The sequence below is a fragment of the Pinus tabuliformis genome, chromosome 3_2 (genome assembly GCF_031772625.1).
Source record: "Pinus tabuliformis cultivar Carrire ecotype Pingquan chromosome 3_2, CPIR1, whole genome shotgun sequence".
In the NCBI taxonomy this organism is placed as follows: Eukaryota; Viridiplantae; Streptophyta; class Pinopsida; order Pinales; family Pinaceae; genus Pinus; species Pinus tabuliformis.
In genome coordinates, this window is record NC_142302.1 from 1,068,623,173 (window position 1) to 1,068,767,351 (window position 144,179).

Here is a 144,179-nt window from a genome sequence, read left to right on the forward strand (position 1 = left end):
TGGTGTATAAATCGAAACTTCACTATCAGAACAATCCATCCCTTTCAAATAGAATATGTTGAATGATACAAATGGAGAGTCTCCTAAAGATATTATATAGCTTAAAGAATGGAATTTTCCCTCCAAAAATTTTCCCTCCAAAAAATTTCGCGAAAATATTTCCCTTCAAAAAGTTTCGCGAAAATATTTCCCTCCAAAAAATCTGTTAAATTTATTTACCTTTATTACTTTGTTCTACAATTTATTGGAAAATATAAACTAATTTTTTTTATGAAATCATAATTAAAATTGTACACTACAACTTCTACAATTATTATAATAGTTAAACCATATAATATTCGCTTTCCAATACTACAATATTCACTTTAAAATATTTTAAAACAAATTATCCCACATTCAACATGTTGTAAAACAAATCAATAATATTCACTTTATAATATTGTAAAACAAATTATCCCATATTAATTGTACAGTAAAACATCCTTGTAACTTCACTTACATATTAAAATTTCATTATCACTACTACTAACATCACATCCAGGTTTTCTGAAAATCGTTGAAAGAGGTCGTGAATTTGTGGAGCAGCTAAATCGCTATCAACAACATAATCAACGAAGAATTCTCATAATTAAAAGGTAAGTTAAATTTTTTTCTTGAAAACTTTCATATTAAATTAGTTTCATGAAAAATCGTGAGCATGGTGGGCCCGGTCAACCTCATTTTCTTAACACCAGTGGGTGCTCCACACCCCCCCTCGCCCGCCCGCCCGCCCGCCTGCCCGCCGGCCCCTCCAGGCACCTTAACAGTGCCCCCCATCACCCGCCTGCCCGGCCCCTCCGGGCGCCCTGACAGCCCCCCCTCACCCGCCTGCCCGGCCCGGGCCCCCTCACCTGCCCGGCCCACACACACCGTCCCCCCTCACCCGCCTGCCCGGCTCGGCCCGGGCGCCCTAACCCCCCAGCCCCACCCCTCCGGTCGAACCACCCACGCCCCCCTCACCCGCTCGCCCAGCCCAGGCGCCCTCACCTGCCCGCCCAACCCCTCCCGGCGCCCTCACCCGGGCACCTCACCCCTTTGGATGGGCCACCCACCCCCGGGCGCCCTCACCTGCACGCCCCACCCACCCCCGGGTGCCCTGACCCGCCCGCCCGCACGACACGGGCGCCCTGACCCGCCGTCCCCAAACGCCCGCGGGCGCCCTGACCCACCCGCCCCCGCCCGCCCGTTCGGCCCACCCGCCCGCCCGCCACACCCGCCCGCCCCACCCGCGGGCGCCCTCACCTGCCCGCCCGCCCGCCCCACCCACCCGCGGGCGCCCTCACCCGCCCGCCCGACCCACACCCGGGCGCCCTCAACCGCCCGCCCGACCCACCCCCGGCGCCCTCACCCGCCCACCCGCCCACCTCACCCGCCCGACGCCCGCCCGCCTCACCCACCCTCCGCCCTCAGCCTCACCCGCCCTCCGCCCGCCCGCCTCACCCGCCCTCCGCCCGCCCGCCTAACCCGCCCTCCGCCCGCCCGCCCCTCGTGCAGGTGCCACCCGGGCCGCCCGCGCCCTCGCCCGGTAGGCAGGGCGATTCCGGGAATCGCCCTGCCTGCCGGCCGAGGGCGCGGGCGGCCCGGGTGGCGCCTGCACGAGGGGGGGCGCCCTCGTGCAGGCGCCACCCGGGCCGCCCGCGCCCTCGCCCTGCTTGCCGGGCGAGGGCGCGGGCGGCCCGGGTGGCGCCTGCACGAGGTTGGGCGCCCTCGTGCAGGCGCCACCCAGGCCGCCCGCGCCCTTGCCCAGTAGGCAGGGTGATTCCGAGAATCGCCCTGCCTGCCGGGCGAGGGCGCGGGCGGCCCGGGTGGCGCCTGCACGAGGTTGGGCGCCCTCGTGCAGGCGCCACCCGGGCCGCCCGCGCCCTCGCCCGACAGGCAGGGCGATTCTCGGAATCGCCCTGCTTGCCGGGCGAGGGCGCGGGCGGCCCGGGTGGCGCCTGCACGAGGTTGGGCACCCTCGTGCAGGCGCCACCCGGGCCGCCCACGCCCTTGCCTGGCAGGCAGGGCGATTCCCGGAATCGCCCTGCCTGCCGGGCGAGGGCGCGGGCGGCCCGGGTGGCGCCTGCACGAGGTTGGGCGCCCTCGTGCAGGCGCCACCCGGGCCGCCCGCGCCCTCGCCCTGCATGCAGGGCGATTCCCGGAATCGCCCTGCCTGCCGGGCGAGGGCGCGGGCGGCCCGGGTGGCGCCTACACGAGGGCGCCCCCCCTCGTGCAGGCGCCACCCGGGCCGCCCGCGCCCTCGCCCGGCAGGCAAGGCGATTCCCGGAATCGCCCTGCCTGCCGGGCGAGGGCGCGGGCGACCCGGGTGGCGCCTGCACGAGGGGGGGCGCCCTCGTGCAGGCGCCACCCGCGCTGCCCGCGCCCTCGCCCAGCAGGCAGGGCGATTCCGAGAATCGCCCTGCCTGCCGGGCGAGGGCGCGGGCGGCCCGGGTGGCACCTGCACGAGGTTGGGCGCCCTCGTGCAGGCGCCACCCGGGCTGCCCGCGCCCTCACCCGGCAGGCAGGGCGACCCTGCCTGCCGGGCGAGGGCGCGGGCGGCCCGGGTGGCGCCTGCACAAGGGAGGGCGCCCTCGTGCAGGCGCCACCCGGGTCGCCCGCGCCCTCGCCCGGCAGGCAGGGCAATTCCCGGAATCTCCCTGCCTGCCAGTCGAGGGCGCGGGCGGCCCGGGTGGCGCCTGCACGAGGGCGCCCAACCTCGTGCAGGGGCCACCCGGGCCGCCCTCGCCCGCGAGGGCGCGGGCGGCCCGGGTGGCGCCTGCACGAGGGCCCCCAACCTCGTGCAGGCGCCACCCGGGCCGCCCGCGCCCTGACAGGCAGGGCGATTCTCGGAATTGCCCTGCCTGCTGGGCGAGGGCGCGGGCGGCCCGGGTGGCGCCTGCACGAGGGCGCCCCTCGTGCAGGCGCCACCCGGGCCGCCCGCGCCCTCGCCCGGCAGGCAGGGCAGGGCGCCTGGCAGGCAGGAGCGGGTGGGTGAGGGGGTGCGGGGTGTGCGGGTGAAGGGGTGCGGGGTGAGGGGGTGCGGTAGGGAGCCCGGGCGGAGGGGGGTTCGGGTGAGGCAGGCGGGTGGGTGAGGGCGTCGGGCGGGGGGGCGGGCGAGGGCGCCGGGAGGGGTTGAGCAGTTGGGTGAGGGGTGCATGATGGGGTGCGGGGTGGGCGGGTTGGGGGAGAGGTAGGGAGCCCGGGCGGAGGGGGGTTCGGTTGAGGCGGGTGGTTGCTGAGGGCGTCGGGCGGACGGGCGGGCGAGGGCACCCGAAGGGGTGAGGGCGCCAGGAGGTTTGGAGCGGGCGGGTGAGGTGGTGCGGGGTGGGCGGGTGTGGGAAGAGGTAGGGAGCCCGGGCGGAGGGGGGTTCGGGTGAGGCGGGCGGGTGGGTGAGGTTGCCGGGCGGGGGGCGATTGTTGATTAAAATTTATGATAAGTTTTCGTTGTTACTTTAAATCAATATGTTTTTATTATTTACTGATTTATGTGTTTCTATTTTTCAGGAAAATGGCATCAAAGAGAATTTCAGTGAATCTTTCTGGACCAAAGACTCATAAAGGTGCATCTAAAAGAAACATTGGTGAACGAACTCCACTTGAGCTCATGACTACAAATCTATCAAGTGCCTCAAGTGATAAGAAGATGATTTCAGACTGGAAGAATTCGAAAGAGGTGAAATTTCCATCAAGAATGTGGTATGTGAAAGAAAGAGAAAGCACAAATGTGAATATATATCTATATATCGATATATCGAATGATAGTGGAATTTTTGAGGTGATGGGAAGAGTCATAGATATGTGTTCGGTAACGAACACTGAAGTTGTTTACGTACTTACAAAAGCTCCCAAGTCACATGAAAGGGTTAAATACCAACTATCATATTCATTGTATGACACGAGCGAGGTATCTACAAAGTTGTGTAGTCAAATCGTAAATGAGATGACAGATAACATCGTAAGTATTATTATTTATATTTGTATTTTGCGTTTTTTAAAGTGTCTCACTATATTTTTTAACTTTGTTTTTTATTGACATATGATATTTTGTTTGGCAGAATTTCGTTGAAAGTTGTTCAATTAGGTTGGGAGGCATTCATTTCATTGAGAATGATATCATGAAAGTTGTCAGCAGTTTTTACTCAGTGTCAGAAGAAAATATGGAAAAGAGGCAAAATGAAGTAATTGATAATGCTACAAAACTACATCCAAAGAATTAGAAAAAAAGGTCTCTGGTGGATAAATCTAGCAAGGGTAAACAAGTTACTTTTGAGAACGATGAAGTTGAAATTGACGATGAAACATATGTTGTCATTACTGAAGATGACATTGGAACTGAGAAGAGCCATAAAAATCCAAAAGTAACAATGCCCAAGAATAACTCTGGTGGGAATGTTATGACCAAGAAAAGTAGAGTTGATGATTTTGAAGCAGTCATTACCAGCAGTCAAGAACCTAGTGAAACTTCAAAAGAAAGCAGAGAAATCATTACACCAGGAGCTGATTTAGAAGATGGCATTATCAAAACAAAACAAAATGTCATTCGAGAGAATTTGACAAAGAGAAACTTAATTGATGGTGGTCGCACATTTCAGCTTAATGTCAGGCAAACCTATAAAGCAAGTGAAGGACAATGTCAATATCAAGTTAGAAAGCCACATCATCTGCATGTTCACAACTTGAAGACATTGATGAGGTACAATCCATATGCTGATGTGGTTAGTTATGTGCTTCTTGTTGATCCACTTCAAGTTCCCAACAAAGAAGCATTTGATAAGTCAAAATGTTTTGAATACAATTATTATGTGCTTGGGGGGAACCATTCTGTAGAAGCTCAAAGACAATTGATGGAGGAATATCCTAATAACCCACGTTTTGAAACAATGAAATGTATCATTTACGTTGGTTTATCTGATACAGAAGCAAAGTTAGTGGCATGGGATCATAATTCAGATAATGAATATAGGATGTCTATGACTTTCATCCAAAGGGTTAGATTTATTCATAGTGAATTTGAAGAAAAATGTGGTGGGGATAGGACAAAAGTTACTGCAGAGTTTCGAAAGGAATGTTGTATGGAAATAGGATATCAAATTGAAGAGAAAACCAATTCAAAAGGTGGAAAGGGCAACAAACATAGTGATTTATTCAGAGGTGTTGATAACATTTTCCAATTGGCATTTAGAACTGGAGATGTTTGGAGGTTGATTGATGAGATTTTTGGCATGTGGGAAGACATTGCCATTAAAAACCAGAAGGTCAAAAAGTCTAAGCCATTCATATGTGGCAACAGTAAATTAGCTCCTGAAATGAAGCATCTTCCAGACGATATGACTATCACACCTTGGAGGGCGATGCAAGGAGTGAAAGATGAGAAAATTGTCAAAACAATATTATCTCGTGTGAGGTCAGGGGAATTATCAATGGAGGAAATGTCTGAAGAATTTCAAAAGTAAGTTTCTTGAAATATTCTTATTTATTTCTAGATTATAATTATATTTTAAATAAAACATGTTGTTCTTGGTAGTATTTGTTATACATATCATTATATTAACTTTTTGTTACTTTATCTATGCAGTCACAAAGTTTACATGAAAATTCAAGAACAAATGGTTAGATTGTTGAATGAAGATAGTTGGGATGATGTCGTACGCAACTATCCAGATGCAAGTTCTACATCAACATTAAAATCTTTTTATCTTGCATTTAAAAAGGTATCTTGATTTATACATTCATTTTTATTCACCTGTGTACTATTTTTAATTTATAACTTACACATATATTTGTTTATTTTATAAAAGATGAGGAAGGATGATAATGGAGTGCCAGATAGTTTCAAAACCTTTATCGAAAAGATAAAGATCGAAAGACTGAGGAAGCAACGTATTAAGGATATTCAACTTGATCCAACTCTTAATCATTTCATTTGGAATGGGCTAGACACTATTCAATATCAAGTAATACAAGGCGACTGTGAAGACATTGCTAAAATCATACCTAAAAGGGATTATGCCCTAGTCATTGCAGATATTCCCCATGGTTTCAATATTCCAAACATTGACTATGATAGTGACCCTTATACTTATCAAGCTTTTAGTAAAGTGGTTGCGGGATTTGTAGAAGTCACGTCATCACCATTATGGAGATTTGTGACATTTCATTCAGACACACAATTGGCAATGATATTATCAAGCTTCAAGGGGAAAACAAATTCAAGGATGCAGCTTACATGGTAAGACGTTTAAAATGTATATTTGATTAATGTTGAAAAATTTATTTATGTACAAGTTAATTTAACTTTTACTATTTCGTGTTACAGGGAAAAGCCAAATCTTCTTCACAATGAAGATCAACAATTTATAAATGATTGTTAGTTCATTCATATTGATAGTTGGGCAAAAGATGATAGCCATATGTGTATGATTTTTAATCGGGTAGACAGAAAGAGTCATAGCCAAATACTGAGTTATGATGCTGTTGTGAGAAAACTAACATATGAAGACAAAGAAGCAAAAGGAGAGATAGTTAACATTTATCAAAAACCACAGTTATTGATTAACTATCTTATAGACATTTGTTCAAATGAAGGAGATTGGGTTTTGGATTTATTTTCTGGCTCAGGTAAGTTTTATTATATGGAATTGAATTTCAATATGTTATTTTTTTAATTAATATGTCATTGTACTAATTTAGTTCATTATTTCTTTTGTGCTTGAAAATTAGGTACAACACTAGCATGTTGCCTTCAAAAAGGAAGAAATTGCATTGCAATTGAAAAAGATCCAGTACAGTGCAATTTCATTCAGCAAAGAATTAATGCTCTTCAATTTCTTCCAGATGCAATGCAAGAAATTGGGTTGAAGAAAGGGGACTTTAGTGAATCACGTGTGGCAAAAAAGGCAAAGGAACCCCAACCACCATTACATGGAATGTTTGGAAAGACATACATTGGGAGTTTCGCAGACATCAAAGACCCATTAGAAGAGGAAAATGAGCAAAATGAAACAGAAAATATTGTGGAAGAGGACAATGATGAAACTCTAGAGGACGAAGAGTTTGGATTACGTGACATTGTTGATTAAATTTAAGTTATGCTTGTAAATTAAGCTTTGCAATGTTTTGACTTTGACATTTTATGAGAAGAATAAACACTCAATTATGGTTGTTATACGTTCAATATTGGTAATATGTGATTTTTGCATTGATTTTTAAGTTAATCATTATTTTTTGAAAAAAAAAGTGATTTTTTATTATTTTTTTGTCATGAAATTCATAGAAAAAACTATTATTTAACCATTTTTAGTTAAAATTATCGTATAAAAATTGTGATTTTGACATGTCAATTCTAACAAAAAATTATCAAAACGTGTAGTTTTTTAGTTATATTTATGTTAAAAATGGTTATTTTTATGTCCATTGTTAAAAAATATTGTTTTTTAGAAACAATTATTTCATGTCGATTGAAAAATTAATTAAGGATGTATAAATATGTAGAATATCGAAAAGTCTAAATATCGACCTTCTAATTTAAAAATGCAAAACAGTAAAAACCTCACGAATTTTTTTTTAAAAATTATAATAAAAAACAAGGAAATGTGAAGAAAACGACCACTTCAAAAATTATCAAATTTACTAAATAATTATTTACATTTTATACATTAAAAAATTTAAAGCCAAAAAACAGGGCTTTTAAGAAAGGAGTGTGATGCAGAATGCTCACTTTTTAAAATCAGCATGAAAATCACTACCATTCTAAAACGTGATGTACATAAAAAAATCTAAAGTGCCAAAAACTATGCTCTAGAAAAAACATGTGCGTTCTGCATCACCCATTTTCAAAATCAGGTCACTTTTTAGCTATCTCTACGAAACGGGTAACAGTATCAGTTCCCGTTTCATAGTTTACATTGTTCAAAGCTAATAAGTAAAAATATAACACAAGCAGTTATCAAGTTAAGAGAATTAACATATACATTTCCCTATTGAATTCTCAACATGGTATCAGAGCTTTGGTTCTCTAAGGTCATCATGAAGATCCCCTATACAATGAAGAAGGTCATCAAAAGGATTACAATCCATCTCAATAAAGGAATCAAAGAGGTATGGAGTCTCATATTCTCTTCAAAGAAGGAATCACTCATAGAAAGGGATGAAGGACTCTTCTATGCTCTCTTTGGGACATTCCAAGATGAAGACATATGGGTGATTGACAGCGGTGCATCAAGGCACATGACTGGTCAATCCCACTAATTGAACACCAAAATGAAAATCTGGATACGCTCTAGAACTTGGAGACAACAAGAGCTATACTATGAAAATGATTGGATCATCATCCATAAAGATAGAATATGGAAGCAACATCCACCTCAACAACATTATGTTTGTTCCATGTTTTCACAAAAATATGTTTTTTATTTCAATCTTAGAAGATAAAGGAGATATAGTAGACTTCATTGACAAAAAGTATTTGTATGGGAAGCATAGAACAAGCAAAAGTGATTGGTATTTGAGAAGGAAGGCTCTAAAAATTAATATATCTCATAAATCATGCCCTAGTTCACACTAAAATTAGTCCATGTCAACTTTGGCATAAATGGTTTGGTCATTTACATTTCAAAATTCTTCAAACCCTAGATTCCTTAGTAGATGGAATACCGAATCTAATGGATGAATGTGAAGGTGTCTACAAAGGATGTGCATTAGGATAAAATACCAAGAGACCATTTGGAAGAAGTGCTTCACAGTCAAAAGAAATCTTGGATCTCTTTCACTGTGTTGTATGTAGATGACTACAAAATCACTTAGAGGGCATATTTATTATGTCACATTCATAGATGATCACTCAAGAAAGACCTGGTTTTACTTAATGAAAACCAAGGATTAAGTATTTACTAAATTTCAAGAACTCAAAGCCAAAGTGGAGAACCTTATAGAAAGAGGGATCAATATACTAAGATTTGATAATGGAGGAGAATATATATCAAAGGAGATCATAGAATTCCATAAGGAATATGGGATTAAGAGGGAGATGAAAGGTCCATACAATATCAAACAAAATGGAGTTGCAAAAAGAGAGAATAGAATGAAAGAATAGGCCCATTGAAAAAAGTGTAAAAGAAATGCTACACGATCAAGATCTACCTAAGTTTTTGTGGGGCGAGGCAACAAAGACAACACTATACATACAAATTCAATGTCCTCATAGATATATAGACAAGACGACTTTGGAAGAAGTACTCAATTGGAAGAATCCATCCATCGATCATCTCCGAATATTTGGATCTCCTATGTATATTCATATACCAAAGGAAAAAATAAAGAAGTTGGATCCTTCCAGCGTGAAAGGAATATTTTTTGGGTATAGTAACTCATCAAAATCCTATAGAATATATATGAAAGATGGAAATCACATTGAATTTAGTCGTGATGTCATATTTGATCAGAGAATAACATCCGAGAAATAAAAATAGCTTTAGATTCTGATTTTTGGGGAAGAAGTTGACAAGGAAGAAGGATCTAACCATGATGAATAAGGACCTAGTAAACCTGTTCAATGCTTGGTTTTTCAAGAAACAAGGAAAGGAACTAACTGGTTCAAATATACACTACTTGATGCACAAGGTCATGAGGTAGCTCAAGGATCATTTAAAGAAAGTAAAATACCCAAGAGATATTCTGGGTATGTTGTATACATGACAAAATTAATAGAAGAGAAGCCATCCACTTATGAAGAGGCTATAGAACATCGAAAATGGAAAGATTCCATGAATGAAGAATACCAATCTGTAATGAAGAATGGAGTCTAGGAGATCATATCTAGGCCCGAAGACAAATCTTTAGTTACTTCAAAATGGATCTATGAGATGAAGCATGCAATTGATGGAAGTATAGATAAGTATAAAGCAGTATTTGTGGCAAGAGGTTCTCACAAATCAAAGACATCGACAATGAAGAAATGTTTTCTCAAATAATATGATATACAAGAACTTGATCAGTAATCTCTCTAAAAGCATGGATGGGATGAAACATCAACCAAATGGATGTCAAGGCTATGTTTGTAAATGGCACTATAGATGAAGAAGTCTATGTATAACAAACCTTGGGATTCAAAATAAAATATAGGAAGGCATATGTTTGCAGATTAAAGAAAGAATTATATTGCCTCAAGCGAACGCCAAGGGCATGGTATGCTAGAATGGATGCATACCTACAGGGATTAGGCTTCACAAAAAGTTCTGCTAACTCAAACCTATATATTAAGGTTATAAGAAATGGACCTGTAATTATTCTTATGTATGTAAATGATATTCTGTTGATAGGTGTAGAAGGTCAAATTGAAGAATCTAATAAGAAATTGGTAGCAGAATTCGACATGAAGGATCTTGGGCTGATGGATTATTATTTGGGACTAGATGTCTCGAAGGAACCTAATGAATTCTATTTAGGTCAAGGAAAGTACGTGATCTAGTTTCAAAATAAGTTCAACATGATGGACTAAAAAGAGATGAACACTCCTATGATCACAAACTTGAAAAGACTAAGGAGTTGTGAATCAAGCCCTGTGGATCCCTCCAGATATAGATAATTGATTGGCTCATTAGTGTACTTGTTGAAGACTTGATTGGACATATGTTTTGCATTAAATGTACTAGGTCAATTCAAAGTGGAGTTGAAGCATGATCATTGGATAATAGAAAAACATATCTTGAGATATTGGTGAGGAACCATCAACTACTGCTTGAAATATGATAGAAGGAATGATGTTCAATTGACTGGTTATATAGATTTTGACCAAGGAGGCAGCGAAAAAGATGGAAAAAGCACTATAGGAGGATGTTTTAGTTTGGGATCATCTATGGTCTCATGGATGAGTAGAGAACAAAACACCATTGATTTGAGTAGTGCTGAAGCTGAATATGTTGCAGCATGTGATGTTAGTCAGGAAGCAGTTTGGTTAAGGAAGTTATTTTCTAGCTTATTTGAAGGACCTATGAACCCTATAGTGATATGTGGTGATGAAACTAATTGTATTCATTTGTTTAAGGACCCAATGTTTCATGTGAAGACAAAGCATATCAACAACAAGTATCACTATATACGAGAGCTAGTACAAAATGGTGTGGTGCAGCTACAATATATATCCACTAATGAGAAGGTAGCTGACATATTGAAAAATCACTTCGACACAAGAAGCTTGTATACTGAAGGGACAAGCTTGGTTCGCTGGATTTGTCCTCTCGAATTGAGAGGCAAAGATAGACACAAAATTCTTGACTTCACATGGGAAGAAAGAATGGAGGATTGGGTAACCATTTGACATTTGATACTCTTTGAGAATAAGGTAGGGAATTCAAGACAAGAGTAGTCATGGACCAATATTCTTTTAGGATTAGATACCCAAGATAAGAATACTCCAACGGGAGGTCATACTCTATGAAAACCTAGGTGGGGTATGTACCTTGGAGAGACAATGATGATGGTGTCTACACATCATTGGTCTTGCCAGCATTTTGCTCGGATATTGTCAGGAGATAGAGCTATCAGTCAAGGCCTTGCTATATGACAATGTTGGTTATCATGATGCTAGATATATGGGTTACCAATTCGACTCTTCTAATGAGATCTCTTCAAATTGAGAATGACCATGTACCTCCTATGAATACCTCCCTAGTTAAGATGGAGTGTTGAAAATGTGTAAATAGGTTTTCTCTTAATTAGTATGGAATGCATTCTTTTATATCTAAAATGAAAAAGAAATTATTATTATTATTTGAGTATGGATTTCATGTTCAAGTTCTTTTATTTTATAGGTCAAGCACCCATTGAGTGAGTCTAGGGTTTTTCCTAGGTATAAGAGTCATTCTCATATATGGAAGACCTTATGGGAATATTGTAAATTGTAAAATAAAGTTTATTTTGTCTTGAAAATATCAAAATACCTCCAAGATCAAGTCAGTCTACATAAGTTGTTAAGTTGGCCTACATGAAGAGCCATGTCTGCGCTTTGAAGGAAGCCTATATATAAGAGGAAATCATCCTCCATTTGGATCATTCACTTACTTATCTATCATGCAAAGAAGGAGGAAGAAAGAGGGCGAAGAAGGAAGTGCAAAGAAGAGAAGGACAAAGAAATTCAAAGCTTTTAGGTCTCTCTACTTTCTTATGGAAGTGTGAAGTTAGGGTTTTTGCATTGGGAAAGTCTAAGGTTCGATTTTGGAAGAAAGAAGACGAGGGAGGAAAGTGGAGGTCTCTTAGGGATTCCTACTAGCCTTAGGAATCAAGTTAAGCTAAGTGACATCAATGGTAAGGTGGTTAGAGGGATATCGAAGTCTCCTATAGAAGCAAGAGTAGTTGCAGCAGTTTTTGGGGGGGCAAAATTTTGGATTTACTGGGAAGTCGAATATATTGCAGCATAACGCTAAGGAAGAGTTGATATTGGAGGTTATTTGTCTCATTCTATGTCATGGTATTCATCAATTAAAATATCTGAAAGATAAGAAGATATTTTTTGGTTTTCCCCTCAAGAGGAGTGAGTTTTGCCCTGGCTTGCAATCTATATACTGTGTTATTGTTATTACTATTTTGATGGTTGTTTGATGTATTGGAGATTGGAATAAGAAAGATCAAATCTACTAAGTAAAAAGATAACACAAGAAGTTATCAATTTAAGATAATTAACATATACATTTCCCTATTGAATTCTCAAAAAGGGTAGTGTGGGGAAGAAAACTCATGAGCGAAACTAACGTGTTGGGACAACTCTTGAAAGATTTTGTTCTCTAAATGTTTACCGTAGTCTGAAAAAAACTCCTTGGGATCACCAAGCGTGTTCTGATATGGTTAAATAAAAATTGTGCATTGGTTTCTATGGTGTTATTCTATGTGGGCATTTCTTCTACCCATTTGGTGAAGTATTCAATGGCAACCACAATGTACTTGCTCTTGCTAGAGGATGGGGGGGTTATAGGTCATGAAGTCAATGACCCATTTGTAGAAGTGGCCGACCATGATGACTGGATGTAGGGGAGTGAGTGATGCTCGTGCTTTATGAGCATATCGTTGGCATCACTCACATATTTTGACTTCATGTATGTAATAATGGATGAGGGTGGGCTAGAAATAACTGACATAGAGGATCTTCTGGGCGTGGCCATGCCAAAGAGTTGGCCACCACAGGCCTCATTATGGCAATCATTTAAGGATTTATCATCTTTTTGGGAGTGAGGCACCTACGTAGGATAGTGTGAATTCGTTGTTGATAGAGGAGATACCCCAAAAGGATGTAACGAGGGGCCTGGTGGTGTATGTGTCTCCAATCGTCGTGGGTAAGTTGGGGTTTGAACTTATGAGTTCGTAAAATGAGGAGGATGTTAGCATAGCAAAGGGTCATTCGTTGATAGTAGAAATAGATGTTCATCAGGACGAGCGTCATTAATGGGAGAGTCTTGGGTCTCTATTGGGAGATCTGTGACGAACTCAAAAAGGATGAGAAACTTGTTCCTCACAGGAGAATTAAGCTGTAGATCAAATTCTTGTAGGATAGCAATCCATTGAGCATATTTGTGGTTCATCATACGAAGAGGGAGAAGATATTTCATGGGGTTAATAGCTTCTATTACAGTAGTGGCCTGAATGATGATATAATGTCAAAGATTCTGTACATTATGCGTTGGAGCTAAGGAAATTTTTTCTTATGGTTCATACTTCAATGCAAGCTCAGATAATTTCTTATTGACATAATAAATTACATTTCTCTTGTTATTTTGTTCATCCTAGACTAACACCCTAGCGATGGCTACATATGAGGCTGATAGGTATAGGGTATAGTGTTTGATGTTTTCGGGTGGGTTAATCAAAGGAGCTTGAGATAATGCATCTATTAAAGCTTCAGATGATTTTTGATCTTGATCATCCCAATGGAAGGGAATATCCTGATGAAGGAGGCACAGGAAACCTTGCACACAAGTAGCGTAGTCAAGGACAAAGCGTCATAAGAAATTGGCCTTATAGTGCAAGCTTTATAACTGTTTCAATGTTTTTTTAAGGTGGTACCTCCTTAATGGATTGTACTTTGAGAGGGTCAACACTGATACCTTGTTGGGAAACTATAAAGCCTAGTATTCTTCCAGCATTGACACAAAATACACACTTGAGAGGGTTCAAGCCTAGGTTATATTTTCAACATCTCTGAAAGGCCACGTGGAGATCCTTCAAATGGTTACCAAACTTCTTTTATTGTACTGTAATGTCATTTATATATGTGAGGATAAGATGAGCTAAATTGTGGAAGATGTAATTCATGGCCCGCTAGAAGGTGGCACCAACATTTTTAAGACCAAAAGGCATAAATTGGCATGTTAATTTACCCCAAGGGGTTTTGAACATTGTTTTATATTGATTTGTATGGTGAACATGGATTTGGTTATACCCAGATAAACCTTCCATGAAGGATAGGGCCTTTTGGTTAGCGCAAGTGTCGATGACTTCATCTATGAATGGCATACAATATTTGTCTTTTGGAAAATATCTCTTCAGATCTTGGAAATCAATATGAACATTGATGGTGCCCTATTTTGTCATGATGGGTACAGGGTTAGGAACCCAAGATGTGTAACAGATAGGACATATGAACTCAACATTTTGGAGTTTATTGATTTCCTGTTATATTGCTTCTACCTTAGGAGGATGTAACTCATGGTATTGATGCCTGACAGGATGGGTGTTAGGCCATGTGTCAATATGGTGTTCCATAATGGTGGGGCTAATGTTTGGCATCTCAAAGTAATCCCATGCAAAAATATCCCTGTATTCTTGGAACAACGATGTGTATGCGTTATTTCTTTTGGAGAGTATGCTGCCCCTAGGGAGATCTCTTTGACCATTCCAGGTTTGTTTCATATATTTACCTTGATGGTAGGTGAAATATTTGACACATTCCCTTCCTCAAACACATCAAGTTTCATGATGGGATTCTTGAACCAATCAACCTTTCCTGGTGGTAGGAAATATTTTGACTCTATGGCACAGATATCGTGGGTTGGTGCACTAGTGGGTACAAGCATTTTTTTGGGTAGAAAAAACAAATGATGGTGCATGGCATCCCATGGAAATATGGGTTCCCTCATGGCATTTATAATATTGTCATATGAGTGAAACATATTATGCAATGTTGACTTGGATTGTGCTAGGTCTTAAGGTTGGGGTTCAGACCTGGTTGTGCTGGTTGACAAGCAAGAATATTATTCGCTGGTTGATTCTGTAGAACCAACTGAGATTGACATTGTGTAGATGGGATGGCTCTGTAATGTTGATGGTGTGACCACTGGTGGGGTGGATTTGTGGTATTGGTGCCAAAAAATGATGAGTAGATATTAGTAATAATGGTTCCTACAGATGAAGAAATGAATTGTATATTTTGTTACGTGTCGTCAACAATAGTTGGTGTTAGAATTTCACTTATGCTGGGTTTATGCCATGTATGAGGAAGTTATTGGAGTCTTGTTGGTTTACAAGGGGAAAATTATCTTCCTCAATAGGAGTTTCATTTTGAATCCTAAGCTTCTGAAATGTTTGTAACATATGACATGTCTTATTGATATGGGAGGTATTGGTCCAGATATTGCACACCAGACTAGAACTAGTTGAATAGATAGTGTGGGTGGTAGTACTACGCATAGTATGAGATGATGACGCTTGGTTGAAGTGATGAGATGGGACATCTTGGGGTGGTATCCATCTCTAGATATTAGTATTGGCATGATGTGACTTCCTAGTGTGGGTTTTCCTCAATGTTGATCTCGTTGTGCGAAAACATGGAAGGTACTGACAATTCCTTGTATGATGTGATTGAGAGAAGATGAAAAACTAACATCATGTGATTTTCTCTTGATTGGAGAGATGGATTTGTGGAATTTGGACCACTAAGTGAAAGATGTCTTTAAACTTACTTAATTCACAGCATTGATTTACCAAGTTGTTGGGTTTATCACATAAGGCACATGTGAGGGGTGATCTTTTTTTCCAGATGACCTTACATCATGTTCTGCCCGATCTAGATTGATGATGATGAGGGGAGTTGTAATTATGGGGGCCTAGCTAAACTGTTGGCAACTGTTTCTCCTCAAACACATATAAAATGGACCTAGATTCTTCATTCCCTAGTGGTGTGGTATGATTTGATGGTTTGGTATCTTACTCGAATAAATCAGAATTCTCAGTGATAAATCACCACATGAATCCTAACATAGAATGGAATCAAGAAATATGGCGAAAATATTGCACATTATTATTTATTGCAAAAATTTGGGAAGTGTGTCATCTATGCCTGGGTCTGGTCCTTTGAGCGACATGGATAACCAGATAGAATCAGTTAAAGGCCCTTAATTCAAGACATTGGTTGATCAAATGATCACATTCAGCACATAAAGCACAAGTGTGTGTTTGTAGGGGTGTCGCTGGTTCAGGTTGCCTCCGATGATGGTGAGAGGTTGATGGACCAGATGAGGTAGAAGAGCAAGAATCTTCTCCCCTCACGATGTAAAATGCATTTTATGATCCATCCTCTGTAGGGAGTAATAGGGTATTTGTTTGAATGAGTACACCTAACACATCTCGATATAGAGGGATTTTGGGGCAATGATGAGTGCAATTCCCGTATTCTTCCCATATGGAAAATACATGGTTGGTACGCAATGTCTTAGGACGCGTAGATGTTCTGTTTAATCTAGTAGAGGGAGGATGGTTCACTAGTGCTCTTGGGGTATGCAAAAGAGATTTGAGCTTGTTTAACTTGGGGCACCTATTGGTGGGGTGCCGAATTGTTTCACACAAAGAAAAGGGTTGAGAGACCTTAGAGGGGGGTGTGTTTTAAGTTTCCACGTTTTTACCTTTTTGCTTATCCCTTGTTCTAACACTGGCTAGTGTATGTGCAATTGTTGCTTGTGTTGTTGTGTTATCTTGAGGAGGAATAAGACTGATGCCCATTGGAGTGATTCTTGAGCTTTCTAACATGGCCTGAGGGGCTAGATACCAGACTAACATCATGAGAGCCATTTGGTGCAATGTGATCTGGACTGAAATAGTAACGCAAAAAATTACAGATATAACCATAAATACAAAGATGAAATAGAAATAGCACTTCAGTTCATTAATATCAAATACTAAAATATGCTTACAAACAGAATGGAAATAAGAGTAGGGCAGGCGATGATAGCTTATCTCTAAGATGATATGTGGCAGTTATATGCCTCTGAACTATGTTACAATGAGGCTTAGAGGCCTATTTACTATTGATAAAAAATGGAAAACCATAAACATCCAAAAACCTAACCCTAGGAGATGAAGCGCCAAAACTATGGGTCTCGTTTAGGTAAATCGGTACATGAACTTCCTGGGGTTGTAACTTTGGCATACGATCTCCGCTTGATGTGAAAAACATCTCGTTATAAATATCTATCCAAGGACCTTGATTGGCCATAGCTTTGCCAAAAAAATGTCGTTTAGGGCCTCAAAATGGGTCAAGAAGTTTAGGACCCAAAAAACTACCAAAAATAGTAAATTGTGCTACAATTAAGGTAACTGAAAATCTCAAAGACAGAGTGGTGGGGGTCCCATGGAATACGCATGTGGACATCAATATCCACCTGGATCAATACTCCCCCCTTAGGAAGAAATGGTTCCCATTGCGTTGAGTGCATCCATGAGATGGTGAAACTTCTGCTAGTGTGAGTTGTTCTACAATGTCTGATGTGTCCAGTAATGGTGGGAAGCATGGTTGAAGGCAATCCACATTGAACACTGGGGGAATGTTTCGCTCCAAAGAATTATCTCCCATAGCCTTGGTAATGGCGTAAGCACCATATTGGAGTGGTCTGAGCTTTCGATGGGCTTTGTTAAGGTGTTCTTTCTACAAATGCAACCAAACTTTGTCAACCACCAAAAAATTGTGTGGCACTCGATGTTGGTCATGTCACTACTTGTACTTGGAATTTTCCATAATGGAGTGGCAATATATCAGCCCATTGGGTAGAGGTGCTCTGGAAGTCAGATCAAATGAATGCTTGACCTGACAGTGCAAGGGTGCCCCTGTGGGTGAGGAGAATATGTCTTTGTATTCTTCCACAACTATATCCACCTGTTTCTGTTGCATGGAGGAACCCTTCCCAGGGGCCATGGATGTGGCTACACTCTCCCCCTTACTTTGCAAGTGAACCACAAATAAAATAAATTTCCCAGTTTGGAAATGACCTTACTACATTTCTTAGTAGATACCAAAGAGATGGTATTAGGAGGAGTTACCTCAGGTATCCTGTATAACATATTACCTAAAGAAATAATAATAGAATGAGGTCTCGACTCATATATGACATGTCACTTCCATAAGTATGGTTGTCCTAATATTACATCACAAATGTCAAGAGGCACAACATCACACAATACCTCATCTGCGAAGGGATTGTTTCTGTAGGGAAGGCGACACTGCTAGCACACTGAGAGATCTTGTCCTTGGTGAAGCCACCCGATTCTATACAGTTGCGGGTGTGGTGTGGAATGGAGGCCAAACTCCTTCACAACCTCTATTGAAATGAGGTTGTTTTGGCGCCCACTATTGACAAGGAATTGTAGTGCCAATGCCGAGCCCTTCACCCACATATATGACTGGAAGAGACTGTCCCCCTCATCCGTATCTCCTAGCTCATTCTTTTGGATCTTTTTGTGGCAACAATGGCACTCGACTCCCCATAAATAGTCTTCTTCCCTTTGTAATTCATCTTGTTGGGTTCTGAACCAGAGTTGGAACATGCATCTGATTTTGTGGCCTTCAAATAGGCCACCAAAGATGGCTTGGCCCAACACTCACTTGTGTTATGAGTGGGGCTCTTATGGAACTCACACCATTTTCCTGTGTCCTTCTTCGACTTCCTGGTGTTGTTCTTTTCTTGCAGCTTCAACGAATTGTCTTAGGTTACCCTGCCTTGGATTTGTCCTTTGTTCTCTAGTTTGGAGGCACCTATCCCTTGCTTCAGATTCAAAAATCCAAAGTCTTGCTTCTTTTGTTTAAACTTATGTTCTATCTTGATAATGTATCAGTACATCGTGCCTAGCGAGTAGATGTCCAAGAAATCCATCTCATCCTAGATGTACCTATGTAGGAAGCCACAGTATTTGATTACCAAATACTTCTAAGAATCCTTGATACCCAACTTCGTGTGAAGGGTATGAAAAATATTGGTAAACTCTGACACGTCTTGGTCCCTTCCCTGCAACAACGTGGTCCACTTTATGTGTTTATCCTCATAGCTCCCGATAGGTTAGTACTCCTTGATGGCGTCCTGGAACAAATTCCAAGTGGGCGTGGTAAAAAATACTGATGGTGTACTTTCGTCCTTCTTCTGACAGTAGATTTCCCACCAGTCCTTGACATGGGGGCAAATTTGAGAAGTGTAAAAGTAATATTTTCCTGGTTGGAAAAATCATGAACTGAAAAATATCCTTCTAGTAGATTTAACCATTTATGTAAGGTGTCCACATCTATATGATCCCCAAATATGGGGATGTCAAAGTCGACTTGTACCTAAAATGGTGTGGTGCTTCAAGAGTAGCTTCTTGAAGAAGATGTGTTTGCCCTTGGGTAGCCACTGAAGGATTTGGGAAAAAATTTCCACCATCACATTCCTCTATCGCTCGAGGGCTTCTCCGAGCAAGTTTTTGAACGGATCTCCTACCCCCTCATAGTTATTCTATTCTGCCAAGGGAGGCCATCAAGATTTGCAAGGTAGGTCTTGCAAAGCTTTGACTAGATTGAGCCCTAACTCCCTATATCCCGACCTCATCGGGGAAATGCAAAGAAAAATAGAGAAAGAGAAGACAAATCTGATACCAGTGATCTAGAATTAAACAAGAATGCAACAAATTATAGATATATCCATAAATACAGAGATGCAACAAAAATAATAGTTCATTTCATTAATATCAAATACTGAAATATGCTTACAAACAGAATGGAAATAAGACAAGCTCAGGCAATGGTAGCTTATCTTTGAGAAGAGATATGGTGGCTACATGCCTATGAACTACATAACAATTAGGTTTGGAGGCATATATATTATTGAGAAATAATGGAAAACCCTAAACGTCCAAAAACCTAACCCTAGGAGATGAAGTGCCAAAATTATGGACCCTGTTTGGGTAAATAGGTACGTAACCTTCCGAGGGTTGTAACTTTGGCATAAAATCCCTGTTTGACGCAAACAATACCTCATTAGAAAGATCTATCTGAGGACTACAACTTGTGACTGGAAAACACTAGTTTGAATACCTTGCTGGCATCGTTTTTTGAAAAAGAACGTCATTTAGGGCCTTAAAATGGCTCTGAATGTTCAGGACCTGAAAAACTAGTAAATTGTGCTACAATTAAGGAAAATGAAAAAAAAGAAAGAGATAGTGATGGGGTTCCCAATGGAATAGGCTGGTGGCCACTAACATCCACCTGGATCACAACAAGAGTGTTGCGATGAATTTGTGCGAGACAAAACCAGGTGCGGGAAATAAGAAGGGTGTTTCGGTGATCAAATATGGTAAGAAATTAAGATCGATAACAACATTGTTGTTGTTATATGAAATTGGTTCTTGAGAATGGAGGGTGTTTAATGAAGTAATCACGCACATTGGTGCTCCTATGATTTCAGAAATTTCCTTTATCTTAGGAGGGTCTCCTCAAGGGAATGTCCCTAGGAGTGTTGACGACTTAAACTGGACTGGACTGAGTTTAGTGTAAGCGGTGATCCATTCATTAGAATATGACACGAAAGGTAGCACACCATTAAGTGCAGTTAATGTCTTATTCTCATAATATGTGTGCTGTTCAATTGTAATGCACATTCTCCTACCGTGAAAATTTCATGGTTAGAATCATTAGGGGGTTTCCTCCAAAACGATTTAGATGGGATGAGTATTACTGAGTGTTAACCACTACTTGATGGGGGAAAGGGTCTTGCATTACTACAATTTTTTTCCCTCCCTATTCCCTATTTTCCTGTATCCTTTTTAACTCAGGGGGTTGAGGAAAATGATGGGTATAATGACCATATTTCCCACATAGGGTACATGAATTATTGTTTTGTATCATTTTTCCCTTGTTTTGCTTATGTGGGTTATTGGTTGTTGATACCTGGTTTTGATTTCGGCTAGGGTTTTCCATTTTCGTTTTCCGCAGGGGTTGTTGATGGTTGCTTCCCCCCTGTTCAGGCTCTCCTTTTGGTTTTATTTATGGATTTTTCTTAGAAAAATTAGGTGTGTTTTTGAGGTTTAATTACTCCTCTGATTATTGTTTTTTAGTGATAGAAGGTTACACTAGATTAGTCCTTGCATTATTTTCGATGGTGGGTTATTCTATTGTTGTGCGGGGAAATGAGAATACTGGTTTCCTTGTCCTTGATTGGTATATGGATTATGAGAAGAGGACGTTGTGTCTATATTCCTAGAATAGTATTGATTTCCCTATGGGGGAAGAGATTTTTAGAGTATTGATGAGATACTATGAAATGGATAGATTTCGTAGTTGTCAAGTTCTTGTTTCTATGACTGCTTCCGGTTCCAATATAATTATTCCTTCCTCATCAAGTTCTGGCAATATTGTTTGAACTGGGAGCTTGTCGCCTATAACCTTCTTTAAACATGAAACATGGAAAACTGGGTGCACTCGAGAAGCTGCAGGAAGATCCAATTTGTATGCCATAGTACCAATCTTTTGCAATAGATTGTACAGACCATAATACTTTGGTGACAATTTGTTATCCTTCTTAGCTTGATTGAGGGAAATTTTTTTATATGGTTGTATCCGTAGGAATACCAAATCACCTGCATTAAAACTTCTTTCACTGCGATGTTGATCTGCCTCTTGTTTCATTCTATTCTGTGCCAACACGAGGTTATCCTTTAAGAGTTGGAGAAATTCTTATTGATGCTCGACGTGATGTTCCATTGCTTGAACCTTAGAATTTTCTCTTAAATATGATGTGATGGATGGTGGCTGATATCCATAAAGTTCCATATCTGGGGTCATTTTTGTTGCAGTATGGAAGGAAGTGTTATACCACCATTCAGCCAGAGGCACCCATTTGACCCATTGTGTCTGCTTATTAGATACAAAGCAATGAAGATATCCTTCCAAACATTTGTTTACTATCTCCGTTCGCCAATCAGATTGCAGATGATAAGATGAGCTATGAGCTGACTGAGTACCAAGACAAGAAAATAATTATGTCCAAAACTTTCCTGTAAAAATGGGATCTCTGTCACTTACAATAATCTTTGGGTTTCCATGTAGCTTTTGAATTTTTTCCATAAATGTCGTAGAAACTATACTGGCTTTAATGCTAGGATATTCCGACACATAGGAAGTAGTTAAATATAACTTGGTCTAGTATACAGTTAGGCAAAGTGTGTTTCTTTACTATGTACATTTTGTAACTTACAATCCGACGGTCACGATATGTAGTGATCCGACAGTTCATTCTCTCCTCGGTATTACCGATACTTGATTCGTGTCTTAACACCTGATTGGTCCATGATCTCTATTTAAAGAGCATGGAGGGTCATTTGTAGGGTAACCGTCCATGAGAGAAGCTTATGTAAATTTTCATTCTTTTATTAATAAATTGCGTAAAGTGGCCGCGTTGGCTCAGGCCGTGGATTGTTTCCATCTTTGAGGGTTTTAACCACGTCAAAAATACTGGTGTATTGATCTGTGATCTATTTGTGAGCGGTGTCCTTTGGTGTTCTGTCTAAGGAACTTACCCTGTAAATTCCTACATGGTACCAGAGCTATTTGAGGGCCGCGTCCGTTGGTGATCCACATCTGAAGTCGGTAGAACTGCATTCGACTACCATTTCCTAGATCTATTGTTTTGAGTGCTTTCAGACCGAGAGGACTGCTATGTTATGTTAGGAGCATCTGTTTGAGTGAGTAACCCCTTTCGTTTCACGCGAAAAGGTTTCTGGTAGCCCTAGGTACGTCATTTTTAAGATATGGAGGTATACAGTTTTTTTTTTGCAGTTTCTAGTTATTTTTTATCTGTTTATCGTTTCGGTTTATTTAGCTCCTTTTTTATTACCGGATCTATACCTTTCATTTATGCGTATGCTCTTTGCCCTACGACTCTGTGCGATCTGGGCAAATTAGAAACAGAAAGGAAGGATTTTTCTCATGCGTATGCTCTTTTCCGCCATGCCTTAGTGTGATCTCAGAAAATCAGAAACATTGACGAAAATATTTAGTTTCCGGCTAAAGATAACTGCAAGCCGTAAGGTTCATTTTTTTTGTATGTCCGTGTTGGGTTTTGTGTTTTTTGTTTTGTAGGGAAAAAGTGATCCGGATTTAATCATGAACGCAATAAAATACAGAGATAACCATAAAGACAAATATGCAGTGGAAATAATACTTCATTTCATTGCTGTAAAATACTGAAATATGCTTACAAATAGAAATGGAAATAACCCAGCTAGGGCGATGGTAGCTTATCTCTGAGAAGAGATGTGTTGGCTACATGCCTCTGAACTATTCTCCAAAAACTGAGTTACAATGAGGCTCGAGGGCCTATTTATTGTTGAGAAACAATGGAAAACCCTTCACATTCCAAAACCTAACCCTAGAAGATGAAACACCAAATTGTGGGCCCCGTTTTTGGGTAAGTTGGTACGTCAACTTCCCGGGGTCGCGAATTGGTCGTACTATCTCCGTTTGACGCGCATGATAGCCCGTTGGAAAGATCTCTCTGAGGACTATGACGAAAAAGATGATTTTTAGATAGAAAAATCACTGGCGGTGGATTTCCCAAAATCCACCCAAAAAATGCCGTTTAGGGCCTCAAAACGTCTCCGGAAGTTTAGGACCCGAAAAACTGCTAAAAATAGTAAATTGTGCTATAATTAAGGAAACAGAAAAACTGAAAGAGACAGTTGTGGGGGTCCAAATGGGATAGGTGGGTGGCCACCAACATCCACCTGGATCATTCCTCCCCCCTTAGGAAGCAATGGTCCTCATTGCGTTGAGTTCCTCCCTGAGATGAGGAAGCTTCTGCTCAGCTGGGTCTCTGGTGAGCTGTTCTGCAATCTCTGATGTGTCCAGAAATGGTGGGGAGCATGGTCAGCGACGGTCCACATTGAAAACTCGGTGCAAGAGAAGGAATGGAGGAATGCTGTGCATCAAAGCATTGTTTCCCGTAGCCTTGTTACTGGTGTAAGGACCATGTCGAAGTGGTCTGAGTTTCTGATGGGTTCTGGTAAGGCGCTCCCTCTGCAAATGTAACCAAACTTTGTCGCCCACCTGAAACTTGTGTGGTACCCCTCTGGGTAAGGAGAAGTTGTTCCTGTGTTGTGTCATGACTGTATCTCTCTGTTGCTGCTGCTGTGTGGAGGAACCCTTCGTGGGGGTCATGGATATAGCAACGATCTTCCCCTTACTTTGGGAGCGAACCAGACAGAAAATAAATTTCCTATTCTGTGAGATGAGCTTGCTGCGTTTCTTAGCAGTGATCAAAGAGGTGGCGGCAGGTGGGGCTACCTCTGGTATCCTGTATAATGAATTATCCAAAGAAATGATGACAGCGTGAGGCCTTGACTCATACACAGTGTTATAGACATTTTTGGGCCCTACAACCCCAAGCATGAAATGTCCATAAATCAAGGGCTCCTAAGTCCCTAAAAGTGTTGTTCTAACCCCTAAAGGAACAATGTCAACAGATTACAGCTTCTTCCAGAAGTTATCCATGAGAAACTACTTAGAATTGGTCAAAACAGGATCATTGCAGCTGCTCCACTGGCTAAGTGCGTTGCATCTCACCTAAATACATTGTGAGGGTGCGTTGCATTTCAAAAGTCCCTTCTGTGGGGTGCAATTGGGTGAGAAATGACAAATGGCAGTGTGGAGAGGCAATGGAAGCTTCCAGAATATTCTCCTGTGACACTTGCCTCACTGAATTCGACCAAGGATGAGTAAGAGGCCATCAGTCTCCAAGTGGAAGCAAGAACTATCAGAGAGAAGACACTAATCAAATCACAATCTGACTCATCCCCCTTACAGATATCTATATATGGATCCCTCATCCCAGAGATCCAGAGGCTGGAATTTTGCATATTGTAAGGAATTGTTGTTGGTTTCTTGAGACAAAGATCAGATTGTTGGGTGATCTAAGCTTTGTTTGAGGTGAAGAGGGGCTTCTTTGCTGGGAGGTTGATGCTGGGTCGGAACAACTGGTTGTAACTCCTCCTGGCTCTTTTCTTGTTTATCAATAAAAGCTATTTGAGTTTTCCTCCATGCTTTTGTATCATTGATGCTTGTTACATTTGTATGGTCAATTTATATCTGATCCTAGATTGTTTATGATTATAGATCCATGTATTTATATAGTGCTATGCTTCTGTGATCTTACAGGTACTTTGTGAAGCTGGGCATGCAAGGGAGCAGGTAGCTAAGGACTATCAAAGAAGAGAGGGATCGAATCGAAGGATTAGTGCAAGACAGAGGTTGGTCTTTCTGTTCCTCTCTATCTATAATTCATAAAGGAAAAACAAAAGTTGTTTTTCTCTGTTTGTTTCTAAGGCAGCTGTCACACCTTAGTGGGATAGAGCAGTTATAAATAGACACTTTTCCATGTAACAAAATGGCGACTCCACTGGGGATCTAATTAGTTTTTTCGTTTATCATTCTTTATTGTTTGTTTCATAAACTTACGAGTAGCATTCGAACTGCATTTGACATAACAAATGAAAAGTAGACAACTACTACTTCAATCCATCTACTGGATCTGTTTATGATTTAAACAACTGATTCACAAACTATCTGATTTCCCTTGTGATAGCTCTTAGATCCTCCTTAGATCTACCCCTGATTGTTGCATTATTGATTTCTTTTTACTCGGCCAAAACCCAAGAACTGAACTGCAAATTGTGACCTGAAACCCGAATAGAGTCTCGTTTCTGGCCTAGCGTAGGTACTATTCAGAGATTCTGAATTTCAGCGCACTTCCCGAGTGGACAACCTGCACTGCATTTTAGATTCTCTGTGCTACAGGTGCGCTGATCAGACTAGCTCTGTGCAGTTGTGGCTCTTGTGGTTCATTCTTTCCAGTTCTATTCTTGAATTTTGCTACATGTGATCAATATATGTCTGCTTGAAATCCCTTTTCCTTACTCTTATTTCGCCTCCTTTGTACAAAATAATTGTAGATGTTTTTGTGTGTTTGTTGAGTCGTTTACAGTTCTCCTTTGCAAAAGTAGCGTAATTGTACTGTCGTCCTTTGATTTGAATCTGTCGCAAGTGTCGATTTCGATCGTAGGAAAGAGTTTGATTGCTGTTGATGGTCGATTATCCTGTTACTATTGCTTTTGGTCTGAATTTGTAATTTTCTAGTGTCAAAAACAAGTATTCATTTCAAAATCGTAAGGTGTTGTAATCGTCTCCATTTTTTATTTCGAAAAGAAACTTGTTTATATTTGTCGCTTGAAAAGAAATTCAGATTTGTGCATCAACTTTCTTTTTAGCATTCATAAACTAAGAAAGTCAAAAAACAAATACATGCATGTGCATTTGCATATAGATAGTCTGGTTGGCTTGATTTAGGAAAGTGCATTTAGAGTGTGCTCTTTTCTCTTTGTGAAAAGATTTTGTCTTTCTTTTCCCTAGTAGCTAGGATTTTCATTGCATAAAGGAGATAAAAAGTTTGTTTATCATCTTAGATTGCATTTTAGGAATTACATCTACATCTCGTGGTGAACCCGAAAGGAAAACTTCATAAACAAGATCAACTTAAAATAAATTCAATGAATCTAACAACGCTTTGGAACTTAACGCACAACATTTAGAAGTCTAGGCTAGAGATGTATTCCAGTGTCGTAAAACCTGGTAACTGTTGTTCTCACTGATGGTTGGGTGATTCCTCCACTTTGAGACGATAAGTGCCAGTACGGACTTGTGCTCCCACGTACCGTCGAGTATATTTTGGGAGACCCCAATAGGTTTAATCCTTTATTCATAGGAAGCCGTGTCTGCCACCCTATCGATCGCAATGCACTGAACACAACATTCGAGAAGATTGACTGCCGTACCATAAAAAGTATTCTGCAGTTTTGCGATTGGTTTGGTACTCCCTCTACCTAGATTTCCAGAGCAGTCCCTTTCATTACTTTTCAGACTCCTTAACGGAAAGGGTCCATCTAAGCACTTGTCACTTCAGCCTCATTAAAAATCGAAGGAGACTAGAGTCATCTTTTGTTTTTTCTCGACTCTTAAAAACTGAAAAAACAAGTTGTGTCAAAGCGTCTAAAATTTATTTTAAACGGAATATTCATTACCCCTTTCCTACATTGATCTTGGGTTGAGAAAATGGAATCCACCAACCAAGGAATTCCCCTTGGAGGAAATCCTAGTCCCTTCTCCTCTTGGGGAGATGTTGTTGCACCCCATATGGCCACATTGTTGCTTCCAGGACTAATAGTTGGTTTGCCTGTATGGCTCTTCTCAACCTTTGTCGTTCAGAACACCACAATTCCTGAACAATCGAATCAGCAATTAGACGAATCCAGAGTTACCTACCAACCTTCTACTTCCTCTAATTCTTCCTCTCCTTCTTCCTCTTCGCTTGATGGGGCTGGTAAATCCAAAAGTCAAGTGCCTAAGGAGAAGAAGGAAAAGAAGAAGAAAGAGAAGAAGAAGAAGGAGCCAAAAGCGAATGGGGGCAAACGAGTGTCGTCTAGCGAAAATCCACACACTGCACCAACCAGGCCTAAATCGCCATATGTCATTTGCAAAGGAGACCACTATCACAGAGATTGTCCTTGCATCCCTCGGATCTTAAGGGACTGGTCTCCTCGTTTGCACAACCCGGTGTCGTCAACCTCTGATGATCATGTTGAAAACACACCGTCAACCAGTGAAAGTGAAGCCCCAGGACAAAAAGGAAAATATAGATTTCCTTGTAAGCTGTGCGAAGGCGATCATGCCGTCCACCATTGTCCCTTCTTAGATGAAGCTAAAAGAGTTTTGGATGATCGTCCGGTTTCACCATTACGACTTCCTCCTGGATATAAAAAACTTTTGCCGAGTCCATCACTAGTTGAAAACCTGGCTGGCCCGCTCAGGTGGTCAGCCGAAGCATCTATCATTGAAGATTAACCATCTGAATCTATACCAAATGAAAGTCAAAAGGTTGAGGTGGCAGTTGACCCGGTCTTGCCTTCAGAGGTTCCATCTTCAGATGATACATTCACTGAAGAGAACAAGGATGACACCGTCCAAATTCTTTTCATAAGCACAGACTCCAACGAACATGGGGGCAATTTACCCGTTCCTTTACCGCAGGAAGGAAGTTCGTTAGAGTCGTACCCGGCCGTCTATTCGGTCCCACCTCTAAGCAACCTAGTTGTCTCCTTTGACTGGAATCAACTAGGCAGACCCCGCTTACCGGCTAGTGTACCATTCCGAATCATTGTTCAAATATATAAAATGGTTATGGTTGGTACCATCATAGATGAAGGGGCTTCTGTGAGTATCCTTTCCTCAACTGCTTGGAAAGTGCTTGGTTCGCCATCGCTTTTGCCTGAGATGAGAAATCTAACAGGCTTTGATAAAGGAACTAGTCGACCGTTAGGGATCCTTCCCGATGTGCTCATAACATTGAGAGGGAAAACCGTTCACATGAACGTAATGGTAGTCCAAGGACCCGTAGATTACAATCTACTCCTTGGACGAGACTATATTTATTGCATGGGAGCAATTGTCTCCTCACCCTTTAGAGTAATGTGTTTTCCGCACGAAGGAAGAGTGGTCAAGCTTGTAGACCAGCTTTCATTTCCCGGATCATACAAAGCAAATAGTCATATACCATCCCTGAATGGTCATTTCATGCAAGAAATGTCTCAATCTCCAGTCCATCCTCCCGATGAGCGCGAGTGATTCGGAGGGACATGACTGAAACCCAGGGGGAATTCACCCTCGTCTGCTTTGGCAGGAAAACTTCGGGTATAGGGTACGTTTCCACGAGAGAATATGACTAGTCTGTACCCCTGTCCCTGATTGGAAGAGGGGGTTATTCTAGAACAAGATTCTCTTGTCAAAGTTATCTGAGTGGAGTAGCCTCCTTCACTCACCTTTGTCTATTTCGGTAGACATCGCCGAAGAAGTGTTTTGTTTGCACTGTAAATGGAACAATCTTTGGTAACCTGTAAGAGGTAGGCCTCTCTCGGTAAAACAAATGCTTTAACGGACTAAAGAAGGGGTAACCTTGAAACTTTGTTTTATACCTAGGGGCATGCAAGCCTTTTGGCGTGCAAGCGAAGAGCGACTATTTATTTTTTTAAAATTTTTAGGACCTCTAACCCTTTAAACTCGTAGGATTGGTCGTTTCCTAACTTGCATAAAGAAAGGATGTGGGGAAAAACTCTAAAAGTTGTCGTTTTTTATGAGACATTCTTATCACACGACTGGATTAATTGAGCAGTTTTAGCACATAGTTCAAGCTCGTTAAAAAATAAACAGAAGACATGAGCAAATGTTTCCCCCCGCGTTTAAGCTCGTTAAAAAATGAACTATTCCCCAGTAAATAACCATCGTGAATGTAGTACTTCAGCCGTTAAAGCCTTGGTCATGTTTGCACCGTCACCTCCACTTTTTCATTGACCGATCATTCACCTCCATTTGATTGTTTACCCATTTTGAGGAACAGCTGCAAAGAGTGATTTCACTAGCCATCCTTGTGACACTGCCATGATTGGAAAATTCCAAACCTTACCTGGAATCAGCTGCTACCCGTTTTATCACTCGTTCCTCAAAAGACGAGTCTCCTTTAAGCTCTTTTCAACTGACTCGTAAAATATGAAAAGATTGCCGAGCCATTGGCCTCTCCAGCTCGTTAAAGGGACAGGAAGTGCTATCCCTCCTCTAGATTTTAATCTTTTTGGACCTGAGGGATTATTACACAAAAAGATCGAGCGCTTGTTTTGTTCGGCTCGTTAAAACTATCGAAAATTCATCCCTTCTGTATTGTTTTATACTTTTTCGGACTTAAGGGATTAGATGACGAAAAAGGAATTTTGGAGTTACCTTTACGTTCCTTTTCAGACTCTCTAAAATTTAAAAGGACCGAGTTATCTTTGTCGTTAAACTCGTTAAAAAGATTAATAGCGACAAACTTGTCTATAGACGAGAACGAGTTTCACTATCGCTAGGCTCGTTAAAACATAGCGATGGGTTTGCCCAAAGGGCAAATTATAGAACAAGCATATGTTATCGTCCTCAAGCTTGACAAAAATAAAGAGGTACTGGTCAGCAATGACTGGGGAAAAATTGGGAAGAAAACTTAAAGAAACTTTGTTGGTAGCAAGTCGCTCTTGAACATGACACTTCCACTCCGTGTCCGCGTCGGGTTGGGTTGTTTCATTCACCAGTCACATCACCATGGTCACGCCATACCATCCACATTTGGGGTTAATGCTACCAATCCATCACATCAGTGTCACTGATATGTTCAAGAGAAGTCATTCAGAGAGTCCACCTATGTCTCACCCACTACCATACATTATACTCCATTCTTTCTTGACCGCCACCCTGAACCTTATATCACCAGATCGTTTTCACCTCCATTAAAATCATTTGCTCCGTTCTGTGTCATTGATGTGGGATTCATTATGGCCCTCCTGTGACAGATCACTTCTTGTCGACATCAGCTCATTATCCAAGAAGTTGATCTAGGAACACCCCATTCAGTACTTTGAAGCTTGCATGCCTCAATGGAAAGTTTCTCACTTCCGGCGATAGGTTTACATCAATGGCCTTCGACCGAAAGATTTTGCATGGTGTTCGATGCCAAGTCCTTTATTCACACCACGTGAATTGTACTGCAGTACCTTGAAGGTCATTATCATTATCAGTGATTCCTCTCGCACTTGTTAACAGTTTACATCATTGACTGGTAATCAAGCGATGTCTTTCCATGTTCGACTTCAGAACATTTCTCACATGGATTGACTTATACTTCGAGTGAAGATCGGACGAGATTGAAGACCCCGGATCTAGTTTCATCCATCCGGGCTACGATATATATGTTCAGGGAAATAAAGACATTAAATGTACATCATTGCTGCACAGATAATCATCCACTCAAAAGGATGATGGCTCTATCAGAATCATCAGTCTACACTCAGACGATTGTCTGTCCTATGTACATGAGAATCTATTTATAAAGCTGAGCATGGGAATTCCCACCTCATCTAGATCATGAGAATAGTATGAAGATAATGTATTGTATTGTATCTTATTACAGGTCTCCTCCCAGCATTGAAAGAACTTCGGATCCTCATAATAAAGCATTTCACCCGACACCAAAAGATTAACGGCCTCATACTTTAGGGGGAAACTGTTATAGACATTTTTGGGCCCTACAACCCCAAGCATGAAATGTCCATAAATCAAGGGCTCCTAAGTCCCTAAAAGTGTTGTTCTAACCCCTAAAGGAACAAGGTCAACAGATTACAGCTTCTCCCAGAAGTTATCCATGAGAAACTACTCAGAATTGGTCAAAACAGGATCATTGCAGCTGCTCCACTGGCTAAGTGCGTTGCCTCTCACCTAAATACACTGTGAGGGCGCGTTGCATTTCAAAAGTCCCTTCTGTGGGGTGCGATGGGTGAGAAATGACAAATGGCAGTGTCATTCTGCGAGGTGGAGAGGCAATGGAAGCTTCTAGAATCTTCTCCTATGACACTTACCTCACTGAATTCGACCAAGGATGAGTAAGAGGCCATCAGTATCCAAGTGGAAGTAAGAACTATCAGAGAGAAGACACTAATAAAATCACAAGCTGACTCATCCCCCTTACAGATATCTATATATGGATCCCTCATCCCAGAGATCTAGAGGCTGGAATTTTGCATATTGTAAGGAATTGCTGTTGGTTTCTTGAGACAAACATCAGATTGTTGGGTGATCTAAGCTTTGTTTGAGGTGAAGAGGGGCTTCTTTGCTGGGAGGTTGATGCTGGGTCGGAACAACTGGTTGTAACTCCTCCTGGACCTTTTCTTGTTTATAAATAAAAGCTATTTGAGTTTTCCTCCATGCTTTTGTATCATTGATGCTTGTTACATTTGTATGGTCAATTTACATCTGATCCTAGATTGTTTATGATTATAGATCCATGTCTTTGTATAGTGCTATGCTTCTGTGATCTTACAGGTACTTTGTGAAGCCGGGTGTGCAAGGGAGCAGGTAGCTGAGGACTATCAAAGAAGAGAGGGATCGAATCGAAGGATTAGCGCAAGACAGAGGTTGGTCATTCTATTCCTCTCTATCTATAATTCATAAAGGAAAAACAAAATTTGTTTTTCTCTGTTTGTTTCTAAGGCAGTTGTCACACCTTAGTGGGATAGAGCAGTTCTAAATAGACACTTTTCCTTGTAACACACAGCATGTCGCCTCCATAAGTATGGCTGGCCTAATAGTACTTCGCAAACATCTAAAGGTGTAACGTCACACAATACCTTGTCTGTGAAGGGCTTGATGCTGTAGGGAAGGCGGCACTGCTGGCGAACTTTGAGATCTCTTCCTTCGTGAAGCCAACCGATACTGTACGGCTGTGGGTGTGGTGTAGTTGGTAGGCCCAACCGCTTCACGACCTTTGCGGAAATGAGGTTCTTTTGGCTGCCACTGTCGACAATGAATTGCGGCGGCAAACCCTTCACCCACATCTGTGAGTGGAAAAGACGTTCCCCCTCCTCTGGATCTTCGGGCTCATTTTTCTGGATATTGGCAGTAGCAATAGTGGCACTGGGATCCGCATCAATGATCTGCTTCCCTTTGTCATTCCCCTTATCGGGTTCTGACTCAGATTCAGAACATGCATCTGATTCGGAAGCCTTCAACTCGGCCACCAGCGACTGCTTGGTCCGACACTCACTTGTGTTATGAGTGGGACTCTTGTGGAACTCACACCACTTTCCTGTGTCCTTCTTCGGCTTCGTGGTGTTGTTCTTTTCTTGCGGCTTTGACGGGTTATCTTGGGTCACCCCGCCTTGGCTTTGTCCTTTGGGCTTTGGATTTGCAGATCCAAAGTCTCGCTTCTTCTGTTTGAACTTTTGTTCGATTTTGACAACATATCGGTATGCTGTGCCGAGTGAGGAGATGTTCAAGAACTCCATCTCTTCCTGGATGTATCTGTGCAGGCAACCACGATATTTGAGTACCAGATGTAGCTTAGAATCTTTGATACCCAATTGTGTGCGAAGGGTATGAAAAATGTTTGTGAACTCCGGCACATCTTGGTCTCGTCCCTGCCGCAGTGTGGTCCATTTGATGTATTTGTCCTCATAGCTTTTGATAGGGTAGTACTGCTCCTTGATGGCATCCTGGAAGTCATTCCAAGTGGGGGCGGCTGATAACAGTGAGCCTGTACTTTCATCCTTCTATTCGCAGTAGGTTTCCCACCAGTCCTTGACGTGGGGGGCTGCTTTGAGAAGAGCAAAAACAATCTTTTCCTGACTTGAAAATTCATGAACAGAAAAATACCCATCGAGCAGATTTAACCATTTATCTACGACATCTACGTCTATTTGACCCTCAGAGATGGGGATTTCAAAATTAACTTGTACCTTAAACGGTGTGGCATTTCCAGAGTAGCTGTTGGAAGCCGATGCGTCACCTCTAGGTAGTCGCTGAAGGATTTGGGCAAAGTTGTCCATCATCGCGTTCCTTTGTTGCTCGAGGGCTTCTTCGAGCAAGATTTTGATAGGATCTCCTGCCCCCTCATTTTTCTTCTCATCCGCCATGGGAGGTCGTCGAGATTTGCGAGGCTGGTCTTGCAAAGGTTCGACCAGTTCCAGACCTAACTCCTTATATCTTGACCTTGTTGGGGACATGCAAAGAAAAACAGAGAAAAAGCAGACCGCTCTGATACCACTGATCCGGATTTAAACAGGAACACAATAAAATACAGAGATAACCATAAAGACAAATATGCAGCAGAAATAATACTTCATTTCATTACTGTAAAATACTGAAATATGCTTACAAATAGAAATGGAAATAACCCAGCTAGGGCAATGCTAGCTTATCTCTGAGAAGAGATGTGTCGGCTACATGCCTCTGAACTGTTCTCCAAAAACTGTGTTACAATGAGGCTCGAGGGCCTATTTATTGTTGAGAAACAATGGAAAGCCCTTCACATTCCAAAACCTAACCCTAGAAGATGAAACACCAAATTGTGGGCCTCATTTTTGGGTAAGTTGGTACATCAACTTCCTGGGGTCGCGAATTGGTCGTACTATCTCCGTTTGACGCGCATGATAGCCCATTGGAAAGATCTCTTCGAGGAGTACAACAGAAAAGCCAATTTTTAGACAAAAAATCGCTAGTGGTGGATTTCCCCAAAAACGTCGTTTAGGGCCTCAAAACGGCTCGGGAAGTTTAGGACCCGAAAAACTGCTAAAAACAGTAAACTGTGCTATAATTAAGGAAATAGAAAAACTGAAAGAGACAATTGTGGGGGTCCAAATGGGATAGGTGGGTGGCCATCAACATCCACCTAGATCAAAAAGAGCTTTCTCAAAGTAAGCACGCAGCCCAAAGCTTCAGCGACTAAAAAAAAAAAAAAAGACCCCTTCCTCTTTTCCAAAATTTACTAAACTTTTAGTTTAGCTCACTTGGTCCAAAGCTACTTTATGAGAGTAGAGGTCTTGAGTTCAAGTCTTCATTTTTTTGAGCTAATTTTATTAAGTTTGGAAAGGGGGCAGATTTTTTTTTTTTAACATTATCATTCATTTCCGCACATTCCCGCACTTTGTCGGCATCTTCATCAACGTTTCTTCAAAAAGCCATAACTTCTTCATCCGGAAGCCGTTTTCAAAGCCGTTTTTTTTTAACAAGCCTAATTTTTCAAGATCTTTCCATTGGAATACTTAGTGTTAGCATCTATAGCTTCAGTTTCTCTTAAAATGGAAAGTCCATGCCAAGTTATTCTTGACAACACCAACTACTTCCAATGGTGGTCCTACATTGTGGATTTACTTATAAGTAAAGGTCTCTACAGAATAGCCTCAGGCCAAGAAACCAAACTGAAAGATGAAGATAAGGTAATTAATGTGAAAATAGGCAAGATGAAGCACGAGGGTTGATAGGGATGTCTATTTCTCCAGATCTTAGATTCCATATTGCAGAACTTGATACTCCTGAGGAAGCAATGAAACAGATCACTAAAGTCTTTGAAATTAAAAATGAACTTAAAGCCCATCAACTCGAAAATGAGTTGCTTACATTGAACCCCAATAATTTTTCATGCATTGAAGATTTTTTGTCCAAGTTCAAGACCCTTAGACTTCTCTTGGAAGGTGTTAAGGTTAAGAAAGAAGATAGTAGCCTTATCTATTCCATTCTTACTATGTTGGGACCAGCCTATTCTGTGTTTGTTTCCACCTTCCATTCTACAAGAGAAGCCTTCATTTCTCAAGGACAAGCCTACAAGTCCCCTTCCTTTGATTTCTTTTGTGATTCTTTAATAAGAGAACAAGAAAAACTCTTACACCTTGGTCTTCTTCATCTTGGAAACTCTTCTAAGAAAGCGTTAACCGCCCAGTAGCAACCAAATTCAAAGAATCCTAAGAATTTGTATCCTAAAAGGAATGGTCCTAAACCAAACAAGGGTCCTGAGCAATTTCAGCCTCAAAATGAAAAACCATTTCAACAAAATGATAAGACAAATAAAAATAAAGGGAAGAAGACTGATAGACATTGCAACTTTTGTAATCGAGATGGCCACTTAGAATCCAAATGCTTTAAGAAGATGGAAGCCTTGGAAGCAGCAATGAAGAAGCATAACATCCATTTGGAGCACTCTTCAACTTCAACTTCATCTTCAGGAATAGCACTTTCTGCATGTGGTTGTCAAGCATCTCGGTCTGGCTATGCACTAAATGTATCTTCTTATTCTCATTCTCATGAGTGGCTCATTGATTCTGGAGCTTCTCATCACATGGCCAAAAACAAAGCCATGTTTTCTTCTTTAAATGATTGTAACACAAAAATTATATATGTTGGTGATGATAGATCTCTTAGTGTTGTAGGGACTGGAACTGTTCATATAGACAATGGTCAATTTAATGATGTATTATGTGTTCCAACCTTATCCTACAACCTTCTATCTGTATATCAGATAACTCATTCAGGTGAAGGTAAAATCGTTGGATTTTCACCTCAGGATGTTGTAATTAAGGACCTAAGAGATCCTAGACAGATTTTAGCTACTAGAATTGCTGATGATTCTACAAGGTTGTATAAGTTTCACAACTTTGGGTCATGAAATCTTCCCTCGGTATTTGTTGCTCATAACGATGAAGTGAGCAAACTTTGGCATGAGTGATTTGGTCACTTAAACTATCGCTCCTTGCAGAATCTATGTAAAGAAAATATGGTGACATGTCTTCCAATGGTATCTTGCAGAGATGGTGTTTGTTCCGGATATGTACTCGGAAAACATCATCAGGATAGTTTTGAAAAACATGCCTCTTGGCACGCCTCAGCCCCTTTACAGCTTGTGCATAGTGATTTATGTGGTCCACTTCCAGCTGTTTCATTCTCTGGCTACAAGTATTTCTTAACTTTTATTGATAATTTCTCCAGATGCACTTGGGTATACTTCTTAAAACTCAAGAGTGAATTATTTAACATGTTCTTGGCCTTTAAGGCCTTTGTTGAAAAACAATCTGGACATCAAATTCTTAAGCTAAGATCTGATAATGGCGAAGAATATGTTAACAACAAATTCATCAACTTTTGCACTGAGAATGGAATTCAAATGCATCATACTGTTCCATATACTCCACAACAAAATGGTGTAGCTGAAAGGAAGAATCGCACCTTAAAGGAAATGGCTAATTGTATGCTTCAATCTAAAGGACTTGGTCTTAATTTTTGGGTAGAAGCAATTAACTGTGCAAATTACATAATAAATCGCACTCCTACTAAGGTTTTAAATAATATCACTCCAGACGAAGCATGGAGCTCAATTAAACCAGATGTAAGTCACTTTCGTGTTTTTGGAAGTGAAGCATGGGCCCATATTCTAGATGAGAAACATAAAGCTTTAGAACCTAAGAGTGGAAAATGTATTTTTTTTGGATATTCTGAAGATATCAAAGGATATAGACTTATTCCACTTAAGTCCAAAAATGTTATCATTAAAAGAGATGTAAAGTTTGCTGAAAATATATCGGCCTACGAGCCTAGTTCGGTGGATGTGCCACCTCTCCCTATCTCTTCTACTTTTGAAAATATTTCTTCTTCAAATGATGAAAGCGAGGATGAAAATCCTCCCCCACCTTCTCAGGATCCTCCTTCAGCTCCTCAGCTTCCAAAATGGGTTCATGCTACTCGTGATGCAGCAGGTGATCTTGCCGGTGATCCTACGGATCAGCGACGTACACGTTCTTAGTTTGATAGAGCCTCTTCTTTACTGGCTCAAGCTTTAGTGAATTATGATCCTAACACGTTTGTAGAAGCTTCAGGCCATCCAGATTGGGAAACAGCTATGAATGAATAATATAATTCATTATTGGCAAATGATACATGGGATCTTGTTCCTCTACCACAGGGACGAAAACGTGTTAGATGCAAATGGGTTTATAGAACTAGGTATGGAACAGATGGGAAAGTTGATAAACATAAAGCTCGTCTTGTTTCTAAGGGTTTTTCACAAGTTGAAGGCATTGACTACACTGAAACCTTCTCCCCTATTGCCAAAATGAACTCTATCTGCCTTGTTCTTTCCCTTGCTGCCTCTTTCAAATGGGAAGTCCATCAGATGGATGTTAAATCTGCCTTCTTGCATGGGGACTTGCATGAAGAAATCTATATGGAACAACCTATTGGCTTTATACAAACAGACTCCAACCTTGTATGTCGGCTTAAGAAATCCCTTTATGGTCTCAAGCAAGCTCCTCGAGATTGGTATGCCAAAATGGATAACTTTATTTTAGAAAATGGCTTTTCTAGGTGTCATTCTGACAATACTGTCTACACCAAGAAAGTGGGAAAGTCTCTTATCATTCTTATTCTTTATGTTGATGATCTTATCCTGACTGGTAGTGATCCCAACCTTATAAACCATGTGAAGTCTAGCCTTAAAAGGAAGTTTGAAATGACAGACTTAGGACACTTACATTATTTTCTTGGTCTTCAAGTCTTGCAATCCAAGGAAGGTATTTCTCTTTCCCAGTCCAGGTATGCCTATGATATTCTACGCCATTTTCACATGGAAGACTGTAAGCCAGCCCCTTCTCCCTTTCAATCCGGAGTCAAACTTTCAGTCACTTGTACTTCTCCTGAAGTTGATGCTACCTTATACTCTCAACTTGTAGGAAAATTTTTGTATCTAACCCATACTTGTCCTGACCTTTCTTTTGCTCTTGGCTTGGTTTATGAAAAACCCACATGAAAGTCATTGGAAAGTAGCTAAAAGAATACTTCGTTATGTTTGAGGTACAGTTCAGTTTGGGATTCATTACAGTGCCGAAGCAGCTCCTCTATTGGTTGGTTTCACTGATTTCGATTGGGTTGGTGACCCTGATGATCGGAAATCTACTGCAGGTTATGTGTTCACTCTTGGCTTAGGACCTATTACATGGGCTTGCAAGAAACAAGGTGCCATTTCTCTTTCTTCAGCAGAAGCCGAGTATCATGGTGTTGTAGAAGCTAGTAAGAAAGCCTTGTGGCTTCGTCAGATCCTGTCAGATTTTGGCTTTTAGCAGCAACATCCAACTACACTTTGGTGTGATAATCAAAGTGCCATTCAACTATGCAAAGATCCAGTCCAACATCAACGTAGCAAACACATTGAACTGCACATGCACTTCATCAGAAAGCTCATTCACGACCATGTTCTTGAAGTGCAATATTGTTCAACAGATGATCAAGTTGCAGACATCTTTACAAAGGCTCTCACAGAGGCGAAGTTTACTAAACTTTGATTTATGGTTGGAATTTAGGAAGTTGTCACTAAGGGGGGATAGGCTCTAGTGCCTCCTTCCTTCTTCTATTGTGTTATATTTGTAAATCCTTCAATACTATCCCAAGTTGTTCTTAAGGGGGGATGTTAGGATATTTCGACACATAGGAAGTAGTTAAGTATAACTTGGTCTAGTATAGAGTTAGGTAAAGTGTGTTTCTTTACTATGTACATTTTGTAACTTACAATCCGACGGTTCATTCTCTCCTTGGTATTACCGACACTTGATCCATGGCTTAACACCCGATAGGTCCATGATCTCTATTTAAAGAGCATGGAGGGTCATTTGTAGGGTAACCATCCATGAAAGAAGCTTATGTAAATTTTCATTCTTTTATTAATAAATTTCCTGAAGTGGCCGCGTTGGCTCAGGCCGTGGACTGTTTTGCTCTTTGAGGGTTTTAACCACGTTAAAAATACTGGTGTATTGATCTGTGATCTGTTTTTGAGCGGTGTCCTTTGGTGTTCTGTCTGAGGAACTTATGCTGTAAATTCCTACATTTAAATGGATGTGATGATGCACAAAAGTGTGCATACTTGGTAAGTTCGTCAAGTACCACCATGATGACACTCTTTCCCTCAGACTTGGGTAAACTTGTGATTAAATCCATTGAAACCTCCTCCCAACGTTGGCGTGGAATGGATAAAGTTTGTAATAGACCTGGTGTCTTAATTGTTTTAGCTTTATTTTGTTGGCATACCAAACATTCCACCACAAACTTTTGAATATTCGATTTAAGGCCATCCCAAAAAAATTCCTTCTTAACCCTGTTGTAAGTTTTTAAAAATCCTAAGTGCCCTCCTAAGGGAGAAGCATGCAATTCCAGAAGAATATTTTGTTTGAGTTGGGAATTCTTACACAGGTATAAGCGATCTTTGTACCATAACGAATCATTTTTCCAGCTAAATGTATCAGATGTACTGGAATCTTCTTGTAATTTTCGAAAACGTTCCCACACTTCTTCGTCATTCTTCCATTCCTCCCTTTCTTCGTTTATCCAATCTAGTTGGATAATAAAAATGGCGCACACCAATGCTTCCACATCCTCATCCTTTCTTGAGAGTGCATCTGCCACAACATTTTACTTCCCCTTTTCGTATATGATTTCAAAGTCATAACCCAACATCTTTGTGACCCATTTTTGTTGTTCTTCAGAGGATAATCTTTGTTCTAAAAACTATTTAAGGCTATCATGATCAATTTTTACCTTGAAGTGTCTTACCATTAGGTAGGGTCGCCATTTCTTAAGTGCATGTAGTATTGCCAACATTTCCTTCTCATAAATAGCTTTGTGTAAATACTTTCCCTTGATTGGATGACTTTCGAAAGCAATGGGTCTTTCATCTTGCATTAAAAGAGCACCAATTCCATTTTCGGAAGCATCACATTCCACAATAAAGGTTTTTGTGAAGTCTGGTCTAGCTAACACCGGTGCTTGGCAGATTGCCTCTTTAAGATATTCGAAGGGCTTTGTTGCTTCTGGAGTATTGATTTCCCTATGGGGGAAGAGATTTTCAGAGTATTGATGAGATACTCTGAAATGGATTGATGTCATAGTTGTGGAGTTCTTGTTTCTATGATTGCTTCCGGTTCCACTATAATTTTTCCTTCCTCATCAAGTTCTGGCAATATTGTTTGAACTGGGGCTTGTTTCCTATAACCTTCTTTAAACATGAAACATGGAAAATTGGGTGCACTCGAGAAGCTGCAGGAAGCTCCAATTTGTATGCCATAGTATCAATCTTTTGCAAAACCTGGTACGGACCATAATACTTTGGCGACAATTTGTTATCCTTCTTAGCTTGCTTGAGGGAAATTTGTTTATATGGTTGTAGCTGTAGGAATACCCAATCACCTACATCAAAACTTCTTTCACTGCGATGTTGATCTGCCTATTGTTTCATTGTATTCTGCGCCAACACGAGGTTATCCTTTAAGAGTTGGAGAACTTTTTGTTGATGCTCGATGTGATGTTCCACTGCTTGAACCTTAAAATTTTCTCTTAAATATGATGTGATGGATGGTGGCTAATATCCATAAAGTGCCATAAATGGGGTCATTTTTGTTGTAGTATGGAAGGAAGTGTTATACCACCATTCAGCCAGAGGCAACGATTTGACCCATTGTGTCTACTTACCAAATACAAAGCAACGAAGATATCCTTCCAAACATTTGTTTACTATCTCCGTTTGTCCATCAAATTGTAGATGATAAGATGAGCTTTGAGCTAACTGAGTACCAAGACACGAAAATAATTCTATCCAAAAACTTCCTGTAAAAATGGGATCTCTGTCACTTACAATAATCTTTGGGTTTCCATGTACCTTTTGAATTGTTTCCATAAATGCCGTAGAAACTATACTGGCTTCAAATGGATGTGATAATGCACAAAAGTGTCCATACTTGGTAAGTCTATCAACTACCACAATGATGACACTCTTTCCCTTAGACTTGGGTAAACCTGTGATAAAATCCATTGAAACCTCCTCCCAACGTTGGCTTGGAATGGATAAAGGTTGTAATAGACATGGTGTCTTAATTGTTTCAACTTTATTTTATTGGCATACCAAACATTCCACCACAAACTTTTCAATATCCGATTAAAGGCCATCCCAAAAGAATTCCTTCTTAACCCTATGGTAAGTTTTTAAAAATCCTAAGTGCCCTCCTAAGGGAGAAGCGTGCAATTCCAGAAGAATATTTTGTTTGAGTTGGGAATTCTTATAGAGGTATAAGTGGTCTTTGTACCATAATGAATCATTTCTCCAGCTAAATGTAGCAGATGTACTGGAATATCGTTTTAATTTTTGAATAAGTTCCCACACTTATTCGTCATTCATCCATTCCTCCCTTGCTTCGTTTATCCAATCTGGTTGGATAATAGAAATGGTGCACAACAATGCTTCCACATCCTCATCCTTTCTTGAGAGTGCATCTACCACAACATTTTGCTTCCCTTTTTTGTATATGATTTCAAAGTCATAACCCAACATCTTTGTGACCCATTTTTGTTGTTCTTTAGAGGATAATCTTTGTTCTAAAAAGTATTTAAGGCTATCATGATCAGTTTTTACCTTGAAGTGTCTTCCCATTAGGTAGAGTCGCCATTTCTTAAGTGCATGTAGTATTGCCAACATTTCCTTCTCATAAATAGCTTTGTGTAAATACTTTCCCTTGATTGGATGACTTTTGAAATCAATGGGTCTTTCATCTTGCATTAAAAGAACACCAATTCCATTTCCGGAAGCATCACATTCCACAATAAAGCTTTTTATGAAGTCTGGTGTAGCTAAGCCCGATGCTTGGCACATTGCCTCTTTAAGATATTCGAAGGCCTTTGTTGCTTCTGGAGTATTGATTTCCCTATGGGGGAAGAGATTTTCATAGTATTGTTGAGATACTCTGAAATGGATCGATTTCATAGTTGTTGAGTTCTTGTTTCTATGACTACTTCCAGTTCCACTATAATTTTTCCTTCCTCGTCAAGTTTTGGCAATATTGTTTGAACTGGTAGCTTGTCACCTATAACCTTTTTTAAAAATGAAACATGGAAAACTGGGTGCACTCGAGAAGCTGCAGGAAGCTCCAATTTGTATGCCATAGTATCAATCTTTTGCAACACCTTATACGGACCATACTACTTTGGTGACAATTTGTTATCCTTCTTAGCTTGCTTGAGAGACATTTGTTTATATGGTTGTAGCCATAGGAATACCCAATCACCTACATCAAAGCTTCTTTCACTGCAATGTTGATCTTCCTATTGTTTGATTCTATTATGCACCAACATGAGGTTATCCTTTAAGAGTTGGAGAACTTTTTGTTGATGCTCGATGTGATGTTCCACTGCTTGAACCTTAGAATTTTCTCTTAAATATGATTTGATGGATGGTGGCTAATATCCGTTGTTGTAGTATGAAAGGAAGTGTTATACCACCATTCAGCCAGAGGCAACCATTTGACCCATTGTGTCTGCTTATTAGATACAAAGCAACGAAGATATCCTTCCAAACATTTGTTTACTATCTCCGTTCGTCCATCAGATTGCAGATGATAAGATGAGCTATGAGCTAACTGAGTACCAAGACAAGAAATTAATTCTGTCCAAAAATTTCCTGTAAAAATGGGATCTCTGTCACTTACAAAAATCTTTGGGTTTCCATGTAGCTTTTGAATTGTTTCCATAAATGCTGTAGAAACTATACTGGCTTCAAATGGATGTGATAATGCACAAAAGTGTCCATACCTGGTAAGTCTGTCAACTACCACCATGATGACACTCTTTCCCTTAGACTTGGGTAAACCTGTGATAAAATCCAATGAAACCTCCTCCCAACATTGCCTTGGAATGGATAAAGGTTGTAACAGACCTGGTGTATTAATTGTTTCGACTTTATTTTATTGGCATACTAAAAATTCTGCCACAAACTTTTGAATATCCGATTTAAGGCCATCCCAAAAAAATTCCTTCTTAACCCTGTGGTAAGTTTTTAAAAATCCTAAGTGCCCTCCTAAGGGAGAAGCATGCAATTCTAGAAGAATATTTTGTTTGAGTTGGGAATTCTTACAGAGGTATAAGCGATCTTTGTGCCATAATGAATCATTTTTCCAGCTAAATGTATCAGATGTACTGGAATCTTGTTTTAATTTTCGAATCAGTTCCCACACTTCGTCGTCATTCTTCCATTCCTCCCTTTCTTTATTTATCCAATCTAGCCGGATAATAAAAATGGTGCACAACAATGCTTCCACATCCTCATCCTTTCTTGAGAGTTCATTTGCCACAACATTTTGCTTCCCTTTTTTGTATATGATTTCAAAGTCATAACCCAACATCTTTGTAACCCATTTTTGTTGTTCTTCAGAGGATAATCTTTGTTCTAAAAAGTATTTAAGGCTATCATGATCCATTTTTACCTTGAAGTGTCTTCCCATTAGGTAGGGTCACCTTTTCTTAAGTGCATGTAGTATTGCCAAAATTTCCTTCTCATAAATATCTTTCTGTAAATACTTTCCCTTGATTGGACGACTTTCGAAAGCAATGGGTTTTTCATTTTGCATTAAAAGAGCACCAATTCAATTTCCGGAAGCATCACATTCCATAATAAAGGTTTTTGTGAAGTCTGGTGTAGCTAAGACCGGTGCTTGGCACATTGCCTCTTTAAGATATTCGAAGGCCTTTGTTGCTTTTGGAGTCCATGAAAATGCATCTTTCTTCAACAATGTTGTTAGAGGTGCTGCTATTTTCCCATAATTCTTAACAAACTTGTGATAATACCCTGTCAACCCGAGAAATCCTCGCAAATGCTTTATGGATGTGGGGATTTCCCATTCCTTAATGGCTTTAATTTTTCTAGGGTCTACCTTAACTCCTTCATGAGATACAATATGACCCAGATATTCGACCTCTTGTACTCCAAAGAAACATTTGGATCTTTTTGCATATAATTGTTTCTCCTCCAATAGTTGTAGCACCCTATCAACGTGTTCAACATGATCCTTCCAAGACTTGTTGTAGATTAGTATATCATCAAAAAATACTAACACAAATTTTCTAAGGAAGGGTTTGAAAATGGAATTCATCAAACCTTGAAATGTAGAAGGTGCATTGGTAAGGCCAAAAGGCATGACCAAAAACTCATAGTGACCCTCATGAGTTCTAAATGTTGTTTTCAGAATGTCTTGAGTCTTCATTCCAATTTGATGATATCCTGCACGAAGATCTAACTTGGTGAAGTAAATTGATCCATGCAATTCATCAAATAATTCATCAATGATAGGAATGGGAAAATTATCTTTAATAGTGAGCTTGTTGAGCACCCTATAATCTGGATAGGTGTGCCATGATCCATCCTTCTTGTGCACCAATACTATTGGAGCAGAGAAAGAACTTTGGGTAGGTTGAGTTATACCAGCCTCAAGCATTTCTGCAACCATATGTTCAATTTCACTCTTTTGGTCATAGGGATATCTGTACGGCCTGATGTTTGGAGGAACACTTCCTGGAATCAAATGAATAGCATGATCATGATCACGAATAGGTGGGAGACCTTTGGGAGTCTCAAATACCTTGGAATGATTGTCCAAGACTTTTTGGAGATTTGGAGAAATAGATGATTTCAATGTGGAAACATCTGGCAAACATTATTGTGTAATTACACCTCATTGTTCCTTTTTTAGAAGCATTGTCATACTGTTAGAGCTTATTATCTTTCCCGGTTTCCCTGCAATACTCCTTAATTCAACTTCCTTTCCTTCCGCATAAAATTTCATGAAAAGTTCTTGAAAGTTAAAAGCTATTGTACCCAAGGATTGTAGCCATTGGACTCCTAGTACAACATCAACACCTCCCATTGGAATGGAAAGCATTGGGCTTTTCAATACATATTCTCCCATGGATAGCTTGATATTATGGCACTTTCCAAAGAAATTTATTGTTCCTCTATTTTCAACCATCACTTGACACTCCGGTGCTGGATATAGGAAGCAATTCAATTCTTTTTCTATCTTACAATGAATAAAATTGTGGGTACTTCCTGAATCAATCAACACTGTTACCTTTTTCTTCTTGATTTGTCCTTCTATCTTGCTATTTTGAGGAGTGGTAATTCTAGCCAATGCATTACAAGATATGGTCAAATTCATTTCTTCTTTATCTAGGCTTTGTTCCTGGAGCATATCCTCTTCTTTTGACCTTTCTTGCTCCTTTTCTTCTTCGTCTTCACAATCTATGTAGAATAATTTCTTCTTAGCACACTTATGACATTTAGTGTATTTGCTATCACAATTGTAACAAAGCCCTTTTTCTATTTTTTCTTCCAATTGTTGTGGTGTCAACCTTATAAGTTGTGGAAGGCTAGGGGCAACAACACTTCCATCTTTATAGTTGTGAGTGGTATGCTTCTTGGTTGCCATAATTTTGCTTTCCATTTTTCTTGCTAACCTGAATGCCTTCTCTAGTGAATCAAGTTCCCAAAGGCGAATATCATGTTGGATATTATCCTTTAAAGTCCCTATGAACACATCAATCCTATGCTCCTTTGGAATATTTTTTACCCTTATGTTCAATTTTTAGAACTCCTCAATGTGCTCCATTATTGAACCCTTTTGTTTGAGACTTATCAATTGGCTAAAAAAAGTGTTGCCTTTTGTATCCTCATAATGTGCTGTCAATTCTTCCGTAAAAATTGCCCAAGTGATAATTTGTTTACGAGAGCAAAGTCATTGATACCATACAAACTGATTTGGTTCCAAATATAAAGTTTCAATACGTACCTTTTGTGTGTTTTGCACATTATTGAGATCGAAAAATCACTCCATCTGTAATATCCATGTTGCGGGATCCTTACCATCAAAATTACTCATATCAATTTTTGGAATATGGTGGGTCTTCGACCCAACATTAGAGTCTATGGAATCATGATTAACATTTCTTTTGTTCTCATCATGAGTTTCCTCTACTACCCTTTCACCATTAGTGACCATTTCTTGTAGCAACTTATTCAAATTTATCTTCAATTCTTCCATCTTATCATCCATGCCATCCATTTTAGCATCCATGCCATTCATCTTAGCATCCATGCCATCCACCTTAGCTTCTATGCCTTTCTTTAAACAATCCATCTTAGCTTCTACACCTTTCTTTCAACCATCAATCTTAGCATCTACATCTTTCTTTAAACCATCCATCTTAGATTTTGTTACTTTTTGTGCAATTGACACTTGTTGCACTTGGTCTCATAATTTTGATATATCATGTTCCATTTCTTCCTCTTCATGAGTCATGCTAGAGCTTTCAAGTTGTTGACCAGGTGTTTGCATTTTCTTTCCTCGAGGCATCAATTACTGATAATAATGTTTTTCTATGCCCTTTGAATTCCTCCAAACTAATTTCTCAAACCAAGCTTATGCAAAAAATTAAAAAAACTACACACCTTTTTTCACTTTGTAGGAGCTTGATATTGAATCTGATGTATCTCTGTAATTTCAGATCATCCAGTTCTGAAATTGCTACCTGTAGTAGCCCTCTATGTCCTCTTTCTAATGCCACCAGTCTGATCCAAATTGGATTCTCCAAGGAAGCGTTATGCACAATATCCCAAGATGACCTGATTATAGACCTTTCCAGAAGAGTGAACTTATATGAAGTGCCACATGTCACTGTTTCGACCTTTAGCTCTAAAAAATATATACGAGAAACTACAGTCCGTCCTGTTTCTGTACATTCTTACAAAATTTTGATCCGATGCTCAGAGAGAAAGTTATGACGATTTTCCCCAGGTCACCTGTTTGGAATGTAATTCAGGAGTTTGCAAAAATACCAACTTCCTCAGATCATATATCCATAAATATAGAGCAAAAAACCGTGAAATTCGGACTCGAGGTTCAGTGCAATTTCGTCTCAAATGGGTTTTTTTTTTTTCGCTTTTGAAACGTCGCAGAAAAAATTTATAGTGAAAATTCCACGATGACCTATTTGGAGCAGCGAAACCTTAGAATCCAAAGGTCTAATACCAAATTTTATGAAACCAGCTCACAAAAGGATAGAAAGAATAGTTGAACGCCTTAGAATTCAGCCTCTTCGAGCCGACAACCTCCTTTACATTACACAAAATAACAATTCTTGGATTATTCATATGAGAAAACCTCCTTTCTAATATAGGAGTCTAAGGGGTCACAATATAACCAATCCGACCTAACAAGAATAATATAAAGGCACAAAAATAACAATAGAGGGATTATATGGGGCACAATAATAACAATATGGGGACAATAGGGGCACAACAATATTAATAAGGGATACAAATATAATATTAATGGGGGCATCACTAGTATTATAGGGACCTAACACCCCTACTTACCATATTTCAATTGTTCCTTGCATGAAAAAGAACTGATATGCGGATAATGGGCCGCTTACTCTTTTTCCCATTACACTATGTGAATTGCAGAACAGGGAGATGGAAATTCAAATGATTTAAGAAATTTTTCATACACAAGCCCACATTCGTCTAACAAATGCAAGGGAAACAAATATTAATTACTTTATCTAATAACACTTTCTCCTAGTCCCATAAAATGAAATAAATGAATGATTTGGTTAATAATGATATTTGTGGATAATGGGCCACTAACTCCTTTACTAATTAATCTATATGAATATTGTGAACAGAAATCAATGATAATCTAATTACTCTACTAATTATGATTAGTAAAGCAACTAAGAAATCTAAAGTAACTGTAAAAAAAAAATCAGAGGTGAAGGCAATTCACTAAGGTTTCCAATCACTTGAAAAAAGTGAAATTATAAGGTAATTTTTACTTTCTCAAAAATTGTGCAGGTTTCACACTGCACAGGCGCGGTGATACGTTTGTTACATGAAAATTTACATAGTGCACTCTGTCTGAGAATAAGTCTCGTGGTCGACTGGAAATTGTAAATTAACAAGTTTCTTGGCCTACTACAAGTTCAGAGGTTCCTACAAAAATTTCAGAGAGGTATTGAATTCCTTACAGGTCGACTATGCAGAGAGAAGATCTGCAGACACAAACTTTACATTGAAGACAAGAGAATATTATGGTCACCCTTTCTATGCTAGTGTTTTTGTGGAAATGGTGTACCGAAAGACACCACCTTAATAGTTGGTTGTTCTCTAGAAAGGAACACAAAAAAATTTGATGTTGTTAGTGAATAAACTTGTATAAATAGAGCATCTAAAATAGTGAAAACAATGCATACACATACATGAACTAAAACAAAGAGATAAATACACAAACAATGCTCAATGGAGCAAAAAGTAAATAAGGTAAGGGAAAAATCTCCCTTTATTAACTGTTGGTAGTAGAAGTTGAATACAATATATTAATATTAAACACTTGAAGGGAATTATTTGAGCTATGGTGCTCAAACATCATCAGCAAGGAGGTTCTTCTCCTCAATCACTTTCTAAGATTCTCCTCTCTCTCAAAGAAGTATGAAGACTTTATCAATGGTGGACTCTTCTCCTCTCACTAATATGATGGATTTCTTATAAGAAATATGGCAAACATGCTAGTGCTCTTAGTTTCTTTGGATTTGTTGTGGCTTCATAATTCTGCTGCTGAAACATGGGGGATAACCACCCGATCTAGACCTTAGGACGATTCCTTTTCCCTTTAAAGTGGTGGCTCTGACTGGGGGTAATGGGACCAGTTTCCCAGTGTGGGTTTTAAGATGAGAGTGGGTGGTTCATGGGTGTTTGCAATAGGATAATGATAATCTAAATGACTTATTCTATTATGCAATTCTCTAACTAAATTATTCTAATATAAGCCTGGGTATTCCTGTGTGGTATGTGATCTACAAAGATATCTGATTAACCTGTGATAATAAAGATTGATCACAACTAAACAGATATGATAATGTATAAAGGTAATTTCTTTGACTAAATAGTTAGTCAAATAAATTTATAAAATATATCGCATATATGATGAGTTATATATGAAAATCACAATTTCAGCTAGGCATCATACAAAAGTGCAATTAATGCTTAACAAAAACAATGAATCTCACATACAATTCATGAAAGTAATTTTTTTCCACTAATTAAATGTAAACAAAATCAATCATACAAGATAATAGTACCATATGTGCGAAGTCCTGCTCATTTGAAAAATGACATAGACCAACTTCTTTCTTCAAATCAAATTGTCTCCCATGAATACAATAGTGTATCAATAAAGGAAAGTAGTCTGATATCTAAAATTAACGATCATGTTCCATAATTTCAACAAAGCATTCACAAACTTACAATAGTGCATTCTTTGTAAATGTTTTTGATAAAATTATGTACCCTTCTCTAAATGCATGAGAAGGGTATAAATACTATTCTAACTAATGTGCAAAAATAGATTATACAAAAGTTGAGTAGGTTTCAAAAAACCTTCCTCCTAACTAGGTAACTAACTCCAAAAATAAACAATGGCTAAATGAATAGAACTAAGAGGATGAGTTGCTGTTTTCCAGCTTGTCCTTGAAATCGCATATATCGGTCATCGATTGAATTTGAGGAGGTGCCCCAAAATGTGTCTTGAGTTGTCCAGTGAAAATTGCATTGGTGAGAGGTGCCATCATGTGCTGAGTCGTATGATGGGAACATGTGAGAGTCATAATCTGGTTGTGTGGCTTGACGAGGTACTGCCAAAATGACTCCTAGTTGGTCCTGGTTAATTTTTTAATTGCCTCCCTTTGAGTCTCCTCCTTTTCCTGCCATCTTTTATACAGAGCATTTAAATCATGAATTTCCTTCAGATTGCCTTCTTTAGTCAAGTTGGTGGCAAAAAGGGTGTGATTCATTGACTTAATGATATTCTTTGGTAACCCGACTACCCTTGCGACTACTAGCTTAGCCTATTTGATTCTTGCATCCCCATCTGTGAAGAGAATGTCTTTATGAGTTTCCTCAATCTCGGGTAGATTGGATTTCCTTTCATCTCCCGTTTCCTTCCATTTGATGAACTCAGAGATTCTAGTGTTTAAATCATTAAAACTGGTTCTCTGGTCAATGGCCTTGTCTGTCAGCTGGTCAGTAGTAGTCAGATAAGGAGTAATGTGTGGCATATTTTCGCATAAATAGTCTTGTTATTTCACCAGAAGGGAATTTAATTCCAGTGCCTCCTTAATAAACTCCTCAGTAGTGGGAACATCTTTGTATCTTTCCATGGATTGCTGTATTTCTTAGAGTTGCATGTTTTCGACTGATATATAAGCTTCATGGCTTACTTTCAGGACCTCCATGTCCTATTGCAATTATGTGAGCTGCTCATCCGCTTGCCTATTTATGCTTGCTTTCTCTGCTTCGAGCTGCTACTCAAGCTGTGAAATCCTCTCCTCTTTTTCCCTTAATAAAGTGAGACTTCAGTAGCCTTTTCCATGGTGGTTGATGCATATGGTCATGTGAATTGTGATAGTCTAGTCAAGTTCTTGGCTGAATTGAAAGGAATGTCCTTCTAAACAACGTCCATCGGCTCGTTTCTGGGTGGGAATTCGAGTGTGCCTACCCTTTTCCTTTTTCTCTACCTTGTTACTACAGGCTTGTGGAGAGGGCCATAGAACACATCAAGTCGAGGTATTTCAGTTACTTTAAAAAAAAATTCTGATGTGGGCAGAGGAGGGATAATTTCAGTATGCTGGGATGTTGTCGCTTGTACCTCCATAGGCTTTGACTGCTCACCGATAAACTTGGGCTTTGTATCCTTATGAACATGCAGAGGAGTTTTATATTGCATTGCTTCTTTGGTATTTCTTGCTTTGGGAGTGCCTTGCAATTATGATTAAACTGGTTCCACTCCTGCTCCAAACAACTGCCTTTGACCTCTGAACTGATTTCTGTAGTCAGGGTTCTCATCACTTGTTTCTCAGCTAACTTCCCAATGGACTCAACTATGTTATCTATGTCTCAGGGTTTCCCTATGTCTGGTGTCTTCTCAATATTTACCTAAGAATCTTCTCGAGAACTAGGACCTTCACTATCAATAGTGACACTTGGTGTAGGATTATCCTCGAGCTTTAACAAATGCATTGGGATCACTTCGAGCCTTTCATTTTTGAATTGCTGAAAGCTTTGAAAATCTTCAGGTTTCAGATTCATTCATGCCCATTTGAACGCTTTTTCGAAGGATTTAGCTGACTGTAACAAGTCTTCAAAATTGTTCTCCTCATGGTTGTATTGCTTGAGCTTTACTATAGTAGTGATATTATATTCCACTTTGTCTCAATAAAATTTCCTCTTAGGAAATGTATGAAACCTGAGGGCTTCCATGTGTGTTGACTCCTTAGTAGAATGAAAAAAATTTTCTAAAGCAAAAGAAGTGCAATTGACAGGAAAAGAGGGTCATAATGGCTTCTTGCTATCTTTGAGAACTTTAGTTAGGCCTTTTCCCATGGATTGGTAGGCAATCTCTCTTGCTAATAATTGATTAGAAACATATAAAGTAAGGACATGTGGATTAGTTGTGCTACCAAAAACCTTAATGTAGGTGAACCATTTCTCAATGAAATATTTGCTGACAGTAAACATGTCCATTGCGGCTTCTTGGGAAAACCTGGGGGCTTTCTTATTGAAAGTTATTTGATGTAGGGGAAACACAACAACATGAAATATCTTATAGAAGTGAGGCATATAAAGTGATTCCCATATTTGTTTATGACTGAGATGGATTGGTTAGGGGTCTTGTAAGGTCCATTTCCAACCCATGATCAGAAATGTCATGAAAAAGTAGATGGCATCCATAATGTAGGCACTAAAATATAACGGAGGGAGGTTATATGGAGAGGAGGCTCTCTTCCGTCGACATTCTGTAATGGTGGTGGCTAGGCTATCAGATAAGATGGAGGGCCAATTCATGATGTGGAAATTAACACAGGAATCCATTAAATGGAAAAATTAGTATTATTGGGTAGCTCATATAATCTACATAACATAGTTGTTGCATAGTAGCATACTTACCCTATTTTTCATATTTGAATTTTTTCCAACACTATCCAACCTTGAATCAGCTTGAAGGGGTCTCGGTTCTTCTTTGCAAAGCTGGCCACAAATGTGCTGTCGTAGATATCCTAAGGGTGAGGTATGTGGTACATTTTCTTCAAGTCCTTTACTCTGAACGACCCTATGAGCTCCATTCTTGAATTCTTGAATTGCCTATCTTCAATGATGAGGTTTTCGATCACCCACCTAATCATATTCGTGTATGGAAATATTTTACCTCTTCCTCATATCCTATGAAGGAAAGAATAGGAAGCATCTCTGAATAGTGATTTTAGGACGTTCATCCTCAAGCCTATTGTATATGACCTCCCAAGTTGTTGCAATGATCTAGGTGGATATTGGTGGCCACCCACCAATTCCACTTAGACCCCCACCATTACTTCTTTCAGTTTTTCAGTTTCCTTAATTGTAGCATAGTTTACTATTTTTAGCAGTTTTTCAGGTCCTAAACTTCCAGAGCCATTTTGATGCCCTAAATGACGTTTTCTTGGAAATCTATCACCAGAGAATTTTTTTATCTAAAATTGTCCTTTCCATCGTAGTCCTCGGAGATATATTTCCAATGGGTTATCATGCGTGTCAAACGGAGATAATATGACAAAGTTGCATCCCCGGGAAGTTGATTGTCCAACTCACCACAATGGGGCCCATAAACTCTTGATGTTACATCTACTCAGGTTAGGGTTTTGGTTGTTTAGGGTTTGCTTTGATTGTTCAATAATAAAAAGGCCCTTGAGCATCGTTGTAAGGTAGTTTAGAGGCATGTAGGTGCCACATATCTTCTCAGAGATAAGCTACCATCGCTCGAGCTAGTTTATTTCCCTTTCTATTTGTAAGCATATTTCAGTATTCTCCATCAACAAAATGAAGTATTATTTTTGTTGTACCTTTGTATTTGTGTTTATTTCTATGCTTTATTGCGTTCCTGTTTAAATATGGATTAGTGGTATTACAGTGGTCTACTATTTCTCTGTTTTTCCTTGCATGTCCCCAATGGGCTTGGGATATAAGGATTTAGGGCTTGAATTGGTCGAACCTTTGCAAGACTAGCCTCGCAAATTTCGATGGCCTCCCATGGCAGATGAAAGAAAGATGAGGGGGTAGGAGATCCTATCAAAATATTGCTCGAAGAGGCCCTCGTGTGGCAAAGGAACGTGATGACAGACAACTTTTCCCAGATCCTTCAGCAGCTACCCAGGGGCAATGCATCTACTTCCAGCAGCTAGTTTGGAAGCGCCACACCCTTTAAGGTACAATTTAACTTTGACATTCCCTTATTTGAGGGTCAGATAGATGTAGACACTGTAGATAAATGGTTGAATCTGCTAGAAGGGTATTTTTCTGTTCATGATTTTTTCGGCCGAGAAAAGATTACTTTCACTCTTCCCAAAGCCACCCCCCATGTCAAGGACTGGTGGGAAACCTACTGTAAGTAGAAGGATGAAAGTACAACCTCATTGTTTTTAGCCGCACCCACTTGGGATTCATTTCGAGCTATCGTCAAGGAGCAGTACTACCCTATCAGAAGCTATAAGGATCAATACATAAAGTGGACCACACTGCGGTAGGGAAGGAACCAATATGTTCCAGAGTTTACCAATATTTTTCATACCTTTCCCACAAAGTTGGGTATCAAGGATTTAGAGTAGCATTTGGTTCTCAAATACCGCGGCTACCTACACAGGTACATCCACGACAAAGTAGAATTCTTGAACATCTCCTCGCTTGGCACAACATACCGATATGCTATCAAGATCGAGCAAAATTTTGAACAGAAGAAGCGAGACGTTGGATTTGTGAATATGAAGTAGGGGAAAGGTGCCCCCAAACCGCAAAATAAAGGACAAAGCCAAGGTAGGGTAGCCTAGGACAACCTACCAAAGCCGCAAGTAGAGAACAGTGCCGCGAAGTTGAAAGAGGACACGAGAAAGTGGTGTGAGTTCCATAAGAGCTCCAATCACAACACAAGTGAGTGTTTGGCCAAGCAGTCACCTTGTGGCCAAGCTAAAGGCTTCATAATCAGATGCATGTTCCGAATCATCGTCAGAACCCAACAAGGGGTATGAAAAAGGGAAGTAGATTATCGATGTAGAGCCCAAAGCTACCATTGCCACCACGAAGATCCAGAAGGAGGAACTCGAAGATCCAGAGCGGGAGGAACGCCTATTCCACTCCTAGATGTGGGTAAAGGTCTCCCCGCTACAGTTCATTTTCGACAGCGGGAGCCAAAATAATCTCATTTCGGTAGAGGTCATGAAGCGAATGGGCTGACCGACCACAACACATCCACAACCCTACACCATTAGGTGGCTTAACCAAGGACGAGATCTTTGTGTGAGCTAGTAGTGTCGCCTTCCATACAACATCAAGCCCTTCATGGATGAGGTATTGTGTGAAATTTCTCCCCTTGATGTTTGTGATGTATTATTAGGCCAACCATACTTGTGGAAGCGACATGTCGTGTATGAATCAAGGCCTTGTGCTGTTATTGTTACTTAGGGAAATAAGTTGTACAGGATACCGGAGATAGCACCACCTACCGCCATCTCTTTAGTTACTACAAAACAATGCAGTAAGCTCATTTCAAAAACAGGGAAATTTGTTCTCCTGATGATACGCCCTCAAGGAAAGAAGAAGATGGTGGCCACAACTTCCAGACATGGCCCCTCCACATGACAACTATAGATGGAAAAGGTCATGGAGGAGTACAAGGACATCTTCACCTCCCTCGCAGGGGTTCCTTTGCACTGTCAGGTCAAGCACCACTACCTAGCCCTAGGTGCACCACTACCCAATGGCCCAATATATCAGTGCTCTATTCTGGAGAATGATGAAATCAAGAGGCAGATTCAGGAGCTGTTGCAGAAAGGTCAAATCCGACTGAGCTCACCGCCCTGTAGGAGCTCAATCATGTTGGTACAGAAGAAGGACGAGAGTTGGAGACTCTATATTGACTATCGTGTGCTAAACAAGATCACTATCTAAAATAGGTACCCGATCCCATGGATTGATGACCTTGTGGACCAACTAAAGGGGGAAAAATATTTCAGCAAGATCGATTTGAAGTTAGGATATCACCAGGTATCAATCGAACCCTCCGATGTGTGGAAGACTTCCTTCAAAGACAAGGAGGGCCTTTTCGAATGGTTGGTTATGCCTTTTGGGTTGATGAATGCTCCTGCAACCTTCATGAGGCTAATGGATGACATCTTGCAGCCATTCACCAACTCATTTGTAGTGGTATACTTGGATGACATCCTTATTTTTAGCCAGAGTTCGGAAGAGCACCTCCACCACATCTGATCGGTTCTCCAAACACTGTGGCAACACAAGTTATGTGCCAATTTGGAGAAATTCACTTTTGGCATGACCCAGGTTCAGTATATGGGATACATTGTTGATGAATGGGGGGTGCATGATGATCCAGCCAAGATCCAAGTCATTCGGTATTGGCCATCTCCAACCACTCTGATAGAGCTTCGCAGCTTTCTAGGTCTCACCAACTTGTACCGCAAGTTCGTGTTGGGATTTTCTCATATCACTTGGCCCTTGAGTGAAGTCACCAAGGGATGAGCTAAAGCAAAATTCTTTTGGTCTGAACCTCAACAGAAGGCTTTCACAGAGTTGAAACATCACCTCTGCTCAGCACCAATGCTCGCATTACCAGAATTGCAACAACCATTTGAGATCGAGAGAGATGCCTCTGACTATGCTATTGGGGAAGTCGTTACTCAACATGGGCATCCAGTGGCATATCACAGTGAGACACTTTCAGACATATGACATGGATATGTATTCTATTGTGCAAGCCTACCAACAATGGAAGCATTACATTTTTGGGAAGGAAATGGTCGTCCACACAAATCACCGACCCCTGCATTTCATACAGACCCAAGGGAAGTTGTAGAATGATCGCCATCAGAAGCGGTCAACATACTTGCAACAATTCATTTTAATATCAACTATAAGAAGGTCAACACCAATAATGTTTCAGATTGCCTCAGTTGACCACAGATCATGGCATTAACCACCATGCTCAACTCTTGTGGGCATGAGACTTCTAGTTGGCCACTTCTCTACGAAAGCGACCCAGAATTCGGCCACACATACTAGACACTCTTGGAGGGTCAACATGTTCCATATTTTCACCTCCAAGATGCCCTGTTATGCCACCTGGGTCACCTTTGTGTTCCTTCAAGCGAGCATGCCAAGATGATTTGGGAAGCACACTACAGTCGGGCTACTAGGCATTTTGGGGTCAAGAAAACAGTGGCAATACTACAGAATTATTTCTACTAGCAAAATATTTGACAGGATGTCGGGAAGTACATTAGATCTTGCACTGCCTACACCATTGCCAAACCGACCATCAAGAAGCAAGGCCTATATACCCCACTGCCTACCCCTAGTTGACCTTGGGAATCTATCTCCATGGATTACATGTCAGGCATTCCTTCTACTAAGCATGGAAATAACTTTGTTTTTGTGATTCTCAACAGGTTCTCAAAGATGGCCATTATGGTGGCCTGCAAGAAGAATATCACAGCAGAAGCCATTGCTAAGCTCTTATTTGAATGAGCGTGGATACAATTTGGGATCCCACAGTCTATCATCTCAGATCGGGACAACAGGTTCCTTAGTACGTTTTGGTCCATTCTCTGGTCGATTCTAGACACCAAACTCACTAAGTCCACAACTTTCAATCCCCAAACTGATGGGTAGACAGAGGTTGTCAACATGATGATCATACATATTCTGCACATGTACAACTCAAATCATCCACGCACATGGGATGAGAGCCTCCCCTATGTTTGTCACAGCTGTAACCGGGCTCTCCACAACTTGACTGGTCAGAGCCCTTTAAAGGCGGGCTTGGGGTTCCAACCACTATGTCCCATTGATGTGGCCATGCCATTTGCAGCTACTCAGGAAAATTTAGCTCATGTCGAGTCCGAAACAGATAAGGCAAACAAATTTATTGAGCACATCCAACATATTTTCCAGTAGGTCCATGAAATTTTGGAGAAATCAAATTCCAAGTACAAGCAGTGACATGATCAACATTGGGTGCTACACAGGTTTCAAGTGGGCGACAAAGTCTGGTTTCATTTGCAAAAATAACACCTTACTGGAGCCTATCAGAAACTCAGACCACTCTGATATGGTCCTTACACCATTACTAAGGTTGTGGGAAACAATGCCTTTGAGCTCAGAATTCCCCCATTCCTTGGCCTACACCCAGTGTTCAATGTGGACTGCCTTTGGCCATAGTTTCCACCATTGCTAGACACATCCAACATTGCGGAAAAGCTCACACCAACAGAGTTATCCAAATTGCATGGAACAAGCTGCAACTGATTAGATCATGGACACGCAGGTCAGCCACACTCGCCAGTAGAAGATCTAATTGTATCGAGTTGTCAAAGCAGGTCAACTCCTTCACAAGGGCAAGTGGCTGACCAGGGACCAAGTTTAGCAGAAGCTTCCTCATCTCATGGAGGAACTCAACACAATGGGGACCATTGCTTCCTAAGGGGGTAGGAATGACCCAGGTGGATATTGGTGGCCACCCGCCAATTCCACTTGGACCCCCACCATTTCTTCTTTCAATTTTTCATTTTCTTTAATTGTAGCACACTTTACTATTTTTAGCATTTTTTCGGGTCGTAAACTTTCGGAGCCATTTTGAGGCCTTAAACGACATTTTTTTGGAAATATACCAGTTATCTTCTATTGAAAATTATCCTTTCCGTCATATTTCTTGGAGAAATCTTTCCAATGGGTTATCATCCATGTCAAACAGAGATAATATGACCAAGTCATCACCCCGGGAAGTTGGCTGTCCAACTCACCCCAACGGGGCCCATAAATTATTGGTGTCACATCTCCTCGAGTTAGGGTTTTGGTTGTTTAGGGTTTGCTCTGATTTTTCAATAATAAAAAGTCTCTTGAGCCTAGTTGTAAGGCAGTTTAGAGGCATGTAGCTGCCACATCTCTTCTTAGAGATAAGCTACCATCGCTTGAGCTAGTTTATTTCCATTTCTGTTTGTAAGCATATTTCAGTATTCTCCATTAATGAAATGAAGTATTATTTTTGTTGTATCTCTGTATTTGTGTTTATTTCTGTGCTTTATTGCATTCCTGTTTAAATCTGAATCAGTGGTACCAGAGCAGTTTGCTATTTCTATGTTTTTCCTTGCATGTCCCCAATAAGGTCGGGATATAAGGAGTCAGGGCTACAACTAGTCGAACCTTTGCAAGACCAGCCTCACAAATCCTGAGGACCTCCCATGGTGGATGAAAAGAAAGATGAGGGGGCAGGAAATCCTATCAAAGGCTTGCTTGAAGAGGACCTCGAGTGACAAAGGAACGTGATCATGTAAAACTTTGCCCAGATCCTTCAACGGCTATCCAGGGGTGACGCATCTAGTTCTAGCAACTACTCTGGAAGCGCCACACCTTTTAAGGTACAAGTTAACTTTGACATTCCCATATTTGATGGTTAGGTAGATGTAGACATTGTAGGTAAATGGTTAAATATGCTAGAGAGGTATTTTTCTGTTCATGATTTTTCCAGCTGAGAAAATATTACTTTTGATCTTCTCAAAGCCGCCCCCCATGTCAAGGACTGGTGGGAAACCTATTGTCAACAGAAGGATGAAAGTACAACCTCACTGTTTTCAGCCGCACCCACTTGGGATTCATTTCAGGCTGCCATCACGGAGCAGTACTACCCTATCGGAAGCTATGAGGATTAGTACATAAAGTGGACCACTCTGCAATAGGGAAGGGACCAAGACGTTCTAGAGTTTACCAATAATTTTCATACCCTTCACAAAAACTTAGGTATCAAGAATTTAGAGTAAAATTTGGTACTCAAATACCACGACTACGTGCATAGGTACATCCTGGACGAAATAGAATTCCTGAACATCTCCTCGCTGAACTCGACATACCAATATGCTATCAAGATCGAGCAAAAGTTTAAATAGAAGAAGCGAGACTTTGGATCTACGAATCTGAAGTAGGGGAAAGGTGCCCCCAAACCGCAGAACAAAGGACAAAGCCAAGGTGGGGTGGCCTAGGACAACCCTCCAAAGCCGCAAGCAAAGAATAGCACCACGAAGCCTAAAAAGGACACGGGAAAGTGGTGCAAGTTCCATAGGGGATCCACTCACAACACAAGTGAGTGTCGGGCCAGGCAGTCAATGGTGGACAAGCTAAAGGCTTTAGAATCAGATGCATGTTCCAACTCTGAGACAGAACCCAACAAGGGGAATGAAAAATGGAAGTAGATTATTGATACGGAGCCCAACGCCACCATTGCCACCATGAAGATCCAAAAGGAGGAACTCGAAGATCCAGAAGGAGGAATGCGAAGATCTAGAGGACGAGGAGTGCCTCTTCCACTCCCAGATGTGGGTAAAGGGCTCCCCGCTACAGTTCATTGTCGACAACGAGAGCCAAAAGAACCTCATTTCGGTAGAGGTCATGAAGTGGCTGGGCTTATTGTCCACATCACATCCACAACTGTACAACATCGGGTGGCTTCACCAAGGACAGGATCTTTGTGTGAGCCAGTAGTGTCGCCTTCCATACAACATCAAGCCCTTCACAGATGAGGTATTATGTGACATTGCTCCCCTTGATGTTTGTTGTGTATTATTCGGCCAACCATACTTATGGAAGCGACATGCTATGTATGAATCAAGGCCTTGTGCTTTTATTGTTACTTTGGGAAACAAGTTGTATAGGATACCAGAGGTAGTGCTGCCTACCGCCATCTCTTTGGTTACTACAAAACAATGTAGTAAGCTCATTTCCAAAATAGGGAAATTTGTTTTCCTAATGATATGCACTCAAGGAAAGAATAAGACGGTGGCCACGACTTCCAGATAGGGCCCCTCGGCATGACAACTACGGATGGAAAAGGTCATGGAGGAGTACGAGGACATCTTCACCTCCCCTGTAGGGGTTCCTCTGCACTGTCAGGTCAAGCACTCCATCGACCTGACCCCAGGTGCGCCACTGCTCAATGGACCAATCTATTAATGCTCTATTTTGGAGAATGATGAAATCAAGAGGTAGATTTAGGAGCTACTGCAGAAAGGTCACATCTCACCGAGTTCGTCACCCTGTGGGAGCCTTATCATGTTGGTGCAGAAGAAGGATGAGACTTGGCGACTGTATTAACTATTAGGCACTAAACAAGATCACTATTTGGAATAGGTACTTGATACCACGGATTGATGACCTTCTGGACCAACTGAAGGGGGGAAAATATTTCAGCAAGATCGATTTGAAGTTAGGATATCACCAGGTACCAATTGAACCCTCCGATGTGTGGAAGACTACCTTCAAAGCCAAGGAGGGCCTTTTTGAATGGTTGGTTATACCTTTCGCGTTGACAAATGCTCCTGCAACCTTCATGAGGATAATGGATGACATCTTGTGGCCAATCACCTACTCATTTGTAGTGGTATACTTGGATGACATCTTGATCTTCAGCTATAGTTCGGAAGAGCACCTCCACCACATCCGACAGGTTCTCCAGACACTACGGTAACACGAGTTATGTGCCAATTTGTAGAAATGCACTTTTGGCATGACCCAGGTTCAACATCTAGGATACATTGTTGATGAACGGGGGGTACATGTAGATTGAGCCAATATCTAAGTCATTTAGGATTAGCCATCTCCAACCACTCTGACAAAGCTCCACAGCTTTCTTGTTCTCACCAACTACTACTGCAGGTTAGTGTTGTGATTTTATCATATCACTTGGCCATTGAATCAAGTCACTAAGGGAGTAGCAAAAGCAAAATTCTTTTGGACTGAACCTCAACAGAAGGCATTCACAAAGTTGAAACATCGCCTTTGCTCGGCACCAGTACTCGAATTACCAGACTTTCAACAACCATTTGAGATCGAGATAGATGACTCTAACTATGCTATTGGGGTAGTCCTTACTCAACACGAGCATCTAGTGGCATATCACAATGAGACAATTTCAGACACAGTTCAGAAGTATCCCACTTATGACAAAGAGATGTATTCCATTGTGCAGGCCCACCGACAATGGAAGAATTACATTTTGGGGAAGGAAATGATCATCCATACAGACCACCAGCCCCTGTAGTTCATACAGACCCAAGGTTGCAGAATGATCGCCATTAGAAGTTGTCAACATACCTGCAATAGTTCCATTTGAATATCAAGTTTAAGAAGGGCAACACTAATAATGTTGCAGATTGCCTCAGTCGACCACCTATCATGGCATTAACCGCTGTTCTCAACTCTTCTGGGCACGATTCTTCTAGTTGGCCACTTCTCTATGAAAGCTACCTAGAATTCGGCCACACATGCAAGACACTCTTAGAGGTTCAGCATGTTGCAGATTTTCACCTCTAGGATGCCCTGTTATGCCACTTGGGTCACCTTTGTGTTCCTTCAAGTGAGTGTGCCAAGACGATTTGGGAAGCACACTAAAGTCGAGTTACTGGGTATTTCGGGGTCGAGAAAATAGTGGCAGTATTGCAGAAGTATTTCCACTGGCCGAATCATCGACAGGGTGTCAAGAGGTACATTAGATCCTGCACTGCCTGTGCCATTGCCAAATTTACCATCAAGAAGCAAGGCCTATATACCTCGATGCCTACCCCTAGTTGACCTTAGGAATCCATCTCCATGGATTACATGTCGGGCCTTCCTTCTACTAAGCATGGAAATGACTATGTTTTTGTGGTCGTAGACAGGTTCTCAAAGATGGCCATTATGGCGGCCTGCAAGAAGAATATCATAGCAGAAGCCACTGCTAAACTCTTCTTTGAATGAGTGTGGATACGCTTTGGGATCCCATAGTCTATCATCTCAGATCGGGATAGCAGGCTCCTCAGTACATTTTGGTCCAGTCTTTGGTTGATGCTGGACACCAAGCTCACTAAGTCCACAACATTCCATCCCCAAACTGATGGCCAGACAAAGGTTGTCAATAGGATGATCATACATATTCTACCCATGTACAATTCAAAGCATCCACACACATGGGATGAGAGCCTCCCCTATGTTCAGTACAACTATAACCAGGCTCTCCACAGCTCAACTGGCCACAACCCTTTTCAGGTGGGCTTGGGATTCCAGCCACTATGTCCCATTTATGCGGCCATGCCATTTGTAGCTACTCAAGCAGATTCGGCTCAGGTCCAGTTTGAAGTAGATAAGGAAAACAACTACATTGAGCATATCCAACATATTTTCCAGCAGGTCCATGACATTCTAGAGAAATCAAATGCCAAGTACAAGCAGTGACATGATCAACATCAAGTTCCACACAAGTTTTAGGTGGGTGACAAAGTCTGGTTGCATTTGCAAAAGGAACGCCTTAACGGAGCTTATCGGAAACTCAGACGACTCCGATATGGTCCTTACACCATTACCAAAGTTGTGGGGGAAAATGCATTTAAGCTCAACATTCCCCCATTCCTTGGCCTGCACCCAGTGTTCAATTTGGATTGTCTTGGTCCATACTTTCCACCATTACTAGTCACATCCGACATTGCAGAACAACTCACACCAACAGAGTTAAATCTAGATTGCATGGAACAAGCAGAAATTGATCGGATCATGGACACGCAGGTCAATCACCCTTGTCAACAGAAGATCCAATTGCATCGAGTTTTTAAGGCAGGCCAACTCCTTCACGAGGGCAAGCGGCTCACTAGGAACCAAGTTCAACAGAAGTTTCCTCATCTCATGGAGGAACTCAACGCAATGGGGACCATTGCTTCCTAAGGGGGGAGGAATAATCCAGGTGGATATTGGTGGCCACCCACCAGTTCCACTTGGACCCCCACTATTTCTTCTTTCAATTTTTTAGTTTCCTTAATTGTAGCACAGTTTACTATTTTTAGCAGTTTTCCGGGTCCTAAAATTTTGGAGCTGTTTTGAGGCCCTAAATGACATCTTTTTGGAAATATACTAGCGATTTTCTATCTAAAATTTTCTTTCCTGTCATAGTCCTCAGAGAGATCTTTCCAACGGGTTATCAAGTGCGTCAAACAGAGATAATATGACCAAGTCGTGACCCCGGGAAGTTGGTTGTCCAACTCACGCCAACGGGGCCCATAAACTCTTGGTGTTACATTTCCTCGGGTTAGGGTTTTGGTTGTTTAGGGTCTTCTTTGATTTTTCAATAATAAAAATGCCCTTGAGCCTCATTGTAAGGCTGTTCAGAGGCATGTAGCCACCATATTTCTTCTCAGAGATAAGCTACCATTGCCCGAGCTAGTTTATTTCCATTTATGTTTGTAAGCATATTTTAGTATTCTCCATTAATGAAATGAAGTATTATTTCTACTGTATCTCTATATTTGTGTTTATTTATGTACTTTATTGCATTCATTTTTAAATCCGGATCATGCGCCTTTGGGAGTGTTGCAAACTATATCAGAGAAAATAGGAGTTATCTCTGTAAACTCGGTTCAACAATGGTCTGCTTGCTATGTTTTTGCATCACCTTCCTTAGTGACATGTATTTTGTAGCTTGCCTGAAAGAGACAAGATATATCAGCATAGATGGTATCAGGTAATTAAGAATGAAAGCTTCTATGAAATGACTTTGGATCATGAGAAAGGTTTAATGACATACTCGATGTTAACTACCCATAACTTGGATAATGTTCATCCTTCCTCGGGCCACTAAATATTTATTAACCTATCAATTTGTTTGTTTTGATATTAAAATATAATTATTTCACATGTTTTACCACTCTTAATTGCACATTGTAATCTTTAAATGGATACAATATAGAGCTACCAGATGCATAAAGGACATTCTAATGCCATATCTAAAATTCTTGCAAAGTTTACGAATTGCGAAATGTGATTGCGATTTGTGATTTGCGATACAAATTTCATCCTTAGTTCATTTTGCAAGGTTTTTCCAGGTATTTTCATAGAGTTAGGTATTATTATTCTAAGCCTAGAAATTTAAAAGGGTCCCCATTTATAACTCTAACCTTGGCTATTATTCTTTATAAATGGGGGGTTGTTTCGTAGTACAACAATTGGCGATTCACTTGGGAGAACCAGTTATCTCTTAGTAGTTTTCTGCAATTTCTAAAAACTTTCAAAGTAATTAGAGTTATAAGAAAAATAATTACATAAGGTAAACAGCATTTCTCTGGAATCATCATTACTTGCTCACTCTACTTATTTAATTACTTTACTCTTGCAACGATAAAAATATAAGCATTCACATCAACCAATAATAAGTTTTAAAGTGATATAGCATGTGTATTCTGCAGATTAGTTTTTTGGTGTTTACTCATTTATCACAGATAGAGCCTCTACTTCCAGCAGGCGTTCATAGCCTTGACAGGGTTATCTTTTATCCAACAATGATTCATTATCCCATCTGAAGGAATTTTCAAATTTCAAAATGATATTCACTTGCTTTGAATCTCACTTGGATCTTGTCTCTTTTTTCCTTCTTGAATATAATCTTTTTCTTTTTGGTTTCTTAAAAGACATTGTCTAGGCATGGTAACCTAATAATGACAATGCCATTCACTGTTTGTAACTAAACTTAACAAGCTGGCTCTTGATGAGACCCCTTGTCTTCTGATCGAGGAGATCATTAGCGATTACCTTGTTTGATATGTAGTATTGGTAATATCAGTTTAATCATTTCCCTATGAACATGGTAAACAAGATCGTAATGAGACTATTTATCTTCTAAGTTTTATATATTTTAGAATTACACTTTAAAAAAGGAAAATTTTATGAGATGGGGTGAATCATTGGTTCTTTTGAGAATTTTGGATGATAATGATAGAATTTTTTAAGAAACTGATCTACAAAAAGTCGTTACTAGGTTAAAGATTCTCTTCTTGATTGATGACACAACATTCATACTCTATAAAGATAAGAGATTTTTCGTAGAATAAATGTTTTATGCAAGATCAAGTTTTTCCAAAGAAATAAAGTTTACTTTAGTACTCAGATGCCCTAATTATTTCTTTTAACTCTTGCTTATAAAAGTGAAAAACAAAAATATTAACAAAGATTTTATTTTGAAAAGCCAAAAGAAAATACTAGTTAACCATTATTTTCCTAAGAATCTTAAAAGGAATATGTTACAAAATTGGAAGAGGTTATCTCTTAAGAAAAGTATTTTTTCAAAATTTTCCCATTAGCGGGCAAATAATCCTTCTTACCTGACAATTCTTGTAAAAGAAATGTTGATTGTTCAATTTTTTCAATGATTTGAAAAGGGCCAAGCCATGGTCTTTGGAATTTGGTATGTATACCTTTTTCCTCGCGTGCTTTGTCCCATTTCAAAACTCAGTCACCTACTTCAAGAGTTCTGTGATTGGCAAAAGTTGTATCAAAAGAAACTTTGACTAATTTTTGATGATGGAGGTGGGTTGCTTTAGCCTTTTCTCCTTCTTGTTCAAGTTTGAGAATCTGTAGCTGTCTAGCCTGGAGAGAAGAAGAAGGGTTTTCATCAATGAATTGTATTAAGGCAACAGATGGGATTGCTATGATTGTGGGAAGAACAGCTTCTTTTCCATAAACTAAAGCAAAAGGAGAATAACCAATAGAGTCTTTCTGAGTAATTATGTCTACCTATAGAGAAAATGTTTATGCTTTGTGCCAATTCCCGTGATTTTGAACAATAGTCCTTTTCATAATTCTGATGAGGTTCTTGTTTGTTGATTCTACTAATCCATTACCTTGTGGATAATAATTGGCTAAATATTTCTACTTGAAACCTCGCTTTAGAGCAAATTGTACCATTATATCTCCAGAAAAGTGAGATGCATTCACTACAAGCAAAAAGGGAATTGGTGAGGGGCGAAAAATGTCACCATAAGCTCATTGGTGATGACCAAAAGAGCCTTTGTCACCAAAAACTAAACGTCACCAAAGGTGGTGTCACTAAAAGTATAGGTGTTGTAGTGACGTTCAAAGTCTGTCACCAATAATGATTTATAATGATGGATAGCAACCGTTACCATTTCATACGAGCAATGGTGACGGACCATAGCCTGTGTCACCAAAAACTGAACGTCACCAAAGGTGGCGTCGCTAAAAAGATAGGTGTTGTGGTGACATTCAAAGTCCGTCACCAATAATGATTTATAATGACGGATAGCCACCATCACCATTTCATATGACCAATGGTGACAGACCATAGCCTCTGTCACCAAAACTTGAACGTCACCAAAAGTATAAGTGTTATGGTGACATTCAAAGTCCGTCACGAATATTGACTGTAATGACAGATAGTGATTGTCACCATTTCATATGAACAATGATTTATTGTGATAGATCTTTCATGGCTGTCACTATTGGTGCTTATATATGGTGACGTTCGTTCACTGTCACCAAAAGCTGCATTGTCAGAAGTATAGATGTTGTGGTGACATTCAAGGTCCATCACGAATAATGACTCTAATGACAAAACAACAACTGTCACCATTTCATATCAACAAAAATGATTTATGGTTATGGACCTTTGAGGTTCGTCACGATTGATGCATATATATGGTGGTGTTCGTTGACCCTCACCATTTCATATTTTGGTGACAGTCGAAAAATGTCACCAAAGCTCATTGGTGATGGTCAAAGAAGCCTCTGTCACCAAAAATTGATCTTCGTCATTCCATATGGATGTCAGGGCATGATGGAATCAAACCACCAACCTCCTGCTTGTAAAGCAGTTGCTCTTCCATTGAGCTAGAACCCTTTAAACAATTAGACTTTTAAAAATTAGACCTTAAAACTTCATAAATTGTAAATTTTACAACTTTCAATAAATTAAAGTCTCGACAATATTTTACTAAACAAGCAAAGCAACATCAAAGTTTTAGGTCCCTACCTAATGGTTATGGAAGTTATGAAAAGTGGGTGGAGAGAAAAATAATTATGTATAATAGAATCAATATGTTCAGTTGAATACTCAATTAGAAGTGAAATTCTGAAGACATTTATAATCTATAAATTCCCTATAACAAGCAAATGCACCAAATATTGCAAAGGAAATGTCATAAGTGGATAGCATATGGAAGAAGAACATTGATGAAGACAGATGCAATATGTTATAGGTTGAGTGAAAGAAAAATCTCAATGTTTTTGTTTGGTGTTTAGATATCTGAATGATATCTAAACTTATGTGAAAATGTAACATGGATCTCCAGAAACCATGAATGACATATGATAAATTATCTATATATATATATATATATATATATATATATATATATATATTTCCCCTTTACATATTCCCCTTTACATAAACCAACATACAATTTGGAATTTCATAAGTCCGCACTCAAAACATGACAACAACCAACAAATAAAAGAAATTGACTTGGACAGAAAGCAATAGCTTCACCTTCATTCTTGATTCATTTTTGTTTATTTGAATTTGACTCATGACATTCTCTATCTGACAATGAATCAAAATCATCACTAGTATTAAATTCATCCAACATGGACTTTGGCTATCCCACTGACATCTGCATTTTTGTTGCCATGCCTGAAAACCATGGAGTTTCTTGTCGATAGTAGAATAAGATGTCTATTTGCTAGTCAAGAACATATTTCTTATCAACCATTGTTACCTTACAGAAACCAAAGAGACAACACAATATCAGCGTAAAGAAAATCCCCTATCGAAATATAATCATAACTTAGCAAAGAAGTCTAAAAGATGTTCTTAATTAATAGACTTTGTATTTGAAAACACTGTTTCTTTAGATTTAAAAAAGACTATGTTGTACAACACTTTTATCTATTTATCTAGCCAATTATGTCATAGCATATGTCACACAGTAGCCCTACAGTACCTAAAGTAAAAAGACAAATTTTCTCAAGAAATATTTTTAGAAAAGAGCTTTGAGAACTATAGGTTTGTCATCATGCAGGCTATGCAATTAGCCACTATTTTAGAATGGTTGATGTTTCAGCCCTAACAGTTATTGTGACAACCACAATGAGTTAATCAATATAGCATCTAATTATGTATTCCAGTGTGTAAGATTCTAGCGACAACAAGGTTTATTTCCCAATATTTGATTTGCCATTAGGCAATGATTGTTATGGTGTTGGGACTATCATACTATATTATGGTTCTTATAATATATTTACATTTAGTAACTCTAACTATATTAAATATGACTGTTATGTAGTAATGCAGAGTGGCAATTATAGGGTAGAACTCTAACCTGGACTCTAGGGTTATGAAAATCATCCATAGCTCCAACAAGTGTAGGAAAACTTGTTGATGATATTTCTATTAAAAATCTGGGCCTTGTTCAATGCTTTTTAGCATCACCTATTTGCAGATCAGAAAAAGCACAAATAAACCTTAATACTATGCACATTGTTCCACTTTTAAATGCCACAACAAAGTATATAAAGCCAATATTAATGTCCTGTTTTAGAAATCAAAATATTTGAATATTTTATTTAGACAAAAATAAATCCATATAATTATGACAAACAATGAAAGGATATCTACGGATTTCCTGCAAATGTTTTCGTTGAACAAAAGTAGAATTGTTAACCACATTTACTGAAATCATGTTGGCCAAATTACTCGTCAAACTAGTCCTAATTTGTAGTGGTTGTTTGAAGAATCAATAGTTGTTTGAATCATCATATTATCCTATTTGTGCATTTAAATAAGGGGAATTATTATTTCATAAATCAATGAATATTCCAACATTGTTATGAAATTCAATTTACCATGTGTTTTATTGAAACCCTAACTTAGGATTGCATACCAAGTGCAATACCAAGAAAAGGATACTACACAAGGATCCTTTTTTCTCATATTCTATCAAATTTGTTCGAAGCATTACCATGTTTTGGGAAAATTATTTTACTACATTAATTTCATCACATGATTACTGTGCTTTTAGGAATCAGAATATTTCAATATCTAATTTAGACAGAAACAAATAAATAAAGTTATGACAAACAATGGAAGGATCTCTTTTTTCCTACAAATTCTTTCTTCTGAAACAAAATTGTTGGGCATATTTATTGAAACCATGTTGATCCTATTAGAGTGTTTACAATAATGTAAATTACCAATCAAAGGATCCATTTTTTTCACACTCTATTGGATTCATTAGTAGCATTACCATGTTTTGGAAAATATGTTTTATTATATTAATTTCATTTGCAGGATCACTATGTTTTTAGGCATGTGAGAATCTTTGTGAAAATGCTGTATTGCAAAAGGGTTTTATAGATTATATTGGTAATTATAGCTTGGTTTATAAGTATAGCTTATTGGAATATTCTATAGCCTACTATAGGAAGGAGACTCATTACCCTATTGGGATCTTCTATGCCTACACTACTTTCACAGGCTAGTATTTCTATTTAATCCTTTTATTCACCAAATATTAAGATGAGCCCTATTGTGATATCCATCTATTTTCTTTATACTCATGAGAACTTTTTCCACGTGACAATAAAACACATTCTTGGAGGAACCCTACAGATTAGATACTCTCCTTAGCTAGGGTAGAGCTATATGCTTGCAGTATTTGGCTCTTCTATTTCTACTATAGTATAGTATTCTAGTAGAGAGTTAGCTCATATGGGCTTACTCTTTCTATCAGTTTCATCACTCTGCTACATAATTCATTAGCTCTATTCCAAATGACAACAAGAAAGGAAGCACTTAGTTTTACTCAAGTGTATTAAGGGAATACAAGAAAGTAGTCAACACAAAGTGGTTTTAGTCAATATTTTTGCCGCTTGGAAACATAGATGAGGAATCTATCAAGAAACCTACACACTGGATTTTTTATGTAGTAAACCATCATAAATGTAGTTTTTTATGCTTGTTGGAATGTACGTAGGGGCTTGGAGGCAATTAGATTGTTTAGAGGTAATCATTCTACGTAATCCAAGTAAAGTTCAAAGATTTACTCGATAGTGTTAAGTTTATTTCCTCCATAGGTCTTCCCTACAACAGGGTAGGAAGATACTAAGGGAAGGCTTCTAGGTAATGTGTTTTCCAAGGTAAGGTCAGGTGGGCCCAAGCGATCATTTCTTTGAGCATCAGGGGCTTTAACATTCCATCAGGGGAAAATTTATACTCGGAAAGCACATACCGTATGTGTGCACAAGAACGAGATGAACTAAGGTAAATTATATTCATTAACTATCTAAGGTATATAAGCCTTGCAAGAATAACACCTTGGACAAGCCAAAATCAAATACATTATAGTATTTAGGGGTGTGTCATGGGGTGAGACGTCATGATAGAAGTTCTTTTCCGTAAATTCATCATCCATATACTTTCCCCTATCTATATTAAGGAAAACATAGACAACATTAAGGAAGCCATAACGACTCATATCATTCCAATCCTTTAGATAGATTAGAAGGTAGATTTTCTTGATTCACTGTGGACTCAAGATATTACTATTTTCATTCTCGCCTAGGAAAGCACTCACTTAAATAGCATATTGCAAGGTAGAGAATACACATACAATAAGAAATACTTCTAGATATAAGAACATCTTAGAGATCTCAACCCATCCTTATTAACTAAGGTGGAGAATCCTGGGGATTAGTTATGAGGTGCCCCTCTTTCCTGAATATATATAGATGCATATTGAAATAGAAAGGTTAGGCCTTCAAGGTCACCACACTTTATCTATATATATATATATATATATATATATATATATATATATATATATATATATATATATATATATATATATATCTATATATATATATATATATATATAGGAAAGGTAGGTCAACCATTACCTCCTCTATTTTCTACTTCATAGATAATATAACAAGATGATATCTCTAGTTAGTGTCTCTTGTTGCGAAGGGTTATTCCTAGAGGTAGGGACCTTTATTCATGGATTCCCTGCTTGCGTATTGTGTACCTTCTCCTATTCATATTCCTCCTGCAGATCGAGCGCCTTCTCCTATTTGTATTCCTCCTATCCTATTGGTATTATTAATGAGTGATTCAAGGGTTCCTGGGAGGCATGGGTAAAGGGCAGACTTACTAACATAGTATAAAGGATATCCCTAACTAAACTGGGGAGTGTTTGCAAAATCACTAACATACTCATATATATATATATATATATATATATATATATATATATATATATATATATATATATATATATATATATATATATATATATATATATATATATATATATATATATATATCTAGATATATATATATATAGATATATATATATTAGAAAGGATAGACTTAGATTGAGGAGATCTTAGCGTCAGCGCCTTACTCTATATAAGTTTACTCCATCCTTAAGACCTTGATATATATCTATATATATATATATACACACACACACTTTATTCTCTGACATAGGATAGGGTAGCCCCTTCTTAATTACCTATAATTAAGGCTCTATACTTGGACATTTTAAGTCCCTAGTTCTTCATAGGGTTATGTAGACTTATTAAGCGCCTCTATAAGCGAGAGTTTCTTCTAGGTTAGATGGTATTACTTTACAAGCCTTAAGGAAAGGAAAGGAAGCATTAAGTCATCTTGACCAACAGGAGAGGAAGATAAACTTGTTTTGGGGGAGAGTGTTGTGTGTCCTTTGGAGTGGACTTAGCAATGTCCTTCTTGTCTAGGATCCGACAATCATCTTCATGGTGGGTGTCAACCTTACGATAATAGCACTATAGCTTGGGATCAATGTCATAAGTTGGGGCCTAGACTTTTTGTCTGGGGGAAGAAGAATCATGTTGGGATGATTTCTTGACATCCTCCTTTCGAAGAGCATGACACTTGGTAGTTATGTGCAGGGTTGGAATTTGGATTCCTTTTTACCCAGCAAGAATTTTTTTTAAACGCTTTCATTCTTTAAACTTCTAGTCGAAGAAAATTATGCCAAAAATTTTACCCTTCATGAATGATGTTTCAGTAATAAATTAACCCTTCACCAATCATGATTTAAAAAAAAATGAAAAAAAAAACTCCAAACATTAACAATCTCGACATATTGATGAGCTATCGATCATAGCTCTTTTCCTTGAATGACTCTGTACTTGTTAGGCTTCATTTGTGTACGTTCTTTTGAAAAAAGATTGCTCATAGTGTGTATGAGGTTTCTCTAGTATGTGTTTGGAGCTTTAGGGATTTTAAACTTGGGATCTATTATGGACAAAGTTGTCGAAAGAGATTCACTTTAGATTTAATGAGATTTTCATTTTTGATTTAATGAGATTTTCACATAATAAGCTGCTGGAAACGTAGTCGTGATGAGAATACACTTGAGGAGGCATCAAAAACCTTTCTTGGTTGTTAACAGATAGCTTGAAAATCTCTGGGAGGTGGTGGGTTAGTATCTTGGAAGGGAAGGGAGGCAGATTCCACCCGTGATCTTTTTTTCGAAAAAGATCGAAATAGATTTTTAATTTTAAATTGATTTGATCTATCTAGTGGAAATTTTATGATGGTTATTTATTTTCCTTTAATTTTATATAATTTCTTGATTTGTAAGAGAGACTTAGAAAATAGTTATACTTAGAAAAATAATTTTCTAAATATAACACCAATTTTTTTTATGCCAACTGTCTTAAATTACAAAATGCTACTATTCCAATCTTCCTCATAAAAATCTCATATTCGGACATCCACCAAACTATAGTGAAAAAAATAAGTAGTGAAATTAAATAAATTGTCTAAATTAACCCCTCTAAATCTCAATGGGGCAACTAAATACTTACCCATCAAATTTTTTTGTTTAAAATTTTGTTTAAGAGTAACGTTTCAAAAAATTTCCTCACCCTCAATTACACTTCACATGCAAAAAATTCAAGCCTTGACTGAAGGAACCAGAAATTGGAATCCTTACATTCCACATGCAAAAAATCCAGGCCTTGGCAGAAGTAACCAAAAATTGGCATCCTTTAACAAGTCATAATAAGTTTTCAGAAAAAAAAAATAGAGTGTCAAAAATACGTTTGGCAGGTTTCAGCTGACATCACGAAAAACGGTCGATTAAAAATTTAACCGTAAATGTCATAGGATGGGAAAAATGCCCATCAAATTCCATCCCTTGTTATGTGAGTCTCAAGTTTATGGTACACGTATCAGTTTTCCTGCTTGGGAGAAGTGGATCAATCATTAGTATTAGTTGTTATGTGATAACTTGTTGAGGTGACAATCTTTGAGATCAGCCAAGCCTCGGACAAGGCGAAGACCCACACATTTCTTCTTTGAGGAGCCACGTAAGGTGCAGGAGCAAGCTCTTTATTACTGGATTGTGAGGTAACAGGCTATGAAACATTCTGAGGGAGGTTATAAGAATCTCCCAAGAGGGTTATAAGGTTCCTAAAAGTTCATGTCTTAGGTCTTTGAAATAAGCCTCAATGTGGGAAATGAGTTGGTCACATGTCTGACATGTGGAGTCATGTTGCATGTGCACTTGCATAAGACATGTTGAAAGTTCATGCACTTGTCTTGAGGAAGGGAACATGGTCCTATGATACACTTGGCTCATACTAGCACATATGTCAAGTTGGAAGGAGGGGTTGGAAAACCTCCAGGATGCACTTGGCTCATGGTAAAAAAGGAGTGGGTCATATGTTTCAAGGTTGGGGTTACAACGTTGAAGGAAACACTTTACTATAAGGTTGAATTAGGTATCATTGGATCAACTAAAGAATGCAATAAAGTGGTGAATGAACCGAGTCAATATTCGTGAGTTAATCAAATGCACTCTTTGGCATCTATTAAGGATTATCAAATGCACTCGTTGGCATCTATTAATGATTGTGACCTCCGGGAGAAAAATAATAATGAATTAGCTTTTGCAAAATTGATTAAAATGAAGAAGCATTTCTTTATTTCTTCTTTCTCCACTCCCATGTGACCAGCCACTAGGTCCTCACATTCATTCACTCAGGATTTAAAGCGTGATAGAGATTTATTGGATATTGGCTGCCATGGGGGTCCTTTCTAGCTTACCAACTAACCTCCCACAGTGGCTACATATATTGACTTCATTGTATGTATTTTTAAAATCAACAACAGTTCAAACTTCACTAAAAGGAACATGCAACTGAGTCCATGAAGCAGAAAACACAGCCAATATGCATGGGAAGGGAAGGGAGGGCCCTGCATTTCCCAAATCAGAGCTCAGCAGGGATATATATGGATTCACAATTCATCCTCAGCACTTGTATAGATACAGAGAGTACATGGAAATTTACAAGGAAGAGGAAGAGGAGAGGTCAGAAAGATGGAATAATTTCTTAGAGACTTGCATTAATTCCACCCAAGAACCTCCCTCAGATACGGTAGCAACTGAACAACATGGTAATGCATTTAATAAAGTCGAAGCTAGTCCCAAATAAGGAATTCTCTTGTAGCTTTGGAACGACGCTTGAGTTTTGAAAAGAGTAGAAAAACAACCATGACGACACATAAGGATGCCGACCATGAGATCAATGATCGTTGATCCGTTAAACTTGACAATCCAAACAAATCAAAATTTGGTATTTTAGAAGACGATTCAGATGAAGAATTTTATGATCTCATTTCTCGAAACTGGGCATCATTTTGCACTGAAATTGAGTGGGTGTTCGCATTTCATCCCCATTCATCTCCTGTAACAATTGTATGGAAAACATGTGTGAGGTTTAAGAGATATGATGAGAACATGGTGATTAGGTAAAGGTGCAGCGCAAAAGAGCAGCAACTTAGGGGAAGGGAATGAGAGGGAAGGAAGGTAGGAAACATTATGCGAAAAATATTGGGGATAGGTATGGGCGTTAGGAAAATAATAGAAGTGGAATTTCTCAAAAATAGTGAGAAAAAGGTGGAAAGGGTCAAAACATAGACCTAGGGTAAAAGTGCAGTGAATTTCTAGGTTTTTTGGTAAAATAAGGAAATGAAAGGATTTTGATGAGGGAAATGATGGAGAATGGTCAGTGAAGGATGAAGAAGGAGGTATAAGCTCAAAATGAATGCCTTTGACTCCTGAATGAAGCTATGAACCCTAGAAAAGGGAAAGTGCAACAAAAACCCTAATAGCAAAGTTTTCGTTGAATCTCCGAGGAAAGAAGGTGCAAATATGATTGATAGGGTTTGACTAACCATGATTAATCAAAAGACTCATGAAATATGGAGATGACCTACCATGATGAAATGATATCTTCATTTTTCGAGTGGGATTAGAGATGACACCTATACAGTGACTCATACTCTTTGCTTTATAACATGCCAAATTTTCTTAGTATAGACCAAAATTTGGCTTTTGACCTTGATTGACTTGAAAGATTAACAAATCCGGATTACTATGGAAAATAGGAGCCTAACAGAGACCATATCAAATGTTGATCAATATCACCAAGTTTTGTGCGCAACTGTCATGCTTCTATACATCGAGTACCCATATGGAAGAGTCGACCTTATTTCATCTAGTATTTAACCAAGACATACCATGCACATGATTTCAAATATATTTCTGCATCTAACTCTTCCTACCATATTTCTAAATACATGAATTCTACTTTCTAAAGAAGAGCTCTTATCTAAATATGTGCATACCTCTTTCCTTCATTTTGTCATCTAGTCAACTTCTTTCACGAACTACCTCCTTCTTTGAAGAAAATGCCTATGATGAGGCTCCTTTCTCAAGATGATAAAATACTTCAATTATGCCTTCATGCTACAACTAAACTAGTAAACTTCTTTGATGCTTGCTTCCATAATATGCCAGACTACATCCACAAACTTCTAGTGGAATATACTCTTTCCAATATTCTTCCATATATTGAAGAACCTTCTCATCAAGGATCCTTGTGATCCTTTCCTACTAGAAGACTATTTCTATAACATGCCATGCGTGCAAGAGGACATCTCTGAGGTAACAAATCTTTGTCAATCTCTCATCAGTGAGCAATCCGGCCTGTTACAAACAAGGCAATGTCCTTGTCACTACTACAGTGATATGAAAAATAAATAAGGATCCTTTAAAAGGGAAAAATGGTGGTTGTTACAATCTCCCATGGATATGCACGAATTTGCTTGTCAAGTAACTTGGGTCATTACTTTATAACTTGGCATCAATGGGACTATTTACTCCTTGTTCCTTAAGCTTCAAAAAGAAGAAACATGCCCGGTCAGGATTTAGGAGTCAAGATCTCAGAATGTTGACCATTCATCACATGTTCTGGGCATATCTCTTTTCTAGTTGCTAGTGTAAAAGGAAGTAGCATGGAAACACCATAGGAGCATGTCTTCAGTGAACGTGTTTTCAGTATTTTCCAGACTATTCACAACCCAAGTATGAATTAATTTGCAACAAGCCTTTAGGCTGAAATACAGGTTGCTAAAGCAGCTAAAAAACCTCTTTCCAAATCTGTAATTTTATTACCATTCTAAAAATTCCTTTACTCTAAAGCAAGGGAACAAGTCCTTGCAGCTTTCCTTATCATAATACTAACAACCTTCAATCACATTGGAATGACTTAGAGGTAAATGATCCATGTGTGGGGTGCCTTCTAAGACTAATATGGTCCCTTTTCCATTATCAAAACTTTCATTAATTTTTTTAAACACCATATTAGCTACTTATGCATCCACAATTATTTTTCTTTTATTTACGTTAGTAAGGGTTGTAACATACATCTGGAATATAGCTACTACTTCTATAAAGAATTTTCTTGATTTCAGTTTTGGATATAATATGTTAATTTTGTTATAGGATGAATCCCATGATTCAAATTCTGATAAACATGCAACACTGGCTGCCTTAGAATACATAAAGTTAAGCCATTGTACTAGTCTATAATCAGCTATAACAGAATATAAGATAATATTTATTGAGAGATTACCCAAAATGTGAAACATGCCTATTGTTGATAATTCTATAAGAAGGTTTGTTTACTAGCTTCATTAAGATTTTTTCTTCCTACACCTTGTATTGGCATAGAGAATATTAATTTCCTTTTCCATGTAAAAGCTACAAGGTATAATGAACAATTCTGGAGGTCAAGCTACAGTTTGGCTATTGTTTGTATATCCAACATATAAACAATAGCCGAACAATAGCTTGACATCTAGGATTTTTCATTGTTCATATATCATCGCATTCTTATGTCGTCAAGGGATTCCTCCAACAATATTTTGAAAGGATCTCTTGCTCCCTCATATTTCTTTTCTTCTGTCATGGGAGCTCATCGGGGTTTGCGAGGTTTGTCCTGCAAAGGTTCAATCCATTTGAGCCCTAACTCCTTATACCCTGACCTCATTGGCGACATGCAAAAAGAAAAAATAGAGAAAGATAAAACTTCTCTCATACCACTAATCTGGACTTATGCAGGAATGCGACAAAATACAGATAAAAAGATAAACACAAAGGTGCATTAGAAATAATGCTTCACTTCATTAATATCAAGGAATTGAAATATGCTTACAGATAGAATAGAAACAAAATAGCTTGGGCGATGGTATCTTATATCTGAGAAGAGATGTGGCAAATACATTCCTCTAAAATGTGTTACAATGAGGCTCAAGGGCCTTTTTATTATTTAACAACAAGAGAAAGCCCTAAACAACCAAAACGCTAACCCTATGAGATGGAACACCAAGGGTTTGCGGGCCCCATTGGGGTTAGATGGGCAGCCAACTTCCTAGGGTCATTATAATTTGGTCATATTATCTCTGTTTGGTGCGTACAATACCTCATCAGAAATATCTCTTTGAGTACTAAAGGATTTATGTCCTATGAAGACGAGCTTGCTGTAGACCTCAAAGAAGCTTCATTTAGGGGGTCAAAATTGCTCAGGAAGTTCAAGACCCAAAAAACTGCTAAAAATAGTAAATTATGCTAGAAATAATGAAACTGGTGAAACTAACTGGAGGTCTAAGTCGAATAGGCAGGTGACCACCAATATGCACCTGGATCAGGACACCATTAGCAAGTAGGTCAAGTGTTTTCTTGTTCAGGATAGACTAGTTGTCAAAGGACTAACACTAAGCCCTAGTTGTATTCCTTGTATCAATGTGATTGTGAAGGGTCATGATCCCTGGTATAGGAGCTCTAGCCTATTGTATTATAGTTTGTAATATAATGAAGAAGGGTTTGAAAAAGTTAAAAATTGTCATGTGCATTACTTGATTCCCTTATGTGTGTATATCTCATCTGCATTAAAGTAGATGTGTTGTGGCACTTGAGTGTGTTTGCATCAAAGATTCTAAGACCAAACGCAAAATATAATTTTTCATGGAAATTCAACACATGCCTTGTTCACCTAAGACGTACATGTAACTCATCTAAGGCTACTCATGTCCAATATCAACTCATCCCACTTAACAAGTTACCTAGATAAGGCTCACATCCAACCATGGTAGTAAAACAACTAAGAAACAAAGTTTACATCTTGACATGCCATATCACCTGACACATCTTAGAATGTCTTGGCAATATGTGGCACGTGTTAGAATCCCCTACATTCCTTGGCATGATTTAGCACTTCCTAGCACACACTACCACTCCTTGACATGCTCTCACACTCTAGCATGCTTAGCACTGCCTATCATATAACCTTGTCACTCCCACCTTAGCACAATTGAAACTCACTGACACTCCCTATCACACACTCCTTTTCATTCATTTCCATGGATTTTGAGCTACTTCTCCCTTATGTTTCCATGGCACTCCCTAACACTCATTGGCACACATTGACACACCCTAGCATATGGCACATCTTGGCATGTCGGCCTTGGACTCTAGCATTCCTTGTAACTCCCTCATTAGCACACCTTGAAATCGATTAAACTCCCTATTACACACTCTTACTCATTCATTTCCATGCATTTGAAACTAGTGCTCCCTCGTGTTTCCCTGGCACTCCCAAACACTCCCTAGTCTTCTTTGTCACACATTGGCACCTGGCACATCTTGGCATGTTAACCTGGCATCTAGCAAGTCTTAGCACCGCCTAGCATACCTTGTCACTCCCTCCTTAGCACACCTGGAATTCAGTCACATTTCTTGTCACAAATTGTTATTCATTCATTTCCATGCATTAATTTGACCTAGTTCTCCCTTTTCTTTCCCTAACATTCCCTAACACTTCCTATCACGCATTGGCACACCCTAGCACCTAACTATTGGATGCATGTCTTACACTAACATGGAAACTCAATTTTGTGTCTTACCCCTTAAATTAGACTCCAATAGTAACCAAAGGATCATGTCTTAGGAGTCTTCAATGCCTAAAAAATGCTCGACATAATACTCAATAATTTGTAGTTATACACTAAAGAAGGAGGCTAGTTGTGTTTGTGTCTCTTCCTTTAATAAATATGTCCACTAACCATGTGACACGACGTATTATCACCACATTGAGAACTGTTTGACTAGGTGGCGAAAGGGCCAAGGTGCTCCTTACTCATGTTGCAAGGGGCAACACCCTATAATTCTAGTAGTTGCTAAAAAGACACCCCTTTTATCTAAATCCTTTTTACTTGCATTATAATCTGCAAGTGTAGTTTCATACAAATTAGTGTGCTATCATACCACAAGAAAGTTTATGAAGGATCTTTATCATAAAATAAGATTTCATTTCATTTGTTTCACAAAAAGAAAAACAGTTCAACATGAACAAGAATCCAAGAAGAATGAAACTTTGTGGCCTCAGGAAAATGTTTTCCTAGCAAGATTGCATTCCATATAATATTAGCAAGGGTCACTAGCAACCTAATGACTTTTCCAAGGCCCATGTATATTTGGCCAAGGGATAAAACTAGAACAAGTGTTTTAGGGTTTTAATTCATCTACAATGGGAGCACCATGAGTTATAAACTCTCAAGTATATTAATATTTTATTTACAAGTATGCCCCCCATCATTAGTGATTATACAAAAAAGACTCTCTATGGCCTTACCATCGATTTTCATAGTTTTCACCACAAGGAGACCTAGGTTTTTCTTTTGACAAAATAGTTTGTTCAAATAACGATCAAGGATAAGATTAAAATAAAGCCACATGCAATACATATTAGGCTCATGTTTCATGAACATTAAAGAACAACCCCATTTTCAATCTCACCACCAATATTTAGGTGATTGAATTATTAACATAAAAATGAGACCAATTGAATCAATTTATAAACTTGTTCCAAAATAATATTATTAGGGTTTAGCTAACATGTATGTAAGCTTGAACCACCACTATGGAAACTAAACCCTTAGATGCTAGTTTAGGTACATAATAACATTTATTTGAAATGAACAATGGTCAATAATTGGTTTCTAGAAAATTTTAGTAGAAATAAAATAATATTGATTTAAATTAAGTTCAAGTCATAGTAGCAATTGATTTCTCCAAAATTCTAGGGATCAAAGTTTCAATAAAATTTTGATGTAAATCCAAAGTATCTCATACTTCGACCACGATGCAATTTTTTATTTTTTATGGGATAATATTTTTTTCAGACTATTATTTTAACCCATTTACATAAGTAGGATAAAAAGCTATTGAAATGCCTCTTTCTCGATAAATTTTAATCAAATTTTAATCCAGTTTTACATTATTGGAGCGATGAATTTTGTTTGTGTGTTATAGTAACGGATCCATTATTTGTGCAACATCATTTTGGGCTAACTAAAGGCTGGGTAACTAATACCTTAGGGTCACACCAAAAACCCAAGTGATGGAGGGAAAACAAAAGATTAAAAATTCATCCTCAATTCGGTCATTAATTTCATCTCTGAGAAAAATGTAGTCACTGTAGAAATGTCGACAGAGGTTCCTATTCATCACCAAAGCTTGGCATCATCAAGTAGAGACTTATCATAGCCATGGATCCCTTGCTTCTCATCCTGAAGCTTTCTTATGGTGCTCTTAGAGTACTTTGCATGTGCCCGAAGGTGCCCTCCTCTTCGCCACCCTCAACGCTGACTGTCTTCTCCTTCATCTTGGACGCCTATTTCTTGGTGGTCTTTAGCTTCATGGGCTCTCATCAAGGTTTATGTTCTTGCTACGTGGGGTGGGGATAATTTTGTTGGACTTTTCCCTGGACAAACACACAACGAGGAGCATCAAGGTCTCTTTTGGGGTGGCCAGGGTTTCTTCTTTGGCGATCGCTTATATCATAAGTTATTCATTCGCTTCAAAATTCCATCTTATTTCTGTTAATCGGGGTTCTGAATAACGAATCTAGACGTTTGAGGTCTATTGCTAGCTTATTAGAACATCTATACTGTTTTTTTATTTTATGTTTAGCGTAATACTTTGCACGACTATTTCTGTTTCTGATACACCTCCCATGAAATTAAGTGGAACTAGCAAGGTGATCCCTATAGGATTGTAGACTCAAGAATTGAAAAACAGATGAATGAGATCATGTTTCCTCAGTAGCTCGTAATCTGAATGACAAATGAAAAGGAAATAGATATTTCCTTTTACAACAAACCACTATTCCATTATGTCTCCTCTTACTTCAGACCTTATCTCACAGTGATCTGATTTGGAAGGCCAAGTCAGCAATGGATAGATGCAAGCATTCTAAGCAAGACAGGTACAAATACATTAAACTCAATCGATTGGCAGTTGCCTGGAAAGTACAGAGAACCTTTTTTTTTTTATTCTGCATGGACAAGCAGTGATTTCAACCATATTTAACCGTACAATAACTGCTATTTTAAATTCAATAGAACCGAATTGAAATAAATGAGAGCATGATACGCATTTATGTAAAATAGAGAAACCAAACAGTTAATTACGATAGAAGCTTGGGGTTTTGTTGTATGCTGTCTGAGTCAACTATGTATTACATGCCAAAGAAATGATGAATGGAAAGCAACAATTTAAAATAGGGCCCATTGAGACAATGTTTGGTCAACCATGCACTCTCTCTAGTTGCTTTCTTTCATCTTTTAACTGCTCATCCTTGATGTAGATGCACGAAACCTATGAATATTTTTTTCCCATCAAGGCCAACCTATGATTAATTTTAAATATATTCCTCTTGTATGGGCTTAATCTCAAACAACAAGAACAAATGACAGCCGAATTGGCCAAATCGATATACCAAGCTAGAACATGCCTTTTTAATTCTACAAACTGATGTGGTCAGATTAATGACAGAAGAAGGAAGTAGACATACAAGAATAGAATAGAAAGTGTGCATTTCCATTCACAAAAGAAGGAAGTATTCCACTTGCAAATATAACCTTAACCAGCATGCAAGTAGGATTACCAAACTTATCAGAGTCATGAGACATTGCATTCAGCCATTTCAAGAAACAGTCAGCTTACAACTTATATTTCCTGGGTACATAGCATGTTATAGTATTTTTAGTGATGTATCCTCTTATATCCTTCTCTCAAAACAACATATAATTGCTAGTGTTGAAGGTTATTATCTAGATGAGCATTTTCATCAACCACTTGAAATATTTCATAGAATAATTTTCTGATTTCTTTATATATCTTGAAAAAATAATCATACATAAATCAGCAACTAGAATAAAGGCCCAACACTCGAAGAAACTTTTAGTTAGGATAGAAGGGCACACTTTGTCACACAAAATAGAGGTAAATGTTTTTGTGTGAGGGTGAAATGCCCTAGCACTTCAGATGTACAACAATGTCAAGGTGCATGCTGTGCTGAAGACCAAATGATTTTATTTTGAAGATTTGGCAACTGTGACAAGTTCCAAATATGTTGTCCAGGAAAAATTGAGTCAAAGAGTGAAATTGATGGCCGAAGAAGTGACCATTGTTGTGTACCAATGAGCAAATGGGGTTTAGGGTGCCCAATGAGGGAAATCGCCCTGCTGAAAAGGGACAATCACACTAGTTGAGGAGTTCTAGTGTAGCACAATCCTACCTTTGATAGTTAAGTGAACACAGAAATCTCCTTCACATTCTCTTGCCATAATGGATAAGAAAACAGATCACAGAAGCTATGATCTATGAGAAAACTTTTCAAAATAAAATTTCACCATGCATACAGAGAAAAGACAAAAAATAAATAGTTTGTAATGATAGTTTTTAGAAATGAACAGATTTACCAGAAGAAAGAATCTCCATAACCAATATCACAGAGCTTTCAGATTAGAAAATGGACAAATTGTAGCAACATGTTAGCCTCCACAGCACCCTTCAAAGACCAACGACACAACTTTATCAGCTCTGGTTTTTAGATTCTTCAACAATGATTACTTGAATAAAGAGGCTGCTTAAATAGCCCAATGGAGCCCCAATGGCTAGGTCATTATGGGAGAGGGTGGCAGAGCCAAGATTGTTCTAGAAGCTAGACCCACCTAATGAATAATCGCAGAAATTACATGAAAAAGAAAATGCACCCTCTCTAGCTTGCTTACAAAGACTCAAAATCATTATTCTGATAGGGCCTAAATGAGATGTACACCCTTTCTTAGCTTAGCTGGAATACATTACACTGAAAACATTTCATGTGGGTTCCATAAAAGTGTGCCCAACCCCTTGCTTCTAATGTTGAAGCTTATTAGATTTGCATGAAAATGGTGGGGTCCCCAAAAATACACCTCTCAACCTTAAGATAAAATGCATCACATTGCATAATTTTTGTGGGTCCCAGGATTTGTGCACCCTCTCCTTGGCTAGTATGGTTGAAATATATTTTACAGTATGCATCATGTAAGGTCTATGAGGGGTGCCCCCTTCTTTGAATTAGTGAACTAATCACATATCTGAAGAAATTCCCTTGTGAACCCAATCCCAAGTGTGTGGAGACAGAGTCAAGTCTCATTTCATTGGAGCATTAAGGTTTTATAGTTTCATTTGATGCTTTGAGTTTGGTTGATGAGTGTGAGATGATATATGACTGGTGGGTGATTTTTTCATGGTTAGCCTAGCCTAACACTCATATATCACATAGTCTCCTTTTTATTGTGATGGGGTTTACTAGGAGACACCACTTTTATTTTCACGGTACAAAATTGTTATGTGGTATACTCCTGATTGGCACACATGTGGAGGCAAGTTATTATTATTTTTAAAAATTTTGGTGGGGCCATCACCTCATATAAGTATGGAGATTGAAATACCATATGCGCGTATTAATGTTTATATGCAACCATCTTCATGAGATGAACTCAACGAGGGTTTATTAGCCTAATGAGGGCCCATTGATAAATGAATTAGTTAATTAGTTTATGAAGTTGTCCCCTTCATACATATCATTTCCAGCTACTTTCCTATGTGCTTGGGAAAGGCACATATGTTGAGGAAAGAGAAGTATATTTTATTGTGGTCGACCCAATTCACATGAAGCATCTTTGTATTATGGTTTTCTTCTTCACATGCATGATGGGCTATGATGAAGCCAACCATGTGCAAAGCATTGTTTGACAAAGTCATGGGTCCTCAAAACCAATGTTATTAGAACCAATTGAACCAACCAATCTGACTTTTTTCAAGCCCTCACTGGTCCAACTAGTGACACAAAACCAGAAAATGTCGATTTAGTATCAAACCAACCTTTTTCACTTAACCAACTGATTTTATACAAAATCATCTAGTCCCATACAATATAACTAAGGACCCTCAAAACACATATTTTTATTTTTAAAAATAAATAATTTATGAGTGGGGCAATCTAATATTCAACCCTAGATCCTTACTAATGCTATCTAATTAATGGTTGTTCGTCAATTCAATTGTAATAGAATTCCGCTACATTAAATTATCAATCCAGAATTGCAAACTCGTAAAGTGTAATGCAAAATATATGTTGAGATTTGGCTTCTAATATAATCTAATAAAAATTGATACAGAAAATGGATGGTCTCTATTAAAATCAATTGACAACTAGCATTTATAGATCTCCATAACATGTAGAGAATTTTGATAATTTTAACAAAAAACTTCAAAATTTTGGATTATGATTATTTGTGGCTTCAAAGAATAATTTCTATTCACTCGGAAGATCTATGTGATTAGCCTTCATTATGTTGACACACAGATAATTTTAAACTTCTTCAAAATTCTGGATTATGATTGTTTGTGGCTTCAAAGAATAATTTCTATTCACTCAGAAGATGTGTGTGATTAGCCTTCACTATGTTGACACACATAGGCAAATAAAATTCACACTGCTAAGTCAATTCAAAACACACTGCAAGCAATAAATTGTAAACCTAAGAAAAGAGTATTATCTCTATGAACATAGTATTATTTAAAAATATTCTCTAGTTGTAAAAGCTATTGAAACTACTTGTAAAACAAAGTATTATCTCTATGAACATAGCAGATTGGAAACTAAAAAAAATAATCTCATTTAAATAAGAGGCGGCGTGCATCACGAGATAGGGGGCCCTCCTAGTTGGGTCACAAGCACTAGAGAAACTTCAGAACATGTGACTATTAATTTAGACCGTGCCATAAACACACATTTATGCAGAGAGAAGATCTAACTCCAATGGATCAAGACTATAAAAATGGCATAAAATACATTCAACAAAAACTTAACTTGCTCCTACTCAGAGGAACTGCAATATTTATAGAGTTTAATAATAGCAACAGACTCAGAGTTTCATTGTTGTGATTCAAAATAGAGTAACTATGACTCAGAAATTCATGGATCTTGGAGATTGAAAATTGATCACCACGAGCATGAATTTGTCATCTTATGAATTTTTTTCCATAATACTTTTCCCTCAATCATTTTCTATGATTCCACAATGCTCTGCAACGATGCCATGCAAACCTATTCTGTGATTTTTCACTCTAGGTTTTAACCTCGTACAGAAATTACCTGCATATGAATTCTAAAACACAGAAAATAAACAATGCAAGAGCATTACACATAAAACAAATATACATAGACATTTCCCCTATATCCCAAAACTGGAACTACTGGCTTAATTTTTCATTATTTTCATTTCAATGTTACAATACATATTTATACATGCCGAAGCATCCAATACCATGGACCGAAAACCATTGTGTCCAAAACCATGGACCGAAAACCATCGCGTCCAAAAACATGTGCAAAAATCATGCACAAAACCATAGGTGGGTCTACCCAACCTAACATAGGTTCCAAAACCAAAATTTTCCGTGGTGCTGCCCTGGACCCCATAGAGTGGGGTTACTTGCACCCCTCAAATCCCTTGTGACCCCCCCGCTATGCAATTGGCGCAACGAACAAGGGGCTTCGTCCCCTCTCTAACCCCTCGGTTAACTACGTGGGCTAGTCATGGAAATAATATAACACAACCCAACATTCTCCCACTTGTTGTTTTCTTCCCATAGGTGGCCACAAGAGAGCTTAGTTATTTATCCAACCCTATAATGCCCATTGTTTCTCTACACCAATAGAACTTCTTAGAGCTCACAGATTTTGTCAATGCATCTGCAGTATTCTTCAAAGTGTCCACCTTTACCATCAACACCTTTTTGTCTTCTATCATATCCCTCAGAAAGTGATACTGAACATCAATGTGCTTTGTCTTTGAATGATATGCAGGGTTCTCTGCCAAGAAAATTGCACTTTGTCTATCACAGTCTATCCTTATATCTCCATATCCTAACCCCATACTTGAACACAATCTCTGCAACCAAACTGCTTCCTTGCTTGCATGAGTGGCTGCCATGTATTCTACCTCTATAATTGATAGTGCCACTACAGATTGTTTCTTACTCATCCAGCTGACTGCACCTCCAAATAGGTTAAACACATACCCACTTGTAGATTTTCTCTGATCTAGATCTCCAGCCCAATCTGCATCAACAAAACCATGAATATCCAACACTCTGTCCAATCCTGGTCTTCCTTGGTAGCACAACCATAATCAGTAGTGCCACGGAAATACTTGAAAACCTGCTTCACTGCTGTCCAATGCTCCTTTCCTAGTTTTGACATAAACCTGCTCAATACTCCCACTATATGTGAAATGTCTGGTCTGGTATAGACCATCTCATACATCAGGCTACCGATTGCACTTGCATATGGAACATGGGACATGTCCTCTTCCTCTTCTTGTGTCTTGGGACACTATTCAGCAGATAACTTTACACCTGCAGGAATAGGAACCTTCACCGGTTTACTATCCTGCATATTAAAACTCTGCAATATTGTCTCGCCATACTTCCTCTGGTTTAACCAGAGCTTCTTCCTTGTCCGATCTTTCTTAATTTCCATGCCCAAAATATAGTTTACAACACCAAGATCTCTCATGTCTAATTTGGAGGACGAATGGGTCTTCAAATCCTAGATAATTTCTTTGTCATTGCCAACTAGCAACATATCATCCACATACAAGACCAGATAAATAACACGGTCACCAATTAATTTAAAATACACGTAGTGATCTGCTTTGCTTCTGGTGAAGCCAAGTCCCCATATAAATGTATCAAATTTCTGATACCACATCCTTGGTGACTATTTTAACCCATATAGAGACTTATTTAACTTGCATACCAGTTCTTTCTTACCCTTCACTGCAAAGCCTTCACGTTGCTTCATGTAGATCTCCTCTTCCAGATCCCAGTGAAGAAATGATGTCTTAACATCCATCTATTCTACCTCAAAATAAAAAGAAACAACAACAGATAAAAGTAATCTAATAGAAGCTACCTTGGCAATAGGAGAAAAAATATCACCAAAATCAATTCCCGACACCTGGGAATAACCTTTTGATACCAATTGAGCTTTGTATTTCTCCACCTTTCCTTCTGCATTCTTATTCTTCTTGAACACCCATTTGCTACCAATGGGTTTCCTTCCAGCTGGCAACTTCACCAGATCCCAACCCTCATTTTTGTGCAAAGATGCCATTTCATCAACCATGGCCTTTGTCCATAGTTTTCCATCCTCTGAATCTAATGCTTCCTTCATAGTTTTGGTATCATCATTAGTAATGCATAAATCAAAATTTGAACAAAAAGCAGATGGACTATACCTTTCTGGCTGCCTTCTTTCTCGAACTGATCTTCTCACACTCGAAGTTTGTGGCTCTTCATCTTTTGATTCCTCCTCTGCTGTAGAGTCTGATTCTTCCTCCTTTAGCTCAAACTCTATCTTCTCAGGCTCCTTTGGTTGGACTTAATGTTTAATAACATCTTTCACCTCTCTGAACAACACATCTTGACTGTACTCAACCTTCCTTGTTACTAGGTTCCAAACCTTATAACCCTTTAAACCATCCTTATACCCAATAAAGATGCACTTTTCAAATTTACTATCCAACTTGGTTCGTTTCTCCTTTGGAACATGTACATATGCATCACATCCAAATACCCTTAGATGTGAAAGAGAAGGTTTCTTACCAGTCAATACCTCTTATGGAGTTTTATCCTCCAACACTGATGAAGGTGATCTATTAACCAGGTAACATGCTATCTCCACTGCCTCTGCCCAGAATTCCTATCCTAACCCGGCACCGCTGAGCATGCTTCTTGCCCTTTCCTTCAACGTCTTATTCATTCTTTCTGCAACTCCATTTTGCTGAGGTGTATATGGAGTAGTATTCTATTGTGCTATACCACACTTCTTATAGAATTCTTGAAATTCCTTACTGCAAAACTCTCCACCGTTATCTGTCCTCAGCACCTTTATCTTCTTCTCTGTCTGGATTTCCACTAGAGCCTTGAATTCTTTAAACCTGTCAAAGACTTCAGATTTCTTCTTAAGGAAATATATCCATGTTTTCCTTGAGAAGTCATCTATAAATGATATATAGTACACAGACTTACCCAGTGATGGAACCCTCACAAGTCCAAATACATCACTATGCACAAGCTCTAATATATGTTTCACCCTCTTACGACTAGAGGGGAAACTCACCTGATTATGCTTCCCATATACACAACTTTCACAGAAATCAAAATCCATAGAGCTATTACTCATACCTTCTACCATACCTTTACCATGAAGTATTCGAAGGCCCTTCTCTCCAATATGTCCAAGCCCTTGATGCTACAACATGGTCTTCTCTCTAGAGACCACTAGATTTTCTGCTCCACTTTCAGGAACCACAGAATTGTTCCACCCATGCACAACCATGCTACCTTGTAGCTTGTACAGAGTTCCAATCCAAACTCCTCGCATCAATACTAGTGCTCCCTGAACCATCTTGCAGGTATCCTTCTCGAACATTGTTTTTACACCTGCATCATCCAACTTGCTTACAGAAATCAAATTTCTGGCCAATGCAGGAATATGCAGAACACGCGGAAGTTTTCTAACCCTTCCACCTTGCAACTTCAACTTTCCTTTTCTGTGAACAACATTTATATCCTTCCTATCATCCCCTAAGAAGACATCACCACCATCTTATTTCTCATACTCGTAGAACCACTCTTTATGGGGAGTGAAGTGAAAGGGTGCACCTAAGTCAATCAACCATGCCTCATGATTTACATGTGTACTTGAAGAAGCCAAGTACACATCCCCACCTTCATCTGAGGTGGTTTTCACCTCTAGAGAAGGAGCATCATCAAATCCATTTCCTCTATCAGGAGCTTTATATTTATAGTCCCTTTTGTAGTGCCCTTCCTTTCCACATTTCCAACACAACACCTTTACAGGTTTTCCTGGAGATTCAGATCTCCCTCTAGATTTAGATCTCCCACTGAGTGACTTATTTTTGTTTCTGTTCTAGGACCGTCCTCATATAGATAAGGCATCACCATTCTAACTCTCCATATTTTTCTATCTCATCTCCTCCGTTAGCAAGGATGAGATTATTTCATCAAACTGCAAGGCAGTTGCATTGCTACCTATTGAAATAACCAGACTATCCCATGAATCTGGTATAGAACACAACAAACTGATGCACTTATCTTGATATGAAATTTTAATATCAACAGATGCTAACTGACTTACCACAGTATTAAATGTGTTCAGATGCTCTGTCACCAAGTCTCCATCTTTCATCCTTAGGTTATACATCTTTTTCCGTAGGAAGAGTTTATTCACCAAAGAGTTAGATTGGTACCAAGTCCCTAACTTGTCCCACAAAGCCTTCGCCGTAGCTTCCCCTGATACATTCAGCAATACTGAATCTAAGACACACAATCGTATTCTACTCTTTGCCTTCCAATCCAACTTCTTCCATTCTTCAGTAGACACTCCCGTTGGTTTAGTACCTAGATCTATCGTGATCCACTGATCTTTATCCACCAATAGATCCTCCATCTTGAGTTTCCACAACTCAAAACTCTGACCATTAAATTTCTCGATCTCTATCTTTCCATTGCTGGCCATCTTCTTTCACCACAAGAATTGATCTCGCAGATCTCCCACTGAGCAGGGTCTACCACAGGCCCAAGTGAAACCCCTCAGCAACAAAGGCATCCCCTTGAATCCAAAATAGCTCTAATACCAAATATAGGTTTTAACCCCATACAGAAATTACCTGCATATAAATTCTAAAACATAGAAAATAAACAATGTGAGAGCATAAAACATAAAACACATATACACAGAGATTTCCCTTGGATCCCAAAACCGAGATTACCAGCATGATTTTTTATTATATTCCTTTCAATGTTAGAATACATATTTATACATGCTGAAGCATCCAATACCATGGACCGAAAACCATCACGTCTAAAAACATGTGTGAAAATCATGCATAAAACCATAGGTGGGTCCACCCATAGAGTGGGGTTACCTGCACCCCTCAAACCCCATATGACGCCCCCTCTACACAATTGGTGAAACAAATGGGGGGCTCCGCCCCCCTTCTAAGCCCCAGGTTAATGACGTGGGCTAGTTGTGGAAAGAATATAACACAACCCAACAGTCACCTCTTGCCTTGTTGACTGAGGTGCGGAATAAGTTGTGGTGGTGACATGATTGCCTTCTGGCTACACCTAATAGGTGGATAACCTTCTCAGGACATTTTTCCATGTCCTCCATCCTTTAATTTCATTGGATTTCCCCTTGAAGTATGCCAACCTGTGATTTTGCTACATAACTGGAGAGAAGCTATGGAATATGTCCATTTATGCAACTTTACATTTTAACTTTCTTTTATGGAGAAACATACAAAATAATAGAAAAATGGACATATTACATTTATAAATCCTTGCTTGTAACCTTTGTAGCTCAGGTAGAATTTGCATGCATAGATGATATCATGAAAGTATGAAAAAGGATAGTTATGATGGCTTTCTAAAGATAAAATGGTCAAAACTAGGTCAGTAAAGTGACAAAAAGAGCTAATTCTTTGACCTCATCATTCACCCACGTTGAAGATCTTGCATGTCATCATGCATTAGAAAAATTGAAAAATTTTGTACTTCTCCTTGTCACAACATTGTTTCAGAGGCCTGGATAAGGATATCCAGGTTTCTTTGATTTCTCCTCTTCCTCATGGAAATTGACCACCTTGGCTTCTTCATGAGGATTTTAGCCTTCAAATCCTTGATCTTAGAATGTAGTTTCCTGATGGCTTTCTTAAGTTTTGAATTATTGTTATACCAATAATATATTATTTTCAATGTCTCTTGATTTTGCACTTTCAGAACTTGATTATCATTCTTTATGTGTATTTTCAAGTCTTCTAACTCTATGATCTCTTGTTTCAATGCTTCTATTACGTCTTTTTCCTGAAAGACATGAAATGGTGGATTATATATGGTGTTGATTGATGTAGCTCAGACAATGTTTCTAGCCTCAAATGGTGTCAGTGAGGCTAGGAACAAAAGAGAAGAAAATATCTCCAAGCCAAAATAAATTACTTATCAACGCTTTTGTCTTGAATCTACAGACAAGTACTCAAAACTCCTCAGTGAATCCTCAAGCGTGCCCTTCATTGATGCATTTCGAATACCAAATATCTTTGACACAACAATGACAACCTCATCACCAAACTTAGTAACACTTTCATAGGAATCATTGTCTCCATCAGCACATAATGAAGCCTAGTTGAAAGAAAATAATGACCGATGTTAAACATATTCTCTTGCTATAATTTGATGTGTTTAAATTCTCCAAGAGAGGCACAACCATTTCTGTTTTTCTGATACACCTCCCATGAAATTAAGTGGAACTAGCAAGCTGATATCTATAGGATTGTAGACTCAAGCATTGAAAAAGAGATTAATGAGATCATGTTTCCTCAACAGCTCGTAATATGAATGACAAATGAAAAAGAAATAGATATTTCCCTTTACAACAAGCCACTATTCCATTCTGTCCCCTCTTACTTCAGACTTTATCTCACAGTAATCTGATTTGGAAGACCAAGTCAGAGATGGAAAGATGCAAGCATTCTGAGAAATACAAGTACAAATACATTAAACTCAATACATTGGTAGTTTCTTGGAAAGTACAAAGAACATTTTTTTGATTCTTCATGGATAGACAATGATTACAACCATATTTAACCATACAATAGCTGCTATTTTAAATTCAATAGAACCAAATTGAGATAAATGAGAGCTCAACACGTATTTATGCAAAATAGAGAAACAAAATAGCTAATCGGGATAGAAGCTTGGGGTTTTTGTTGTATGGTTCATTTTTATTTTGGTTATGGATTATTACTTATCTTTTTTTATGCCTATTCTAACATTACAATTCATAAATTTTGGAATTTTTTATTTTATAAGTCATCTTTTTCTCACGAGTTTTTGGGCTTGTTGATGTGCATACATGTGTGCATGATTTTACTCGGATAGCTAAGTTAAAATATAGTGATAAATTTCGAAATAACTTACAAGTGGTCTCGAGAATCTTTTCCTCTATTTGAACCTTCCCTAAGTATCATTTCTATCGTAGTTCAATCCTCTACTTTTACAACAACAATTTTTCTAACACGAGACCAAACATTAATGTTTGTTTTGAATACATTTTCCCACAAACTTGAAGTATAATATTATAATGCACTAGTCTCTGAAATTGAAATGTTGTGGCCGAAATTCATTCGCAGACCAAAATACCCCCTTTTTAGATCTTAGGAAAAATGACCACGTAAGAAAGAAAATATCATAAAGGAGAAATGCAATAAAATATATTTCAAGCCTCAAGCTTCAAATGCCAATATTTATCCCCAAAAGGGTGAGAATGTAATGCGAAAGCCAATAACGCGAGATGGATGTCAAATCAAGTGTCCTCAATCGCTCAAAACATTAACTTAATGGTTAATATTAGATAGCCATTTTCTATGGACAGAAGAAGAATTAAGTAGTTTGGTGATTTGTTGCTATTGAAGATAGGAACAAGAAATGCTAAAAATAGAAAACACTAAAAATAGCACTGCTATAAATAGAAGTTAAGCCAGTGTTGAACTTAGCAACAATGGATGAAAGGTGAAAGTGCTAAAAGTAGATTTTCTATAAATAGCATTTCGGGATACATTCCTATTTTAGTTAGTCCCTAAACTATAATAGGAAGTAAAATTCGAATTTCAGCTTAACAATTGTTTGAAAATAAATTAATTAATTAACCATGAGTTAATTAGTAGTGAAAAATCAAACATGAAGTCTATGTGAGGACATGCAAAAGTTTCTCCATTCATTGAGGAATTTATCCATCAGTTAAAGAGATAAGGATGAGTTCTAATTTGAGTAGTAATTAGTTGGCTCGATTAACTGAATCAAGTCCAGTTAGATTGATTTAAACAGTTTGTTTAAATTAAAGTAAGTTTACTTAGCTAATGCATGCTTTCATATAACTGTTGCTCTTCAGATAACTAAATATTCTCTCATACATAACTCATGCATGTCAATTCAGATAGAGACTCAATTGAGATTAGATGGAGGGACAGTGTACTATTAGTTGCTAGGATATTCCTTCGATGCAGAAGGATTTCTTTCCAAGAGAATTTTGTTGCTACTTCTTCTTGTTCAGTGAGTGTGATGAGGCCAATTCACACATGTGGCTTCACCAGACCCCAAGAAAAATTGCGCAAAGAAATAGGGGCTTGGAGGACTTGAGGAGGATATATACTTGTATATTCTATCTATGACCTTCATTGTTTTTTAATGCAAAGAGAGCAGGATAGCTTTTGAGATGATTATTTTTGTAACTTGGACAAGATTTCGACTTGCATGATAATACAAAGTTTGTGTTTTAGGTTGGTACTTTCCCCTGGTCATTTCTTCTGTGTTATGTGTGATTGATTTCTTCTTATCAGTTATATGTGTTCAATTGGTCTTACTCATATTCGATTAAGCTTCCGCATAATTCTTTGTAGAAGTAGATCAAGTATTTTGCTTTAGTATATTGCATTATCAGGTGAACTATAGGTGGGAATTTCTACATGGTATCAGAGCAAAGGTGATCAAAGAAGAACAGTATAAAAGAAGGGAGAAGTTAAAATTTTGTGATTCGTGAATATAGAAATCAAGTTCTTATCACATCTCTATTTCACCTATGGCATTCAATGATTTAAGACCGAGTATGCCCTTGATGGTAGCTCAAATTATATAACCTGGAAGGATCTCATGGAAGTAGTATTAGAAGGCAACAGTCTAAAGGACTTCATTGATCAAGAAGTCCCCAAGCCGATTGATGCTACTCAATTGGCGGAATGGAAAATGTCTGTGGTTGGAGCAAGGAGAATCCTTCTGGACGGAGTTCGAGACCACATAGTCTCTAGTCTCCATGGGAAGGAGACACTGTTTTCAATGTGGAAAATATTGAAAGATCTATATCAGAATAGCAGCGATCAGAGGAAGCTGGTGCTGAAAGACAAGCTTCGTAAGATCAAGTCTGAATAGGGCGACACGATCTCTACGTATCTGAACAAGATCACCACCTGTAGGGATGATCTTGGAAGTGTAGGGATCCCAACAGCAGATGATGACATGGTGAGTCTTACACTCCTTAGTCTTCCTAAGAGCTGGCATAGCTACAAAGACTCAGATAATGGAAGAGAGAAATTAGCAGATTGGGAACGACTTTGGTCAGATCTGATGTGGGAGGAGATAAGAAAAAGCACTAGAGATGGATCCTCATCGAAGTAAGATGATGAGGAAAATATAGCCTTAGCGAGTAAGGCGAGGAAGGGCAAAGGGAAGGCATCCTAATCCAAATTCGGTTCTTCCCATGGTGGGAAGAAGTTTGACAAATCAAAGGTGCAATGCTTTCATTGTCATGAAGTTGGCCATTATGCTACTAATTGTCCATAGAAGAAATCCAAGAAGGGTTCCTCAAAGGGATCTAATGGTGAGGCACTGGCCTTATAGTTTGAGCTAGATTTCTCTCTTATCACATGCATGGTTTCATCCATGGTGGGATGTGTTTGGTACCTGGACAGTGGAGCCTCTTTCCACATGTCAGGTGACAATAATCTTTTCAGTACCCTGTAGGAGAAGGATCTCCAGATGCGGATCGAGATGGGAAATGATGAAAAGTACTGTGTCTTAGGTGAAGGTACGATTGTGTTTCAGAGGGAGCATGGAGCTCCCCTCACCCTGATTGATGTAAAGTATGTACCAGGTCTGAAGAAGAATCTTGTGTCCATTGTTGTGCTAGAAGATAAAGGCTATGATGTAGTCTTTAGCAAAGGAAAGGTATTCTTGAGGCATATCGACACTGGACAGACAAAGCTAATAGGGATTCAAATTAAGAATCTCTACAAGCTAGAGGTAGATGACTTTGTTTCTTTGAGTTCCAAAGCAGAGATGGTGCAGAGCGAAAATTTTGGTGAGCTATGGCATCGAATATTGGACCACTTGCACCATGGAGCGCTAAAGATCATGCAGCAGATTTCTACCAGATTACCCAAGGGTAAACTTGAGCAGACGAGTACATGCAAAGGTTGTACCTCAGGTAAGTATGCAAAATCTTCCTTTCCGAATCGAGACAGTAGAGCTGGAGAAACCCTAGAGCAAATTCACTTAGATGTTTGTGGACCTTTCTCTACAGCCTCCACCACTAAACAAAGCTACTATGTTATTTTGATTGATGATTTTTCTCGTAGATGCTAGATCTACTTTATGCAAAAGAAGGATCGGACTTCTTGAGGTTTTGTGAGTTTGAAGCCTTGGCAGAGAAAGAATCAGGAAAGAAAATAAAAGCCTTGCGTAGCAACAATGGTGGAGAGTATGTCTCCAAGAATTTTAAGGACTTCTGCACTACATAAGGAATTAAATGGGAATTGACGACATCCCATAACCCATAGCAGAATGGAGTGGCTGAAAGGAAGAACAGATTGATTGTGGGAGTACCTCGAGTGATGTTGCATGACCAAAGCCTACCACTGCATTTGTGGGTTGAGGCATGCAATACAGTAGTATACTTGTAGAACAAAAGCCCACACCATATACTGGGGATGAAGACACCTATGGAGGCCTATTCTGGGAAGCGACCTGATGTAAGTCACTTTCGAATCTTTGGATCATCAGTTCACTATCATGTGACCAAAGATGCTAGGAAGAAGCTAGACCCAACAGCTAATTTGGGAATACTTATGGGGAACACGGATACACCTTAGAACTATTTGGTGTACCTACCTTCCACTCAGAGGACTGTGGTACGCAGGGATCTGAAGTTGAATGAGAAGAAAGCCATGCAAGTGTCACTTGAGAGGGAGCTCAAGTTGCATGCAGATGAGGAACGTTTTTTTCCTAAGGAGGAGGAGCCATAGATTGATGTGGAGCAGCCACATGCAGAGGATCTGAGAGTGGAGACATCCACTCATGTTGAGACTTCCAGAGATGGGTGGAAACTCTCAAGGGAAGCTGACAGGTTGATGTTCGATGTGTGGGAGAATGTGGGACAATCATCTTCTCAGCACAGACAGAGGAGGTCGCTAGAGTAGTACACTCATTACATGGCCCTGGTTAGGGAGTGTGTAGCTTCAGAGACCTCTTCATTCGAGGAGGCAGTGCAGAAACCAGTGTGGGTTGATGTAATGGTGGAGGAGTATGACTCCATCATGCGTAACTGTGTTTGGGATGTTACCCCAGGACCTTAGGACAAGTCAATGGTGAGTTCCAGATAGCATTACAAGGTAAAGTAGGCAGTTGACGGAAGTGTTGAGAAACACAAGGCAAGGTTTGTTGCCCAAGATTTCTCACAGGTCAAGGGAATCGACTACGATGAGACTTTTGCTCTTGCAGCAAGGTACTCATCAATTGGATCGATATTGGCACTATCAGCTCAGATGGGGTGGAAGATCCACCAGATGGATGTGAAGGCAACATTCCTCAATGGGACGATTGAGGAGGAAGTGTACATTGAGTAGACAAAAGGTTTCAAAACCTTTGATAGTGAGTCGCATGTGTGCAGACTCAAGAGGGTTCTGTACAGGCTGAAGCAAGCACCCCGTGCTTGGTACACCAGAATCGACAACTATTTCACTGGGTTTGGATTCACCAAGAGTGAAGCAGATGTGAACCTTCACCACATCATGGTAGAAGGTAAGCCATTGATCATTATACTTTATGTTGGTCATCTGATTTTGATAATTGATAATCAGCTGATATAGTCTTGCAAGGAGGACCTTGCAAGAGAGTTCGAGATGAAAGACATGGGTCTTATGCACTACTTTCTAGGCATGGAGGTGTGGTAGAGAGATGGAGAATTTTTTGTATCTCAAGGCAAATATGCCAATGAGATCCTCAGGTGGTTCCATATGGAGAAGTGCAAACCCATGTAGACTCCTTTAGCTAGGAACTGGAGGAAGGAGTATGCTACTTTAGGTGAGGTAGTAGCTACTACTATTTATTGGCAGATGGTGGTTTCACTTATGTATTTGGTGAACACACGACCCGACGTATGCTTTGCAGTGAACTAGCTGAGTCAAGCTATGGTTCAGCCTACCAAGCTATTTTGGAAGGCAGCAAAGCATGTACTAAGATACCTCAGAGGCACATCTTAGTTTGGATTGTGGTACAAATGGACAAAGGGAGTGAAGCTTCAGGGCTTCACAAATGTAGATTGGGCGGGGAGCCCATCAAATAGGAAGAGCACTTCTAGAGGAATCTTAAACCTTTGTTCAACTGCAGTTTCCTGGTACAACAGGAAATAGAGATCAGTTGCACTTAGCTCAGTAGAGGTTGAATACATGGTTGCTAGTCACCCTGCATGTGAGGCCATTTGGATGCAGAAGATTCTAGTGGGATTGTTTGGTCAGAGGATGGATACTATAGTGATCTACTGTGATAATCAGAGTTGCATCAAACTCTCTGAGAATCCAGTTTTTCATGATAGGTCCAAGCACATTGATATCTGGTATCACCATCCTCGAGACTGTGTGGTCAAGAGGATCATGTTGTTGTTGTATGTTTCAACTGAGGGACAGGATGCAGATATTTTGACAAAGGCATTGTCAAAATTCAAGTTTGAGTTCCACAGAGACAAGATTGGGGTTACTGATAATCCCTTTCTTGTTGAGAGGGAGTGTTGAATATAGCAACAAGAAATGCTAAAAATAGCACTGCTATAAATAGTAGTCCAGCCAATGTTGAACTTAGCAACAATGGATGAAAAGTGAAAGTGCTAAAAATATATTTTCTATAAATAGCATTTTGGGATACCTTCCTATTTTAATCAGTCCCTAAACTATAATAGGAAGTAAAATTCGAGTTTGAACTTAACAACTATTTGAAAATAAATTAATTAATTCACCATGAGTTAATTACTTGTGAAAAAATCAAACATGAAGTCTATGTGAGGACATGCAACAGTTTCTCCATTAATTCAGAAATTTATCCATAAGTTAAAGAGATAAGGATGAGTTCTAATTTGAGTAGTAATTAGTTGGGTCAGTTAACTGAGTCACGTCCAGTTAGATTGATTTAAATAATTTGTTTAAATTAATGTAAGTTCAGTTAGTTAATGCATGATTGCATAGAACTGTTGCTCTTCAGATAACTAAATATTTTGTCATACATAACTCATGCATGTCAGTTCAGACAGAGACCTAGTTGAGATCAGATGGAGGGATAGTGTACTATCAGTTGCTAGGATATTCCTTGCATGCAAAAGGATTCTTTTCCAAGAGAATTATGTTGTTACTTCTTGTTGTCTAGTGAGTGTGATAAGGCCAATTCACACATGTGGCTTCACTGGACTGCAAGAAAAATTGTGCAAAGAAATAGGGGCTTGGAGGACTTGAGGAGGATATATACTTGTCTATTCAGTCTATGAGCTTCATTGTTTTTTATTGCAGAGAGAGCATGATAGCTTTTGAGCTGATTCTTTTTGTAACTTGGACAATATTTCCATTTGTATGATAATACAAAGTTGGGGTTTTAGGCTGGTGCTTTCCCCTAGTTATTTCTTCTATGTTATGTGTGATTTATTTCTTCTTATTAGTTATATGTGTTCAATTGATCTTGCTCATATTTGATTAAACTTCTGCATAATCGTTTGTAGAAGTAGATCAAGTATTTTGCTTTAGTATATTGCATTATCAGGTGATCTATAGGTGGGAATTTCTACAGTTGCAGGCACTTATTCTTTAAGATTTATTTACCCGCTTATGATGCTTCGTTTTATTTGGCTTTTTGTCTGGTCCACTTTGTATGATATAATTAGTTGAACCTTGCAATCCAGAAAGGCATCTTGAAGTTTCTAGCCCAAGAATCACCACCTTTAGAAACTTTTAGTGGCATGACATGTATGGATTGATCCCTTCATATATGGACTAGGAAAGCGTATTAATACATCCTCGTGAAATTAAACTGAATGTTTTCAATGGGTATACTTTCCTATGTGTGCCTATGAGATGATGAATGATATATTCGAATTTTTATTTCAGAGATGTACTTTTCAATGTTATCAATCTATACAAACTTTGCATTATGTTGAGTATGCATCTTTTTAGACCATTCTCCTTGAGTTTCATTTACAACAAGAAGGGACATTGTGAATGCTAAACCATTCATAGTCATGAAAGCACACAACTCCATTTGTTTTCCCCTATTTGCACTTTTTTATTTATGAGTAACCAAATTATGTCATATTTAAGTATAAAGATGCACACAATGCACTGTACCACTCAAATCATTATCAATATTTGATATTTTGAGATATGTGATATTCAGTAGTAAGCCAAGGGATTTTGAGAATATAAATTTTGGATGCCCAACACATACTATGTTTTTTTTTACTACAATTGGAGGATTTTGATATTAGTAAAATCTGTGTTGAGATGGCACAGTAGAGATACAAAGAGTATGAGCTAAATCATAGAAAGCTAGTCCAAAAATTTTGGTTCATAGAGAGTGCTAATCTTGTCTAATGCAGGAGGATAAAAGTTATCAAAAAACGATTTACAGTATAATCCTTGTAATATATGCGTAGATTAAAAATTACAATGCACTTCATTTAGGACTTGAGATTGGAGAAAATTGTTCAGCTATATTGTCATCCTGGAATTCCATTTTAGTAGGAGTGTTTTAGGTCAGGGAGGAACAAATTTGCAGAGGTTGAAGAAGTTGTTTTAGAGTGAGCTAGAGGAGAATGTTTTTTAATTTCTGCTAGTCACACAACCTAGAGGCCTTCGAGTTGAAAGCAGAGAGCCTCAAATTTTTCATGAACGTGGTGGATAAGATGCAAGTGTTGAATGTGAATGTCTAAAAATGTCTCGATCTGGGACTCTGTTGATGCCTCGAAAATCGCTGCAACAACATTGGGGGATAACCACCCGGTCCAGACCTTAAAGCAGCTCCTTTTCCGTTTGGTGTGGTGGCTCCGATTGGTTTAACTAGGTCCAGTTACTTTCTCCCTATTGCTATTGGTTTATGATGTATCTTTACATACCAATAGACAGGGATATCAGATCACTTCTTCTTGCTGATCAGGCAAGAGAATGACCCTTAAGCTGATTTGGGTTCAGCCAAGCCACAACTAAAGTTTTTCCTCTTTGAGGAGAGGACTTAAAAGAATGTAGAATTTACTCTACATGCAAGATTATTCTATGATGCAAGCAAAAAAGACTAATCTAAATCCTATCTTAATTAGGCAGATATAGATCTAACCCAACTAAGAGCAAGATAATTAAAGTATTGAGATTTAAATATGTCTTGTTTATAATGAATATCAAGTTAATGAAGTAGTTCAATTAACTGATATTATAGTTACCAAAACACATCCTATTGAGACCTCTTAACTGAAATAATAAACTAACAACATTCAAGAAGTAGTTCATAAAAATGATATTAATTATTAAATCAGTAAATCCAATAATTGAATAATGATATGTGGAAATAGTTCACAACACATTACCATTCAATAAATCAGTTTTATAAGACAGATTTCTGAGTAAATAGTTACTTAGAAATCATATTTTAATTCATAAGAACAGAGATACCTAATAACAAGATTGAGACAAATTACCCATATTGACAATAGTGCACAAACATGAATAAAATGATACATTCCTGTTACCATAAAAATGAAACTGATATTTGAAACAGTAGTATTAAAAATACCAATTTATTGCATCCATTTCTCTGATCTTGGTCTCCAACAGTCCTTTACATTGCTTGAACTTCTGCCTTCAAAGCTAAAGCCACAATAGTGAAAACTCTACTCCTCATACATAATTCAAGATACAAAGGAAAAATCCTCAATAATTGCCAGATATGAGATTTTCTCTCCTCTCTCCTACAACTCTAAATTCCTATTACAGTAGTGCTTTTAGAAGTCTAGCATTGCAGAGGAGAGCAGCCCCTATTCCATTTTGCAATCTATTACTTATACTATTTGTGAAGGAATTCTTGAGAGGAAAGTTTGGTGAAGAGAAATCTGCCAAATCCAATTTTATCTGCTCAAAAATCCTGATCTCCAATTGCTGGAGAATTCTCATTGATTGAGATCATTTTCTCCATATTTCTTCCGCTGTTTTCCTGCAAAACAAATCAAAATAAATTAAGATGCAATCAAAATATCATTTCTGGCAATTAAATCAAATCCAATCAAATTCTATTTAAATAAATACTTGAAAATAAAATGTAAGCTTTCAATTGATGCATGGGATAGTTTGATTGGCCAAAGATATTATTAACCAATGGATCTGCAATTAGAAGAGATTTGGACAAATGAAACTGAAGAAAATAACTCAGAAAATTGATTTTGTTTTCAAAATTCGGAGCTTGATCTTCTACCTGATTTTTTATCCAATAAATGATTAAATCTGTTAGTGAAACCTCCTCAAAAAATGTTCTCCTTGATTTTCTCTTTCCAATGAGCCGTCTTGGGCTTCATTTGGCCAAGTATAACCCAATCTATGAGCCTCCAAAGTTGATGGGTAAAATCTGGCATGAATCTAGAAATTATGTTGCTGGGCTAAAAATATTGTAATTAAAAACTAATCCTAAATTAGTTTCTAATTAATTCTAATTTAATTATTAACTGCAAACTAAACTAATTATTAATTAATATTAATCTAACTAACTAATATGTAATTAATTATTTATAAACAAATTTAATCTAATTAAAAACTAATTAATATAAATAATATTTTAATTTTAAATTAATTAATTTAATTAATTTTTATATATTAATTAAATTAATTAATTTAAAATTTATTATTTAAATATTAAATTTTTAAAATAATAAATGAAAAATTTAAATAAAAACAAACTACCTTGCATTACCTTTATTCACTCACCTATTCCATATTACTCATACGTTATTACATAAGCCACTTTAAAACCATGAATGGAGATAAAAAGTCAAACCTTGACTTATCGGATCGGAGGAGGAGTGGTGTCGGGGGCATATAACTTATATCAAATAAAAACTCCCAATGCGATTCAAATGATTTTAAACATTGGTTAATGCTCCATTGCCCTTTTGCTTTTCGGCGTTCGGAGGTATGAGGGGATATCGGGGGTTTGTAAAATGTGTTCTGAACAAAACTTTTGACCCGATATCGCATCGGGGGGTATGGTGTGTATCGGGGTATTTAGAATATGTCCCATAAAACTTCCGATCCGATATTTTTTTTTTTATATATTAAATTTTAGTTTAATTAAATTAATTATATTTTAAATAATAATTAATTTAATTAATCTGAGATTTAAAATTAAAAATCAATTTTGATTTTGATTTTATTTTATGAGGGTTATTTTATAAACTACAGCCACTCTTAATAAAAGTAAAAATATAAAAATAAACTACAACCACTTGAATGTTTGGGTTTTCGAGATTAGGATTTGATTTGGAAATTGCAGTGAATTTCTTAAAATCCCGATAATTAATGATTTGGCTGCATAACTAAAAATGAAAAAGTGTTAGTAAAAACTTGCTATGGGTTAATATTTAAAATGAATGTGTTATTGACCTAATTTATTTACAAAATGCAATATTGTACATTTTATGCAATTTTAACTCAAGCTACATAAATAATCAAATTTTCAAAGGAATGCCATTTTCAAACCAGTTGACCAAATGAGGCGAAACAAGCGTCAATGGGAAGCTTATAAAAAATAGATTCTAACAAAGCAATCAAAACAAGAATCCAAGGAAAACGAAAAATTAACAAAAGCGTAGGACAATCAACTAAATAAAAATCCAAAAAGGTGCTTAGCCAAATTTTTTTATAGAAAGGGTCCCCATTATTTGAGTTGAGTAAGTCAAAAATGGGGGGTTGTGTTTTTACCACAACAATGGCGACATGCGGGAGAAGAACCAGTTATCTCTGTTTGATATGAATGAGATTTTCCTAAAATTAAAGCAAAAATAATTAAAGAAGAGAAAATTATGCTTGAAATGCTTGACTAGGTTCATTAGTCTGAATAAAAGCAAGAATCATCTAACTGTTATTTTTCTTAAAACTCCTCATAAATTAAAATACTTCAAAGTTCTATATCAGTCATTAATTAGTTGAACAGATAAAGCAGGGGTCACTTTACAGCTTAGCTTTTAAAATATACTCATTTGTCACAGATAGAGCCACTGCTGCCAGCAAACATCTATAGTCTCGACAGGATTACCTTTTAATCATAAATGATTCAGAATCTCATCTCTTTAAGAATTATTGACCTAGAGATAAATCTATTTATATATGTATTACTTTTTATTTTTATTTTTTAAGTAAATCTTAAAAGCCATTGTCCTGGTATGGTAGCCAGATAGTTGACAATGCCATTCACTGGTTAAAATTGGGCTGAACAAGCTGGCTCGTGATGAGACCCCTTGTATTATAATTGTTTGCAATCATAAGCCATTACCCTGGTTTGTTTAGCAGTGTTGGTAATGTCAGCCTATTTTTCCCCTATGATCATGGTAAGCAGGCTCATGATGAGACCTCTTATCTTTTAAGTTTAAAGATATTTCTGGATCACACTCTAGAAAAATAAGACTTTCTAGGACAGGGAGAATCATTGACTCCTTAAGAGTTAAGAATGACAATCTCAGAGTTAAAGGTGCTTTGCTGTAAAGTGACTTTACTTGGTTAAAAATAACTTTTCTTGACTGATAATAGAACTCTGAAAGATCTTAATGAAATTTTGAAATCTCAAAATGATTACAATTTGATGAAAAAGAAATTTTTCAGATTTTATGATACTTTGCCAACTTCTCTTGATTGGTAATCTCTTCCTTAAGTATGTCTAAGAAAATCAAACTTCATTAAGAGATTTAAGAAAAAGCTAATAGGTGACTATTAACAATTTTTCTCCACGTATCCTGACCATTGTTAGGTAACAAATAGGCCTTCCATATAAATAATGGCAAAGTCACCAAAATCAAAGCTGAAACCCGAAGGAAAAGAATTCTTATACTAAAATGAGAAAAGAAATCAGCAACCAAAAATAAAAACGATGAAGTCTCTAAAAATGAAAAGGAAAATCCAAGTTTCGCAGGATAAACTCAAACAAGAATGTTTATACCAATGTCTCAACAATATGAAGAAAAAGAAAATAATCGTGTAATCATTCTTTCTTATGTCGAGATTTAGAGAACATACCTTGCAAGGTTGTGAATGCTTTAGGCTTTTAGATAACAGTGATTATAAAATTCAGCCAAAATGAAAACTTTTTGTTTGATATGAATCTTCTTGTTTCCAAGCATCATCTTAATCATTTTCTAAAAAAGGAATGCTTAAAGAAACAGATTAAAGGTTCAGAAACTTCCTTGTGTAGCTGTTTTGACGAAGATTATCACTGCTTCTTGAAATAAAGCCAGGAGAAGAGTATAAGACCTCGAAAATATGATTCGGCAGAAGATTGAAAGCTTCAAATGGAGAACTGCAAAACAAATTTTTTTATATCAGCAAAAACAAAACTGAAACTAAAGTAACGAAATGGAAATTAATGAAAGTGGGTGCATGAATCTTACCATTGGATAATTTCTTTTGATCTTACCTGAAAGGTATCAGTTTCTCCAAACTAGTTGACTTTGTATTTTAATTATCATTAAAAACATAAAGAAGTCAAACTAACGAAAATCCTATAACCCAAAATCATTGTTTATTTTATTTAAACTAAAGCAAGCAGTAAAATGTAAAAATGGAATGCTTAGTGTTCAAGGAAATTGAAATTAAAAGAAATGCATCAGAGATGAGAATGAGAATTTGCAGTAATGACTATTCCTCAAAATATTATAAGTTTCATATAAACTCCATGATTAGATAAATTGTCCAGAATCAAGACCAAATCCAAGATAATAAAATTTTAAATATGAAGATAAAGGTCTTGAATTCCATTTTTTAATTATGGAATTATATATTTAAAACTAAAATGTATGAGAAATTGAAATGATTTTTGTATCCTGCAAATTTGTCATCAATTGCCTTTTTCCCATAGTGGTTACCCAAGCTCGCTTTAACACATCGCCTCATCGGATGATCCACACAACATGTTTGTTCACCATGCTTTAAGTTTAATTTACAAGAATTCAATTTTTTTGCTATGCCATATATTGATTAAATGTTAATGGCTCAAAGGCATGCATTGGAAGCTATTGCATCGACTGTTGAAATAACAAATTGCAGATATGAGATCATGCGAAGAAAATATGATCACACTATTGAAAAACTGTTATATCGCCAATCGGGGACAGTCATGCTGCAATTTGGAGATCGTACACTGCATCTCGCGATTTGTATTTTGCACATTGCACATTGCGCATTGCAAATTTGGGATAGTGATATGGCCATAAATAAAGATGCAAGGAAGCGATTGTGATATCGGCGATGCGATGGATGACATAACTAATAGGCGACCGGCAATCTTAAGCACCCGATGTAACACAATATGATTCTTGCGATGCCGATATGCGATGAATGACGTGGCTAATCGGCGATTGCGATCGGCAATCTTAAGCGCACGATGTAACAATTCTCAATACGCCGATATGCGATGAAGAGTGGACCTGATAATTTTATGGTGAAAATTCGATAACATATCGGATCCGAGACATCGGTCCTTTTAAAGTTATGCCCTTACTTTTATTGCGATTGAACGGACACGATATTTTTTATGATTTTGATTTGAATTTCATATCGGGTCCGGGATTATGTGTTCATCGCAATATCGGTAAAGCCGATTATTGGTGATTCACAATAATGGAAGTATACTTTGACTGCAAAGCTCTGACATGCGAAATGCGATATGGCATATGAGTAAGATAATACATCGGAGGTATTTTATGAACAATTTGTTATCAAAAGAAATGCTAAGAACTACTTCCGATGAAATCTTATGATGCGAATGGTCTTATGATATTCCTTGAAATTTCAATTGTGTTTTCTAAGTGAATAAAAGTAAAGTTAAAGAATGTTCACTCTAATGAATCAAAAATAAAATTTCCCTGAACCTATTGCAATTTGAAATGGGTTTGTTGCTTACTTCATGTTTCGAAAACGAATGAAAACCTGTAAATAAAACAGAACACAAATAAAAAATAAACTAAGGAAAAGATAAACTAATAAGAGATGAGAATGAACTTGCAAATGCATACCTAGAAGGAAATTGTCTGCAAATTTTACCTTATGAATCTTCAAATTCTTCCATTGATTAAAATCATCTCATTATTTATTCTAAATCTAAGTGTGCAATCAGCCTAAATAAAATCTATTTATTCATGTTCAGGAAATATAAATATAAAAATAAACTTCCCTTTCGAATTGAGACAACAATTTATTACCTCTGCTTATTCTGAATAACTTGAGAAGAATGCATATTGTTATAGCGACTGTTCAATAATGTCTTTAGTGAATGAATATGATGCATATTGCAGCATCAAATAATCAACTAAAGATTAGAATGAGATTAAGCCACTAATTGTGGAAAAATATCAAAACAGATTTGAATGTGTGCACTTGGCAAAATGGACATCCTTAAGGTCAGCTTTTAGCAAATTCCGAGGAAGATAATATGAACTTCATATGATTACCGTGAAAGGTTGGACTGACTAATAATGATGGAATTAGAATTAAGCTTATCATAGACAGTCATACATTTCATGGGATAATGGGGTCATGAAGCTTTTTTATCCTCAAATCCTTACCATATAAATTTCAAAAGAAAATCTTAGAAGGAAATCCCGAAATGAAGAAAAGTGGCTTTGAGGCAATCGATACCAAGTGCAACTTTAATTGAATTTAATCAAGACATTATTCAAAATAGGCAGAGTAGAGATATCGCTATAAGAAATTTCAAAAAGGAAAGCAAGAATTAAAATTTTCTGATAAGGAAAAATGTTTCCACTGAACATGTATGAGAAGGCTGATTGCTTTGTTTTATTGCAAATAAATTAACTACATAAAACAAGCTAACTAAATTAATTCTACTCCTATTCTAACCATATACATGAAAATGACTAAGTATAGTCATATTTCCAGTGTAGCCATTTTCTCATTTTAATTGTTGCATCTATGTACAGTTCAAATGTTAGTAATAAAAATACAAATCTAATTAAACTAAGAAAATTAAATATGAAATCAGAATGTACAGCTAGTGTTAGGAACTTAATTAAAATCTCTTTCTCTTGAAATTTCCTTTCCAATTGACTACCAATTGGATCATAAAAATCTGGATGGATTTCTATTAAGGATTGAGAAATGTTCAAAGGAAGAGATAACATGCCAGATTGTGAAGATGAGCTTTTAAATTCAAAGGCCTGGAAAAAATTGTTAGTGTTATGTACAAATGTTAAACTATTAACAATTTCCTTTGAGAGAAAAATTTCCAAATATTTTTCAAATGAATTAATGAAAAATGGATGGAAATCTTTCAAATGAAATGGAAAATTATTAATTGAATTGAATTGCTGGCCAGATTGCAAAAATACATTCTCTTGTTGACATTGCCTTTGAAAAAATAGAAGCTTTTGATGAAACATTAGCATTGATTGAAATTGAAATATTGATATCTTTTGATGCTCATGATTATAATATGAAACTTCAATTTCCCAATCGGGCAATGCATCAATTGAGTGTTTGATAGTAAGGTGTTCAATATGCCAGCAAAAAGTGTGAAAATTTTGCAAAATAAAATCAGAAAATAAATCTAAGTTTAAACAAAATAGTTGTGAAAGAAAAACTAAAATGAAATCACTATTTGTACAACTAATGTTACAACACAATTGAGATTGTTTTGAAATAATTTCTCTTTCATAAGGATTGGCTAGAATTATGAAATTTGGGTAATTTCGAATTCCAACTTGTGAAATAAAAAACGAATTATGATTACAAATAGGAATGGGAGTTTGATCCTGATATGAATCATAAATTGGAATTTTTTCTTGAATGGTGAAATCATGAAGATAATTTGCTGCTCTCAAATGAGGATTAGTTGGGATAATTCCTAAATTGAAGCGTTCCTCATTCTCAGATATTATTTGAATTTTCTCATGAGGATTCTCTTGAGAGGAATAGAAATCAAAATCCTCAATGTCAGAGTAATTATCATAAATGACTTCACAATATTATCTACAATTCCTTTCTATCTCATCCAATATATCCAAACAAGGAGGAACAAGAATTTCATATTCATTAATGGCAAAAGAATGATCAATCATTGTTTCTCTATCTTGATAAAAATTTAATGGTAATTCATTTAAATCATCCTCTTTAATTTCTGAAATATCATTGATACCAAGAGGAAAAATATTACCATAAATATCAGGATAAAGGGAAAAATGTGAACCTGAAACAATGCATTTAAAACTGTCTCTGTTTGAGAACTCTTGTGCATTATGCTCATTGTAAATTTCAGATTGTAGATCATTCCTTTGCATACCCATTCTTTCTTGAAGAAGGCTGCTTTGCTGCTGTGATTTCGACATTTGCTCATCATGGAGAAATTCAGAAATTTGTACAGCACTTTGCATTTTATTTACTTTGATTGTTGCTTGTACTTGTTGATTTATGATTTGATTTTCCGAATTTACTTCAAAGTAGCTTTCAGGTTTCAAGGCGTCTTTTTCTCCAAAATTGCTGTTGTTGTCTTCTTGCATTTGAATGGAAATATTTTCCAAGCTTTGTAAAACCACTTCATCACAATTTATTTGGACATCCATATTGGAATTCTCATTTATATTGGAAGGGGATGGAACAAAGCTCGAATTAATTTCATATGGATTGGGAATGGTTGGAAGAGAACAAATATATTCAAACCAATCTAATGATTCTTCTTCCGTAGGTTTATCTTCGTCTTTAAATCTTAAGCAATTCAAATGAAATCGAATATTAAAATCATTAACAGACTCATTTTCAAACCTTTGTAGATATTCAATTTCCTCACATACCTGTTCATAATCATAGCCGTCAAATTTACATATGAAAATTGTAACAAGTTGATCCCAGCTGTGGATTGAAGCAACTGGAAGAGTTTTACACCAGCGTCTGGCTTTTGCCGCAAATGTGAGAGTAAAAATTCTGCATAAGATGCCTTCATCAATTCCTTGAAAATCATATTTTGAAACATTTTGAATAAATTGAAGGACATGATTAAAAGCAGAAGAACTTCTCTTACCATTGAACTTTACCTGAGACAAGAGTCTTACTACTTCGGGTGGAGTATTGGAAGATGCACGTCCATGGATACAACTCCAAATTGGAAGCTTAAGAGGAGTCATCACAATAAATAAAATATTAAAATTGAAAAGACTCCAAAAGAAAAAAAATCTCAGGCCCTCCTTCTAGCGTCAAAAATGTTGATGCCTCGAAAATCGCTGCAACAACATTGGGGGATAACCACCCGGTCCGGACCTTAATGCAGCTCCTTTTCCGTTTGGTGTGGTGGCTCCGACTGGTTTAACTAGGTCCAGTTACCTTCTCCCTAGTGCTATTGGTTTATGATGTATCTTTACATACCAATAGACAGGGATATCAGATCACTTCTTCTTGCTGATCAGGTAAGAGAATGACCTTTAAGCTGATTTGGGTTCAGCCAAGCCACAACTAGAGTTTTGCCTCTTTGAGGAGAGGACTTAAAAGAATGTAGAATTTACCCTACATGCAAGCTTATTATATGATGCAAGCAAAAGAAACTAATCTAAATCCTATCTTAATTAGGCAGATATAGATCTAACCCAACTAAGAGCAAGATAATTAAAGTATTGAGATTTAAATATGTCTTGTTTATAATGAATATCAAGTTAATGAAGTAGTTCAATTAACTGATATTATAGTTACCAAAACACATCCCATTGAAACTTCTTAACTGAAATAATAAACCAACAACATTCAAGAAGTAGTTCATAAAAATGATATTAATTATCAAATCAGTAAATCCAATAATTGAATAATGATATGTGGAAATAGTTCACAACACATTACCATTCAATAAATCAGTTTTATAAGACAGATTTCTGAGTAAATAGTTACTCAGAAATCAGATTTTAATTCATAAGAACAGAGATACCTAATAACAAAATTGAGACAAATTACCCATATTGACAATAGTGCACAAACATGAATAAAATGAGACATTCGTGTTACCATAAAAATGAAACTGATATTTGAAACAGTAGTATTAAAAATATCAATTTATTGCATCCATTTCTCTGATCTTGGTCTCCAACAGTCCTTTACATTGCTTGAACTTCTGCCTTCAAAGCTAAAGCCACAATAGTGAAAACTCTGCCCCTCATATATAATTCAAGATACAAAGGAAAAATCCTCAATAATCCCCAGATCTGAGATTTTCTCTCCTCTCTCCTACAACTCTAAATTCCTATTACAGTAGTGCTTTTAGAAGTCTAGCATTGCAGAGGAGAGCAACCCCTATTCCATTTTGCAATCTATTACTTATACTATTTGTGAAGGAATTCTTGAGAGGAAAGTTTGGTGAAGAGAAATCTGCCAAATCCAATTTTATTTGCTCAAAAATCCTGATCTCCAATTGCTGGAGAATTCTCATTGATTGAGATCCTTTTCTCCATATTTCTTCCGTTGTTTTCCTACAAAAGAAATCAAAATAAATTAAGATGCAATCAAAATATCATTTCTGGCAATTAAATCAAATCCAATCAAATTCTATTTAAATAAATACTTGAAAATAAAATGTAAGCTTTCAATTGATGCATGGGATAGTTTGATTGGCCAAAGATATTATTAACCAATGGATCTACAATTAGAAGAGGTTTGGACAAATGAAACTGAAGAAAATAACTCAGAAAATTGATTTTGTTTCCAAAATTCAGAGCTTGATCTTCTGCCTGATTTTTGACCCAATAAATGATTAAATCTGTTAGTGAAATCTCCTCAAAAATGTTCTCCTTGATTTTCTCTTTCCAATGAGCCGTCCTGGGCTTCATTTGGCGAAGTATAACCCAATCTATGAGCCTCCAAAGTTGATGGGTCAAATCTTGCATGAATCTGGAAATTCTGTTGCTGGGCTAAAAATATTGTAATTAAAAACTAATCCTAATTTAGTTTCTAATTAATTCTAATTTAACTATTAACTGCAAACTAAACTAATTATTAATTAATATTAATCTAATTAACTAATATGTAATTAATTATTTATAAACAAATTTAATCTAATTAAAAACTAATTAATATAAATAATATTTTAATTTTAAATTATTAATTTTTATATATTAATTAAATTAATTAATTTAAAATTTATTATTTAAATATTAAATTTTTAAAATAATAAATAAAAAATTTAAATAAAAACAAACTACCTTGCACTACCTTTATTCACTCACTTATTCCATATTACTCATACGTTATTACATAAGCCACTTTAAAACCATGAATGGAGATAAAAAGTCAAACCTTGACTTATCGGATCGGAGGAGGAGTGGTGTCGGGGGCATATAACTTATATCAAATAAAAACTCCCGATGCGATTCAAATGATTTTAAACATTGGTTAATGCTCCATTGCCCTTTGGTTATCGGCGATCGGAGGTATGAGGGGATATCGGGGGTTTGTAAAATGTGTTGCGAACAAAACTTCCGACCCGATATCGCATTGGGGGGTATGGTGTGTATCGGGGTATTTAGAATATGTCCCATAAAACTTCCGATCCGATATATATATTTTTTTTTATATATTAAATTTTAGTTTAATTAAATTAATTATATTTTAAATAATAATTAATTTAATTAATCTGAGATTTAATATTAAAAATTAATTTTGATTTTGATTTTATTTTATGAGGGTTATTTTATAAACTACAGCCACTCTTAATAAAAGTAAAAATATAAAAATAAACTACAGCCACTTGAATGTTTGGGTTTTCGAGATTAGGATTTGATTTGGAAATTGCAGTGAATTTCTTAAAATCCCGATAATTAATGATTTGGCTGCATAACTAAAAATGGAAAAGTGTTAGTAAAAACTTGCTATGGGTTAATATTTAAAATGAATGTGTTATTGAACTAATTTATTTACAAAATGCAATATTGTACATTTTATGCAATTTTAACCCAGGCTACATAAATAATCAAATTTTCAAAGGAATGCCATTTTCAAACCAGTTGACCAAATGAGGCGAAACAAGCATCAATGGGAAGCTTATAAAAAATCGATTCTAACAAAGCAATCAAAACAAGAATCCAAGGAAAACAAAAAATTAACAAAAGCGTAGGGCAATCAACTAAATAAAAATCCAAAAAGGTGCTTAGCAAAATTTTTTATAGAAAGGGTCCCCATTATTTGAGTTGAGTAAGTCAAAAATGGGGGGTTGTGTTTTTACCACAACAGACTCCAAGCTTGAAATCCAGATTTGAAGAAGGAAATGGAAGGACTTGAGGTCTTTCAAGTCACCAGCCTAATGTTGTTGGGCCGACTAGGACTATCTTAGCTTGGTGAGCCATGAGACCTGAGGTGGCAGAGATGAGGCCTTTAGAAAATGTAGGGGGATCAATGACAAGGGAGAAGCTTTAATTTCCTGGAGGGGGCAAGAGCCAAAATAGATGATGTCATGAGGAAGCAACAAGATACTGACTTTTGAAGGGTGCCATAATTGTCTTTCCCATTAGGTTAGAAGATCTCATTCTAAAATGATGGCACATCTAAACTAGGGGGTCCTCATTCTAAAATGATGGCACTTTCAAACTATGGGATCCTCCATTATTGATAAAATCGAATGGAGAGAAAAGGGAATGCATGAGAAAGGTATAGGGGGGAGACTATGATGAGAGAAGGTAATCACACCTAATAGGAGATAATTGAAGCACATGGAGCAAGGGTGAAGAAGGGTATCCACATGTGAGCCACGAGAAAAGGAAAATAATGAGGAGAGATCCATGAAGGGATCAAGAGGGTGGAGCAAAATACATTGACAATTAAATACCCTTCTTTTTCTCGTAGAACCAAATTGGCTTGGAAATTAACTTTATTATTGTTTATCTAAAGGACAAGAAAAAATGAGAATCGAGGAAATGATGGAAGAGATGTATGAATTTGCTGGAAGACTGAATTTAAATTAGCATTTTAGGGAGAAGAGTGCAGCGGGACATGCTGAATTGTGTTGTTGGAGTCTCCAACAATGGTGAGGTTTTGGATGGTTTAGGCTACGTAGTCTTTAGGGCATGCAGAGAGTCGAATTTTTTCCTTTCACTCCCCTCATTTATAGTAATTTTGTGGAATTATTTTGGGCATTGCTAAACATGGTCCATTAGACTAGACTCATAGATAATCCTAAAAATTAACTGTAACACTTAATAATTCGCAGAAAACCATAACGTCAAATTGCACCCAATAACCAAAATAAAAATGAAAAGGAGATAAAGGATTGAGTTCCATTTTGAAAAAGAAAAACACCTTGTATGAAGTTAGGTTCTACTGTAATTTATAAAACTTATGTGGAAAAACTCATCAAAGTTCAAAGAACAATAATCCTGTAATTAAATTTAAAAATGAAGAAACCTCTTCATATTTTGGTTGCGAATACGATGGCCTACAACCTTGGCTCTCATCCATCATTACTGAAGAGTCTGGCTCTGATGTTTGCTACACCCCCTTGACTCTCTTAGATAGTTGAACTGCCAATACCTTGGTTAAGATTGAAATGGTTCAATCTATTATTAATATTCAGGTTGTCATCTGTTATGTTGTCCTCTAGGTCTGTGATTTTTACATCTATGAATTTTGATCATTATCCTTTATGAGCTTCAATAGAATGTTCCATTTAAGCTCAATGTTCTCAGAAACCTTAGCTTCATTATGCCAATCTTCTTTTCTCAACTCCATTCATTGTCAATCTCCTACATTCTCTGGTTGTTTTCTCCACCTTTTATAACCTTAGGCCACCTCACATGATACAGTATCTTCCTGGTGACTGTATCATGGATGTGATGCCACCATGGCTTGGTGATCTAAAAAGTTTGAAGGAATTGTATATTTAACATGACTAGAGGTGCCATTATTCCCATACATCCACATGTGTCACATTCCCTTATTTTCTTTCAACATGGAGTGGTATGAATTCTCACTTAAATTTGCTTTAGTCCCAAATGATCTTAGTACTTACATATCTGGTTCCTCATTTTATTGTACCATCTTGTTACATAGGAAAACCTTATTAAGATAATCTTTTCAACAAGACACCTAATTTCCTTTGAAATATTTTGAATACTCCAATATCTGATACCCCATTTATCTAAAACCCAACTACTGGAGGGTAAAGTCTCCTTCAATATCGAGTGTATCATTTCCTTATTCAATACTTAAGTTAGTCCTTGAATTGGAGCCCCAAATTAAGCTTTTGTTTGATATGCCAATGGAGAAAGAAAAAATGATACTATCATTGTGTTGCATTATTACCTCATTATTCCCAGATCTTCCTGCTTGGACCCTAACTGCCCATCAAGATTTTGTATGAACCAACTCTTAGGAGGTACCTCTCTAGGGAAGGGGTTTAGTTTGGTTGCAAATTGTATCAAGTTGTGGACGCATGTCTACGTGTGCTCCTATTTTGACCATTTTTAATTTTCTTTTCTTTCTTAACAAACTTTGTGGGTTTTTTGTGTGCTTTGTTTTTAGTTTATTTATACTATGTATGATTTTCACAAAATTGGGAAGATCTATGACGCTACAAAATATGATTGAATGGTAAGATAATCTACTTCAGATATGGATTATTAATTATCTTTTTGTATGCCTATTATAACAATTGGTGAGAATTTTTTGCTTGTCCCTTTGAAGAGGAAAAGTTCTGATTTGCATATGCTAAGTCTTCAAACATATGGAATTGATAATCTATGTAATTGAAGAGGAAAATAAAAATTCTAGAAAGTGAATAAAAATTGTAGCCATTATGTGTGTACTTATATCATTCTTTCATAGTTCCATGCATTATGAAAAATCTATAAATAGATGGTTGCTCTTAAGACAAGCAATCTTATGATTTTTCCTTCTTTAGTAGCCCATCATGAAAAACTTTGTAAAATAATGCTACATTGCATGAAAGGTTTCATTTGCAGTTTAACTCTTAGTTGCATTATGAGTAGACATTGTTGGGTCCCTGCCAAAATTTTCCAGTCACTGTCTTTGACAGTATCTTCTCAAAATGTATAAAATTTGTTTAGAGACTACATCAAAATCTAGAGCATATTAGACTGGTTGCCTATAGAATATTCATAATTGTGCTTCTATTTGTATCAAACAGAGTGCTATGTTTTTCATTCATTTCAGATATTCGACAGGTAGTTGAAGCATAGTAAAATTTATTAACACTGAATGGTTTTTGGAGCAAATTTCATTTGGATATCTTTTTGTGCACAAACAATTTGCATGTAAATTTATTGATAAAATTGTGATTATTGAAGCATTGAATTTTCAAGATAAGTAGATCCCTTGTAATTCTAGCACCTATTTCAAGATATAGTTGTTGCATGAGTTTGATAACTTTTCAACTATATTCACTTGGACTGGATTGTGTCTTACATGAGTTACACTGCTTTTTTCTTACTATTTTTTCTCTTAAATAAATGAATATCCTTCTATATAAGTTTGGTGATTACAGGGTCCACTCTGGTCTATTATTGAGAAAATATATTTTATTTTCATTTTGGCGTGGTTGATGATTTTTTGTAATCACGACAGCTGGAAGCTGAGATCATTTTGTGGATCTGTCTCAGCTTCTAGTGGAAATTAAACAAGGAGTGTTTGGATTGGACTAAAGTAGATTAACATGAAGTAAAGAGTTACAAGGAAAGCTAATATGAAAACACAAATATTTTATTTTTATATTTTAAGGATTTCTTCCAGCAATGATTCTAAAAAATTAGGAATGACTCAAAATCCATCTTTAAAATGCTAAGGTTTGAATTGTTACCCATTGCAAAGGTATTTGTGATGTGTTTCCTTTCGTTCATCATGGCTACAAAGTATGTCAACATTTTAACTCCCAGCAATTGTAAGCTTCTTAATGGCTCTTTACCCTTTTCTATGCATTTCATATTGTAGTCTGTTCATTTTTACGGGGGGAAAGAATTTTTTTTATCACAATTACACATAATTACATTGGTGCCCAGTGGAGGGTTCTACCAAGACCTTTATTTTGTATTATAACTAGTTTACCTATCAAAGACCACTGCCTAAAATATTCTAACCATTTGAATGCAAACCATTAGTTCCTTGAGGATGTAGACAGATTGGCAAAGTCTAGTTAGACATGTGAGCTATGGTACGAGGTCAAAACCAAAGGGAGTAGGGTGGATGCATCCCCATAAGGCAGCTCTAAGTTGCTGGAAAGGGCCATGATACAAAAAATTGTGTTTATCCTTTACTAGCCATGCCAAGATCTAACCTTAGGTGCCTTTGCTTCAAGCATTCCTAGATGACATGTATAGATTCCTTCCAAATGGCCCTTTCTTCAACTACCATCACCTTAACCAATGTGTTAGCACCAAATTTCTATTCAAAGATTCATCTTGTATAATTTCTTGGGGTATCATTGATGGACATGTAGAACTACAAGCCCCTTTGTGTTTAGCAGGAGTCTCAAAAACTCCTGAAAGTGGTTTCCTCTACGCACTATGTTTCGAACTAGATCAATGACTGCACTATACATATTTTAGATGTCTTTCGCTATTCATTTCAAAATATGCTAGGAAAATAGAGGTGGGCAGCAATGTTTTTCCTCCACCCAAAACAATGATAATTGTGCTTCCTATGCAATTTATTATGGCTAGTGGAGGATAGTAGGCCTCTTACCTTAAATAAGAGAGCCCTAATTTAACATGACTAGAGGTGTCAGTATTCCCATACATCCACATGTGTCACACATTCTCTTATTTTCTTCCAACATGGAGTGGTATGAATCCTAACTTAAATTTTCTTTAGTCTGAAATGATCTCCTTAGTTACACTATCTAGTTCCTCATCTTATTGAACCATCTTTTTATGTAGGAAAACTGTATTACATTAATATTTGCAATAAAACACCTAATTCTCTTGACAAAAAAAAACAAAACAAAACAAACCAAAATTAGTACTTGAAAGGCAGAACTTGAGAATGGAAAGCTATATGATCTGGATCTAGAGACACAAGAACCATGGAAAAACATGATGGTATTGATGAGTCTTCCTGGAAAATAAGCTCTAACTATTAGACCACTACCCAAATTTCAATTATCTGCAATGGCAATAGTGACTCTAGCTTTATTTGTATGAATAGTGACTTTGGCCATTTTCCTATTTGTTTCCTATGGATGATTTTGATTTTCAAACTCCAACTAGTTTGTTGTTAAATTAATTAAATCTTTGATGACAAACTTATAGTTTTCAAAGCTCTTTTCTAAATCTATTTTCTTGAGAAAATTCGTCCTTTTACTTTAGGTGCTTTAGATTGCTACTGTGTGACATATTCTACGATATAATTGCCTAGATAAATAAACAAAAGTTTTGTACAACATATTATTTTTAAATCTAAAGAAACAATATTTCTAAATACAAATTTTATTAATTAAGAACATCTTTTAGACTTCTTTGCTAAGTTATAATTATATTTAGGTAGGGGATTTTGTGTATGCTAATATTGTGTCATCTCTTTGGTTTCTGTTAGGTAACAATGGTTAATAAAGAATGTGTTCTTGAGTAGCAAGCACACATCTTATTCTACTATTGATAGGAAACTCCATGATTTTCAGGCAAGGAAACAAAAACACAGATGTCAATGGGATATCCGAAGTCCGTGTTAGACAAATTTAATACTAGTGATGATTTTGATTTGTTTTCAGATAAAGAATGTCATGAGTCAAATTCAAATAAACAGAAGTAGCTAAACAATGAAGGTGAAGCTATTGCTTTATGTCCAAGTCAATTTCTTTTATTTGTTTGTGGCTGTCATGTTTTGAGTGCAGACTTATGAAATTCCAATTTGCATGTTGGTTTATCTAAAGGGGTAATATATATATATATATATATAGATAGATAGATATAGATATAGTTTTTGTCATATGTTGTTCATGGTTTCCGGAAATACGTGCTACATTTGCACATAAGTTTATATATCATTTAGATATCTAAACACCAAACAACAACAATATTGGGATTTTTCTTTCACTCAACCTATAACATATTGCATCTATCTTCATCAGTGTTCTTCATCCATATGCTATCCACTTATGACATTTCCATTGCAATATTTGGTGCATTTGCTAGTTATAGGCCATTTATAGATTGTAAATGTCTTTAAAGTTTCACTTCTAATTGAGTATTCAACTGAACATGTTGATTCTCTTATACATAACTATTTTTCCCTCCACCCACTTTTCATAACTTCCATAACCATTTCGTAGGGACCTGTAACTTCAATGTTGCTTTGCTTGTTTAGTAAAATATTGCCGAGACTTTAATTTATTGAAATTTGTAGAATTTACAATTTATGAAGTTTCAAGGTCTAATTTTTAAAAGTCTAATTCTTTAAAGGGTACTAGCTCCATGGAAGAGCACCTGCTTTATAAGTAGGAGGTTGGTGGTTTGATTCCATCGTGCCCTGACATCCATATGGAATGAGGATGATAAATTTTTGGTGACGGAGGCTCTTTTGACCATCACCAATGAGATTTGGTGACATTTTCTGACCCTCACCAAAATATGAAATGGTGACGATCAACGAATGCCACCATATATACACATCAATATTGATGACCTGCAAAGGTCCGTAAACATAAATCATTTTTCTTGATATGAAATGGTGATGGTCATTATTTGTAATTATACTCATTATTTGTGACGGACCTTGATTGTCACCACAACTCCTATACTTTTGGCAATGCGGTTTTTGGTGAAGGTCAACGAACGTCACCATATATATGCAACAATAGTAACCGTCATGACAGATCCATCATAATAAATTATTGTTGTTCATATGAAATGGTAACGGTCACTATCTGTCATTATAATCAATATTCGTGAAAGACCTTGAATGTCACCATAAGACCTATACTTTTGTCGACGTTCAGTTTTTGGTGAAAAAGGCTATGGTCCATCACCATTTCTCATATGAAATGGTGATGGTCGTTATTCGTCATTATAAATCATTATTGGTGGCAGACTTTGAATGTCACTACAACACCTATATTTTTGGTGACACCACCTTTGTTGATGTTCACTTTTTGGTGATGGAGGCTATGTTCCATCACCATTGCTCATATGAAATGGTGACGATTGCTATCCATCATTATAAATAATTATTGGTGACGAGCTTTGAATGTCACTAAAACACCTATACTTCTGGCGAAGTCACCTTTGGTAACGTTCAATTTTTGGTGACGAAGGCTATTTTGACCGTCACCAATGAGCTTATGGTGACATTTTTCACCCCTGACCAATGTCCTTTTTTCTTATAGTGCATATTCAAACATGATCAATTATTCTCATACATGATCAACTATAGTAGCCCATTGTTTATATGGTCAACCAAACTAAAGCACTTTAGTTGCATATGCATCAATAGTGAATGAAAAAAATCAATCAAGGTAAAAAACTTTCAATTATGTGATGAGAAACAATCAATTATGGGAATCAACCAAAGTCAAGCAATATCATTACGTGGTCAATTGTAGTTAACAATGAGAAACTAGTGCTTGACATGGTCATCCATAAGAATTTCATTGCTAGTTGTTTTGATATATAAATCACAAATCTATTAATTCTCACCATACACATTAGCCATCATTTTCCACAAACACATACACAAATTGGATGGTCTATGTTGACTAGCACCATTAGTTTTGAATGGTGGGATATGGAACTGATTATCATATACTAGCCACTTCTGATTATTTGGTTGTTCTAGTATGATGAATAAGGAGACACAGATTCCTTAACATTAGAATTATTTTACCAAACCCTAGGAAAGATAAAAGATTATAATTTAGTTGGTACTTATTTAACATATTATTTATGTTCTTTACAAGTAATAAGTGGAGTATTCAAAGATCATCATATCTTTTATGGCTTCACTATTTTATTTATGGCCCACATCAAAATAATTATATCCCCCTTACATTTATATGTATAAATAACTTATTCACAAAGAGAATCTTTAGTGCCATGTTGGAAAATGTTTATAAACGTTTTGTAATGGTTGACCATGTTTAGCTACTATAGACCATTCTTCAACATGGTTTGCTAATGGTAGACCATGCTTGTATATGGTTGAGAAGGATTGGATTGGTTGACCATTGTTGACAATGGAAAACTATGGTTGTCAATGTTTGAATGGTTATCGACAATGTTTGAGATGACTCACTATGGCTGACCTTGTTCGACTATGGTTGAAACCCATCACACTGCATTGTTCGACAATGAAATTGTTAGATTATGATGTTTGGTTTTTTCTTTCACATCGTGACATTGTTTTACATTTTTTAAGGGATTATGGTTGAATTTATTACTTTATGATGTTCATCAATGGTTATCTCAGATTGTAGTGTTTGGTTGTGTCCATCACATTACAACTACAAAACATGATCCCCACATTTTAATATTAATTTTTCTTTGACACATTACATTTTATGGTTATGCTCATCATATTTTGACGCTATGTGTTCATTAACGTATATGTCTAAATGGAAGAAATCACATATATTGACAAGATAACACATCTAAGGTTAATATTGGCACATTGCAACATAAATAGGTTGAATTCATTGTTATTATTTAACAAGATAAATATTCTATTTTCTTACATTAAAATTTCACTTCCATAGTCATATATACAGATGGTGATTTCGAATGCAATCCCTATAAGGGTCTCCTTTCAAAGGATCCATTATTTGCATTAGGATGTCTAAAAATTTTGTTAATATTGATTTAAGAGGATCTTTTGTTTTCATCATGTATTTTCTAACATTTTGTAGAAGGGTTTTCAGGAGGAAATGAATGATGTTTTTTTCTTTTCTTGTGATCACTTAGTGTGGGATTTAAATGATAGAACCAATGTAGGAAGTAAATATTCATTTATTAAGAAAATGACAAGCTAGATATGTTCAACTATTATAAATATGCTAATATAATTTTAGCTTATTAACTATATGGTACTCTCTATTTCTCATGTAGGGATAGATTTCTAATATGGTAGTAGTATTTCTGAAGATTGGGAGGATTATTGTTTATATACATTTTTTTAATTTACAATATTGACTAAAGAGAGGGAATTGGTTTCCTATATTAATGTAATAAATGAATGTTCTTAACATAAATATCATTATCCTGAGAGGGATCACTTTGAATGTCTTAAATGGCAAGTTTGTTTGTATGATATTCTCTCTTTCATTTTAAATAAAATAAAACTCTCATCTCCAACTACTATTATTAAGGGGGAAATGCCTTTGTCTCGCTAGAAATTACATTTGTTATCAATTTAGAAAGTTGTATTGCATAGTAGTGCCTATTGGAATCTATTTTACATGGATATACACACATGCATGCTTGCGTGCACACACACAAGTGTGTGTGTTAGTTTAGAATTTATTTATTTTTTAACCACTTTGATTTTATGTGTATTGTTAAGCATTAGATGATACTAATTTTCTAAGTGTATAATTTCATATTCTAACATGTAATATTTTATAATGTTAATAGATCTTGCAAAACGATCATAATTGATAATGCTACAATAAAAAATATTAAACGATATTATAAAGCTCACGAATAGAATAAAATTAGATAATATAATATAATATGTATTATAGTTTCATAGCTATCTTGTGTAGCAATTTAAATTAAATGTTTGGTAAAATCCCACATCAATACATGATAAACATAAAAACACTTAACCCATGACACATTCCACATTTCCCATAATTAAAAAGAAAAAAAACAAAAAAAAAAAAATCATAAAAATTCACTAAATATAACTTTTGAAAATTATTATGGTTATCAATTCTAAAAGGAATATATATATATATATATATATATATAGAGAGAGAGAGAGAGAGAGAGAGAGAGAGAGAGAGAGAGAGAGATGTTGTAACAATATTTATAACATAGGATATTCAGCCCCACTTTATCATAGAAATTCTTAATTTGTAAATACTTTTTGTTACAATATCATGGGTAATACCATGGATTTTCAATACCACATGCCCTATATGACACATGATGCTATGAATTTTTATGTAATTAATTAAATTGAGATAAGTTAACTAAAAGAACATAAATAACTTAGAGATAAATTAGTAACTCTTGATCTTGAATACAACTATGAATATTTTGGTATATTTCATGGAGTTTAAATCTCTAACACCCACCTAATAATTATTCATAATTAAATTTCTAGGAATATTTGAAATAGGCACATCGACGTGATTAAACTCATAGAGAACTCCAAGTATAATAGTACATTCTATCATTAAATATAAGTAATTGTACATAAAATATTATAAGTAAATGTTGGGTATGCTTACCTAAAGTGAAATTTTATGTTATATTACCAAGAATGTGCTCATAAAAATTTGAGTATGACAGATAAATTTCAATAAACATAATTTAATAAGATCTTTAATTTGTTAAAGAATAGCATTTAACTAGACTTTTATATATTTCAACGTGAACAAAGATTAAATTGAAATGTATTATTTTGTTAAAATGGGTAATTTTTTATATCCAAACACATGATAGTTCACAAACAATGTCAGAATGTGATTAACATAACCCTACATTGCAATATGTTGAACATGATTTTTTTTTTTAAATGTGAGGAACATATGTCGAATTTCCATTGTAACTAACACAACTCAATGTTTCAATCTAACATAGCCTTTTATAAATATTGAAATGCAAGGAATTCAACCATAATCGAACATGGTTAAGTATAGTAAAATATGACCCCTAATGCTCAACTATAATTGAACACATGTCGAATATACTCATATAAATGTAAGTCATAAGTTGACTATAGTCTACTAATTTTAATTGTACTCAACTATTATTAACCTTGGTCAACCAAATTCAACCATGTCAATTATAGACAACCATGGTCATGCATGTTTAACAATAGCTAGCCATAATAATACATGATTTTCCATACTCAAGCATGGTAAACCAATATGAAATATAGTTAAATATGGTCAACCATGGTCAACAATAATATAATTTGGTGAATCATTGTAACCATATCCACCAATAATCATACATATTCAAACATTATCAACATACATGGTAAACCATGTTAACCCAATGTTAACATGGTCAACCAAATTCAACAACTTTTAGTGTAATACCCCCTCCTTCTAGGTCCACCTGACCAACCGGCCAGCCAAGGTAAACATGCGACAAGAGAGGTTAATATAAGGGATTCAACTTCCTTGGTTACCTTATGGAAATGGAACCGATGGAACACCTTAAACAATCCCATCCACATCATCCTCAACACCCTCAAGAGACATATCAGCCACTCATACATCTTGTCCCTGACTCGCAATGGTGATTTAATAATTGTAACCCCTAGTCTCTCTCATGCTATAGCTAGGACAATGACCAGAAGCCAAATTTTCTCTCACAGGCCTATGTTCTAGCCTCCCTTGACATTTTTCATCAAACCTTTGTGAACGTCCCCTGGATTTGAGCCACTTTTCTAGCTTAGAATCTTGAACTCTGCCAAAACTTTTTATAACCTCCAGAATCCATCAAATACATGAAGACAAGATAAAAAGTGAAAAATCAACCTCAGGACTAAGCCTGAGTATCCCCAATTGTGGCACACATTCTATCAAACACTTTGCATCAATGCAACCTACAGGTCTAGGATACAAGACAAAGCATAAAAGACTGAAAGAACATATGAAACATAACCAAAAGGATCACCACCTTCTCCACTGAATTGTTATAACATTAATTAGGTCATTGATACATCCATTTAACAATCACAATTAATACATGAAAAACCATAACATGTACCATTCATATAACCATGCTTATAGCGAGAATAAAACCATATAAATATCAGATATATGACTACCAGTAAATCCACATATAAACAAGTGAAAAAGTAAGAGAACTTAGATTTTATTAATCATAGGAAAATTAGAACAAGTTTAGGACTTCCACATACCACCTGACAATAGACATGGCTGAACCAAATCTCTCTTCTAACAAGTCACCCCCATGGAATATTCGAATCATTAATGTGGGATTTCATAGAACAACCAATCCATGAACAACCAAGGGAATACAGAGGTTAAACCACCTCCACTCTCACCAAACTATGATCACACAAAAATCAGTTCTCTGATAAGAACCGAACCGAACTTGGAATTTCATTTGGAATCCATCACTATCCTTGAGGAATTTTCTGTTTCCTTGTCTCTCAAGCTTTACTACAATCCAATATCGGATCATTAAGCCCTAAACAGAGACCAGTCTCTCAGGATTTACCACAATCCAAACCCATATCACTAGGAACTAAATCGAGACTCCTCCCTTAGACTTTACTGTGTATCACACCAAAATTGGTCAAGGGATTCCTAAGCATTTGGGAATGAAATTTGAAACCACCTCCAACCCCAATTTAAAAATCCAATCGAAAAAACAAAGCTAAAATCCAAAATAAGCATACAACATACCATGGCATCTGGAAAAAGGAAAGGCTAGGTTGAAAACTAATGTCGTAAACTAGAAAAACCATGCCGCTAACAACAAGAGATCCATACACCAACATGTAAAACCACACATGTCCAAAATGGCTAGGAAATCACACATGAAAAAGGTTGCGTGGAAGTATTCCTACTAAAGTTACTTGATCCTTCTTTCCTTTCCTTGATCTTTGCATTCCTTTCTTTCCCTTTTCTTTCTTTATCCTTCCTTGCTCCAAAGCTAGAGTTCTCCATGAAAAATCTAAGTGAACAAGAGTGAGAGAGAGAATAATGAGATAGCTCCAAAATGGAACTGACAAAAGGTTACCAACTGATCCATAGAAGCCTTTTTATCAATGAAGCCACTATTTTCTTCATTTTCCATTATTTTCCTTCAAAGTCATCCTCACATGCAACGTGTGACCTTTCACCTTACTTTTCTCCCAATTTCCTTTTTTTTCATAAATAAATGTGCCAAAAATGCCTTTTCTCCTCTTAATTCCTTTACCTTAGACTTTCGTAATTCTCCTTAGCCGACACACACATCTCGTGATGCCCACTTGAATATTTTTTCCCAACATTCAACTTGGAATAAATGTCCCTTAACCATGGTCTTATGTTACCTTTATTAACTCTTATTACATGGAATTTTCACCAGGGTTGCTACAAAATCCTCCCCCTTGGGAAACACTGTCCTTAGTGTTAAATGACACCATGACCTCAGAAAAACCACTGAAAAGAAAACATACTTCCCTCGGAGCCTTATAACTTAGCTCATTGAAGTATTTACAATGAAAGACCTACTCAAAATGAAAACATCATGAAAGCATGACAATATAACACCCATAATAACATGACACCCATACCTCTTATTGGAGCTTTATAAATTAACTCATGGTGGTATTTGCATTCATATACATATGCATACATATACCAACATCAAACCAAAATTGTTCTGTCTCAACCGGACAATAATGAAGAATGCATGGCATGCATCTCATCCGTAATCTCCCTGTTGTGCCCTACAACAACCCCCCATTTCATAACATTTTTATCACAAACAATTTACATATGAAATGGGTCCCTTTTAAAATTTTTAATTGGCATTAATAAACTTGTTCAAATAAGGTATGATAATCAAATGAATTTATGCAAAAAACCCTTGTTGAGCAAATGATAAGCAATTTTTGGTTAAGTCCAAAAAAGTAATCGCAAGTTCGGTTGCCATCTTGGTTTTTCCCGATGCGATATCGCTATCGGCCATCGGCAATAGCCAATGCACACACAAAAGGGCACATACCTTTTCCCCGATGCGACGCGATATCGGCGATCGGCTATCGGCATGGCACTATGTCTTGTGAAAAATGTTTTAACACTCCGGCCCGATGCGATATCGCATATCGGCAATCGGTACAATCCTACGCATTTTCATAAGACGTTTATATCCTTTCCCCGATGCGATATCGCTATCGGCATTCGCTAAAAGCAATTGATACACATTTGGGGGTTATGTTCGCGCGCCGAATGCGATATCGCAATCGGCGTTCGCTAAAGAACTTTCCCAAGTGATAACGCCACACACACACTTCCGATGCGATATGATGACGCTTAATGATGACCTCAGTTCCAAAAGGTGATTATTTCAAAGCATTAAAGTTATATTTAAAATCGATTTGACAAAATCACAGATTTCAAAATGCCGTTAAGTAAAGGGATAAGGTAATGCATGCGTATTTAAAGCTTTGCCCCTTCGAATTAACGAGCAATTACGATTAGACCTTTGAAAAAATCTATTACACGCTTTAAGGGGTCATTCGGTTTAATAACTTAAGTAATGGTCATTTATGAAGCTGCAGGCCATAAAATCACCATCATTACATCTACGGTGCCTTCTCAAATCATTAGATCCGCAGCCTCTTTTAGGAATAATCTCGCCACGCTTCAAATCATATATTTATCCCGTTATGGATTGTCATTGTTATTTCTTTGTTACGATTTCTCTTGCACTTGTGTAGAATTCGACTAACGAGAGAAGTCTGAATATGATGGGAAAAAAGTTCAAGAAGATGGCAGGTTCTACTGCGACACCCGCCTCAGGCCAAGCTGCTACACCTTCAAGGAAAGGCTTAATCTCAGATACTACATGCACTGGTCTTACTGGTACTACATGGCAAGGGACATACAATTTGCTAGAAGGAGAACAACCAGAAGTGACAGTAACGGAGGCAAGTGTGGATGAATTAAGAAAGTCTGAAGCAACTCTTAAAGATTTGGCTGACTCTTTTCTGCACAGAATAGCAGCCAGGGAACAAGTCTTGCCTTATACTGATGTGGTACGTTGGGCAATTGAAGAAGTTCCTCTCACTAATAGAACCTTCATTTCTCAGGATGGAAGGATTTTCGGCTCCTTCAAGCCTGACGACTTAAGACGAATGTATCATTTGCCCAATCCCGAGCAAGTCTATAACAGAGCATTTGTGGAAAAATTTGCCAGAGAGAATGAATCACCAGCCGAACCTCTCCGAGATTGGAGGCAAAATCCAGCAAAACACAAACAGGATATGTCGGGTAAGTACTCCAATGCCTCTCTGGCTTCACCTTACTGCTATGCTGGAATTATGATGTGTAGATTGTGGGGATTTCATGATTCTGCAAATATCCATGTTGATATGGTTCCCTTAATGGAAGCGGCCGTTAATAGTATAATTATGGATTGGGCCACTATCCTGTCTGATAAGTTGGTCTTAGCTATTCGTGAGTTTAGGGCCAAAACCAGAGTCACTGAGAGAAAAATCCCACCTTTTTATTACTCTGCATACATTATGGATGCCCTTTGTTTTAATTCTGAGTTTCCTGTCCTTGGTTGGAGATGGACAACCCATGACCCAACACCTATTCATTTGTATCATCGTAAATTGTGGAAAACTTCTCACAAAGACCATTTGTACCAAATTTGCAATGGTTTTATGGTTCCCGTTCACTATTCTATTTTTGACAGACCTATCCCTAGGATTTCCTATGAAGCCTCTTTTGACCTGCCAGCCGTAGCCCATTGGTTCGGCGAAGAATGTTTTTCTTATATCAGAGTTTTTGGAAGCAAGGCCAGGCCACATGTTCTTCCCGTATACATGCCAGACAAACTGTTAGCCCGAGAAATCTCTTATCAGATAATGTCTAAAGGTGTTACCCAAACTCTCAAAGAGGAGAAGAAGAGAGGATGGCCATCGTTTCCTTTAAGAATTGGAGTTTATACGCTGCTAAATTATAAGCATGCAGAAAAGGAAGCAGCAAAACTCCAAATGCTATCTCTAGTTTCTATTCCCAACAGACTCTATGACCCGAACAAGGCTGCTTTCATTGCCTTGGAACAGGCTAAGCTGACAAAGGTTGTTCACCAAGAAGACCAGTTTGACGACCTGTTCATGGGTGCTGATTCAATAAGCCAAGTCAAACAACTTGTTGCGATGAGATATGAAGATATGGAATTAACTGAATTTAATAAACTTAGAAAGCAAAGGTTGCAAACTTTGCCTCTAAAGTTATTATCTACAACCCCAACTTCATCCTCAAGCGAGCCTGATCAGCCAGAAATAAATTCACCTCCCGTTACAATTAGAGAACAGGAGGAAAGTCAAAGAAAGCTGCAGGCAGAAAGTCATAGAAGAGAACAAATAGAAAGGCAGCAAAAAGCACAAATTGAACAAGAGCAGAGAAGGCAAAGGGAGATAGAAGAACAGAGACAAAGAGAGATAGAAGAACAGAGGAAACGAGAGGAAGAAGAAAAAATAAGGAAAGAACTGGAAGATAGGCAGAAAAAGGAATTGGAGGAACAGCAACGGAGAGTACAAGAGGAGCAACAGCGGAAGGCATTCGAAGAACAGCAGAGAATTGAAAAAGAAAAAGAACAGAGTAAGCAAATCTCTGTCGATAATGAATTGATTAAGGAATGGAACCAATTTGATTCCATTATAAGTGGTAAAGATGCCTTAAAGACTCCCGATATTACTGTTTCTCCGGTTCTTGAAGGAACCAGCGGCCCACCCACAGTACAGAACGTTGAAGAAGTTACTCAGAATCCATCTGATCAAGTTGATCTTCAGGTAGAGGAAATCCCTCCTCTAGACATTTTCTACAGCCCTAAGCATAAAGCCATTGTAAGACGCTCAAGGAAGAGGCGAAGGCTTGATCAACCTTCTGTTTCAAATGAGCAAACAGTCACGGGCAATGTCGTCTGGAAGGGAGAATTAAGTCCCTCTGAAGATTTAACAAAGCTGTCGCAATTTGCGGGAGCTTATTCAGCAGCAACCATTGACAAAGCATCCGAAGTGAGTCTTCTTTTGAAGACTAAAGAGCATGAGGTATATGCATTGCAAGCAGAAGTGATAGAGGCAAAGAATAAAACGACACAGGCGGAAGAACAATTGCTGGCTCAACAACAAGAGAATCATTTGTTAACCCAGCAAATTGAAAAACTAAGGATAGACCAAAGTGACATTAAAGCACGTGAATTAGCAGAGGCATTATCACAGTTGGAAGCATCAAATGAGCTGTTAATGAAATCTAAAGAGGATCAAATAGTTCAGCTCTCAGCACAGCTTGAAGGTATTAAAGGTGCCAAGAGTATTGAAGATTTCAGAACAGAGGCAACTCTGATAAACGGCGCTTTAATATCTCAGATTAGACTTTTGTGCCAACAGCTAGTTGAGGCTGAGTCACTTTGTGATATATCTACAGCAGTATGTAAGCAAATCGAGAAAGCCAGGACTAACTTGGATCAGGCCGAAGATGAAATAATAGAATATATTGAATGGCAAGATACTCCAGAAGGGCAAGCTGCTAATTTAGCCCGAATTAGTGAAACATACAAGAACATACTTTTCATGGAATGGGAAACACAGGTAATGAAGGCAGAGAGGGCAGCATCCAGATGCAAAACAATTTCCAAAAACATGATCAATATAGTCAATGATACATTGTATCTGGCTAACATGATTTCACAATGCACACCTGGAAACATAACAACCGTGAATATGCTGGAGCATAAGAATTATCTTAAGCTGGAAGAACAAGGGCGGTTAATTGCTGGAGTGAATACCTTGACCTCCGATGCATACTGGCTTTTCTTGATTAAACCGCATTCTCAAAGGTCGGCTCTTAACTGTCTAACCGACGCTCTCCAATACCTGATTGCCGATTTCCAAGATGCCACATATGATGCACAGCTGACTTCTCGCCTCAATACTCCACCTGAAGTAGAGCCAATGCTGGCGATATGTCAGCGAAAGAGTAAAGGCAAAGAGACAGCTGACTGAAGCATCGCCGCCGACTGCCGAATCACCCAAATGCAAAATGATATTTGTTGATGCCGATTTCTTAGTTTTCAGTTTTTAGATATTTAGTAGTTAGATTAGAATAGTATTTATAGACCCTTTCATTGTTTTGGAAAGGGTCGTAAAATTTTGTAAAAGACTAAAAGGCTGAAGTTTGCACTATTGTGCTTCGGTCTATATTCTTTTTGAAACTCGACCACTGGTCCTTAATTTTACTTGGAATGTTGTTTAAGTAAATTGTGCACTATTGTCGTTTGCTTGGAATGCTTTCTGGTTGGAAGGAAGGACTGCTACATAGCGATTAATACATTGGATTGATCAAACAGCTTGCATGGTACTATTATCTGTATCTGTTCTCTTTTTAGTTATATGAATTGTTGTGTTATTACTTTGCTATTATTGAATACATGTATGTAATACAACAACAAGTCTTCATTTCATATCACTATTGAATGTTTTGACATTTGTTATCTTTCACCCATGTATGTATCAATGATATAAATGACTGAGTACAGTAATTCGCTATTATAGCTCTGCGTAACTACTTACGCAGAGCAATCTCAAATGATTAAACATCTATGCTTGTTGTTAGTGTCATCTATATGCCTGTCATTAAGCATAGTTTATTAAACGCTGTACTGTCTGAATTGATAAGTCCCGGGATTAGCTTATAGTTTTTGTATTTCTTTTATAGTTTAGTTATTTTGTTTATTATCATTTCATATCTTAAATCATCCATCCATCCCGTTCACTTATAATCTTTGGGAAACTGGTCCCGTTATCCCCAGTCGGAGCCACTATTCCAAACGGAAAAGGAGCTGCACTAAGTTCCGGACCGGGTGGTTTCCCCGATGTTGTTGCAACGAATTTCGAGGCATCAACATTTTTGGCGCTAGAAGGAGGGCCATCAACTGTGAATGGCAAGTAGGTCCAACTCCACAAACCATTCTAAGAGTAATTCCCCCTCCAAACCATCTTCTCCTTCTCAATCACATGCTGGTTTACCAGCACATGATCAAAGAAAGGAAGAATCAACCACCACTGCTCACACCCATAATATTTCAGAACAACTAAGTCTTGAATCTCCTGAAGTCCAGTCTCTAATCCAGAAACTTCAGAGCTTCTCCATCTCACCACAGAAATCTGAGATATCAGAAAGCAGTGCGACTTCGCAGTTCAACCTCACTCATCCTCTCACCAGACTTCAGAGCGAAAAACTTGGTATTGAACCCACTGAGTTTCCTTTACCCAAAAGGAAAAGGCCAAAGAAAAATACTGAAGGATCTGATAGTGGAGATTTTTCTTCCACATCCTCCATTTCATCTCCTCATCTGCAAAGTCGACCATCCACTCCTCCATTACATATTGTTGTTCATCAGGGAATAGGAGCCTCAATATCCCAACCTATTCACTCTTCATTTTTGATACCTCCTCAAACATCTGGAACCCCGAAAGTAGTGTCAACCACTGTTGCTAGCACAATGGCAGATCCATGGACTAGGCCAGGTGCAGTCAACATGCCTGGACCATTACATGATCTACCAGACGCTCCCGAAAAATGGTTGCCTAAATTTAATCCAGATAACGGAACCCAAGCTGAAGAACATATTAACAATTTTATGTTAGCAGTTAACTTGAAAGGAGTGACAGAGCAAGATGTTGTTGTCAGACTTTTTCCCTACACTTTACAAGGATCGGCAGGATCCTGGTATTTTTCCTTACCTTCTGGTTTAATTACCAGTTGGAACACATGCCAAGAGGAGTTTCTTACCAAGTATGGAGATGATAGGTCCTTAGCTACTTTAATAAATGATCTCTCCAACTTGAGAATAGAGCATAGGGAACCAATAAAAGAGTTTAATGCCAGATTTAATAAACTCCTGAATAAAATCCCTACCGCCTCTAAACCAAGTGAACAAATCAGAAGCGAATGGTATATTACCGCCTTACCTGCCAACATAGCTATTTTTGTAGACAGGGCTGGCAAACCTACCTTAGCTGAAAACATGAAAGAAGCACTTGCTGTTGAAAAGCGCATTAATGCTCTTGAGAAGAAAGCTGCTCTTGAAGACCGAAAAGCTAAAAAAGTCTCGTTTAAAGAAGATTCCAAGAAGAAAACCCCAAAGGACCCCTATGATATGGAAGGTTTACAAAAGGTCCTTAAAACATTGTCTAATGAAATGGTTGATATCAAGAAACAGGTGGCCGAAACCTCAAATAAAAGACCATTTAGAACTTACAAGAAAACTGAGTCAAAGCCACCCAATGTTATATCCAATGCAGACTCAGACCAAGAAGAAGAGGAAGGTGAAACAACTGAACAGACCAATGATGAAGAAGAAGTAGCTGAATGCCATGGAATGTGGGATTTTATACTCCCAAACTCTGATACTGAGAATGAAGAAGAAGCCTTTCCGGTTACTACAAGAAGTAGAAGCGCTTCTGAACCTACTCAAACAAAAAAGAGGAGTGCAGGTGCTGCCACACCAAAAGAAAAAGTTCTTCCGAAGAAATCTCCGGTAGCAGCCCCTCAAAACCAGCCTCCAATTTCTAATTCTCCTTCAACATCCAAAACACTAGTGGTATCTGACCATATGGAGTATAATATTGTCGATGACATGAAAAAGACCAAGGCAAACATAACTATGTTTGAACTAGGTAAATTAAAACATCAGCAAAAACTGCTCCTAAGGGAATTTAACGCTATTCCCTCTTCCCCTCTTCCCAGTTCAAAAGCTGCTAATGATTCAGGACAACCCCCTCCAGATATGGTCGAGGCTACCGATTCGGTTCTGATTGGAGATAGATCCAATTCTCATACCCCACCTTTTTTGCTCACCTATGAAATCTATAATCGAAATCTGCATAACTGTTTAATTGATTCAGGGGCTTCATCCAATATTATGCCAGCTTCAGTTTGTTCTAAGCTGAACATAGAACCCCAGAAGTCAGCCATCCACATTGTACAGTTAGACAGAACCAAAGTACAGGTCATAGGAGAAATTAATTCCGTGACTATCAGGTTGTCTGCTGATCCCAGAATAGTACAGAGAATAGACATTTTGATAGCCGACATACCTGAATTTTACGGTTTAATTTTGAGCAGAGACTGGTCTGAGAAACTACATGGATACATTTCCACCGATTGGTCACATATGTGGCTCCCCTACAAGGGTAAGCCAAATCAAATAAGGATCGACCGTGAGAAGCATATGACTCATACAGTAACCGATTTCGAACAAGAAAACCAGCCGGTGGCTTTCAACAATAACATTTTGGGAAATTATTCTTCACAATCATTCTTTGGCAATTTTGTTGCCCAATCTTCCCCTTTTCAAGTTAATCATTGTACATCTCAAGTAGAAAATTTTTCACAATCAAATTTATCCAAATGCTTTAATGTAGATCAAAAGGATGTAAATATTTCTGATTCTCCTTTATTTTGGTCTTTGTATTTTGATGGCTCTAAGTCCAGCGAGGGCTCAGGAGCAGGTTGCATTTTGATTAGTCCAAAAGGCGAAAAGACAATGCTTTCTTGTAGATTAGAATTTGAATGCACCAACAATACAGCCGAATACGAAGCACTACTTCAGGGATTATATAAGGCAATTGACCTTAAAGTCCAATATTTAAAAGTATTCGGCGATAGTGAGATCATTGTTAAACAGGTAAGGAATACAATCCATTGCCTCTCAAGCCACCTTAAGCATTATCAAACGCTAGTGCAAGATCTCACTTCGCATTTCTCAGCATTCAATATTTTATCAATCCCAAGATCGCAAAATTCAGCAGCTGATTTACTAGCCAACGTAGCTTCCAAGCTTCTCCCTTCCGAAGACTATAGTCTTGATAGATTTTCTGTAGAGTTAATTTTTAGACCTTCAGTTCCTGATAACATCACTAGCTGGAGGGTTTTCAACCATGACGAGGATATTTTGCAATTTTTGACCTCTGAAAAGTCCTATGACAATCAAGTCATTGAAGAGGATGAGCATGATTCTCAAATGAAGCAAACATCTCAAGATAACGTTATTCCTAAACCTGTGGTAAAGCTTGAAGACCTTTATGACATCAAAGATAGGTTTAAACCTGTAATTAATGCTAAACTCCAGAGCTCTACTCTTAGGTTTGAATTGATTAATTTAGAAACGGCTCAAACTCCTCAGAATATAAATTTAGGATTAGGACTTTCTACAATAGAAAAGGAAGCATTTATCAAACTTTTAAGAAAAAACAAACAAGTTTTTGCTTGGAAGTATGATGACCTTAAAACATATGATACATCTATCATACAACACACTATTCCTATGCTTCCCGATCAAAAACCAATCCAGCAGAAGTTAAGAAAAATCCATCCAAATTTGGAGCGCCAGATAAAGTCGGAACTTAATAAGCTTTTAAAAGCTAAGATTATCTTTCCTGTCCGACACTCAAACTGGGTCTCCAATATGGTACCCGTCAGGAAGAAAAACGGCGACATCAGAATCTGTATTGATTTCAGAAATTTAAATAAGGCAAGCTTAAAAGATAACTTCCCTCTGCCTACCATGGAGCAAATCCTTCAATCGGTAGCAGGATCTGAATTGATGTCTTTTCTTGATGGTTTCTCAGGATACAATCAAGTGCTGGTCCACCCTGATGACCAATTAAAAACTACATTCAGAACAAAATGGGGAACTTACGCATACCAAAAGATGCCTTTCGGACTCATAAATGCAGGAGCGACATTTCAAAGAGCTATGGATACAGCCTTTAGAGGGTTAATTAACCGAACAGTAGTTGTCTACCTCGATGACATTACTGTATATTCTAAAAAGAGATATAATCACTTGCATGATTTAAATCAGATTTTTCAACGATGCAAAACATATGGTATCTCTCTTAACCCGAAAAAGTCTTTTTTCGCTCTCAACCAAGGCAATCTCTTAGGGTTTATTGTATCTAAGGATGGCATTTATGTAGATCCTGAGCGAATTAAAGAAATTTCTGAAATTCCTTTTCCACACAATAAAAAATCGATGCAGTCGTTTTTAGGACAAATTAATTTCGTTAAGCGATTTGTTCCAGATTTTTCACAGATTGTACTACCACTGCAAAAGATGATTAAAAAGAATTCAACCTTCAGATGGGGACTAGAAGAAAAGCAAGCTTTTCATGATATTAAACAATCCATAATCAATGTCCCAGCCCTGAATACTCCAAATCTTTCTAATCATTTTACATTATATACTATTGCATCCGACTTATCTTACGCAGCAGTACTAACTCAGTTGAATGATGACAATTTGGAAGCGCCCATTTCGTTCTTCAGTTCTAACTTCCAAGGCGCCGAATTGAATTATTCCGAAATTGAGAAACAAGCTTTTGCTGTCTTTAAAGCAGTCAAACATTATCGACCCTTTCTTCTTAAAACCCATACTAAAGTAATAGTTCCTTTCTCCGCAGTTAGGCAACTATTAATTCAAAAGGAATTGGGAGAAAAGAGGGCAAACTGGGTCGCAGCCCTCCAAGAATATGATCTAGAAATAAAGCCAGCAAAATTTGTTAAAGGTCAAGGTTTTTGCAGGATCTTAGCAGGAGCATCAAACATTCCTGAATCAGGTGATACAGAGCAAAACCAAGAAGTCAATCAGCTAAGTATACCGGATTCCGAATCTCAATATTCAGATCTAATCTTTTATTTAAAGAATGGTTATGCACCTACCAATTTGTCCTACAAGAATAAGAGAGCCATTAGATTGAAAGCTAAGAGTTTTTCTCTTATTAACGATGTGCTCTTCAGGAGAAACTATGATTCTGTATTACTAAGATGCCTTGAGAAACCTGAAGCTCAAAAGGTTTTGCAGGAGCTACACGATGGACCGGCAGGAGGACATTTTGGAGCTGATACAACAGCTCATAAAGTAATTCATGCCGGATATTACTGGCCTACTTTGTTTAAGGATGCTCATGAATATGTAAGGAAATGCATTAAGTGCCAAACTGCCAGTGGAAGACAACGAAAGCCAGCTTTCCCTTTACAACCAATCAACATTGAACAACCTTTTGAACAATGGGGATTGGACATCATTGGAGAAATAAATCCTTCATCTTCCAAGCAACACAAGTATATCCTTACAGCAACTGATTACTTTACAAAGTGGGTAGAAGCAGTTCCATTAAAGACAACAAACTCGGAAGCAATCATCGAATTTATAGATCAGTTCATCGTAACCAGGTTTGGTGTTCCAAACGCTCTTGTCTTTGATAATGCTTCTTACTTCTCAGGCAATGCAATGATTGATTTCGCTATCAAAAGAGGATTCAAATTAAAGTATTCTGCCAACTATTACCCCCAGGGTAACGGCCTAGCAGAATCAACTAATAAAAATCTAATCAAAATCATTAAGCGAACAATTGAAGAAAATCATAAGAACTGGCATAAATCCTTGGTATTTGCATTATGGGCCGATAGAATTACACAGAAAGCTTCCATAGGGACCTCTCCTTTTAATCTTGTTTATGGAAAAGAAGCAGTCGTACCAACCAATCTTCTTCTCCCATCTTTAGCCCTAGTGCAATTTATAGACGAAACTCCTTCTTCTTCTATACAGTTTAGACATGATCAAATACTCAAACTTGAAGAAGAAAGGGATAAAGCCAAGGTTACACATGCAAGACATCAGCAAGTCATTAAAGCAGCTTTCGATCTAGCCTCATCCAGCCCTAGACAATTTGAAGTCGGAGATCTAGTCCTGAAATGGGACAAAGCCCATGAAGACAAAGGTAAACATTCCAAATTCCAAAAACTGTGGCTAGGACCATTTCAAATCTGTGAAAAAGTAGGCCATTCCACATTCATACTTCAAAATCTATCAGGGGTGAGAGATTCTCTCCCTGTCAATGGTCTAATTCTGAAGAAATTCTTTAACTGAGGAGGTAACCCCTTCTCTTTCTAGCTTATTAGTTTTCATAGTTTGTAGGATTTGTAGGAATAAGAATGTGGGACATTCCCATTGACCTTTCGCTGTAAACAAAAGCTGTCTCGCCATAGTAATATTAATATTTACTTTTTAAAAATAGCATCCTGAACCAAGAGAGATCATTTCTAGGAAATTAGATATCTTTTTATTCTAAGCATTACAGACTCACCTTTGTAAATTTCACTCTGAACAAAGATCTATGAATCATCTTGAGTGGTTGAAATTAGTCCCCAAAGGTTATCTATACGAAAATAGGAGCTAATTCATCTTCAGCATCTTCAACTCTTAAACCTGTCATCCATTTATTCTTAATAAGATAATTGTTCATCCCATTCACCAACAGTTTTTGATTACTCAGAGTGTAATTCTAAAATATAAAAGATTAAAGATAAGAGGTCTTATCACAAGCCTGCTTACCATGTTCATAGGAAAATAATTTAACTGACATTACCAAAACTGCATACCAAACAGGGTAATGGCTTGAAATCTCAAGACAAGGGGTCTCATCACGAGCCAGCTTGTTCAGTTTAATTACTACCCGTGAATGGCATTGTCACCTATCTGGCCACCAAACCAGGACAATGGCTTTTATCTTAAACGAAAAAAGAAATTGAAATTCAAAAAATACGAGAATATCTTTTGAATTCATTCTGTTTAGTCACACTCTAAGGTGAATGGAACAATGGACAAGAACATGGTTAAAAGGTAACCCTGCCGAGACTATGAACGTTTGCTGGCAGCAGAGGCTCTACCTGTGACAGAGGAGTTTATTTTAAAAGCTGATATGGAAAAGTTTTCTATTTTTACTTTTACAAACCAATAAGGACTTATTTTAATACTCGAAGTGCATTTATAAAAAGAGGAAGTTTAATGAAGAAACCTGTTTTATTTAGAATCAATAGATATCTAGTTATATTAGAAATTTCCTTTCTTTTATAAAGATTCTATTTGAGAAAATGTAAATATAATTGTTAGTTCAGAGATAACTGGTTCTGCCAGCGAATCGCCAATTGTTGTGCCCTACAACAACCCCCCATTTCATAACATTTTTATCACAAACAATTTACATATGAAATGGGTCCCTTTTAAAATTTTTAATTGGCATTAATAAACTTGTTCAAATAAGGTATGATAATCAAATGAATTTATGCAAAAAACCCTTGTTGAGCAAATGATAAGCAATTTTTGGTTAAGTCCAAAAAAGTAATCGCAAGTTCGGTTGCCATCTTGGTTTTTCCCGATGCGATATCGCTATCGGCCATCGGCAATAGCCAATGCACACACAAAAGGGCACATACCTTTTCCCCGATGCGACGCGATATCGGCGATCGGCTATCGGCATGGCACTATGTCTTGTGAAAAATGTTTTAACACTCCGGCCCGATGCGATATCACATATCGGCAATCGGTACAATCCTACGCATTTTCATAAGACGTTTATATCCTTTCCCCGATGCGATATCGCTATCGGCATTCGCTAAAAGCAATTGATACACATTTGGGGGTTATGTTCGCGCGCCGAATGCGATATCGCAATCGGCGTTCGCTAAAGAACTTTCCCAAGTGATAACGCCACACACACACTTCCGATGCGATATGATGACGCTTAATGATGACCTCAGTTCCAAAAGGTGATTATTTCAAAGCATTAAAGTTATATTTAAAATCGATTTGACAAAATCACAGATTTCAAAATGCCGTTAAGTAAAGGGATAAGGTAATGCATGCGTATTTAAAGCTTTGCCCCTTCGAATTAACGAGCAATTACGATTAGACCTTTGAAAAAATCTATTACACGCTTTAAGGGGTCATTCGGTTTAATAACTTAAGTAATGGTCATTTATGAAGCTGCAGGCCGTAAAATCACCATCATTACATCTACGGTGCCTTCTCAAATCATTAGATCCGCAGCCTCTTTTAGGAATAATCTCGCCACGCTTCAAATCATATATTTATCCCGTTATGGATTGTCATTGTTATTTCTTTGTTACGATTTCTCTTGCACTTGTGTAGAATTCGACTAACGAGAGAAGTCTGAATATGATGGGAAAAAAGTTCAAGAAGATGGCAGGTTCTACTGCGACACCCGCCTCAGGCCAAGCTGCTACACCTTCAAGGAAAGGCTTAATCTCAGATACTACATGCACTGGTCTTACTGGTACTACATGGCAAGGGACATACAATTTGCTAGAAGGAGAACAACCAGAAGTGACAGTAACGGAGGCAAGTGTGGATGAATTAAGAAAGTCTGAAGCAACTCTTAAAGATTTGGCTGACTCTTTTCTGCACAGAATAGCAGCCAGGGAACAAGTCTTGCCTTATACTGATGTGGTACGTTGGGCAATTGAAGAAGTTCCTCTCACTAATAGAACCTTCATTTCTAAGGATGGAAGGATTTTCGGCTCCTTCAAGCCTGACGACTTAAGACGAATGTATCATTTGCCCAATCCCGAGCAAGTCTATAACAGAGCATTTGTGGAAAAATTTGCCAGAGAGAATGAATCACCAGCCGAACCTCTCCGAGATTGGAGGCAAAATCCAGCAAAACACAAACAGGATATGTCGGGTAAGTACTCCAATGCCTCTCTGGCTTCACCTTACTGCTATGCTGGAATTATGATGTGTAGATTGTGGGGATTTCATGATTCTGCAAATATCCATGTTGATATGGTTCCCTTAATGGAAGCGGCCGTTAATAGTATAATTATGGATTGGGCCACTATCCTGTCTGATAAGTTGGTCTTAGCTATTCGTGAGTTTAGGGCCAAAACCAGAGTCACTGAGAGAAAAATCCCACCTTTTTATTACTCTGCATACATTATGGATGCCCTTTGTTTTAATTCTGAGTTTCCTGTCCTTGGTTGGAGATGGACAACCCATGACCCAACACCTATTCATTTGTATCATCGTAAATTGTGGAAAACTTCTCACAAAGACCATTTGTACCAAATTTGCAATGGTTTTATGGTTCCCGTTCACTATTCTATTTTTGACAGACCTATCCCTAGGATTTCCTATGAAGCCTCTTTTGACCTGCCAGCCGTAGCCCATTGGTTCGGCGAAGAATGTTTTTCTTATATCAGAGTTTTTGGAAGCAAGGCCAGGCCACATGTTCTTCCCGTATACATGCCAGACAAACTGTTAGCCCGAGAAATCTCTTATCAGATAATGTCTGAAGGTGTTACCCAAACTCTCAAAGAGGAGAAGAAGAGAGGATGGCCATCGTTTCCTTTAAGAATTGGAGTTTATACGCTGCTAAATTATAAGCATGCAGAAAAGGAAGCAGCAAAACTCCAAATGCTATCTCTAGTTTCTATTCCCAACAGACTCTATGACCCGAACAAGGCTGCTTTCATTGCCTTGGAACAGGCTAAGCTGACAAAGGTTGTTCACCAAGAAGACCAGTTTGACGACCTGTTCATGGGTGCTGATTCAATAAGCCAAGTCAAACAACTTGTTGCGATGAGATATGAAGATATGGAATTAACTGAATTTAATAAACTTAGAAAGCAAAGGTTGCAAACTTTGCCTCTAAAGTTATTATCTACAACCCCAACTTCATCCTCAAGCGAGCCTGATCAGCCAAAAATAAATTCACCTCCCGTTACAATTAGAGAACAGGAGGAAAGTCAAAGAAAGCTGCAGGCAGAAAGTCATAGAAGAGAACAAATAGAAAGGCAGCAAAAAGCACAAATTGAACAAGAGCAGAGAAGGCAAAGGGAGATAGAAGAACAGAGACAAAGAGAGATAGAAGAACAGAGGAAACGAGAGGAAGAAGAAAAAATAAGGAAAGAACTGGAAGATAGGCAGAAAAAGGAATTGGAGGAACAGCAACGGAGAGTACAAGAGGAGCAACAGCGGAAGGCATTCGAAGAACAGCAGAGAATTGAAAAAGAAAAAGAACAGAGTAAGCAAATCTCTGTCGATAATGAATTGATTAAGGAATGGAACCAATTTGATTCCATTATAAGTGGTAAAGATGCCTTAAAGACTCCCGATATTACTGTTTCTCCGGTTCTTGAAGGAACCAGCGGCCCACCCACAGTACAGAACGTTGAAGAAGTTACTCAGAATCCATCTGATCAAGTTGATCTTCAGGTAGAGGAAATCCCTCCTCTAGACATTTTCTACAGCCCTAAGCATAAAGCCGTTGTAAGACGCTCAAGGAAGAGGCGAAGGCTTGATCAACCTTCTGTTTCAAATGAGCAAACAGTCACGGGCAATGTCGTCTGGAAGGGAGAATTAAGTCCCTCTGAAGATTTAACAAAGCTGTCGCAATTTGCGGGAGCTTATTCAGCAGCAACCATTGACAAAGCATCCGAAGTGAGTCTTCTTTTGAAGACTAAAGAGCATGAGGTATATGCATTGCAAGCAGAAGTGATAGAGGCAAAGAATAAAACGACACAGGCGGAAGAACAATTGCTGGCTCAACAACAAGAGAATCATTTGTTAACCCAGCAAATTGAAAAACTAAGGATAGACCAAAGTGACATTAAAGCACGTGAATTAGCAGAGGCATTATCACAGTTGGAAGCATCAAATGAGCTGTTAATGAAATCTAAAGAGGATCAAATAGTTCAGCTCTCAGCACAGCTTGAAGGTATTAAAGGTGCCAAGAGTATTGAAGATTTCAGAACAGAGGCAACTCTGATAAACGACGCTTTAATATCTCAGATTAGACTTTTGTGCCAACAGCTAGTTGAGGCTGAGTCACTTTGTGATATATCTACAGCAGTATGTAAGCAAATCGAGAAAGCCAGGACTAACTTGGATCAGGCCGAAGATGAAATAATAGAATATATTGAATGGCAAGATACTCCAGAAGGGCAAGCTGCTAATTTAGCCCGAATTAGTGAAACATACAAGAACATACTTTTCATGGAATGGGAAACACAGGTAATGAAGGCAGAGAGGGCAGCATCCAGATGCAAAACAATTTCCAAAAACATGATCAATATAGTCAATAATACATTGTATCTGGCTAACATGATTTCACAATGCACACCTGGAAACATAACAACCGCGAATATGCTGGAGCATAAGAATTATCTTAAGCTGGAAGAACAAGGGCGGTTAATTGCTGGAGTGAATACCTTGACCTCCGATGCATACTGGCTTTTCTTGATTAAACCGCATTCTCAAAGGTCGGCTCTTAACTGTCTAACCGACGCTCTCCAATACCTGATTGCCGATTTCCAAGATGCCACATATGATGCACAGCTGACTTCTCGCCTCAATACTCCACCTGAAGTAGAGCCAATGCTGGCGATATGTCAGCGAAAGAGTAAAGGCAAAGAGACAGCTGACTGAAGCATCGCCGCCGACTGCCGAATCACCCAAATGCAAAATGATATTTGTTGATGCCGATTTCTTAGTTTTCAGTTTTTAGATATTTAGTAGTTAGATTAGAATAGTATTTATAGACCCTTTCATTGTTTTGGAAAGGGTCGTAAAATTTTGTAAAAGACTAAAAGGCTGAAGTTTGCACTATTGTGCTTCGGTCTATATTCTTTTTGAAACTCGACCACTGGTCCTTAATTTTACTTGGAATGTTGTTTAAGTAAATTGTGCACTATTGTCGTTTGCTTGGAATGCTTTCTGGTTGGAAGGAAGGACTGCTACATAGCGATTAATACATTGGATTGATCAAACAGCTTGCATGGTACTATTATCTGTATCTGTTCTCTTTTCAGTTATATGAATTGCTGTGTTATTACTTTGCTATTATTGAATACATGTATGTAATACAACAACAAGTCTTCATTTCATATCACTATTGAATGTTTTGAGATTTGTTATCTTTCACCCATGTATGTATCAATGATATAAATGACTGAGTACAGTAATTCGCTATTATAGCTCTGCGTAACTACTTACGCAGAGCAATCTCAAATGATTAAACATCTATGCTTG